The sequence below is a fragment of the Amblyomma mixtum genome, chromosome 7 (assembly GCF_055824585.1).
Source record: "Amblyomma mixtum isolate Tamu chromosome 7, ASM5582458v1, whole genome shotgun sequence".
In the NCBI taxonomy this organism is placed as follows: Eukaryota; Metazoa; Arthropoda; class Arachnida; order Ixodida; family Ixodidae; genus Amblyomma; species Amblyomma mixtum.
In genome coordinates this window covers 3,508,683-3,620,988 of record NC_143018.1, presented here as the reverse complement: position 1 = coordinate 3,620,988, position 112,306 = coordinate 3,508,683, and the positions used below count along the sequence as shown (strand labels likewise).

The 112,306-nt window shown below is 48.7% G+C and overlaps 1 protein-coding gene and 1 pseudogene across 1 annotated transcript; both read right to left on the bottom strand.

The window, feature by feature from the left end:
* Nucleotides 1–1,767: 1,767 nt before the first annotated feature.
* On the bottom strand, nucleotides 1,768–83,569 carry LOC149334819 (uncharacterized; annotated as a pseudogene).
* A 930-nt stretch (nucleotides 83,570–84,499) lies between these two features.
* Nucleotides 84,500–96,583, bottom strand: LOC149334818 (uncharacterized). Its single transcript, XM_089553674.1, has 3 exons — nucleotides 96,382–96,583; nucleotides 94,476–95,185; nucleotides 84,500–84,664 (listed from the first exon to the last, which is right to left on the bottom strand). Exons 1-3 carry the CDS (start codon nucleotides 96,581–96,583, stop codon nucleotides 84,623–84,625), a joined length of 954 nt encoding a protein of 317 aa, XP_089409800.1. The 3' UTR covers nucleotides 84,500–84,622.
* Nucleotides 96,584–112,306: the final 15,723 nt, after the last annotated feature.

Sequence of the window (112,306 nt, the reverse complement as noted above, 5' to 3'; positions counted from 1 at the left end):
CGTAGCCAAGGTAATCAACTTTCTCGAAGAAGAAACGGCACTTGCTTAATCGCAGCGTTAATCCCGCTCCACGGAGGACATCCAAAAGCATCCTCAGGTGGTCAAGCCCCTCGTCCACGGTCGCTGTGGGCAGCAGGATGTCATCCATGTAGGCGAGAGCCACGGTGTATCGTAGAGGACCCAGTACAGCGTTGATCATTCTCTGGAACACTGCCGGTGCGTTGGCCAAGCCAAATGGCATTCGAGCGAATTCGTAATGGCCGTCTGGAGTAACGAACGCCGTCCTGTGTCTCGATTACTGGGTCATATGAATTTGATAGTAGCCTGACGCAAGATCTAGGCTCGTGAAGAAGCATTTCCCTCTCAGACGGTCCAGTTGATCCTCAATTAAAGGTAGTGGATACCGATCCTTTTTCGTGACACGGTTGAGGGCACGGTTGTCCACGCAAATTCGCTGCTCTCCTGTCTTTTTACGCACCAGTAGGATAGGACTTGCATAATCCGATTTGGAGTCGACAACAATGCCAGCTTGCTTTAGTTCTTCAATCATTTCTTTTGTCTGTGCCCGTTCGGCGTAAGAGAGTCGGTAGGGACGAAATTTCACTGGCTCCAGCGTTGTTAGCTCAATGCTCATTTCAGCGGCATTTGTGCAGCCAATCTCTGAAACGGTGGTTGCGAAGCAGTCCCGATACTCAAAAATAAGCTGTTCGAGCTTTGCACGTTCCTCACAACCAACACCAGGACCTACTCGAATCTCTTCCCTCGGTATCATTAAGGGCTGGACAATGCTGGTGTCCGACTCACCCTCTCGTGGCGATGCATCGTCTGGGTAGCAAATTTCTGCTCGTGCGACTCGTTCGTTCTCTTTGATGGTCAGTTCATGATTGGAAATGTTCATTATAGGGACTACTGTTTCGTTGGTCCCGTCAACGCTGAGGACACAGCGTGGTATGCAATGCTCTCGACCGTCTTGGCACCTGAGCTGCATGTCCACGAAGACATCTGAGCGTGGTGCGCTACCAGTGGCGTAGAGCGTAACGAAACCCATGTATTTTGGGGGCACAACCGTTGTTTCCTTCGCCCATAGGCACACAGGTCGTTCTTGGAGCTCTGGAATTTCAATGGACTGAAGCGTGTCGTCTCTATTGTCCTCGTTCCTGTGCTCCTCAAAAATCCGCACTGTGTTCTTCCTCCTCACAATCGTGATATGTGCTTGCTCGGTGAAAGCTTGGCCCACAAGTAGGGGTATGGACTGTGACGCGTCCGGCACGACCAGCACGGGAACGTCCGCTGTAGCTTGGTCGACCGTGAGGGTGATGTTCGTTTCCCCACACGGTGTCACATGTCCGGACCCGTAGCCCCCGATAGTGAACGGCTTTGTCAACTTCGTGTAAGCGACCCCGATTCGGTTGGCATCCTCCTTCCGCAGAGTTACGCGTTGGCTACCGAGATCGACGTATGCTCGTATGTCGCAGCCGTTCGCTTTCGCCATCATAAAGTACTTTTCGTTCCCCTCTTCAGCGGCTCGGAGGTCAAAGCCCAACGCGTTCTGAGCGACGCGCGCTCCTCTCTCCGTTTTTGCCCAGCAGTTTTTTACTCCGTGGCCCACTCGTCCGCAAGCGTTGCATCTCGCCTTTCGCTGTGGGGCTGGGCAATTGAGGGACATGTGACCGTACTCGCTGCAGTTGAAGCAAAGAAGCTCTCCTCTTTCATTCCATGGCGGCTTCCTCCTCGCCTTCGGAGAAAGGTTCTTGTGGTCGGTAGTGTTCACGGTCGACGCATTGCTTCGCTTTTGTTGCCATGGGCGTTGGCATATGCGGGGAAACGAGAATAGTTCGGGGGACCACTTGATTTTGAACTTTTGGAGGCAGTGTTTCCCAATCTTTCTTCGAGGCGTTTCAGGCAGTGAAGAATGTCTTCCGGCGACTCGTACGTGCGTACGCTCACTGCTCTAATTACGTCGTCATAGTATAGCCTCGTGATGAGGTATTCAATGCAAGCTTCATCTGTGAGGTTGCAACGGCGAGCTTTGGAGAGCTTGTCGTAGTAATAACACTCGATGGGCTCACCGCGCTTTTGTCGTCGCTCCTGCATTTCTCGATGGAGTCGTTGGAGTCCCGCTGTCGTGGGGAAGGCGCACTTAATTTCTTCCTTCCATTCCGGCCATGTTTTGTTGACGGAAGAGAGGGAGTCATACCATGTCTTCGCAGGCCCTTCCAACCTCGAGAGTGCGTTGCCAGATGTCAGCCGGTCGGAGCAATGGTAGATTGTGCCAAGTCGTCCACGCGTCTTATCAACGCGTCTACTGTCGGAGAGCTGGATGACACTGGATCAAACGATGGCACTAACCGAGCTGTCTCTCCCGCGCCGATGATGGGTGTGGCCGCTGCTTGCTGCGTCTGAAGCAAGGCAATTCCATTGATGGCTTCTCTCACTGCTGCCTGGACGCTGGCCTGCAGGATTTCCGCCACGTTAATCGTTGACTGAGGTATCGGAGGTAAGCTTCCACTTGTCAGCACGTTGTCGGATCCGCCTTGACTTGAGTCGTCGGCGTCGTCGTTCCCGCCATCGCTGCTCGGTCGTCCGCCATCTTCGTTTGCCATATCCGTTGAAGATGCCCCGGTGCGGGTAACAGGCATTGTGGGGCTTGCCGGTTAACTTCGCAAGTTCGGGCGAACGTTGACTCTATCCCACTTCTGAATTGTTAGGATGAAAGGACAATTGAAAAGAAGTTTATTCGTCTTTCGTTACAAAGGAGCTCTGGGTTAACAAGAGGCCGTGTTGCTTCTTGCGGGGCGGACGCGTTTCGCATGGGCTCCGCAACAAAGTGCCGAAATCCTGTAAAAGTCCTCCCCTGGATTCCCGAATTTTGTTTCGAGGACCTTTATAAAGCCTTCCGGATTCCATCAAGACGACAATCAAGTCTGTGAGTGTTTTTCGAACTCTTTTACGGACTTGTGAAGTTTCGAGGCGGCGGGCTTAGCGCAACTAGGAGCTCCCGAGGATTTCCCTAGGAGCTACCTAGCTCCCTAGCCAGCGCGTGGTGTGTCCAAACGCAGCCGACCGAACCCCATGGCTTCGTCTACCCAAGCGACAGCTGGTCCCAGCGGACTCCAATCGCCTTCCGTTGACCACCTGAACGTCCAGAATTATCAGGGAATGGATGTAGACCCCACCAACAGCAGTCTTCAAGTGACGGAAGGGGTGCGTTCGTGGACGCCCGACGACCCCAACTCCAACTGGCATCTCCATATGTGTAAATGTAACCAGAAGAAGCTTGCACGAGGGGAAACAGTCGTCATCGCAGGAACGGCTTATGTCCCCCCAGCTCATTTGTTGAAAACCTTTGTGAAACCAATTACCACTCCCAAACCGGAATGCCATGTGGCACCGAGCAAACCGCCACCGAGGCGCCGACGCCTGCCACCGCTACCCAAGACCGACTTGAAGGTAATAATCCGACCAAAGAAAGGCCTAGAAGTCAAACAATATACGACCCTCCAGTTTTCCCGAGCCATCGTAGCTGCCTGCAACGACCGGGAAAAATGCGATCACACCAAATTCCTGGTGAGACTTCGCATGGGCTCCAATATAATCATCGCAAGTACTCCCTACGACGACACGGCGGAGGCTCTCCGCTGCATAACCAAGCTGGTCCTAGGGGGCAAGGAATATCACGTCAATGCTTATGTGGCAGCGCCGGAAGACGTCGTGCGGGGCGTGATTCACGAAGTTGACCCAGGAACACCATCCGAAGAACTTTTGGCCAACCTCCGTGTCCGAACCCAGGGAGCCGAAGTACTACAAGCCCGCATGCTGGGCCAGACCAAAACAGCGGTCATTACGTTTCGCGGCCCGATCATTCCCCGCTATGTCATATATTACGGGGGTGAGATGGCCTGCTATCCGTTTAGACCTACCCAAAAAGTATGCCATGTGTGCCTGAGGCTGGGGCACAGATCGGACGTCTGCCCGACCCCCAGCATCAAAGTATGCCAGAATTGTGGCCAACACAACCCCGAGCAAGACCATCCCTGCACAGTAAAGTGTGCTATCTGCGAGGGAAAACACCCAACGGGATCCAAGGAGTGCAAACAGCGTCTGAAGACCAACTCTACTCCTCCCACATCCCCCCTAAAAACCAAACAGCAAGGCAGGCTCAGCCGAATCGACAAGTCCAAGCGAGATTTCAGGTGGTTCTCATCAGAATACGAGGAGGCCGAGTATACCGACCGCTCCAGCTCCCGATCCAGATCCAAAGGGCGATCTAGTTAACGGTCCCAGTCAAGGCCAGGCGACCTTTCCCTCCCGAAACACAAGCAAGACAAGGCGAAGCAGGAGACCAAGACCAGCCAGGGCCAAGGACCTCCACCAGGGAAGAAAATGGACTCCCCCGACAAAAGGGTAAGCTGGTCTCAGGTTACCGTCTCCCCTGCTCAAAACAATACTAATACATGCCAGGATTGCAAACAGCTAGAAAATACTAACAAACAGCTCAGAGCAAAAATAGCGGAGCAAAACCAACGCATACAAAGGTTAGAGGAAAAGGTCAACCAACTCCTTAGCTCTCGCTCAGTAACACCTAGCCCAGTACAAGCATTACCAGCCCCAGCAAGTATGGAAACTGAAGACCTTAGCAATCTGCGGCCTCAGACACAGAACACAACACCCCAAGCCTCTGTTCAATGCCCTCCCCCTGACACAATTGTTGAACAACCAACTCTCCAACAAATTATGGTCCAAATCCAGGCTCAGATGCAAGCTCTGCAACAACAAATGCAACAACAATCCCTCCAGATGCAACAGCAAATTTCCGCTGTGCAAGAAGAATTCAATTCTAAAATCCAAGTAGTCACGCAGGGAGTCAGGAAACGCGCAGGACTGACTGACAACCCCCGGGCCAAAGTGAACAGAAGACACACAAGCGTGGCTGACGTCAGCGATTGTAAATCCGTTGCTAGCAGTCAAGATGGCCCCCTCCCCTAAACAAGCACAAAACCACTTAGAAATCTGGCAATGGAATTGTAGAACTTCCAAAAATAAGGACAGTTCCTTGCTTATGTTCATTCAAAAGTCTCCTATACCCCCGGATATAATCTGTCTCCAGGAAACCCGCGTGGCTCCTTCCCTTCGTGGATATTATACAATGGCACCTACGGACTCGCCGAGAGTAGCTACTCTTGTGGCCAAATCAGTTACAACAGTCCCACATCAACTCCCCTTCATAGATATTAACCATGTTCTAGTTGAAGTTCTGCCGCAAAAGAGGGGAAAGCAGAGCATCTTTATCCTAAATATCTACAGCCGTCCAAGCCGCAAGAAGGAAGATTTTCTGCCTATACTTACAGAATGCACCAGAATAGCCCAGGACAACCCCTTGGTGGTTCTGGGTGACATGAATGCAAGACACAGCTCCTGGGGCTACATAAGCGACTCTCAAAAAGGTGCTAATCTACTTGAAGCCGTGGAAATGCTAGGTTTAGGGCTCGTCACTGATATTACCTCTCCTACCAGAACAGGGAACAGTATTAGCCGAGATACCTGCCCAGACCTCACCTTCATTAAGAACATTAATCACGCAACCTGGACTAATCTAGGGGAATCCTTGGGCAGCGAACACAACATCATAAGTCTCTCTATACCAACTGCCAGAATCAGAAGAGCTCTGGGAAATGTACACATCACGGACTGGACAAAATTCAGAGACTGCCCGCCGCCAGAAGGAGGCATTAAAAATATTCAAGAGTGGACTCAACTAATCAAAGATGCCCACTCAAGCAACACTCGAACCATCCAACGGACCGTAGAAGCACCGGACGTAGATCGCCACCTATTGCATCTATGGGAGGCTCGGAAAGGCCTCACTAAACGCTGGAAAAAGCAGCGTCTCAATAGAAAACTAAAAATACGAATAGCTAAGATTACACAGCAAGCGCAAGAATATGCTGTACAACTATGTAGACAAAACTGGTCTGAGTTTTGTGCTTCCCTGAAAGGCACTCTAAGCACAGCCCAGACATGGACCATCTCAAGATGCATGCTCGACCCGAATAAGGCCAAATCAGTTACCAGCCGAACTCTCCAAACAGTTGCCCATAAGTTTCAAGGCACAGACCAAGACCTCATAACAGCCATGCATCCCAAGTACATAGGAGACCACACCCCTCCATGCACGCTGACCTATGAAGGACAACAAAATCCAAGCTTAGACGCCTCCATAACGGTATCTGAAGTTTATGCTGCAGCAAGAACAGCTCAGCGGAACACAGCACCGGGCGGAGACAAGGTTACCAACGCTATAATTCGAAACCTCAGCAACGACCATCTGAAAGACCTAACAGAATACATTAACAAGGAATTATGGGAGAAAGGCCAGGTTCCAGCTGAGTGGCGCCATGCGGACATCATTATGATTCCAAAGGCCGGGAAACCCCCGGCAGTAGAGTCCCTCCGCCCAATCTCCTTAACCTCCTGTCTGGGCAAACTGTATGAAAGAATCATACACACCAGACTCCAGAACTATATAGAAGATAACAACTTTTACCCCTACACTATGGTGGGATTCCGAAAAGGTCTCTGTACACAAGATGCCTTCCTAAGGATTAGCGAAGAAGTGATTAATACAATACCCACCCACGGAGAAAACCTTCTTTTAGCCCTGGATTTAAAAGGAGCCTTTGACAACGTCTCCCATCAGGCTATCCTAGAGGAGCTGAGTGGTCTAAACTGTGGAGAGAGGATATTTAACTACATCAAGGCTTTCCTCTCCAACAGAACCGCCACCATAGGCATTGGTGAAGTCCGTTCTCATCCCTTCCCCATGCCTAACAAGGGTACTCCTCAAGGGGCTATAATATCCCCCCTCCTCTTCAATATTGCCATGCTAAAGCTAGCAAGAAAGCTTGAAACGCAGCCCGACATAGGCTACACAGTCTATGCCGATGATATAACTCTATGGGCCACACACGGCTCCTTAGCCCAAAAAGAAGAAGCCCTACAAGAAGCCATACACAGGGTTGAAGAATTTGCTGCGGAAAGTGGTTTGGAGTGTGCCCCGGAGAAGTCTGAGGTCATTAGACTCCACAAACTCCCTTACACATCCCGAGGAGAAGTTGAGCTTTTCCTGGGAGGACGCAAGATTAATGAAGTGGACAAGATCCGGATACTGGGGCTCTGGCTTCAAAGTAACCTCAGATCCGACCATATGATCAGAACCATCAAAACAACAGTTAATCAAATCTCAAGAATGATCCGCCGCATTACCTGGCACCGCAAGGGTATGAGAGAAGAGGACACCCTTAGACTCGTCCAGGCCCTAGTTCTGAGCAGGATAACATACGGCCTCCCTTACCAAAAACTGGGCACTGTGGAAACCAGAGCTATCGATACAATCATAAGAGGGGCTTACAAAACTGCCCTCAATCTTCCAATAGCCACTTCTACAGAACGACTCCTAGAGCTTGGTCTGCACAACACTTTTACCGAGCTCCAAGAAGCCCTATTGGAAAGCCAAAAAGAACGCCTTCTAATAACCAATGCGGGAAGGACGATCCTGACTAAATTAGGGACATGGCCGGGGCTGGAGACAAGAGGCAGTAAAACCTCTCTTCCACTCCAAACCCGAGAAAAGATCGCCGTTAGTCCAATCCCACGTCATATGCATCATGCTCATCAGCAAGGCAGACGACAAGCGCGAGCAAAGGCACTTCAGAAACACCTAGAAAACGACCGTAAAGCCGTTTACGTAGACATTGGGGCCTACCCCACGCCGGGAAAGTTCTCAGTCGCTGCGATTGACCACCAACTAAAACCGGCTCTCCAAGCTTCTATCTATGCTGAAAACCCCTCCTCTGCAGAGGCTCTGGCAATAGCTATCGCCATCAAACATAAACACCAAAGAGGAGAGTCCTCCCACGTTATAACAGACTCCCAAAAAGCCTGCCGAGACTTTCTTAATGGCAGGCTTCCCTCAAGAGCAACACAGCTACTTGGCAATCTCAGCCAAACACACAGACTAACATGGATACCTGGTCACGAAGGACTAGCTGGAAATGAGGTAGCCAACGATCTAGCCCGAGATTTGACCCACCGGGCGGATCCTCATCCCTACCCCACGCCCATGCCTAGCACCTATGGTGACAGATTAGAATACATTCGGCTGGAGCGCAGAAAATACCCACCCCCTCACATAAAACTAGACTCCTCCGCAGCCATAGACTGGAGGAAAATTCAGACCAACACTTTCCCTAACTTGTTCATCCTACACAAGATTAGCCCCACTCAATATCAGAATACATGCCCTTGGTGTGGAGCTTGCCCTACGCTCTACCACATATCGTGGGAATGCACAACGAAACCAAAACACTTAACTGTATCCAACCCGACATATGAGCAGTGGGAGGTGGCCCTGACCAGCGAGACCCTGGATCAGCAACTTAAGTTGGTTCAGCAAGTCCGTCAGTCAGCGAAAGCCAGTGGCGCCTTGGACTAGGGGTGCCACCCAAGTTGCTCGAGCAACCTTCCTCATTTTAAATAAAAGTTTCCTCTCTCTCTCTCTCTCTCTTCTTTCGCGTCCAACACCTGAGTCTCCTCTTTACGCGCCGCGCGAGCGCTCGTCCTCCTCATCCTCTCCTCACATCACTCTCTCCTCCCACGGGCGGCTCGGGTTGCTCTTACTCAAAGTTCGGGTTGCTCGCCCTCCGGCGAAGGATCTCCGTCGGCGGGGATGAGCTGGTGCTCACATATAGATTTATATATTCACAATCTTACAGAACACAAGAATTACATTATTTTCTATTTAAAAGAATATTTTCCGACACCGCCATTACCATTTTTATGCATGTAGACCATAGGGGTCCCCTGCTGGGCCTATGTAGCAAGCCCACTGGCCTGTCCTTGTGGGTACCTCACGATGCCGAGTTCTAAATCCCGCACGTTCATTTGAGGCCTTTTTGCTAAATTATTGCCACAGAGAATAGTTTTTAAGTGCTCTTTAGTAATTCATTCATTAAATTTGACCGGACTGGAACTTCCTTCCCGGATTTGTCGCCAATTCGTGTTCATGATGTTTCAGTGTGGCCTTAGTTGCGCTGCAAGCTAATAACGTAACGAAGGCAAATAATTCTAGCTAATATTATGCAGCAGGGAAGAATTCATGCTGAAACGCATTTTCTAGCCACTCCCTTCTGTAATGTCTTTGGCCCTAATGGCATTCACAATAAATGTACCGGCACAGAACTTTTCTCTCTCAGTGCCGCGAAGTAGAGTCGTGTAGCAGCCGCGCACTGATTTTCGCACAAAAGAACCTTTAATAACTCATTGCCATACTCTTAAGGACATATATACGACTACAAATCAAGTGTGCGGAACTTTCTCGGAATGTTTGCACCACAAAGAAAAATTTCTTAATAAGCAAATTCACACAGCGCTATGGAACGAGCACAGAAGGAACACAAAAAAAAAAACAGGACGGGGGTTAGAGTATATGGCTTCCATTTTCTATCAGTATTTATATTTGGAGAATAAGTGCTCAGGACTGCCTTTCGCTGCTTTTTCAAGATTTGTCGCACACGTTCTCAGGCAGGCTATGTGCCGGTAGTAACCTGCGAAAGGCAAAGACTCCCTGTAAGAGGGCAATCGAACCTCTGAACGCTGGTATGTATTAAGGCGAGTCTTTAATGCCTCGTCGTTGTCCGCAGAAGGTTGTCAGTAGAGGTGTCACGCTTTTGAGGGCTGTCCACGAGATATGCAAGACGGTTACTGCGTAACTTCCTTTCCTCAAATACAATTTTCATTTTCTTCATTATGGCCCCTCTTTCTCTTTCACTCCCACTTCCTCCCTTCCTGCACAGTGCGCTTCAGGTGTCCACCGAGATAACAGAATTACTGCGCCATTTCCTTTCCCCAAAAAGCGATGCCTTCAAAGGGCAAGCATTGAACGGGTGGTGGGGTTGGGTGGTGATGTTCGTTGGACTCCCTGGCAGCGCTACCACACGCTTTCTCGTTCCAGTCCTAGAGGCGAAGCTTACGGATAATTAATTTGCAGTCAATTATTATCTGGTAATTAATTGTTAATTATTTAGTGCCCTTAGTAAAAGGCCACAAAGTTGCACTGACAGTCATGTCCCAAATTCACGTCGAAACAGCTCAGGTACGTCAACTGATTCTCCTGACATTTTGCAACGAATTTTTATATGAACCTTTGCATGACCTAACGGAAACAGGTCGTGCCTACAGAGCTTTTTCCTCATAAGATCACTGTTTCGATGCTGATACACGAATCACTCTCGAATCATGTTTTCTCAAAAAGAAAGGACCCGCCGCACCGCGGTGGCATGAAACTAAACTAATCAAAAAATTGGCTGTGGCTTAGCTTGGTTAAGCCTGGTAATTGCGAAGCAATACGATAGGTTCCGTCGGGCTGCATATTGAGCACGCCGCTGGGAAAGTCGTTCTTCTCGTTCTTCTGCCGTCTCCGTAGCTTGCTGATGCTTCCTCTTTGCATTCTGCCGAAGTGTCTTGCTTGCTTGAGGCGGCATCTGACAGGCTTGACGAGAGGAGCGAACCAGCGTTGGTGCCTACCAGCCTCGCGCTGCGACGGCGCGTTGTTGTTGTTGTGACTGAGAGAAGGATGAAAAGGAAATTGCACGGGCCTGCTACTGGCTCGAGCCAAGCCACCACCGCTGCCACGTGCAGATAGAGGATAGTTAAAAGAGCAGAGGAAAGATAAAAATAAAAAGGAAAGAAAAGACGCGCGTCGCAGCAACAACTGCGTCCGCCGGAGCGGACGCTGCTCAAAAAACAGATAAGCGGCCGAAGCCGCGCTCGCCGAAGCGAGGACGGATACTCTTCGCCGAAGCCTCTGCGACGGCGCGAGATGGGGCCCCGTTTTTACACAGATGGTATGACGTCACTCCGCGCGCGGCGCCCCTCGTGAGAGGACCGAGAGTTAAGCCGCCGTTGGTGCCTACCAGCCTCGCGCTGCGACGGCGCGAGATGGGGCCCTGTTTTTACACAGCTGGTATGACGTCACTCCGCGCGCGGTGCCCCTGGTGAGAGGAGCGAGAGTTAGGCCGCCGTTGGTGCCTACCAGCCTCGCGCTGCGACGGCGCGAGATGGGGCCCTGTTTTTACACAGATGGTATGACGTCATGCCAAAGGTCACGCCAAAGGTCAAGTGGTGCCTACCACCGCCTCGTGCTGGAACGGGCTGAGGTGGTAGCTAAAGTAGTATCGCTTCGCAATAAAAAAGCTTCACTCTGTACTGTAGCAATAATAACCCTATCGCAAACAGCTCTTCGGCGCCCGTTTCTGTGTATCCAGGGTACCGCGTCGCCGTTGTCCGTTGTAAACAGCAGTGGACACCTTAGTCGCGCTTTAAGCTACGAAACCAATGGAGGGGCGGAAGCTTGGAAAGCAAAGGAAACGCGCCTCTGTTGAAACAGTGGACACCTCAATCGTGCTTTAAGCTGTGTTGTGGTAGTGACAGATATGTGCTGCATGCTGGCATTGACAACGTTGTGCCATTTTAATAAAAGGAAGTGCGCATAACTGGCTCCCTGCGTCAGCGGACGCCTGAATCGCGCTTGTAGGTAAGCGGGGTGATGAGAGAGAGATGCAGGCTGCATGATTTAACACAAAAAGGCTGGAATTTTTTACCACTCAAGCGGGAGGACATCTCCTTCCTCTTGTTCCTAACAGTTGTGACAATTTCGCGAAATACTTGCACAGACCTTGTCTAAGAACCATGCACTGGTGCAGCAGGTCGATGCATATATCCATCTTTCTCCGACCACAAAGCTTCCTTCATGACAATAAAAAACTGTTAAGTGCGCTAAAATTTCGCGTTAGCAAGTGATGTAATCATCGGAATTTTTTCTTTCAAATTATACACGCAAGTCCGGGCCTTCGCTTAGGCCTTCGTTCACAGAAATGGGGTGGAAATACCTTGTTCTGTACTGAACTCTTCTGATTTTCACTTTCCGGCAAGAAGGGAGCAATACCACACAATTTTGCATGCTTTGGGCATAAATGTCGTAGCCCAATCCGCCCTCAACGCGAATTTAATGCAGCATTGTTTGGGCGCTATCCCCAATCGTAGAAAATATTCTTCGGTGCCCTCAGCCACATGCCACATTTTGCCCAAAATATTGGTGCTTAAAATATTAAGGGGGCACTTTGGCTCTCTTAAGTGATGCAAAGTGAAAGCCTTTCCTTGCGCACTGGTTTGCATTGATGTCTATTGTAATATTGTATTGTGTTTTTATTTTTATTTTTTTTTTCAAATTTTTGTCAGGCAAGGGAGGAAGATGGGAGTGAACGAAGACACTATTCACTATACGCGCCTTTGTTCATTAAAATTCTCTGCGGACGGTTTTCCATACATTCTCAGCTGAGTAATATGCGCCAGTACGTCCTAATAGAACTTTTTGGGCTTTCCTGAGATTAGATATTTCCAGAAAAATACCTCATTTTTCAGCAGCAACACCCTAAGCAAGCTTCGTTTATAATGCTGCGGTTCCTATGCTGTAGCACATTAGCGGAGTAGTGGTCAGACGCGTGGCCAGATTCACACAAGATGCTGTGTAGCAGCCCGACAGAAAAATCTGTACGGACAAGAAAGTAGAAGAATATTTAGACGTTAAGCTAAAGTTAGTTTTTTATGATACCTGCTACTCCTGCAGCAGTACTGCAGGCTGAGTGCGCATGATCTCAGCCGTACAGCGCCGTATGAAAAACCTTCTATTTCTTTGAAGCTTAGCCGCGGAGTTCGTGCTATTTGTGGTCGTCCTGGCTTAGTACTAAATTCCGGTTAAACCACCGCGTTACAGAGGCTCTCATGAAAAGAGCCATTTGTCTCGGTCGCCTCATGTAAAGCTTTATTTCAGCGGCAGCTAGTTAGGGTTACCATCACTTCTGGATTACTGCGCCGATATCACGGTTGATGCACACGCGCATTGTAATGATATTGTTGCCCTCTACTCCGAAGAGTTGACAGAGCTTCTCGCTGCAGATTCGCTGTCAGGCACCATGCAATTTTTCTAGATTCAATTGAGCTCCAAAAATTATCACAAGCGCCTTACTAGCCAGATCACCAACCGTGCTTTTTCCGGCGAAATGCGAATCAATGATGTATCACTGCCATAAGCAAGAATGCGTAGCTACTGGCCGCCGAGACTAAAACCAGCGATAGCTTTTGATGCAAGTATTATGCCTCCTCAGGGGGCCAAAAAATTACCGATCAATCTGCTCACTATCCACTGCCTACACGGTATTTACTAAGATTATGGTTAATAGAATCACAACCTTAGGCTTCCACAAACAAAATGATCCGGCAGGCTTACGTCAAGTATACTCGACAATATGCCACATTCACACCATCAGTGAGGTAATAGAGAAATGCGCAGACTATAACAAACCGCTATATACAGCCTTCATAGATTACGAGAAACCTTTTGTCTGAGTTGAAACCTCAGCAGCCATGCAGGCATTGCGGAATCAGAGTGTAGAATTGTGGTATGTGAAAACTTTTGAAGATATCTATAACGACTGCACAGTTACCATAGTCGCCCATAAGGTCAGCGATAAAATTTCAATGTGGTGGGTGTCAGGCAGGGAGAAATAATTTTGCCAACGCTATTCGCTGCCTATTTACAGGAGGTATTGAGAGGCCTGAATTGGGAATAGTTGGGGATAAGAGCTAGCAAAAAATACCGTTGCAATCTGCGATTCGCTGGTGGCATTACCTTGTTATGTAACGCAGGGGATGAATTGCAAAGCACGACCAATGACATAGGTAGAGGAGAACGTTGGGTGCAAACACAATACTATGGGAAAACCAAGGATGCAGAAAATACCACTATAATACTATGCAGAAAACTGTCTAGGAAGAGAACAGCAGTTCATAAGTTGTGGCGAGGCGCTGGAAACGGTAATGAAATCATTGTGCATAGGGCAGGTAGTGGCCGCAGATCCAGATCACGAGAGTGTAATAAGTAGAAGAATAACACTACAGTATTTGGGATTTCGCAGGCTCTCTGACATCAATAATGGCAGTTTACCAACACAGCTCAAGAGAAAACTATATAGCTACTGTATCTTAGCAATACTCACCTACGGGACAGAAACATGGAGTCAAACTGAAAGGTTTTAACTTCAATTGAGGACAACGCAGTGAGCTGTGGAAAGTGAAATGAGAGATGTAACTTCAATAGACAGAGCGCGAAGTCGGTCAGAGTACAAACGTGGCTTAATGACATCCTAGTCGAAGTTAAAATCAGAAATGTTCTTGGGCAAAGCATGTATTGTGAAAGCACGGTAACCGATGGCCGCCAAAGGTAACAGATTATTCCAAGAGAAGGCAAGCGTAGCAGGGGGCGGCAAAAAATTAGGTAGCCAGATGAGATTAAGTTTTAGGGGATAGCCTGGCCGCAGCTGGCACACGAGAGCGTTAATTAAACCGATAAGGCAGAGGCATTTGTCCTGCTGTGGGAGCGGTCAGGCTTGTGATGATGATGATGACGGTGACGATCATGCAGCATAGGGATTTAGGCACGAAGTAAATACTACACCCGACAACGGGCTATCCTGTCGTCCCGATCTGTTTTCTTGAATACGGGTATTTGGCATGATATTCAGAATGACTGAAGCAGCGATATCCGTGTAGCAGGTATTTAGCCAATCTCTGATATCATTCCAAACCTCGCAGGGTGGAGGAGATAAAGTTCAAAATATCGGTGTAGTGAACCGAATATTTTCTTCAAGTCGATCTGGAGGATCTCTTAAGTAAGGAGGATCTCCATCGCATGATGACTGTCCTCGCAGGCGGTTGTCATGCGATGCAATTGGATGCTTTCAGAGTGATATTTGAAGTCTCATGTTTGGTGACCTCCCACTACCGGGCTGAGGAAGATCACAGGCAGAGAATCGTGAGCTCCAGCCAGAATTTTATAGTCTGCGGAAAGAAGGATGATAGGAATCTAACAAGTTGTTTAACTATGCAAATATAGCACGACATGATAGTCTCGTGTCTTGTCTCCTTCCTGTGTTGTGTCTCTCATTAAGTATTATTACATTCGTGTGGAAAGAAGACTTGTCGGCCTCAAGTAGCTGCATTGGGAGTTGATTCAGTGCCCAGTTTGATAGGAATCAGAACTAAATGGCTGCAACGCATTGAAGAGGGCAGCAGCTTTTCTTTACTCATTTCCTCCACAATTGCAGCCTGTATTTTGCTAAGCTGAGCAGAGTATCGGTAAAATTCGGAAAATAATAGGTCTGCGCACGGTTATTTATATTAGGGAGCTTTCCAAATACACGTTCCATTTCCGCTGCAGTTAGGGAGGAGTTTGTTGCCTCCCAAATCTACAAAGAAACTTTGGATAGTTCCCTTAGACTTCGGGTGGTAGGGGATCGGGGAAGGTGCCAGCCAGGAACAGCCTGAAGTATATTAACCGAGCTCGCCGCCACCTCCTCGCGCTCATGGAAACGCTGCCACAGTCAATGACCTCACACATATTCTGAGCAGCATCCTCCCTCTCAAAGCCGCAAGAGAGTTTCGGTATCTGTGTCATGGTGGCTGTGCTCCTGACTGCGTATACTTTTCTGATGCCCGGTTTAGGCAGCGCACGATTGGACGCAATCCAGTTCCCGACGTCCGAAGGAACCACGATGCCCGGCATCGCCACCGTATAGGCGTCTGGTTCACCGCCGTCGTAGACAAAGTGATGCTCTGCTGGGCATAGTGATAAGGACGGACTCGCCATGGGCGGCCACCTGGTGCCATACGTTATGGAATGACGTCGGTTCACAAGGAGTGATCGTACTATCCGCGTGCTTTACGATGTGCTCGACACCCGGGCGACGCCCATTTTCACAAAGCACTTTTTTTTACCTCGGCAGAGGGCTTGAACTGGTACAATAATAGCACTTCGCCAGACAGCTGGGACGGAATGCAGTGTACCTCTATATCTCTGTCCTGCTGATTACAATTGCGAACCAGGCATCTTCAGCTCTTGACACATTGTTCTCAAAACACTAACCAGGATCGTAATTGTGATCACATCGACGCATATGGAGAGTGCAGCGGCGACACAATCAATCCCGTAGGGACTTGCCGAAGAGACACAGCGTAAAAATAAAGAATTTTCAATATCCTTGCCTGTAGGCAACGTCGGCAGCAAAATCCTATATATTGAGCCACCGACAGCATCTTCAGACGAATAGGAACACAGTTAATGTTCTTGTGCGCCTGCCGCTCCAGAAAATCTCGTTCCCTCCGTTACAGTTCCTTCTAAGCGAGGCACACAGACTGTATCCACTAAGCCTCCGCGAGGACAGAAACTGGGTGCATTATTTTTGCTTGTCAAGCGTAAATGCGCCTTTACGTAGTTTGCGTATTTTCGTCAAATGTATAAATTCGCCAATGCCCTGCAGTTCTCACATTGTCATAACCTCTCAAAGCTGGCTATTTCATCGCCATTTCTTGGTACATACAGACTTATTTGGGTCATAAATTCGAGGCATAATATTTTATTTATTTTGGCATCCACCGAGTGGAGCGGCGACACCGATAGTACACTTCGAACTAGGCATTTCTAGCCGTAAACCCACACGGAAACATTAACGAAAGACAGTCAGGCTCGGTCATTTTCTTAAATACAACAGTGACGAACGCAGAAAAAATTGCGCAAAACTGGCCCATTGTTCTCATTTTTTTCTTCTCCTTCCACGCTGGACGGTTAACCCCTTGCTAGTCATTTACTTCCGATGTTTCACTGTATTCGCACTGCTACTTCCATTACGCCCGTCCATAAAAGGTAGTGCATTCGCCAAAGCTATTTCATGCACTACTTCACCGTCAGTGAAGCTTCCTGTGCATATTTCAATGGCCACCACCGTGTTTCAGTTACCATCCAGCATATTTTGCAAGTTAATTGCTGGCGAAAACCTGCTTTCTTGCTTTCATTTATGAGTTTGAATTTCTTCAAGTCACTCACGTCAAGATATGCCGCTACATCCATCAAGTTGCATCAAGCGGTTATCAGCTCACCTCGAAGCTAGGAGCAATAACAAGAAATTTCATATCACTAAGTCTCACTCACGCATATCAGGTATGCGCGCTGTGTCATACACAGATAAACCTCTTCAAAAGGCAACTGCATAGGTTTCAGAAATCCAGACGAAAAGCATGCGGTAAAGCATGCGGAGTACTTTTTGGGCTAGCATTTGATATAGTGACGTAATCGCCGATTAAAATCGCGATGCCTTTCAATCTTCTCCGCAGGGCTCAACGGAAAGTGGGGGATAAATTTTGTCGTCATGGAAGCAGCGATGCAAAACTATCGACAGTAACATTGATACTATTGATAGTTGAGTTACGATCTAACTATTGTTGGTAAAAAAGACTATCGATAGCGCACTACCGATAGTATTATCGATAGTTAGTACTTTCGATAGTAGTATCGATAGTGCTCTCAATGGTACTTTCGATAGAATTATCGAAAGTACTCTATCGATAGCAATACCGATAGCCGTATTGATACTACTTGTTATACATAGTACTATCGATTTTATAAAATCAACCAATCGCACCCACCGCATCCTAAACATCGTTTCCCGAGTGTGTGGTATGGAGGTGATGGTATCAGTAACTGACAGGACTCGCCCGTTTTCGCGGCCTGCGCGTCACCGAGCTCTGTAGATGTTCTCTGCGTAAAGTTGCTGGACAAAATGTTAGCGTGCGAATATCCCAGTTGCGAAGCATGTGTGTGAAAAGCATTCCTGCAGCGGTTACGTCAGCAAGACGACGTCTGCAGTACACGATAGTGTCGTGTAAGCCAGCACAAATTGTGCTGTTTGTTCCTTCATCCCGTGCAGTTCCAGGTATTTTTCCGAAGAGTCCCAGTGCCCGTTAAAGAATCATAGCTGGTCGAAATTCACCCGGAGACCTCCACTACGGCATCTCTTATAGCTTGTGCCTCTTTAAGACGTTAAGCCTCATTATACCGTGAAACCAATCAGGTATCGCAGATGTTTATGTTGCATCGCTGGCCAACATATGCATAATATCAATATTGTTACTATCAATAGTTTTACCATCGGCAGTTTCACTATCGATAGTCACAGCCACAGCGATAGTCATAGATAGTCATAGCGCATAGGCTGAGTCGCTTTTGGGCGTTAAACCCCCATAAACTAAACTAAAATATCGCTAGTCTTGCTGTCGAAGTGATACTATCGCTTGTAATACTGTCGATGGCAACACTATCGATAGTATTACTAGCGATAGTAGGCTCTCGATAATACTGTCGATATTCTATCAATAGTAGCACTATCGATAGTTTTTTTACAGTATCGATAGTTCAAAACAAACTATCGATACTATTGATAGTCAATTGTCAGATAGTTTTGCATCACTACATGGAAGGCATGGGTACATTTCCACGGCATAAACCGCTCCCTTAGCAAAAACTAATGCATTTGGAATATACGGTGGGCTATTTAAAATGTATTTTGAACATATTTTGTATTCGTGAATGCACTAAAAATATGTAGGAAATACGTTCCTGAAATTTCATGCTTGGTATTCAAAATATATTTTTAAAATGTGCCAAAAATACCTGACTAAAGCACACTTCGAGCACTTTTCAAATACGTGAAAAAATATGTATGCAGTTTTAGCATCTTGTCAGTGTATTAAAAGTGTGTTTTCAGAAATATGAAATTAATTCATCCAAAGTATACTTCAATTCTAAAAAACGGGCAGTCCTTGTAAGCGTATATGTATGTAGTTTTAGCATCTTGTCAATGTATTAAAAGCGTACTTTCTTAAATATGAAATTAATTCATCCGAAGTATACTTCAATTCTAACAAATGGGCAGTTTTTTTAACGTATTTGCACCTCACTTCTAGCTGCCGTTGAACAGTCAAGTGCTCGAAATCGCGTTTCGGGAAATGGCATTTGCGTGTTGTGAATGTTTTTGAAGTGTACTTCCGTAAATATGCAATTAATTCGTCCAAAGATTACTGAAATTTTAGCAAATTGGCAGTCCGCATTAGCATGTTTGCAGCGCACTACAAGCTGCCGTTGAACAATATAATGCTCGAAATCGAGTTTCGGGAAATTGCATTTTGATGTTGGTCGTGTATTTAAAGTGTACTTTCGTAAATACGCAATTAATCCGCCTGAAGTATACTTAAATTCTAACAAATGGGTAGCCCGCGTAAACATATTTGCACTACCTTTAAAGCTACCGTGGAACTATCTAGGGCTCGAAATGACGTTTCAGCGAAGAGTGAAAACTTTCCCTTTCTTGTCATCCTTTCGTTTATGGTAACCTCTAGCACGAGGGTGATCACCACTTATACCTCTGCTACACTGGCGCTTCGAATGCCTTCGAACCTAATGTCATCTAACGCTGCTACACGTGTTCTGTCTAAGGGAGTGGTTGAAGATAATATTACGCCAATGAATATTAACCGCGTCAGCATGAAATTTCCCTAGGAGTGCGCCGATGAGGACGACTGCACTCATACATTTTACATCGCTGCGTACGAACAGCTGGTGCTCTTTTCATAACATAAAACGCAATCTGCGCTTTAGTTCTATTAAACAATCTTGTTTCTTTTTTACTGGTTGTACTCGTACTTGTTCACGCAGTGCGACAATATCGCGTAGGATCGGCGCTTCTCGCTTCTTGTCCCGGGTTTCTCCGACGTGACCAGTACTTTTTTAAAACTACTTTATCCAGAAGTATGTTTGGCGACTGTTCGCTTTAACTGAAACGGCCTAACTTGTTATTCACAAGCTATCGACGGCGACGACTGCTGCCGGCCGTAAAGCACAGCGTGGCAGTCTGGGTCAAACCGGCGTTTCCCGTTCATCGTACGCGTGCCCTGCGATGTAAGCAATAGTTGATTTCAGGTCACTGTTGCCAAAACTACACCCGGTGACCATTTGCATTCGTTAAAGCTTGTGATTCGCTCTTCACAGCCGCCGCAATCACTGATCCAACCCTGCGGACTCGCTGGGCCTAGTCGTCGCGGAAGAGAAGAGAGCCGTCGTCGACTGAAATTGATTTGGCAAGCGCTTATCGCTGGTGAGTGTTCAGGTGTGCACATGTGAAATATAGCCGTTCGTTTCGCTCATTTAGAAGCGCGAGCATATTCACACCGCTGCCTCATCACCGTGTTCTCGCTCAGCCGCCGACAAGGCTGACCGTCCGCCGACCGGATTCGTCGGTGTCGTTGGCCTGTAAAACTTGTCCCTCTCAAATCATATTACAGTAAACTAGATATTTCACTATAATCACATGGCGTTGTTGAGCGTTATACATACTGCCGCTTTCGGACTAGTGTGACCGCCGCCGTCGTCGTCGCTGTGCACTGAAAACGAGCTGAGGCTTTCGAGTGCGTTTGGAAAGTGTCGTGTAGCACCACGGAAGTCCGTCGATTCCGAATGTCATTCCAATTCTCGAATGACATTCGACTCAGATGTCATTTGAACATTTCCGTGTGAGTACGTGATAGCATTATACCAGCAAAAGCGCCTTGGGTACTTCTGGGCCCGAATACGCCAGCGGAAGGGACCCCGACTGGCAAGGCCGACCGGCTGCTTAGACGCGCATATATCTTTTGGTTGACAGTTCGACTCCTGACCTATGCCTGACGCACGTTTCAACGAGCAGTTCCGTTCTCCATTAGCCGCAGATTCGAACGCGATCAGTAGGGTACTTCTGCAATAATTTGGGAGCCCACAGCCGTTGCGCAAAAAAAGGCTTCACCGGGCAAGATAGTGTGTCGTTCTCGGTGGGTATATATAAGGCAAGGCAAATACAAGACTTGTCGTAGGATTTCTAGTTTGCCGCGTCACCGTCGCCTTGGTATGCTGTGTGTAGGTATCTGCCGTTCCCATTCAGTGACGTGGCCTTATAATTTAAGACTCATGTTAATTGATGATAAATACTCGTGTACAATTTGTTCTCCAGTTGAAGCATTAACCCGTCTCAATCCGTGGAGCCGCCCAGTAGACATTTTTTAAGCCTGGGTAAATATATTTTTAATGTATTAAATGTATATTTTTAGTGTATTTCTAATGTATATTTTTAATGCATTATAAATACGCTAAGCGGGCAAAAAGGTATTTTTCACGTATTTTTAAGAACGTTCAAAAAATTCTTCCTAGTATACTTAGAAAGCATTCGTATTGCAGTTTAAGCATAGGGACAAAAAAAATGCGAAATAAATACGAAATTAATACAATACGTTTGAAATGCATTTTTAGCACATCCTCTTTTTCGCTAAGGGCTGCTTTAAAAGAAAAAACCCAACGCCACCGAACGCTAATCTCGCCGAGCGTTTTTTGGCAGCGTCTAACGAGGCACGGCAGGGTGCGGCTGAGGACAGCGCTAATTTGAAAGCATACCTTCCGTGAAGTCGCACTGAAAATCCCAACACTCCTCGTGTGCACAGAAAAAGCGCACAATTCAATCAACCATTACATAACTATTTTAAACGCTACTGTTACACTTGGCATGCTTTACCTATAGCCTACACAGATTTGAATCCTTGAATACCGTGAAATTCTCAAAACGTGGTGCCATAGCGCTTTACGCGCCGAGCGGTTCAGGTCTTCCCGGTAGAAGTGCAATCTGACCCTTCTTGAACCTCTATAAGCACCGAACCGTACCGGTATCTCCGTTACTCTCGCTTCATTGTACTCGCTTAAACCTTTCCGAGCTACAACGAATTTATTTATTTATTTTATATACCCTCAGGGCCATTACGGCATTACAGAGGGGAGTGGTTAGGAAACAAAAAAATGTAATCAACAAACAGGAGTTAATGAAACAGACAAGGTACAAACATGACTTCTACACATACATTATTAGCTAAGGCGTTCTGGAAAAAGAAAAAGAAAAAAAAAGATAACACAGTATAAAATGAATCCTAGTTAGACAATGTTGGCTATGACATCCTTGAATAATTTATGAGTGGTGATGAGGGCCGTAGAAGAAGGAAGGTGATTCCACTCATTCGATGTGCGTGGTACGAATGACTGGAAAAAAGTTTTTGATCTGCAGAAAGGGATGCCAACTTTATGAATGTGATCTAGTCTTGGTGATACGTACTGAGATGGTGAGATAAGTTCGGCATGAAACTGCGGGTGATTAAATAATTTGTGAAAAAGGCACAGACGAAAAATTTTGCGACGTGATGACAAGGATGGCGAAGGATGGTGAAGATTTCATGGCACAGATGCTTGCTGTTGTGGTATATTTAGAAAGGATGAAGCGAGTAGAATTATTCTGAATCATTTCCAATGCTTACGTTAGGTTTGCTTGACCCGGATCCCAAATTGACGCGGCGTACTCGAGCTTGGGCCGTATTAGAGTTTTGTAAGGAAGTAATTTTAAGGCGAAAGCCTTTAATGTCTCACCGTTGTAAGCAGCAGTTGTCGACAGAGAATGTCACGCTTTTCAGTTGGTCGAAACGGTCGTGACGTCACAGTGCGCCAATTTCAAACGGGGCCAATTGTACTTTGGCTAGTAACCATGCAACCAATTGAAGGGACCATATAGTGATGCTCCAAGTAAGTGGGACTGAGCTTAGTTAATTGCTTAATTACCCAATTAGCCTAATTAACTTCTCTAGTCAGGCCATATAAATAAATAAAACCTAGTAAGAAATTGGTCGAGCTGGGGAATCGAACCCCGTTCTTCTGAGTGCGAGACGAGCATGCTATCCACTTCGCCATGCCAGCTCGATGGTTCGGAATGAACAAAGGCACGTCTAGTGAATACGGTGTCTTCGCTCACTGCCATCCTCCTCCCTTCCCTTCCGGCGAGGTTTAGGCATGTTGGTTTAGGTGTCCACCGAGATATGAGAGAGAAATACATTTCCTTTCCTCAGAAACCAATTTACCGACGAGTGAGGCGTAGAACCGAATGGGCGATGGCGTTCTATGGACTCCCTGGCAGCGTTGCAAGACGCTCTCGCGTTCCACTCTTAGAGGCGAAGCTTAACATCTTAACCACAAATCAGTGACCACACTTTAGGTCAAAAAAGTGCACCCCCCCCTGAATTTTGACGGGTGTCCACCGAGATATGTGAGACAGTTACTGCGTAATTTTCTTTCCTCAAATACAATTTTCATTTTCTTCATTACGGGCCATCTTCGTCTTTCTTCTTTCACTCCCACTTCCTCCGTTCCTCTACGGTGCGGTTCAGGTGTCCACCGATGATGAGAGAGATTTACTGCGCCATTTCCTTTCCTTAAAAACCGTTGCGTTGAAACGGCAAGGCATCGCGCCGAACGGGTGGTGGCGTTCCGTGGACTCCCTGGCAGCGCTACAACACGCTGTCGCGTTCCACTCCTAAAGGCGAAGCTTAAGCTTAAGCTTAATTAGCATTCAGGCATTAATCAGTAATTAACCATTAATTAGTGATTTGTCATCACTTAGTAATTAGTGCTCAATTACATGTGACGCCACCAGTGCCACAGAAGCACTGAAAGTGGTGCGGAAAACGCTTTCGCCTCTACGCACTTTAGACAGTCAAAGTGCCCCCTGAATTTTTTAGAGAGGACGGTGCTTTGGAAAAGTTGCGTCGTAAGCACCCAAGCAATCGGTTAGCACTGGATATTATATGCACGATGTAAACTTTCCAAGTTAGATCAGAGTGATGTGAAGGCCAAGATATTTGTAAGTGGTTACCGGATCCAGCGGTGCGTTATTCAGAGATTAAACAGGAAGTTCGTTAGCATTTGTTGACACACGCATATATTTACACTTGTTAACATTTAGTTCCATTAACCATGACTTACACCATGCAGAAACAGCGTGAAGGTCTGATTGGAGCCTGATTATGTCTTCATCACAAGTTATTTCGGTGAAAATTACACAGTCATCAGCAAATAAGTGAATGTGGGAGGAGACGCAGGAAGGTAAGTCGTTAATATAAATTAGAAATAAAAGGGGCCCAAGCACAGAGCCTTGTGGTACACCCGAGTCAACTGGACATTGCTTCGAGGTTACATCATTAACTGAGACAAACTGTGAGCAGTTAGTCAGGAAAACCTCAAGCCAGTACAGAATTTCGGTATCAAGGTTTAGTTGATGGAGTTTGTAGATTAATAAACTATGACACACCTTATCGAAGGCTTTTGAAAAATCTAAAAATACTAGGTCAGCTACTGTAGAGTGATCATGTATTAGGTGAAGATTATGCGTGAACGTTACTAGTTGGGTTTCACATTAGTATGTTTGGCGAAAGCCGTTCTGAAATTTCGAGAAAAATGAGTTCGCTTCTAAAAAGTTGGCAATCTGAGAAAAGAGGATATGTTCAAAAATATTGCATGGTATACTGGTTAAGGAAATGGGCCGATAGTTAACTGGGCAACGTTTCGTACCTGATTTGTGGAGTGGGATCACCTTCCCAAGTTTGCATTCAGCAGGCAGTGAACCTTTGTCGAGTGATTGCTGAAAAATCTTTGAAAGTATGACGGAAAAATATAAGTTAGTGTTTTTCGGAAACTTTGGATTAATTAGGTCATAGCCAGGAGCAGATGAAAGTTTCAGTGATGTGATTCCTTTGTCTGCGCCGACTGGTTCAATGGATAAAGGGTCCATTACAGCAGAGTCGTAAGAATGTTTAGTTGGACAAGTGGCATGAGTGTGTGTCGAAAAGTTGAGCGTGAAAACCTAATTAAAAATGGATGCAGAATCGGCAGTGTGGGCACCGGAGTAGCAACAGCAACATGTCCTACATTCCGCCTTTCTGGACTTCGCAGGTGTTCCTGGTGTCTTTTCTGCTGTGGCCAGCGCTTGCTACAGAATCTTCACCGAGCCATTCAAATTGTGTGGCATCACCGAACCACCACGCCAGTCCCGAAATCTACGTCCCGCTGCACCCACCCAGAAAGATGCGCCCATCCTACGGCACATATTCGTCACCCACGATGACGTCGATTCCCAGCGCCTATTTAAATTCCTGGCTGCGCAACACCGTCTTCAGTGGGCCCCGATACCTCCATTACGAGCGCTAAATTAGACCGGGTTAAACACCTTTGAGCTCGGAATAGTACGAATCTCGCCGAAGTCAGCGCTAAACTGGCATCAGAGAAACCAGCTTAAGGCCAGGTATCCACCTATTTGCAGGGAACAGGACCGGTGTAAAACTTGTTTCTTCCAGAAAAATTAGTTTTCATAACATTAAAATTTTGCCTAATCTATTGAATGCTATACTCAACTGATACTCGGGATTACGCCAAAGGCTTTTCTTTTTCTGTCCTGCTATGCTTGGTGCATCGAAAGGGAACTTCCTGAGGTGGCATGGAGCCTGCGCTCTCGTTATAAGGAGCATAATGTGAAGGCCCCAGCCACCCGCACCGACGGACGTTTCGCAGACTGTGTCTTGCATGATATTCCGCTATAGGATGCAAACTACCTAATCTGTGAAAGATTTTCAGGAGGCTATTTGTAATAATTACATACAAGGTGAAAAACGAATACGTATTGACTACTTGGCCAATGCATTGTTGTGGTCCTCAAAAAAATTTATTTGTGCACAGGTAATTACTTTACATTGCCTTTCGAGGTCACATTTCGAAAAAAAATGCTGAATAAATTCTAACCACTATATAATGTCCAATAAACCTTTTTTCTACAGCTCGCCCAGTGCTACCACTTTTTTACACGCTTGCTTAGGCCCGAAAAGTTGTTTTCGTAGCGCTAAAACCTTGACCCCTTCCATTCTTCAAATATTTCCTAACCGGTTTGTTTTCTGCGGAATAAAAAGAGCTCTTCGATCGTTTCATTGACATCAGAAAGCTTCAGTTTACAGCAACTGTACTGATGGTTCGCAATTGTGTTCCGCAATGGACACAATATACCAGGTTTTTCCTTATCCAGGAGGCGCTTATGTCCCTACCATTGCAACCAGTATTTATGCGCCAATTTCTCACTGACAAGTAATTTACCGACTATAGAGCGAAAGTAGCGACCGATAGCTTCCACAATGGCGGTACCCTCTCGTCAATCTCCAACGCTGCTCTGAATGTGTCGATCTGTCAACCTGGTCAGTTGTTCAAATGAAACCTTAACCAAAGACGCTTTCTTGTGCGCTCAAGGCAAGACGTGGGTGTCCTGTCGCAGTGTTGTAGCGGCCGCAGTCCAATGACTGGAACACAGAACCCAAACCCAAATAGTCTTTGCACGACCGGTCTTGGTATCTCTGATAAAAAAAAAGTTACATTCGGCCAGCCGAAGAATGAGGCGCGATGAACAATGAAAAAGAGATAATTTAACGGCCGCTGGCCTAGCTGGAACGCTCCGTCCCGCGCCACTGCCAGCTTTGTCTTCCTTGCCACACTACCCGGGGGCACCGAGCGACCGCCCCCCCCCCCCCCATTCGTCACAATATTACCATTTGGAAGTTGTAACATTTTTGTTCCCATGTGCTTGCCGTATGGACAATAAATAGCTGCCTAAATACTATGCTCTCGGGCTCACAGCTTCTCCTCCATTAAAGCTGATCCTCATAGCTGAAGAAAAATTATCCTTCCAGCCTAAAAACATTGCAAGCGCAAATAAGTCCTCATCGAACACTTTACTTACCCACGGTTGGCTGGAAACACAAGTATTGCAACTTATTTTCCTAAACTTATACCGATTGTAAGTTTTGATCCATTGAGAATCGTCAGATACACACACAAGGCTTATCCACTATTGCAATAAAGAAAAGCGAATGCTTTTATAGCGAAGCTCTCAGGCGCCCGTTTCTCGCTTGTGAGTTGTCGTCGCTGTCATCGGCGTAATTGGCAGACCAATGGTAAAGCACAGAGGAATAGCTTTTCAGGAAAGGAAAGGGACCAGCAAAAGTCACATTTTTTGATGGACACCCGTACCGCGCCGTGAGGAAGAGAGAGAGAAGCAGAACGCGTTCGTCGGCCTTCGACGCAGGTTGCTAAAAAAATGCAGATCCTATCAGGTCTCAGCCATTAGCAAAAGACCGACAGTTGTATTGCGCCAGCCTCTGTTCAATTTATTTATTTATTTATTTATTTATAAGCTCACAGGCCCCAACGGGCATTGTGTGAGGGGGTTATAATATCAAACAGGATTTCAGTAACAAGAGGCAAACACTGTGTATATCAGTATCAAAACAGAACATAATTCACAAGAAGTAACCGAAAACTGAATCGTACCTACACAGCAGCCGCCGCGGTGGCTAGGTGGCTGTGGTGCTCGGCTGCTGGCCCGAAAGACGCGGGTTCGATCCCGGTCGCGGCGGCTGAATTTCTTTGGAGGAGAAATTCGAGGCCCGTGTACTGTGCGATGTCAGTGCACGTTAAAGAACCCCAGGTGGTCGAAATTTCCGGAGCCCTCCACTACGGCGTCTCTCATAGCCTTAGTCGCTTTGGGACGTTAAACCCCATAAACCAAACCAAACCAAACCTACACAGCGCATAGAGAAAAATAAGGCTAACATGGTAACACATGTACGTTGTACAAAATAACATATGTAATTAGTGTTAGGAGTACAAGTTTAACACATGTTCACGGAATGACGCCGGGTTAGGCAACGATGCAATTGCATCAGGAAGATCATTCCAGAGTGAAATGGCACGAGGAAGTGCAGATGAATTTAACGCTTTTGTACGGCCGAAGATGCGAGAAAAACTAAGATGATTATGCAAGCGTCGAGACGTGCGCAGTGGATTGCTGAGTGGCAGAGGTGATGGTCTATCTGTGTACACGTGCTTGTGTATCAAGCATAGAAGCGCGACTTGGCGGCGTTTTTCAAAGGGCGGGAGATCGTGTTCCTTTTCATTTCAGACGCACTTGATTAGCGGGTATAATTGTTAGAAATAAATCTGGCAGCTCTCTTTTGTATCGATTCTAATTTTAAGTACAGATAGTTTTGATGTGGTGACCATATCGGAGATGCATATTCAAGCTGGGAGCGCACGTAAGTCACGTAAGCTAACTTGCGAACATGCGCAGGCGCATTTTTTAGGTTACGGCGGAGATAACCAAGGGAGCGAGAGGCTTTAGCACAGATGGAAGTGATATGCTAGGTCCATGAGAGATGCGGTGATAAAAGAATGCCCTGGTATTTGTACGAGGTAGTCTGAGCCACAGGCACGTTGTTAAGGGAGTAGCAGAACTTGGAATTGGAACGTTTACGGCTGAAAGTCATTGTTTTACATTTGGAGGGATTGAGCGTCATGAGCCAATTTTCACACCACCTAGAAATAATATTAAGGTCCTGCTGAAGAAGGTGATGGTCATCAGCCGATTTTATTTCACGGTAAATTATGCAGTCATCAGCAAACAAGCGCACAAGAGATGATATGTTAGTTGGTAGATCATTAATCTAGATAAGGAACAACAAAGGACCAAGAACACTGCCCCGAGGAACAACAGAAGTAACAGAAGAAGATGGCGAAGAATAATTATTAACAAAGGTAAACTGTTCGCGAAAGGAAAGGAAGTTTCGGAGCCATGATAAAGTTAGGGAATCAAGACGAAGTGCTGACAACTTGGAGATTAGACGGCAGTGGGCTACACGGTCAAACGCTTTCGAAAAATCAAGAAAGATGCAGTCTGTTTGTTCATTTTTATCCATATTAAAATTTACAGGGTTACACAGCAGAACGCCAGCACTTAGCAATTGTTTCGGTCTTGAAGCCGGACTGAGTTGCTCTGTGCGGAAGCTTGTTTCTCTCGACAACTCTAATTGACCGCTTGTATTCTCTATTCCTCTAAACAGTGCACTAATTTTCGCTGTACATAAGGAAAGCATGCTATCCTCTCAAATAACTTCCACTACAGCAAGTATATACAGGAGACATCAGAATTACCAGGCCCGAAATTTGTGTCTCTGCAGGCGTTAGAATAAGTGTCATTCTCCTCTTATTAGTCCCATGGGCGTCTGAGCTGGAACAATATAGTGCGGGAAAAGCAGTCTCTACGGCCTAAAAATTTTTATGCAGCCTCTACATGTACTAGGAGCTGTAGCTGCAGAATAGCATTAGTGTTCGTGTCTCCAGGGTTTCAAGGGGCTATAAATACAGAGGAAAAACTGCTCACCCGGATACTGCGAATAAAAAACAAAGCAGAAATTGATACATGAACTAGGCGATTCTTAACTTAGCAGTAATTTTTCTGGAGTAAAATTAGCCCTTTGGGGCATTTCAGAGAACCGGGCTTCTCGCCCTCAGTTTGCTGTGTCTGCGCTCAAAAACTGCGGCTCATTTTTCTAATTTGTGCTCAGGATAACAACAAACAGGCACGTGGGGGAAACTACAGTCAGCCTGTCTGTTAGTCTGTTACCTGTCCTAGAATTGCAACAGCATTCTTGCTGACCATTTATTCTGAAAAAAGCGCAAAGCCTTACGGGTTGGTCTATGCATTAGATAAACTTGGCAGAAAAATGAGCTGTCCGTTATGTTTACACTGCCAGCTGAAACAGGCCGCGATAGACGTCATTACATGCGACTGGCCTAGTGCGTCGAGAAAACCCCTGACTACCTCTCCGCAAAGATCGAAATAAAACAAAGTTACGCAGAATATGTGCAGCCAAAAAGAATTGCCAGTCATTCCCCGGCTACTGAATGCGAGCTGAGAGGGAAATGCAGTGGACCGAACTAACGGATGCAAAGACGAAAATGACATGACCAACACATCCGGGTGCTTTTTAATCATTACTTTTCTTCTCAGAAACCTCATTTGTCCGCGATAAAAAAATAGCAGGAACACAGCGCAAACATAAAAAAATCTTGCGACCATAATGATAACAACTAGACGTTTTCCTTTTTCCTGCAAGACGCAGTGCCCGGAAAGCCAGAAGCCACTACGCACATCAAGGGTCCGCAATGCACAAGCCGGGTACAGGAATAAGATGGTAGTTCACATGTGGCTCTACGTCTTAATTGCTGAGTTATTTCCGTTTTTCGAGTGATGTGAGTCTTGCGCTGTAGAGGGTTGATGCCCAAAAAGTTTCCACATTGATCACTCGTGATTCCGGTAACCACGGAAGTATTTCTGGTCATGCAATACTCAAAATACTAGTTTTTACGTTAACGTGCCAAATGGTCCATATCGACCGCATTGGAAAAACCAGCTTTCTGGGGGGGGGGGGGGGGGGGGGGGGGGGAGCACTTTTCTATCAGGTTTTTGAGTCCACGTATATGGGAACGTATACTGCTGTCTCACCGACATCTGCACCGCTTTGAATATGTGTGCGCCGTCTGTTCTATAAGGTATAAAAGCTTAACAACTAAAGATCATAACACCCTCAGGTGCACCAGGTGGTGTCCCCGAGAATTAATGCAGCGCATTTTTGCAAAACCTCGGCAAAACCAATAATGTTTTACAGTGTGTCTGGATGAAATTGTCAGAATAAAGGGAGGAACCAAAGAGAAGCCCAAAGAAAAGTGATATCGGCCATTATCAACACTGATGTTCATTAAGTGGTTATCAGATACCTGTGGTGCTGTAACAATAAATTCTTCAATAACATTAAGTATTCAAAAAAAAATAGCCTGCTCATTACGGTTTTACAGAAATATCATCCTCTGAAAACAAGAAAAGCAGATTTACGTACCACTTTTGGTCAGCGTAGACTTCATGCCTAATGTGGAGAAATAATAGAAAAAAGTGCGATCAGTCTATCGCGTACACAATAACTAAGCAATAAATGACGCTTTGGTATTTGATATGGCAACACTGAAGAAAAGAAAGCGCATTGTGTAAGGGATGCCATAGAGTGCATGCTGTTAATGCTTCCATTCAGACGGCGTTTGCCCTCTTTTTTTCCACAAGTCCACAAGTCCTAAATAGGCACTATCTAAGACGTAGAACGCTTCACAGGCGAGGAATTTCATATTACGGCTACAGCCGCACTTGGCGAGCAAACCATGCTGATGCTTGTTTGTCGCCGTGACAGCCTGCAGTACTTCCACGCAAAGAGCGAAGACACTGCTCCCCTCTCCCCATCCTGCTCGTACATATGCAGCATTCGCCAAAGCCACGAACTGTCAAGGTGTTCGCGCCAATCAGTTTTGGCGTTTTATGGCAGGCTAAATAAGAAAGTTATATTATCTAACGTAAGACGACTATCAAACCGGAAGATAATATTTGGGCCCAAACTCACAAGAAATATATCACTGTTGGAGTAGCTGACAAATCATAAAATAAAGTGGCAATGAAAAAATAAAACCTAATGCGCTGAAACTGACTGTGCTCCGTTATCGAGCGCTGCGCGCGAAAGGGTGACAAATTTAGCCCGTAGCACTGTGAAACTTCAACCCTAGCTGCGTGTTTAAGACAATGTCAGTTTTAAATAAGGAATGCCTTTAGGGTCTTCGTTCTCACGTCTCGTTTTTATCAAACTTTATCCACCCGTCTGTCCACAGCTCGACAAACCTCGATAAAATAAGACGCCATAAAGAAATCGGTTTGAGGTAGATCCGAACAAACGCTTTTCAGGGGCCAGTAAGGGCAGGGGAACGCGGCTCGCCGAGGCCGCATGCGCCGACCTGATCTCATGGCGTTCTTGCTCATTTAAGATAACAAGCCGGTCGAAATGTTTCTCGAAAAGGCGCTTGCTAATCAAGAAGTTGGCTTTTAATTAGCGCGTCATGAACAACAGCGCTGCTGAAATGGGCGCTGATTTTCTTCATACCAAAGCTCGAGGAAAGCTCAGATTTACATGAAAGGCACCACGCGAAACCAGAGATTCATGCACAACACCCCCCCCCCCTCCCCCCCCCCCCCCCAGAATGACGGAGTAGTGACACTTTGGAAACGTTTCTTCTAACGCACATTCGTAAAGAAAAAGATGCTATATCGTATGGAATCTGGCCCTCACCCACAACATTCAAATGACACCCAAATTTTGGACGTAGATCCACTCCAGATAATGAATTATTGTAGGTAATGGGGATTAGTGGGTGGATTAAAGTGAATAATTTGGTCTGAAAACTATAGACCAATATGATAGTCTATTGGAAAGTGCCCAAACGTTCGAGCCGTAAGATTCTCAAATTTTAGGGGGCTGATGATGACACGCTCATGGTGACGCATTAAAACGTTTACCCCTAATCCCTCACCTCCGCTATCTTTATGAAACTAAAATCATACCACCACCTCGTCTCTCTTTTCCACAGCGAGAGACCGCAGCCGTGGCCCCGTGGTAGAGCACCCGCCTGAGCTTCCGGAGGTGGCGGTTCGACTCTCACTGCCGGCCATGTACCGACCCGTTTTCTCAAGATGAGTAGAAGCTATGGCCCTGCCTGGTGATGGGCTTCCTAGGGTTGCGTTGCTTCCGAAAGGAGCCTGCATGCGCCTTCAAATTCCATCACTCTGGGCTTGATGAATGGCCGTGGTATCGTATTTGAGCGCTTGCCTGTGCTTCTCGAGTTCTGCGGTTCAATCCCCGCGCCGGCCAGTCTACCCAACCGGGCAAACTATTGGGAAAAGGTGGTTTCCCAGCCATAGCGCTCGGTTCTACAGGGGTGCAACACATGGGAACTTATCCTGCGCCACGAAATTCAAGTTGAATGTGGGCTAGAACTCGGAAGCGGTGGAACCCGCCGTCAAACTCGCCTGTCTCGTGAAGACTGGAACGCACGGAATGCGAAGTTCCCAGGGAAACTAAGAAGAGGTGTACAGATGTGTCGTACCACGTTCACTCTTGTGAAACCCTCCGGAGGCCAATGCGGTGGCCTTGTGGTAGAGCATGCGGCTCGCATTCCGGAGCTGCTGGGTTCGATCTCCAGTGCCCAGTGCCGCCGGGAGCCTACCAGTTTGCTAATGGGTACAGGATTTCCGCTGGCCTGGTGCTCGTCTTTTCTGGGGTGAAATGCTTGGGAAAAGGGTCGTAGACCGAAAGTTGCGTTGCCGGGCCAGCGATTCGTTCCGCCGTCAAACAACACTTAATCCGCCTGGTTCGGTAAAAGCTCATTTGTGAAAGTTCTCGGCCCATTTCATATCTTGAACGTCCCTTGAAAACCCGCGGCCGCCAACCCGTGCAAACAGGCTCTCGCTTGCGCAATGCACCACCTTCGTTGTTATGGACGCGCGGTCGGTGCGCTCAAACGCTCTGGAATGCTTCTCGACGCTCTGTTCATCTGTGGACGCATCTGCGCAGGAGTGAAGTGCCATCGAATAGGCCGCGCTGTCTTTAGAAAGCACCGCTTTTGCCAAACACCGGCGTTTGGAGAAGCGCGAGTGAAAGACGCAGCACGGCCAACTGTATAGGACGTGTAACGCGGTATGCATGCGGTCATTCCTGCAGTCGGGTGGTCAAGGGTTCGCACGAACTGCGAAAAAAATATTGAAAATCGGTAGTACCTCGAAAATTGTATAAACCTAACAGAACTTTCGATGTAAGATATGCTCAATTAATGTTCACAAGCGCCTGCTTGGGAACTTCTAACCTACGACATCCTTATAACACGTGCAATGCTCGACCGAATGAGCTCCTGTGACTAACTAACCTTTTACATCATCAATATTAGAATATGCGTACGGTTAAGCCATAGAAAAAATCAATAGAAAGAGCCTGGAAGTCGTAAATTCAAAGTTTCGTTTTCACCTTCCACTGTAGATCTATGATATTTCGGTGGGCAAGACCGCAAATGTGTTTAAGGTGGCGTTGCCGGTGATATAGAATAAAGTTTCAAGCTGGTATCAGATGTGGGGTATCAACCTACTCATAGCGCAGGACACTGCTTTTTGGAGATCAGTTTTAGAGGCCCTCGTCCTAGAGCAGACGTATTCTGGTGTGAACAGTTATGATGGTCATGATCAGGGACGTTTAGAAGTGTGAGATGGCGTGGGCAAATCTGCCAAATCTATCAATCTCACGCGTTCGCCCTGGAAAGCACAAAGCCTCTCGGATATAATTTTCTAGCTTATGCGCGGACAGTTATACGCGCTATTGATCAGTCGGGAACGATGCCGGCGCTGTTGCCATGTCGCCGAGAGTTTAGAGTACACGTAGTTGCCTAGTGACTACAACAAACACACAGCATATGAGTATTGATTTTAGGTTCAACGGCAAGGGTGAAGGGCCTAAAGCAGATACGTATTCCGACCTCTAGCGCTGTCGCCGGAAAACTCCGTAGTCAGGTTCATTTTATGGCAGAAGACTGAACTTATGAAACCATTGGCAATCAAAGCGAAGTCTATTCGTCTCGCTGCCGTTCCAAGTGTTCTTTTCACATTTTGGTGTATGGGACTACACCCCACTACATAATGAAACGACGTAGTAGAATACAACAAAACGTAACATAACGCCTTTAAACCCATCTTGCCTGTCAGGAACTATCGTCCATTCGTATGGCTCCATTGCTAAGGGCAATTTAATGTTTCATTACTAACTGCTAAAGTGCGCAGGCTAGTGCATCTGCTGACTACGATTTCGCTGCTACCCCTAAAGCCAAATGCTGTACTCTGTCTTTCAGAGGCTACAGTGAAGATGTATGCAGAAAAGGAGCACTTTCAGTAACCTTCACTCTTGAATGCTACGTTCTGTGTCGTATTATTCACCTCACTGGCATGTTCACGCCCTTGAAGTCTGCGCGTTTAATACGGTACAGTGGCAAGCCCCGTGTCTCCTGAGGGTTCCCGAGCCGTTTATCTGTCGCTCATGTGTTTTGCGTACTTGTTTCAGTTCTTGTTTCGGTTTTGTGGATTGTCTTGAATTCTTCTCCTTGTGATGTCATCTCATGTATATATAGGCTGTGTCCGTCCAATAAAGCGTCTTGGTCTTGTTCTTGGTCATGGGACAGCAGCACGGACTCGACTCTCCTTACTAAGACGGCCAACACCACAAGTTATTGGAATCTCAGCCCGTGCTTAGGACATTTATTTCACCATGACTGCTATGCCTAAAAACCGTTGCAATTTCGGGCATTGGTATCGCACTTCTGAACAATCGCTAGGCAGTCTTCAAAACAAAACATTGTATATTTGCAATACTTTCTCATGCGTGTCATTTAGGGCTGCAATGTTTCGCGATGACATCATCGATACAATAACCGACTGCGTGATCTGTACGTACTGGCTTCCATGGTCGTGGGCTTGCTTGACCGCGGCGGGCACAACTCCAAGCAGAAGAAGCAAGCGGCGAGACGCGCACTGGTTTCTTCTCAGCTGCAGGCTGTACTACACCGTCCAGTCACTTGCCCCCACAAGCACAAGATCGGGCTACACAGGCTGTACTACACCGTTCAGTCAGTTGCCCTCGCAAGCACAAGATCGGGTGCCACGATCAATCACTGCAACGAGCGAAACCCTGACTAATCAGTGCCTCTTCGTCTTTCAAAGGGCAGAAAAGGTCGCGCGAGAAAGAAGAATTATAAGCAAAGGCGTAACTGCATTCTTTCATTTCGGTTTCGCCTCCCGCTTTTCGAACTGCTTTTTAAGCGGTGACTTGGTTCAAAGGCGTCACAAAATGCAACCTATCAGGTGAAACAATCCCAGGGGTAGCAGTTGATATTTTGCGGCCTGCTTTTAATTCTTGGAGTAAAAAAGGGAAGAAATATTTATCTTTTGCAATCAGGCTAGAATGGCTTCTTTACTTATTGAAAACAGCTCCCTTGAGCTTCCCTGCCTCTGAACTGATGTGGATGAGCGCGTATAACTGGTCAGTTGTACATTTTCATAAAATTTTTCTTCGAGTTTGCCGTCGCCTGACGCGCACTATGTACAGTTCCAAAGGATTTCAAAAACCTGAGGGCACTATTCTCGACAAGCAAGGCCGCCGTTCAGCTCCACGTTGCCTCTGAGAGCGACCACTAGTCACAAGTAAGCTCCCCAGGTCTGGAACTGTGACCTAAAATTTACATGACAGTGAGGTTGTTTTTAGCAGAGCCATTGTTGGCGCGCGGCTGGTAAACATGAGAAATGGTGGGGAGGCGAAGTTACAGCTGGCAAAGATGAAAGCACTCGCGTTCGATTTCACAATTTTTAGAGAATAACTGCCTAATCAGAAGGACCGCTTCCTGAAACGTGACTGGCTAATCACGTCACATGTAAGCAACATAAAGTGATCTAAAAATGATGTTTCTTGATGCAAATAGTGTGCCGCCATTGCCTAAAATTGCCGCATTTGGCCGCACTAATTTGGGAAGGCCAACGGGCCGGTTGGAGGCACCATAACGAGCCGCACACTGGGATGGCAGCCTTAGAAACAGCGCGTCAATCAAATGCATGCAGACCCCGAACATATGACCACCGAGCATATCTTACGTTCCACATATAGGCAGATGCTGATTTATTTTTTTCAGCAATAAGTTGTCGCGTATTGTGTTTTGAGGTTGTTTCAGCACAGAAAGTTGTGTTAATCTTCAGCCTGTACTGTGTTTATTGTTTATGGGTTTAACGTCCCAATGCAACTCAGGCTTTGTTTGGAGGAGAAATTCAAAAGCCTGTGTACAGTGCGATTTCAGCGCACGTTAAAGAACCCCAGGTGGTTGAAATTTCCGGAGCCCTCCACTACGGCGGCTCTAATAGCCTTAGTCGCTTTGGGACGTTAAACCCCATAAACCAACCAACCATCAGGGAATGAGAGACGCCGTAGTGAAGGGCTCCGGAAATTTCGACCACCTGGGGTTCTTTAACGTGCGCTGAGTGAGTGAGTGAAAAACATTTATTGCTCCAAAAATCAGGTTTTAGCGGTGGGCCGATGTCGTCATGTCTTCGGCCTCTTCACAAGGTCGGCGCCCCTATTCCAGGGCACCGCTGAGTCTTGCTGCTTCGCAGGCGTGCTGCACCAGTGCCCTTTGGGCCGTGAGCTCGCTGCTGGTCAGCAGGCCCTCCCATTGTTCCGCATTCGGGTCATTTAGCTTGTGAAATGCTCTGTTACGTTCGCATTCCCATGTGATGTGATATAGCGTGGGGGTTGCTCCGCACCACGGACATGTGTCCCTGTATTGTGTGGGGAACATTTTATGTAGTATGTATAAATTGTGGAAAGTCCCTGCTTGCAGTCTCCGCCAGCAGACCGCCTCGTGCTGTGTTAATGATGTGTGGGGTGGTGGGTATTTGAATCTCCGCCCTCTGTAGTAGTTTAATATTTCTGCATACGTTGGTTCCACCGTCATGGGGTCCTCCAGGGTTTCTGACTGCCCTGCTCGGCTCGTGATCTCGCTAACTAGGCTGTCTACCCTCGAGTTACCCTCTATCCCGGTGTGTGCCGGTATCCAGAAAATCCTGTGTCTGAGGTCTTATTTGGAAGCTTTGCTTCGAGGAGGATGCTCAGCGCTTCCTTGCTTATTTTGCCCTGTATGTAGTTCCTGCATGCTGCTTTGGAGTCTGTTAGGATTATCAAAGACTTGTTCCTACGGTAACCTTCGGCCGCCGCTAGAGCTACGGCAGCTTCCTTTCCCTCCGTTGCCGTACAGTTTCTTAATGTCGCGCTGCTAATTGGTTCCCCCATGTAATCTACCACTGCTGCCGCGACTCGGAACTTTCTGGTCCTGCGGTCCCATGGATAGAGGGCCGCGTCTGTGTATACTGTGTTTTCCATTGTGGCTAGGTTCCGCTTCACATAGTCTGCCCTGGCCTGCCTTCTAGCGGCATGGAGGTTGGGATCCATGTTTCTCGGCAGAGGGCGGATGTCCAGTGTCTGGCGGACCTCGTCTGGAATGCTAGCTGTTCTATCTGCGATCCCTTCTACATTGTGCCCTAATCTCTTTAGGAGCTTGCGGCCGGTGGCTGTCTGCTGGAGCCTGGCTATTTGCGCACTTAGCGGGGCTTCCGTTAGTTCTTCGAATGTGTTGTTTAGGCCCATTTGTAGCAGCTTTTCATTTGATGTGTTTCTTGGTAGGTGGAGTGGCGTCTTGTACGCCATTCTTAGCAGCGCCTCCGTCTGTTCTTTGTCGTTCTTGGTCATGCGGTGGTATGGCAACGAGTACGTGACTCTGCTGACTATCAGGCTTCTGACGAGCTTGATCGTGTCGCTTTCTTTCATCCCGCTTCTGTTCTGTGATACCCTCTTTATCATGCGGCTTATTTGTTCTGTTGACTTCTTGAGTAGGCTAATTGTGTAGGTACATCTCCTGCTTCCTTGGATCCACATGCCCAGGATGCGAATCATATCCCTTTCTGGTATATTTTGGCCTTCTAACTTTACTGTCAGTTCCTCCTTGGTAGGGTTGGACCCTACCCTAAGAAGTTCCGACTTTTCCGTGGAGCAGGCTAGGCCCCTTTCCCTCACGTACTCTTCTACACACGTTGCTGCTTCTTGCAGTCTCTCTTCCTTTTGTCCTAGCGAGCCTCGATTCACCCAGACCGTAATGTCGTCTGCGTACATCGCGTGCTGGATGCCATCGATCTTGCTGAGTCTTCTGGCCAGTCCGATCATTGCAATGTTGAAAAGCACTGGTGAGATTACGGATCCTTGCGGCGTGCCCTTACGTGGGGTGGTAAAGGTGTCGCTTCGCAGGTCTCCCAATCCCACTGTCGCAGTGCGTTCTGACAGGAAGGATCTTACGTAGTCGTGGGTTCTTCTTCCGCAGTCGGCGTTGTTTAGGCCTTCCATAATGGCCTCGTGGCTAACATTGTCAAAGGCCCCTTTGATGTCCAGGGCCATGATAATGTTTTCGCCAGTTCTAGGTGCCGTGTCTATGATCTCTTCCTTGATCTGCAGCAGGACGTCTTGCGTCGACAGGTTCGCCCGGAAGCCGAACATGCTGTGCGGGTACTGTTCTTCGTCTGAAATCGCACAGTACAGGGGCCTCTAGAATTTCGCCTCCATAGAAATTCGAGCGTTGCGGCCGGGATCGAACCCTTGTCTTTCGGTTCAGCAGACGAGCGCCATAACCACTGAGCCACCGCGGTGGGTCCTCAGAGGACTCTGAGCCATAACAATTACCGGAAACACTTTAGAATTTCTAAACTATGCTTGACGAAAGCCTTGTGCTCAACTCACCGCAGCTTTCCCGAACCGCTTGGCGCGTGGCGAGCTTCCCGCATGTGTGGTTTTATGCGAAGCATATTACTAGAGGTACACTACAGCCCTTCGCCGTGGTTACGCGCCGTGCACACCACGTGGTACAGTGACGTCACACCACGTGACATACCACGTGAGACATGACGTCACGACAGAGGAAGACGGAGGTACTCTAGAGCCCTTCGCCGTGGTTACGCGCCGTGCACACCACGTGGTACAGTGACGTCACACCACGTGACATACCACGTGACACATGACGTCACGACAGATCGCCGTCACGCGCTGGGAGGGAGAACGATGCCATCGCACAGGCACCGGAATGTCTTCGAGCGGCATTCCCGCGCATTTCGAACGCGCGTTCACACTCGGTGTAGGTGAAACGCTCGATCCACCGGGCAGGCGGACGCGGCTTCCGTGGCAATCCAGGCGCCCACCCAACGCGCGTCTCGGGGTTAGTCGGCGTTCCCCTGTTGCCATGCCGTTGTCTTCCCCCACGACGAAGGCTTCTAGTGGTTGTATTAAAATGACCAAGTACTCAACCAAGGAAAGCCATGTATTACCAAGCCTAGCCATCAATATGCTTCGCATCTGACCAGGGTTAACCAAGTTAAGCCTCTGCCATTTTTTTATTCTCTATTTTGATTGCAGTGTTTTAGAGCGAGCTAATTAGAGCCCGTTTCGCGGCGTCGCCGTCAGCGCTGTTCGTTCGGCGTTCATTGTGTTCATTAGCGTTGGTGTTGACGTTTTACACTTCGGACACTTTAAGCAAAGGAAGCGCTCATAACTGGCTCCCTTTGGTCAGTGGACGCCTGAATCGTGATTTTGTGTTGTAGCGGCTGCAAGAGCCGTTGCCTACCAACCGTCGCGGTGGACACCCGAACCGCACCGTACAGGAAGGGAGGAAGTGGGAGTGAAAGAAGAAGGACAAACAGGGGCCGGGGTAGAGTGTACACTCTAGCCGGGGTTAGGAAAATGAAAATTCCATTTGAGGAAAGGACATTACTCAGTAACTGTCTCGCATCTCTCGGTGGACACCAATCATCTGTTTGCAGAGGAAGGGAGGAAGTGGGAGTGAAAGAAGGAACAGAAAGAGAGCCCCTAGTGAAGAAAATGATTTTGAGGAAAGGAAATTACGGAGGAGGTTGCGCCGCTGCCCGGAGGAGAGGCCACAGTTGGCACGATTCCAGCGCACGGACGGACACCGCGAGCACGAGCCATTAAAGGCATTCGCCTTAATGCTCACGCTGTGCATAATGGGGAGCATATGACACTTGGTATGGGCCTGCCAAGACAACACAAAAATAGAAATGATGAATGAACCGACGTCTGAGCGGTGGGAGAAAATGCTGTCCAGCTCGGACCCAAAAGTTCCGCATGAGCTTACAGAGAGGGCTAGGAAGGCTGCAGTTTCCAGTGGACTCCCACAATGAAGACTAAGCATGAATTTTAATCGAAATTAAAAAAATTCCATCCGCATTGGGACGGCCGCGAGGTTAGCGATGTTGCAGATTCATTCGAACGAGAAAACTGCGAATGCAGCGCTGACGAGATGGATGAACTGGTAGCAAAAATAGAGTCACTGGAAAATTTTAGAGTACCGCAAAGGTGCTAGTTCTGCTGGCAACAACAGCCGGCAGGCGCCATTTTCCTTCCAGGCCACCGAACCCACGCCGTCGGACTAGCAAGTGACCGCCGCCGTCGGCTTCGAACTAATTTTAAGTTAAGCTAAACTGGAAGATTCATCTGGAAGTTTAGCTAAACTAGAACAGTGCCATTCTAAACTACCATCAGGTGTGTTTTCAACTTTTATTCTGTGGTTTATAGTCAGATATAGCGTGGTGCATGTCTGTGAAAACTACCCAGCGACACCTTTTCAGTTTTGAACTACTTATTATAATGTTACATCCCTTTATCTACGAACATGGCCAACCGAACGGGCTCGTAAAACAAAAGCAGACGACAAGCAGGCGACTCCTGCCGTCTACGCAGCCGCTGGGTTTGCAGACGGGGAAAAGAACGCGTGACGCGGGGTCACAATAGGGCAGCGCAGTTTCTCAAGTTGGGTTGCCGGCGGCCGCATCAGCTCCTGCCCGTTTCCGCCGCTGTCAAAATCCCCAACTCCCCGCTTCCCCTACCCCTTCCAGAGAGGCATGGGAGACTGCCCTCATCAACTGCTCCTCGCTTGAGTCCCAAAGGGCTCTGGTGAAACGGGCGAGAGACGGGGCCTCTTTATGCGGTGTCCCGGACTAGGGACGCCGACCATGCATAGGGGCCACTCTGTGGCTCCCAAATTCTATTTCATCAAACAAAATTTTTTCACCACCACCACCCGCTGTCACTGCTGTAAGAATGACCCTGAATGGGGATAAATAAACTAGATGCCACATATGGGGTACCTTTCTGTGGGTAGTAAAAAATTTGCTCACTTGTACTCCTAAATACCTCCCTTATATACCGGAATAAATAATATACACCATTTATGTGGAGTAAATAAAACCATCTTTTGTGTGTGCGTTAGAAGACAAGCCATTTACTACCATTTGGGTGTTTTTTGTTAACAGTGTACGTAGTGCGCGTTACGCGACGGCAAATTAGCAGAAAAAAACTTTATGAGAATGTACAACAGACAAGTTATACGCGCTCATCCACATCGGTTCAGTAGCACCGAAGCTCAAGGCAGCTGTTTTCAATAAGTAAAGAAGCCGTTCTTGTCCGATTGCAGAAAATAAATATTTCATCCCTTCCTTACTCCAAGAATCAACAGCATAGGTTGCATTTTGTGACGCCTTTGAACCAAGTAGCTGCTTAAAAAGCAGTTCGAAAAGCGGGAGGCGAAACCGGAATGAGAGAATGCAGCTACGCCTTTGCTTATTATTCTTCTTCTTCGCGCGACCCTTTCTACCCTTTGAAAGACGAAGAGGCACTGATTAGTCAGGATTTTGCTCGTTGCAGTGATTTATCTAGAGGTCAATAACAACAACAACGATTGTGTCACCCGATCTTGTGCTTGCGAGGGCAACTGACTGAACGGTGTACTACAGCCTGTGTCGCCCTATCTTGTGCTTGTGTGGGCAAGTGACTGGACGGTGTAGTACAGCCTGCAGCTGAGAAGAAACCAGTGCGCGCCTCGCCGCTTGCATCTTCTGCTTGGAGTTGTGCCCGCCTCGGATAGGCAAGACTACGACCATGGAAGCCAGTACGTACAGATCACGCAGTCGATTATTGTATCGATCATGTCATCGCGAAACATTGCAGTCCTAAATGACAAGCATGATAACAGTACTGCAAAGATACAATGTTTTGTTTTGAAGACTGGCTAGAGATTGTTCAGAAGTGCGATACCAATGCCCGAAATTGCAACAGTTTTCAGGCATAGCAGAGATGGTGAAATAATTTTCCTAAGCACGGGCTGCGATATCCATAACTGATTACAGTATAAACGCCTCGGGAACAGTCAGGACCCATGGAGCTTGCCGGTGTACCGTATTAAACGCGCAGACTGCAAGGGCCTGAACATGCTTGTGAGATGAATAATACGCATTATTCATCTCACAAGCAAGTTCACGCCCTTGCAGTCTGCGCGTTTAATACGGTACACCATCAGGAACTATCGTCCATTCGTATGGCTCCATTGCTAAGGTCTATTTAGTGCTTCATTACTGACTCCATAAGTGCACAGGTTAGTACTTCTGCTTGCTGACTACGATTTCGCCGCTACCCGCAAAGCCAAATGCAGTACTCCGTCTTGCAGAGGCTACAGTGAAGATGTATGCAAAGAAGGAGCACTTTCAGCAACGATAGTTCCTGATGTGCAAGATGGGTGTAAAAGCGTTACGTTACGTTTTGTTGTATTCTGCTACGTCGCTTCATTAATAGTGTGGTGTAACGTCCCATACACAAAAATGCGAAAAGAACAGTTATAACGGCAACAAGACGAATAGACTTCGCTTTGATTGCGAATCGTTTGATAAGTTCAGTATTCAGCCATAAAATGAACCTGACTAGGGAGTTTTTCGGTGACAGCGCCAGAGGACGGCATACGTATCTGCTCTAGGCCCTTCACCCTTCCCGTTGAACGGAAAATCAATAGTCATATGCTGTGCGTTTTTTGTAGTCACTAGGGAACTACGTGTATTCGGAACTCTGCGACAGGTCGACAGTGCCGGCATCGTTCCGGACTGAACAACAGCGCGCATAACTGTCCGCGCATGAACTAGAAAATTATCGCCGAGAGTTTTTGTGGTTTCCAGGGCGAAGGCGTGAGATCGATAACTTTGGCAGAGTTGCCCACGCCGTCGCACACTTCTAGACTTCCGTGATCATGATCGTCATAATGGTTGACACCAGCCTACGTCTGCTGCAGGACGAAGGCCTGTAACACTAATCTCCAAATAGCAGTGTCCTGCGCTATGAGTAGGTTGATACCTCAGATTTGATAGCAGCTTGAAACTTTATTATATCTCACCGACAACGCCACCTTAAAGAGATTTGTGGTCTTGCGCACCGAAATATCATGGATCGACCAGAGGGAGGTGATGACGAAACTTTGGATTTACGACTTCTAGGCTCTTTCTGTAGATTGTTGTCTACGGCTTAACCTTCGTAACATTGTGATATTAATGAGGTGAAAGGCGAGTTAGCCACAATAGCTTATTCGGTCGAGCATAGCACGCGTTATAAGAAGGTCATAAGTTAGGAGTTCAAATGTTAGTTGACCATATCTTACATCGAAAGTTCTCTTCGGTTTATACAATTTTCGAGCTACTACCGATTTTCAATATTTACTTCCCAGTCCGTGCGAACCCTTGACCACCCGACTGCAGGAATGACCGCATGCATACCGCGTTAGACGTCCTATACAGGTGGCCGTGCTGCGTCTTTCACTCGCGCTTCTTCAAACGCCGGTGTTTGGCGAAAGCGTTGCTTTCTAAAGACAGCGCGGCCTATTCGATGGCATTTCGCTCCTGCGCAGATGCGTCCACAGATGAACAGAGCGTCGAGAAGCATTCCAGAGCGTCTGAGTGCATCGACCGCGCGTCCATGACAACAAACGTGGTGCATTGCGCAAGGGAAGCCTTGTTTGCTTGGGGTGACGGTCGCGGCTTCGAAGGGCGTCAAAGATACGAAATGGCCCGAGTCCTTTCACAAGTGAGCTTTTACCGAACCAGGCGGTTTTAGGGTTTTTTGATGGCGGAACGAATCGCTGGCCCGTCAACGCAACTTTCGGTCCGTGACCCTTTTCTCAATCATTTCACTCCAGAAAGGACGAGCACCAGACGAGGGGAAATCTTGTACGCATTAGGAAACTGGTAGGCTCCCGGCGGCACTGGAGATCGAACCCAGCACCTTCTGAATGCGAGCCGCATGCTCTACCACAAGGCCACCGCATTGGCCTCCGGAGGGTTTCACAAGAGTGTACACCTCTGTACACCTCTTCATAGTTTCCCTGCCAACTTCGCATTATGTGGGTTCCAGTCTTGACGAGGCAAGCGAGTTTGACTGCGGGTTCCAGCGCTTCCGAGTTCTTGCCCACATTCAACTGGAATTTCGAGGCGCAGGATACGTTCCTATGTGGTGCATTCCTGTAGAATCGAGCGCTAAGGCTTGGGAACCACCTGTTCCCAACGGTTTGGGCGGTTGGGTAGACTGGCGGCCGTGGAGGTCGAACCGCAGAACTCGAGAAGCAGAGGCAAGCGCTCAAAAATGATGCCACGGCCAGTCATCAAGCCCAGAGTGACGGAATTTGATGGCGCATGCAGGCTCCTTTCGGAAGCAATGCAACCCTAGGAAGCCCATCACCAGGCAGGGCGATAGCTTCTACTCATTTTGAGTAAACCGGTGGGTACCCGGCCAGCAGCGAGAGTCGGACCACTACCTCCGGAATTTAGGCAGGTGCTCTACCACGGGGCCACGGCTCCGGTCTCTCGCTGTGGAAAAGAGAGATGAGGGGGTGGTATGATATTAGTTTCATAAAGACAGCGGAGGCGAGCAATTTGGGGTAAACGTTTTAGTTCGTCACCGTGAGCGTGGCACCATCAGCCCCCGCAATTTGCGAATCTTAGGGCTAGAATCTGTGGGCACGTTCCATTAGCCTATCGTATGATAGTATAGTTTTCAGACCCAATTATCCGCTTAAATCCACTCCCTAATCCACATTACCTACAATAATTCATTTTCTGGAGTGGATCTACTTCCAAAATTTGGGGTGCCATTTGGATGTTTTGGGTGAAGGACAACTTCCAAATGATACAGCATCTTTTTCTTTACGAATGTGGTTCAGAAGAAACGTTTCCAAAGTGTAATTCTTCCGTCATTCCGGGGGATGCTGTGCATGCAACTCTGGTTCCGCGTGGTGCATTTCATATAAATCTCAGTTTTCCTCGCGCTTTGCTATGAAGAAAACAAGCGCCTATTTTCAGCAGCGCTGCTGTCGTTCATGACGCACTAATTGAAAGCTAACTACTAGATTACTAAGCGCCTTTTTCGTGATATTTTATGACCGTCTTGTTGTGTTGAATGAGTAGGAACGCCGTGAGATCACGTCGGCGCATGCGGCCTCGGCGAGCCGCGTTGCCCCTACCCTTACTGGCCCCTAAGAAGAGTTTTTTCGGATCTACCTCGAACCAACTTCTTTTTGGCGTTTTATTTCCTCGAATACTGTCGAGCTGTGGAGAGATGGGTGGATAAAGTATGATAACAAGGCGACGTGAAAACGAAGACCCTTAAGGAGTTCCTGAATTAAAACTAAGGTGTTCTTAAAGAGGCGATTAGGGTTGAATTCTCAGAGTGCTTCGGGCTAACTTTGTCACCGTATCGCGGGTAGAGCTCGAAAACGGAGCACAGTCAGTGGTCTATCTTGTGAGCGCATTAGCTTTTATTCCTTCATTGTCACTTTATTTTGTCATTTGTTAGCTTCTCCCACAGTGATATATTTTCTGGCGAGTTTGGGCCCAAAGATTATCTTTCAGTGTGACAGCCTTCTGACCTAGATAATATAACTTTCTTATTTAGTCTGTTATAAAACGCCAAAACTGATGGGCGCGAACACCTTGACAGATCGTGGCTTTCGCGAATGCTGCATATGTACGAGCAGGATGGGGAGAGGGGAGCAGTGTCTTCGCTCTTTGCATGCAAGTACTGCAGGCTGTCACGGGAACAAACAAGCATCAGCATGGTTTCCTCGCCAAGTGCGGCTGTAGCCGTAATATGAAATTCCTCGCCTGTGAAGCGTTCTACGTCTTAGAGTAGTGCCTATTTAGGACTTGTGAACTTGTGGAAAAAAGAGCGCAAACGTCGTCTCAATGAAAGCATTAACAGCATCCACTCTCTGGCATCCCTTACACCATGCGCTTTCTTTTCTTCAGTGTTGCCATATCAAACACTAAAGTGCCATTTATTGCTTAGTGATTGTGTATAAGATAGACTGATCGCTGCTTTTGTTATTATTTCTCCACATTAGGCTCGATGTCTACGATGACCGAAAGCGGTACGTAAATGACTTTTTTGCTTTCAGAGCATGACATGCTCAGACGGTAATAAGCAGGCTATTTTCTTTTTGAAGACAAGTATCATTAGAAATTATCGTTATAGCACCGCAAGTAACTGATAACCACTTAATGAACATCACTGTTGATAATGGGCGATATCACTTTTATTTGGGCTTCGCTTTGGTTCCTCCCTTTATTCTGGCCATTTTATCCAGACACACTGTAAAACTTTGTTGGTTTTGCCGAGGTTTTGCAAAAATGCGCTTCATTAATTCTCGGGGACACCACCTGGTGCACCTGAGGGTGGGATGAGTTGTTAAGCTTTTATACCTTATAGAACAGAATGCGCACACATATTCAAAGCGGTGCAGATCTCGGTTAGAGAACAGTGTACGTTCCCATATACGTGGACACAAAAACCTGAGAGAAAAGTGCTTTCGTCCCCCCCCCCCCCCCCCCCCCGCGAAAGCTGGTTTTTCCAATGCCGGCGATATGGACCACTTGGCACGTTTAGGTAAAAACTATTATGTTGGGTATTGCTTGACTACAAATACTTCCGTGGTTACCGGGGTCACGAATTATCAATGTGGAAACTTTTTGGCATCATGCTTCCACAACGCAAGACTCATATCACTCTAAAAACGGAAATAACTCAGCAATTAAGACACAGAGCCGCATGTGAACCACTATCTTATTCCTGTACAGCAATAGAAATTTAGCGAAATGTTCCCGTGGTGGCTGGAAAGAGGGCTTGTACATCGCGGACCTTGATGTGCGTAGTGGCTTCTGGCTTTCCACGCACTGCATCTTGTAGGAAGAAAGAAAAGCGGCAAGTTCTTATTATTATCGTCGAAAGATTTTTTTATGTTGGCACATTGTTCCTTCGCGGCTACTCTTTTATCGCGCACAAATGAGGTTTGTGAGAAGAACAGCGACGAATTAAAAAGCACCCAGATGTGTTGGTCACGTATATTTTCGTATCTGTGTCCGTTTGTTCGGTCCACTGGATTTCCCTCTAAGCTCGCATTCAATAGCCGGGGAATGAGTGGCAATTCTTTTTGGCTGCACATGTTCAGCGTAATTATGTTGAACTCCAATCTTTACGGAGAGGTAGTCTGGGGCTGTCTCGACGCACTAGGCCAGTCGCAGGTAATGACGTCTGTACCGTCCTGTTTCAGCTGGCAGTGTAAACATTGTGCACGGCTCATTTTGCTGCGAAGTTTATCTAAGGCACAGACCAACCCGTAAGGCACTGCGCTTTTTCAGAATAAATGGTCAGCCGGAATGCATTTGCAATTCCAGGACAAGTAACAAACCAGGCTAACCGCAATTTCACCCACGTGCCTGTTTGTTGCTATCCTGAGCCCAAATTGTAAAAATGAGCAGAAGTTTTTGAGCGGAGACACAGCGGACTGAGGGCGAGAAGCCCGGTTTTGTCAAATGCTCCAAGGGGCTAATTTTACTTTAGAAAAATTACTGCCTGATTAAGAATCCCCTAGTTCATGTATAGATCTCTGTGTTTTCTTTTTTATTCGCAGGAACCAACGATCCGGGTGAGCAGTTTTTCCTCTGTATTTATTTTCTTTTGAAACCCTGGAGACCTGAACATTAATGTTATTCAGCAACTACTGCTCCTAGTACATGTAGAGGCTGCATAAAAAGTTTTTAGGCCGCAGAGTCTACCTTTCGCGCAGTATATTCTACCACCCCAGACGCCAATGGGACTAGTAAGAGGAGAATGACACTTATTCCAGCGCCTGCAGTGATACGAAATTCGGGCGTGGGAATTTTGATGTCTCCTGTATATACTTGCTGTAGTGGAAGTTATTTGAGAGGATAGTATGCTTTCCTTATGTACAGCGGAAATTAGTGCACTGTTTAGAGGAATAGAGAATACCAGCGCTCAATTAGAGTGGTCGAGAGAAACAAGCTTCCGCGCAGAGCAACTCAGTCCGGCTCTAAGACCGAAACAATTGCTAAGTGCTGGCGTTCTGCTGTGTAACCCGCTAAATTCAACAGAGGCTGGCGTCATGCAACTGTCGGCCTTTTGCTGAGATCTGCTAGGGTCTGCTAGGATCTGCATTTCTTAGCAACCTGCGTCGACGGCCGACGAACGCATTCTGCGGCAGCTCCAGACCAACACCTTCCGGTGTCCGGCCGAGTTTGCTCGCTACGACCCGAACGTAAAACCCGAGTTTCCGCACTGGGAAGAGAGCCGTTTCTCTCTCTGTCCCATCTGGTGTGGGAATACTCATCCCAGTCCTTACTTCCCTTTCCCCTCCCCAAAGAAGCTTGGGATCATGCCTTCCGCCTCGGGTCTTCGACGGTCGCGCGTGGTGTTGGGAGCCACAGAGTGGCCCCGCTACATGGTCGGCGTCCCTAGTCCGGGACACCGCATGACGAGGCCCCGTCTCTCGCCCGTTTCACCAGAGCTCTTTGGGACTCAAGCGAGGAGCAGTTGAGGAGAACAGTCTCCCATGCCTCTCTGGAAGAGGTAGAGGAAGGGGGAAGGTGGGGATCTTGAGTACATGCCCACACCATGTGGAAGATATCACAGGTCTCCCCACAGTGTGGGCATCGCCCATCCGTGTTAGGATCGTAATGTTTTATTATTGCAGGACAGAGTAGAGTACCTGTCTGCAGGCGCCTTAAAGTTCGCTCCTCCGTCTTACTCAGCCCTTTTGCAGGGGCCGGGAAAAGGCGGTGGTTGTCGGTATAATGTGTTAATATTTCCCTGAATCGCAGCAGCGGCTGGTTAGTCTCCGAGCCAGAAGAGCTGGAACGAGGAGCCCGGTGAGTAAGCGCTCGGGCAGCCGCGTCAGCGGCCTCATTACCTCGTAAGCCCTGGTGGCCAGGAGCCCAAATGATTCGTTTGGGTGTTTGATCAGTGGCAGTCCGTCGTAGAATATAAGCAGCTAAGGGGGAGATCTCCCCTGCCAAGTAATGTTCACATGCTTTCCGGGAGTCCGTGATGATTATTCTCGAATTTGCGTGGGCGGCAGCAAGCACTATCGCTACTTCCTCGGCCCGCATTGGATTCGGGGCTCGAAAGGAGAGTCCATCAACGTGCATTTCCTGGTGAACGACAGCGGCCGAGTAAAATCCCGTGGGCGATGCCCCTGCTACGTCTACATAATATACACCGGGTCGGGAGCCGTGTTGTCTCTCAAGTGCCCGAGCCCGCGCTTGTCGTCTGTTTTCATGCATGTCGGTGTCCATGTTACGGGGGAGCGGGGAGACCCAGAGCATATGGCGCCATAGTACTGGGATACGCTCCGCCTCCTCTGGAGTGCAGTCGTGTTGGATGTGTAAGCGGTTCAGCAGGCGGCGCCCAGGAGCCGTCTGCGTGAGCCGCGTGTATTGGTTCACGAGGTGGGCCTCCCGCAGCTCCTGGTAGGAGTTTAGCACCCCCAATGCCTTGAGTTTGGCATTAGAGGTAGCCACCGGGAGATCCAGGGCTGGCTTAGTTGCCTTGCGGATGATGGCGTCTATTCGCGCCTCGTCTTGCTTAGTAGTGCGGAGATATGGCACGGCGTAGAGGATCCGGCTAGTCACGAAGGCATAGACGAGCCGAAGGGCGTCCCTGCCCCGCAGACCACCCCGCTTGTTGGAAACGCGCGCGCGTCGGCTGCCACTCGCGGCGGCCCGGACCATCTTCGCCGGCCAGCCTCCTCTTTGACTGTGCAAATAAAGGCGTTTCTCAAGCGAGCACATTATTCCGTGCTTAGCAATGCTAAAGCAACACCAATTTTTTCGATATCGTCTTTCACCGCCTTCCGTCTTCCCTTCTTTCACGGGGGTCACACTAAGACTCAGGCGCCTTGCGGTCGACAAGTTCTTGGCAATAGAAGTTGCTTCTGTCTCTCTTCCTCACGGCGCGGTTCGGGTGTCCATCAAGAAGTGAGGCTTTTCCTGTTCCCTTTTCTTTCGTCAAAAGCTATTCCTCTGTGCTTCGCTATTGCTCTGCCAATTACGCCGACGACAGCGACGACCACGCACAAGCGAGAAACGGGCGCCTGAGAGCTTCGCTATAAAAGCATTCGCTTTTCTTTATTTAAATACTGGATAAGCCTTGTGTGTGTATCTGACGATCCTCAATGGATCGAAACTTACAATCGGTGTAAGTTTAGGGAAATAAGTCTATAAAATTTATGTTTATAATGTTTATAAGTTTATAAAAAGTTAATAAAAGTTTTTAAATAAAATACTTTTTCTTGTGTTTCTAGCCAACCGTGGGTAAGTAAAGTCTTCGATGAGGACTTATTTGCGGTTGCAGTGTTTCTAGGCGGGAAGGATAATTTTTCTTTAACTATGAGGATGAGCTTTAATGGAGAAGAAGCTGTGAGCTCGAGAGCATAGTGTTTAGGCATCTATTTATGGTCCATACGGCAAGAACATGGGAACAACAATGTTACAACCTCTAAATGGTATTATCGTGATGAAGAGGGGGGTCGCACGGTGCCCCCGGGTAGTGTGGCGAAGAAGACAAAGCTGGCAGTGGCGCTGGAAGGAGCGTTCGAGCTAGGCCAGCGGTCATTTTTCATTGCTCATCGCGCCTCATTCTCCGGCTGACCAAAGATAACTTTTTTTTTTTATCAGAGATCCCAAGACCGGTTGTGTAAAGACGATTTGGGTTTGTGTTCCGTGTTCCAGTCATTGGACTGCGGCCGCTACAACGCTGCGAAAGGATACCCACGTCTTGCCTTGAGCGCACAAGAAAGCGTCTTTGGTTGAGGTTTCTTTTCAACAACTCACCAGGTTGACAGATCTGGACACATTCAGAGCAGCAGTACCGCCATTGTGGAAGCTATCGGTGGCTACTTTCGCTCTATAGTCGGTAAATTACTTACCAGTGAGAAATTAGCGCTTATAATATTGGTTCCAATGGTAGGGATATAAGCGCCTCCTGGATAAGGAAAAACGCGATATATTGTGTCCATTGCAGAACACCACTGCGAACCATCAGTACAGTTGCTGTAAATTAAAGCTTACTCATGCTCATAAAACTATCAGAGCTCTTTTTATTCCTCAGAAAAGAAACCGGTTACGAAATATTTAAAAGTGAAGGGGACAACTTCATAGCGGTACGAAAACAACTTTTCGGGCGGAAGCAAGCTTGTAAAAAAGTGGTAGCTGAATTTATTCAATTTTTTTCTTGAAATCTGGCCTCGAAAGGCAATGTAAAGTAATTACCTGTACACAAATAAAATTTTTTTGAGGACCACAACAATGCATTGGCCAAGTAGACAACATGTATTCGTTTTTCACCGCGTATGTGATTATTATAAATAGCCTCTTGGAACTCTTTCACAGGTTAGGTAGTTTGCATCCTATAGCAGAATATCATGCAAGGCAGAATCTGCGAAACGTCCGTCGTTGCGGGTGGCTGGGGCCTTGACATTAAGCTCCTTATAACGAGAGCGCAGGCTGCATGCCGCCTCAGAAAGTTGCCTTCCGATGCACCAGGCATAACGTGACAGAAAAAAAAGCCATTGACGCAATCCCGAGCATCAGTTGAGTATAGCATTGCATGCTTTAGGCGAAATTTTACTAAAAACACCACCGCATGTTATATAAACGAATTTTACTGGAAGAAACAGGTTTTACATCGGTCCTGTCCTAGCAAGCAGGTGGATACCGGGTTTCTCTGATGCCAGTTTAGCGCTAATATCGGCGAGAATAGTAATATTCTGAGCTCAAAGGGGTTTAACCGGGTCTAATATAGCGCTCGTAACGTAGGTATCGGTATTCGTAGTAGCTCGGACAGATTTAAGCGGGTATAATGAAGCGAGGCTAACCGAGATACAGGTACTGTTCGGTGCTTATAGAGGTTCAAGAGGGGTCAGGGGTCACTTCTACCGGGAAGACCTGAGCCGTTTGGAGCGTAAAGGCCAATTGCACCACTTTTGGAGAATTTCATGATATTCAAGGATTCAAATCTGTATAGGCTATAGGTGAAGCATGCCAAGTGAGACAGAAGCCTTTAAAATAGTTACGTAATGGATGATTGAATTTTGCGCTTTTTCGCAATGCACTGGGAAGTTCTGCGAGGTGCTGGGAAGTTCAGTGCGAGGTCACGGAAGGCATGCTTTGAAATTACGGCTCTCGTCAGCCACGCCCTGCCGTGCCTCGTTAGACGCTGCCAAAAAACGCTCCGTGTGATTTGCCTTCGATGGCGTTGGATTTTTTCTTTTAAAGCAGGCGTTTATGCCTTGGAAATGTACCGATGCCTTCTATGCAGTGATGCGAAACTATCCGAAAATCGACTATCGATAGTATCGATAGTTTCTTTTCAACTATCGATAGTGGTACTATCGATAGACTATCGATAGTATTATCGTGAGCCTATTGTCGATAGTAATACTATCGATAGTGTTGCCATGCATCGATAGTATTACTAGCGATAGTATCGCTATCGATAGCAATACTATCGATAGTTTAGTTTATGGGGGTTTAACGCCCCAGAGCGACTCAGGCTATGCGCTATGACTATCTATGACTATCGCTGTGGCTGTAACTATCGATAGTGAAACTGTCGATGGTAAAACTATTGACAGTAACAATATTGATATGCATTTGTTGGCCAGCGATACAGGCAAAACATCTGCGATAACTGGTTGGTTTCACGCTATCATGAGGCTTAACGTCCCAAAGAGACACAACCAATGAAGGACGCCGTAGTGGAGATCTCCGGGTAAATTTCGACCAGCAGTAGTTCTTTAACGAACTCTGGAACATTTCAGAAAAATACCTGGAACTGCATGGGATGAAAGAACAAACAGCACAAGTTGTGCTGGCATACACGACACTATCGTGCACTCCAGAAGTCGTGATGCTGACGTAACCGCTGCAGGAATGCTTTTCGCACACATGCTTCGCAACTAGGATGTTCGCACGCTAACATTTTATCCAGCAACTTTACATAGGGAACATCTGCAGAGCTCGGTGACGCACTGGCCGCGAAAACGGGCGAGTGCTGTCAGTTACTCGAACCATCACCTCCATACCAGACACTCGGGAAAAGAAGTTTAGGATGCGCTGGGTACGCGCGGTTGATTTTATAGAATCGATAGTACTATGTATAACAAGTAGTATCAATATGGCTAATAGATATTACTATCGATAGAGTACTTTCGATAGACCTATCGAAAGTAATATTGATAGTACTATCGATACTACCATCGAAAGTACTAACTATCGATAGTACTATCGACAGTGCACTATCGGTAGTACTATCGAAAGTGCACTATCGATAGTCTTTTTTTCCATCGATAGCTCGATAATGACTCACCTATATCGATAGTATCGATATTACAGTCGATAGTTTTGCATCGCTACTTCCATGAAGACAAAATCTATCCCCCACTTTGCGGTGTGCCCTGCGGAGAAGATTGAAAGGCATCGCGATTTTAATTAGAGATGACGTCACTATATCAAATTCAGGCCAAAAAGACTCCGCATGCTTTACCTGCAAGTTTCATCCATTCGTCTGGATTTCTTAAACCTATGCAGTTGCCTTTTGAACAGGTTTATGTGTGTGTGGCATAGCGCACATACCGGATATGCATGAGTGGGACTTAGTGCAATGACATTTCTTGTTATTGCTCCAAGCTTAGAGGTGAGCTGATAACAGCTTGATGGAACTTGATGAATCTAGCGGCATATCTTCACGTGAGTGACTTGAAGAAATTCAAACTCATAAATGAAAGCAAGAAAGCAGGTTTTGGCCAGCAACTTGAAAAATATGGTGGATGGTAACTGAAACATGATGGTGGCCATTGAAATATGCACAGGAAGCTTCACAAAAGGCGAAATGGAGCATGGAGTAGCTATGGCGAATGCACTACCTTTTATGGCCGGGCGTAATGGAAGTAGCAGTGCGAATACAGTGAAACATCGGAAGTAAATGACTAGCAATGGGTTAACCGTGCAGCGTGGAACAAGAAGAAAAAAATGAGAACGCACGGCCTGTTTTGCGCAATTTTCTCTGCGTCCGTCACTGTTGCAGTTATGAAAATGACCCAACCTAACTGTCTTTCGTTAACGTTTCCGTGTGGGTTTGCGCCAATAAATGCCTATTTAGAAGTGAATTATCGGCGTCGCCGCTCCAACCGGTGCATGCGGAAATAAATGAAATATTATGCCGCTAATTGGTGACCCTAATAAATCTGTGTGTAGCAACAATTACATGCCTTCTTAGAAGTCGATAAGACAGCCAGCTTTGAGAGGCTATGACAATGTGAGAAGTGCAGGGCATTGGTGTATTTATACAACTGACGAAAATACGAAAAATGCGTAAAGGCGCATTTACCCTTGTCTAGCAAAAATAATGCGGCCAGTTTCTGTCCTCGCGGAGGCTTAGTGGATGCAGTCTGTGTGCCTCGCTTAGAAGGAACTGTAACGGAGGGAACGAGTTTTTGTGTAGCGGCAGGCACACAAGCACTTTAACTGTGTTCCTATTCGTCTGAAGGTGCTGTCGCTCGCTCAAAATATAGGATTTTGCTGCCGACGTTGCCTACAGCCAAGGAAATTGAAAATTCTTTATTTTTACGCTGTCTCTCTTCGGCAAGTCCCTACGGGATTGATTGTGTCGCCGCTGCACTCTCCAAATGCATCCATGGGATCACAGTTACGGTCCTGGTTAGTGTTTTGAGGACGATGTGTCAAGAGCTGAAGATGGCTGGTTCGCAATCATAATCAGTATGACAGAGACATGAAGGTCCATTGAATTCCGTCCCAGCTCTCTGGCGAAGTGCTTTTATTGTACCAAGCCCTCTGCCGAGGTAAAAAAAAGTGCTTTGTGAAAATGGGCGTCGCCCGAGTGTCGAGCACATCGTAAAGCACGCGGATAGTACGAATCACTCCTTGTGAACCGGCATCACTCGACAACGTACCGCACCAGGTGGCCACCCCTGGCGAGTCTGTCCTTATCACAGTGCCCAGCAGAGCATCACCTTGTCTACGACGGCGGTGAACCAGACGCTGGCGATGCCGGGCAGCGTGGTTCCTTCGGACGTCGGGAAGTGGATTGCGTCCAATCGTGCGCTGCCAAAACCTGGCATCAGAAAAGTATACGCAATCAGGAGCACAGCCACCATGGCACAGATACCGAAACTCTATTGCGGCTTTGAGAGGGAGGATGCTGCTCAGAATATGTATGAGGTCACTTATAGCGGCAGCGTTTCCCAGGAGCGCGAGGTTGTGTCGGCAGAGCTCGGTTAATATACTTCAGGCTGTTCCTGGCTGGCACCTTCCCCGATTCCCCACCGCCCGAAGTTCTGAGGGAGCAATCCAAACTTCCTGTGTGGATTTGGGAGGCAACCAACTCCTCACTAACTGCAGCTGAAATGGATCGCGTATATAGAAAGCTCCCTAAATTTAAATAACCGTGCGCAGACCTAATATTTTCCGAATTTTACCGATACTTAGCTTGGCTTAGCACAATACAGGCTGCAGTTGTGGAGGAAATGAGAAAAGAAAAGCTGCTGCCCTCTTCAATCCGTTGCAGCTATTGAGTTCTGTTTCCTATGAAACCGGGCACTGAATCAACTCTCGATATAGCTACTTGAGGCATCAATTTTCACAGCCGAATGTTACGTTGTATGCTTAGCCGTAAAAAAAAATAGTAAATGAAAACCTCGGAAACAGTATTATTAACACAGACTCCCTTAGTTTACTTAAAGCTCTCCACTCTAGAAATGCAATTAATCCGATGCTCGGTGACATCATACACAACATAACAAAAGCCATCGCTCAAGGAAAAAACATAAAACTTTGTTGGGTGCCGGGTCCCGCAGGAATTAAAGGCAACGAGAGAGCAGACCTCTGCGCTGCGCAGGCTCGTGGCAAGCAAATAAAGAATGTAGATATTCCCTTTAAAGATTCCATGAACTCGGTACATTGTGAAATAAGGAAAAAATGGCAGTCCGCTAGAGACAATGAAGCAAACAACAAACTACTCTTTGTAAAACCAGTTTTAGGAGAATGAAAATCCTGCACCCACCAAGAACGCTTCAAGGAACTCATTATTTGTCGTCTTCGTATAGGACACACGCACCTGACACGCAGTTTCCTACTGACAAAAAAAGATCAACCTATTTGCGAAGAATGCGGAGTTGAAGTTACGATTAACCACATTTTATTCTCTTGTATGAAATTCGAAAAACCAAGGAAAAGGTACTTTACTAAATTTTGTATCGAACACATTCCTTTACATGCTACACTTCTTTTAGGAGATAATGCAATGGTTGGTATATCACGTTGTAGTGACGGCAATCCAGCAGTCAGGAAGACAGCAGCAAAACTTGCAAATGAAGCTGTTTCTTTGGGCTGACTTGCGCCCGCAAAAGAACTGCATCACTCGGTGGCGGCGTAAGCAACAAACGAGCTCGTCAGTCGTCAACTACGAAAGCCCGCCGCTTGTGGTATCGCTCAAGTTATAGCCGGCGAGGAAACCTCCGGATAACTGGTCAAGATCATCTATAGTAGTCGGGAAAAACATAGATGCAGCTCTTCTTGCCTGTGATGAATCGAGATAAGTCCAGTCGCTTCTAGCGTCACAAACAAAAATAACACCCCTTTTCTATGGCCTTGAGCGCGAACGAAAGGCCACTATAGTGATACGTGGCAATATATCACGTGTTTTTAGCTTTCTTCAAGAATCGGGATTTCATAAGTGTCTCTAAATTTTTTTACCCACTAGTATGTTTTAATTCTAATACACCTCAGCCACTTTCTCATGCCTGAGAAGAAGGCTGAAGTTTTAATTTTGGTTGGTTGGGAGTCTCAATATCCTTGTCCAGCCTAGGATAGCTACTGAGGTTTCCCAGCCCCCTTTAAAGCTTATACTAATAGCCATTTCTAAAATTTGTACATGTGTTCAAGAGGTAATATTAACTTCTGAAGGCCTCTACACCAGGGATGACTTTTTACATGTCTATAATATTCAACAAAACACTTTTACAATACCTTTTGTTTGGCGCATGATGGCCTCAGTTGCCTATGCGCCATAAAACCCAACACACCAACCAACCAACCAAACAGTCTTTGTATGCGTATATAAATCCAAATATTCTTGAATGAGCAAAAAGTTTATTATTTAATAACCTGCTCAGCTTAGGCTTCAAAGGTTCATGGTTGGAATCCTGACAGTGCCTTGCGCTTTACTGGGACAGCTGTTGAGCGCCTATTTTTAGATTTCGTGTCATAGCAGTAGTAGCGTGTCGTAGTAATCGTCGGCGTAATCGTTGGGTGCGTTGCCATGGGAACCACTGGGAAGATGGTCACAGTGGAAGGAGGGTATATGACTTGAGCGGAGGAATGCATACCCGGTGGGTGGTTGCCCCAGAACCATCCAGGGGGTGGTTACCTGGGAAGGAGGAGGGTGTCGCCATAGCGGAAGAATCCCCAACTGGAGAGTGGTTGCCATGAAAGGAGGAGGGTGTGGAGAGGGCTTAAAAAGGCACAATAGGTGGATGGTGGCCACGGGAACCACGCGGAGGACAATTAAAATGGAACCAGGAGGAGGCGGGTTAAGATGTTTACCGTGGAGGGAGGAGGGTGTGATGGGAATAGTTTAATGCCCAACCGGAACGGTTACCATCGAAGAAGCAGGCATATGATGAAAGCATGTTCAAAGCTTAACCTTGTTATGTTCTTTGTGGAAGGAGGAAGGTATGGCGAGAGCGTAAGGCGAAACGGGAGGGTGGTGGCCACTCATAAGTACATGCTACCTCGAGAGTAGGATGTAATGTCTATGTATAGTGCATTTGCAATGTAAAGCTTGTTTTGTTATTGCGCCTTTGACTCCGGCCCATTCTCTGTGTTGCGACCGGCGAAAGCTGGGCACCAGGCGACCGTCCTCTTGGTCACTAGGTAGCTTGACTCCGGCTAACATGTCACGACAAGTCGAGAGCAACTCTCAAGGACAGGAACAGCTAACCCCATGCATTCTAAGGGCGTATGAATGTACACACTATTAGGATGCATGTGCCATATTGGGCTGGCCTATGTCCGCACATTCTCTTTGCCAATCCGCGCCAATACTCGGTGTGGAAACTTCGAGCGATTACATCTCGCATATTGTGCAGCATGTGCAGCTTTTGATCTGATGACCTGGTGCTCAGAATAAAAAAAAATGTTAAGGTGCGTGTTACCACCTCTGTTTTGTCATTTGGCTCGAAGCCCATATGATGGATGCATGGTCTTTGCCAAAAGTAACCGTCGACAGGCGGTTTGTTTCTTAGCCGAGTAGCGGAGCACCCATGGCAGCCCTTAAGCTCTGATTTGGTGTAAAGTAAGGTGATTCCTTCTCTTCACGTTTTGACACCTTTCGGTCTTATAAGGGTGCCGCAACGTCTCTGTTATACGGCTGAGAAGCAAAAACCTGTTGCTCGGTCAGTTTTTGTAATGGGGGTAGATACCGAACAATTCTGGAAAAAAGAATTCTTGAGCGGGAATCCGTCTCTGAACGCAATTATTTCTTATAACGTACGATTTTACTATAACAATTAATATATCCACTGATCACTTAATGCCAGTGGTATATTTTTTTATTAACGTTTTTGCTATCGTCAAAAGCGTTTCCAATTGGTTTTGTATGGAAATCTTAACTGTTCGATGCGATCCGGCGCGTTGGCTAAGAGGTAATGGCGCTCGGCTTCTAACTCGGAATACGCAGGCTGGATCCCGGCCATGGCTGTCGAATTTCGATGGAGGCGAAACTCTAGAGGCCCGTGTACTATATGATGTCAGTGCACGGTAAAGAACCCCAGGAGGTCCGGATCCGTTCACTACGGCGTCCCTCGTCTCCTGAGTCGCTTTGGGACGTTAAACCCCCCCTAAACCACAACTGTTTGATGGAATCAATGGAAGCTGTATAAAAGATAGATTTTGCTACATATAAAAAATAATGGACTTCATTATTTACTTCAATATTTCCAGAAGTGTGTCTTACATTTTTCCAATTTGTAAAATTTTTGTTCGTGAATCTTGGACATGTAGAGGGAAGCCCCAGTGTTGTACCATACCATGGGCTGAAAAGGCAATATTCATACCTTGCGTGTTTTCCCGCGATCTTGGGTGGCAAGCCACGAAAGGAGGGCTGGGTCTTGCGACACTGAGGTTGCGGTTGTTGTGTATTTGTCCACGCAGCGATGATGACGATGAGCGCCGTAAGGCTGGCCTTATCTTCGGGATCTGTTGCCTCCTTGTGGTGGCTGCTTTGGTCGCTGCGTCTGGCCTCCTTTCTAAAGAAGGTAAGGTAAAACCTACGCAGCTGATCCTTTTGTGCCAGGCGCTATCTTTCTTGGCGGTGGCTTCAATACACCCAGCCTGATCTCGAATGCGTACTGCCAAGTTATCTCATTCATCCTTCTAAAGGCGCCCACCACTGCCCCAAATAAAAGGACACGAGGGGGAACGAAATCTGTTCTGTAACGATGGATTAAGACAATCTAACCAGAAAATTATTTTCTCCGGAACCCGGCTATTTTAAACTAGAAGGGCCATATATTAAGATATATCTGTAGCCTTCACCGCGAGATAGCACGAATTAATTACGATTTGTACAGTAATTTTTCGGGCTCACAGCCCGAAACCACCGTTCTCATCACAATGGTGATCATGAAATATTTTTTGTCGTGGATCATAGAAGCATTAGCTGTTTAGATGTCAACAGTTTAAATGAAGTTAAGGGGCGCTTTAGAATAAAATTTATTATGCAAGAGTTGCTTTTATTTCTGCCATTTGTGGATGAACAACGTACGCACGTAGAGCCGTGAAGTTTCTACTCCGTTTAAATGCATTTTCTTATTACAAAGCACTTCTTCAGCTCCTATCGGTTGCCTTTTCAAGCACTGGAAGAGTAAACTGTACCTAATGTCAACAGGCTTCGAACACTGCTTCTTTTTCTTCTATTCGTGTTCTACTTGCGGAGGCTTATCAGGGCTAACTTTCTTACACATTCCAAAGAGCGCACGGGTAACTGCGATCTATATGCGCATTCTGCTACGTATCTCCTCGAACGCTTCTGCTGTAGAAAATGTTGCCAATTTGTGAAGACAAAAAAGTGTAAGACGTAACGCGGAGAAAATGAAGAAAAGCTAACCAGGACCATCAAAGGTACTGCTAATTACAGTGCCAGCTGATCGCTAATCCTAAGCGCAACTTTGATGCTACTAATGAATGATGTGTTCAAATGCAAACCGGGCGTTAGTATTCGCCGCATCAGTGAGAGGCTATTGCAATTGATATATGCAAAACCGATTGGCTTGGCATTTAATTAATGGGCCAACACGCGTGTGGAACCATCTTATTCACCCCTTTCTTGAGACGTCTCCTGCTCAGAATTGCAGAGCCCGGCACCATTATCTCGTCTTATCGGCCTCGTCGACTCGGGCTGCAGAATCCTCTCTCTGTATTGGTGATATCGCTCCGCTTCCCGAGCGCAAAACTTTCGGTGCAGGGGGGTTTGCGTTCGCACTGACTTAACGAAATTTTCACGGCTATCCCTTGAAGCGAGTCATGTCCTCCGAATGGCCTCTATCGTTAGGTTACTGCAATACAACAAAAAAATACTCTGTTTTCACTTTAAATGGAGCTTGAAATGTAGAAGGAGTCGGAAAAATAAAGAAGTGCCGGCTCCACCATCTGGTTTTTTGATGTAAAGTGTAATTCGTCGACAGAGTTTTTTTACGCATATTCTGGAGGCTCGTCTAGACAGTTATCACGTCAAGAGGTTATTCATGCACTGATTTCTGGCGTAGATGTCCCGAATTTGAACCACGTGGCGGAAAGATATCTAAATCTATTTTTAAATAAATGCGTCGCTTACTGCTAGACAACAACAAGATACGTAGAAAGAGCGATAGAATAAATTCGCACTAGGAAAAAGTTACAGCTCATAGTCCAATTTAAAGGTACAAGGCTTGGGCACAATTCGCGTTTGCAAAAGGCTTCACAAACATGGCTGCATCGTTAGGAGGGCAAAACCAATTTCGAACACCGCCAGCCTGGAAAGGCGATTTGTGATTTTCCTGAGCAGTTCAGCGGAGTTCCGAGACTTCGATGAATTTTAAACTGCTCGCAGTGCGTGAGTTTAGCAGATGATAATGAGTCGCAGTCCTTGAAGCGACTTTCGAGAGTTCGGAACTGCGTCCAAATGCGACAGAATTCGCGTTTTTCGTGTGACAAAAATGTTTTGCTGTCTTCCGATGACCGCAAGGGTCTGCAATACACACCAACGTACAGTCATAACTATGCCATACTGATCACTACGTTATGCTTTTTGCTTTCAAGAGTGAAAAAAAATTTACCCTTTGGTGTTGGGAGAAAATATGTCGTCTCTATGTCATAGGGGTTGAAAAAAACTGTATTGTAATACTAATTAATCGTATTCTATTCGCAGAGGAAGCTAGAGAAACAGATGAAACTAGTCCACCTAACTACGCCAAAGGTAAGCCGCCAAGTGATGTCTCTTTATGATTTCAATTCAAAGGTTATGTGTACGTCCTCATAGTGTTATTGTGGGTGTGGCTGCAATGCTAGACAAGGCCTTCAAAGAAAGCTTAGTAGCACACAGTGTTCTTTAAAGACAGTCACGAGTTGCGTCGAAGAGTACATTCCACTGCAGTGAGAAATCGCGCACTACGTCCTGAGCCGTTGAAAGGAAATGATAATAAAGAATCAGACCTGAATTTTTATAATAATTCGGAAACAATAAAGCTGAACCACCTCTTCGCTCTAACTGGGCCTGCCAAACCCTCTTGCTCTTTATTCTTAACGCCATCTTGCTACGTTTCCCGCACTTGGTGAGAACTTTTGCGGAATTTCATATTTTAAGTTATATAAGTTACTGTGTATATCCTTCCTGCACCATCTCAGATGGTTGTATTCGGTTAACTACAGCTGATATTAGCTATTCTGACGAGCTTGTTACTTTATATTTTCGTCTTTTTCATTCGGTGCTGCTCTCAATGCACGCAGGGTTTATTACTTTGCCCTCTCAGCTTGCAATAGTCGAGTGTTTCCGACATTGCGATTATCGGCGCCGCTGCAAGAACCGTGGATCATGAACTTACCGGTCGAGCATGCGAGTCCAATCTGATGCTGCTAAAACCGGCGCCGTCGTAGACGTGATGTTTATGATGCCGGTGCTTTAAAATAAGACTTAGCTATTGGACGCTGTATGTTTATACAAGTTTTAGGAAGGCCAGAATCAGTGTAGTTAGGTCTGGTTTATGGGTGTTTAACGTCCCAAAGCAACTCAGACTATGATAAAGGCCGAAGTGAAGGGCTCGGGAAATTTCGCTGACCTGGAGTTGTTTAACGTGCTCTGATTTTGCACAGTGCATGGGTCGCTAGAATTTCGTCTTCATCGAAATTCGACCGTCGCGGCCGGGCTCTGTTTTTTGCTTAGATTGTTTTTCTTCTTTGGAACATTTATTTTTTTTTCATTTATTTTTAATTCGCGTTGAGCCTGGTAAAGCATTGCTGGTCCAAGCATCCTCCCTCTTTCTTTTATGTTTCTTTTTACCTTTTTTTTTAGAGGACCAATAAAAGGGTAAAAGTTATCGATTTCGCGCCTTTCGGGTCAGGCGCCGAGCGCCATAACTGCTTAGGCACCGTGGCTGTGCCGCTATTTATAAAACAGTATTATTTTTGGCACTATTTGGTTTGTGAGCCTGCAGAAAAAATGGTCAAATTCTATGCGTGTGTGTAGTCGAAGCATGGTTGAGGAGTTTGCTAGACCAGATTGTTCAGGGTTATTCAAATAACTATCTCGATATGACACACACAACGGAAGCGAACATACCGAAACCAAGGAGAATGTGGGATGTTTTTTTTAAAATTTTGGTGTTTATTTACAAGTGATTATAAAGCAGTAGAAAATAATCACATGCCGCCGGTGAACCCACGACCTCCGAATTTAGTGTCCAACTGAGCTACTGCAACCGTTGTCCGATGTTCCGCCTCTCGGGGGCATTTACTTGTACTCTAACCGAACATTGAGAGTGTTCTGCAGGGCCACCCTAGTTCGGTTCGGTTATACTACACGTACCGACGCAAAATTCGTTGATCGTGGGTTCGGATCACACCGCCGGCCTGTGGTTATTTTTTCCTCTGCTTCATAATCAGTTACCGTTAAAAAAAACCCCATGTCACTCCCATAAATGAACACTACATATTAGAAAAAAAAGAGCCCGGTTGCTCCTTGGTTTTGGTGACTGTTGACTTCTTTCATGTATGTCACAAAGAGCCCCTATTTTTCCTTCATTTGTCTGCTGAACAGATGCTTGCGCCTGCGTTCTGGCGTCTTGATGTGTGGGAATCATAAGAGGGTTCTCGCTCAGCTTCCACTCTCACCGTTCGATGACGCCCCTACGTGTCACTCGCAGAAGCATAAGAGGGTTCTCACGCAGCTTCCACCCTCTCCGTTCGATGACGTTCTGCGTCACACCTGCGGTAACTCAGGGCGTTCTACGTCCACCGCTTATGAACGTGGGTGGCGCTGATGGACACTCTCAAGGTTAGGTTACTTGTAAACATAAATACCTCCGAAAGCAGAAGATTTGACAGCCATCGTCGTAGCTCAGAGGTAGAGCACCGGACGCGTAATTCGGAGGTCGTGGGTGCTGATCCCACCGACGGCAGGTGCTTGTTTTTTCTTCTGCTTTTCTAATCAATTAGCTTCAAGCGATAACATATTCAGCAATATTCTAAATTGATCAACACCAGAAAATAAATAAGTAAATAAAAAAATCCCCTGTGCCCCTTGGTTTCTGTGGCTGTTGGCTTCTTTCATGTTTATAACGAGCCCCTCATTCCCCTTCCCTTCTTTGCAGTAATAAAGGGCGTTCTACGTCGGCCGAGGGTGGCTCTGGTGAACACTCTCAAGGTTCGGTTAAACTATACATAGATGAAAAACCTCCAAAAGCGCCAGATTGGACAGCCGTCTACGTAGCTCGGTTGGTAGAGAGCCAGACGCGAAATTGGGAGGTCGTTGGTTGTGAAACAATGAATCACTAGTTGTAAAAAGATGTAAGGAAAACATTCCAACCTATCTTTATCATCTCACAAAGTACCCTTGAAGGCGCCTATTCATCACAGTTGAATAGTGTTTTCAAGAAGAGTGTGACAAGGTACGCGACCTCATTTCTAAGATATCGCTTTAAAACTCCACGATTAATGTGAATCTTGTCCGACAGGTGTTTCCCCGAATCTTGTATGCGTCTCTTGTAGTTAACCACGCTGTCGCGTGTGCTATGTTTCCTCACATATGCTTCGTTCCAATTAGACAGCCTAGGCAACATTACATGGAAAATCAGTTACTAAACGCCACACTCTTAAAAAAAAAACACAAATGGGAGCAAATGCATCGCCCTCTAGCGCACACCCAAAAAAGAGGTCTTATTTCCTACGTATAAAAGGAATATTTTATTTTTAACAAGGTGGGTATTTAGGTGTACAAGGAAGTAATTTTTACTACCCACAGGAATGGAGCCGGAAATAGCGTCATGTTTATTTGTCATCATTCAGGCTCATTCTCACAGCCGTGCCAGCGGCTAAAATGGGCAGTAGCTGCTGGGGCCGGCGGCAACCCAACTTGGGAAACTACTCTGCCCTATTGTGGCCCCGCGTCACACTTTGTTTTCTCCGTGTGCAAACACAGCGGCGGCGTAGGCGACGGCAACAGGAGTCGTCTGCTTTTGCTGTACGAGCTCGTTTGGTTGTCTATGTTCGTTGATAAAGGGATCTGACATTAGAATGAACAGCTAAAACTTGAAAAAGATTCGCTTGTGGAGTAATTTTCACGGTCATGCACCGCACTACACTTGACTAGAAACCAGAGCAGACGACATAAGTTGAAAATGACAACACCCCTGAAGGTATTTTGGAGTGGCAGTGTTTGCTTTCATATTCACTTCTTTAAGACTTGGATTTTCATTATGACTCAGGAAATACGTAGCCTCATCAGCTCAACCAAAAACTCAGCGTTGAAACTACGTTTTATAAGTTTCATGTTTATGCAGCACATTATGATCCGCTGCAACATACAGCGAAAGCCACACTGAAAAAAGCTTTGAGAATTAGGCCTAAGCGTGGGCTCTGAAGGGTAGGCGACAGTCACCAAGGAAGTTCAGGTATGGTTAGAAAACTGGAGGGTTCACAAGAGCGGCTGGGCTGTGTAGCTTACTGTAGCGGAGAACCGCGAGAGCCGATATCTTGTACCGCGGCAGGCGCCCGTGAAGGAGCAGAAGTGAGCAGATATCCAACGATGATGGTAAGCAACGGATCGTCACTCACCGCCATTATCAGACGGCTGATCAGAAGGAGAAGGGACACTAGGTAGCAGGGCGTATGGCGCAAAATGGTGTTTTTATTCTACTGGGGACTTCAGCTGAATTGAAACCAAGAAACTCCATTTAAAAATGGCATTTATAAGGAGGAGAATCCTTCTTTATACCCGCATTTTGAGTGAAGGGTGTAAAATATGTCATTTATCGCATTTTATGCGAAGCATATTACTAGAGCTACACTACATCCCGTCGAGCGCGGCGGTGGAGCTACCACCGTGACCACGTGACACCACGTGACCACGTGACACCACGCGACGACATGACGTCACAGCAGAGGAGAGATGGGCTGCCGGCTCGCGCGGTCGGCCGCGGCGGTGGAGGCTCCACATCAGAGGCGCTGCCTGCTGCTGCTGGGGGTACATCAATACAGTCTATAGGGAATGGTGGCGGTGGTGACTAAGGGTGTTTCCAATGTACTTTCCATGGGTGCCAAGAATGCTGTTGTAGCCGGTGCTGGGGCAGCGGTTGTACACTCGGCATTGAATTCATCGATGATCCCGTATATAGGTGCCACGGCAATCCTTGCTACACTTCTAGTGGTTGTATTAAAATAACCAAGTATTCAACCAAGGAAAGCCATGTATTACCAAGTCTAGCCATCAATATGCTTCGCATCTGACTAGGCTTAACCTTAGCTAAGCCTCAGCCATTTTTTACTTTATATAGATGGAGTAAATATTTCCCCATATGGAGTTTAAAGGGTGACGCCAACCATTTAAACTCCCGTTCGGGTTGATACTTGTTTACAGTGTACTTTACACCCGAAATCGACTCGGCCGTGACAGCATCGCTTTCGCATCCAACGTCACGGGTCGGTGTTGGTCTATACTTAAAGGAACCAGCAGAAATGATTAAAACGGTGCTTTATGGTCGAAGAGGGCAATTGGATGGGCCAGCTGGTGCATGACACACAAATCAGCATCGCACTACACCGGACATAGCAAAAGGACACAAAGAATTCAGCGCCGCTGTCTGTGTCTTCTGCTATGCCCCGTCTACTGCGCTGCTAATTTGGCGACTGATTGTGTTGTTGTGTAGATTCGCTTTATTATGTTGTAGCATTAGAGCTTTGCAAGAGCAACTAGCAGAGCACTACTTTTCCGAACTTCGAGGCTTCTTTCGCAGGTGGGCCAAGCCTTTCAGGCAATAGTGATCCGAAGGTGACGACAGGTGAGTGGTCTCTCATATCAAATGTGTGCACTACCATGGTGTGCCAAGAAAAAGAGCTACCTGTTGATTAACTTACTTTTACTCTGCATGAAATACTACTCTGACTACAAAATAAAAATACGAGGAACTTTAGCGGCTAAAGTGGTGAAAGGCGAAAGCCTGAGTGTTGCATTCTGCTACGCGATTGTTCACTTCACATTTTGTTGGTGCATTAATTAACTGCCAATTAATGACGCTTAATCTTCGCCTTTAGGAGTGGAACGCGACAGCGTGTTGTAGCGCTGCCAGAGAGTCCACGGAATGCCACCACCCGTTCGGCGCGATGCGTTGCCCTTTGAACGCAACGCTTTTTGAGGAAAGGAAATGGGGCTGTAATTCTCTGTCGTCTCGGTGGACACCTGAGCAGCACGGTACAGGTAGCGAGGAAGTGTGAGTGAAAGAAGAAAGAGGGGCCGTAGTGAAGAAAATGAAAATTGTATTTGAGGAAAGGAAATTACGCATTAACTGTCTCACATATCTCAGTAGACACTAGTCGAAAATTGTATTTGAGGAAAGGAAGTTGCGCAGTAACTGTCGCACATATTTCGGCGGACACCCGTCAAAATTCGCGCGTGGTGACGTCACGATAATTTGGACCAATCTGAAACGCGGACAAATACGCCTTGCTCGTCGGTAAATTGGTTTTTGAGGAAAGGAAATGTATCTGTCTCTCATATCTCGGTGGACACCTAAACCTCGCCGTAACGGGAAGGGAGGAAGATGGGAGTGAACGAAGACACCGTATTCACTAGACGCACCTTTGTTCATTCCAAACCATCGAGCTGGCATGGCGGAGTGGTAGCGTGCTCGACTCGTACTCCGGAGACAGGGGTTCGATTCCCAAGCTCGGCCAATTTCTTACTCGGTTTTATTTATTTATCTGGTCTGACTAGAAAGGTTAATTGGACTAATTGGTTAAGTAAGCAATTAACTAATCTCTGTCAAACTTACTTGGAGCATCACTATACGATCCCTTTAATTGGTTGCATGGTTAGTAGCCAAAGTACAATTGGCCCCGTTTGAAATTCGCGCACTGTGACGTCACGACAGTTTCGACCAACTGAAAAGCGTGACATTTCTGTCGACAGCTCCTGCTTACAACGATGAGGCATTAAAGGCTTCCGCCTTAAAAGATGCTAGCCTTGCGCAAGGGGCATTCAGTAAATCCTCACATTGCATCATCTTTGCACCTAATGGTTACATGTCGAGGAGCTTTCTTCCGTGTTTCGATCTCGCTTCGCGCTGTGTAAAGAAAGTGGGTAGGTAGCATCGCTTGGTACAGACACTACGTCGAGCATTTTACCGTAATTATTCTTTTATAAGATCGGAATCAGCGTTTACAAGTGTTTATAAGGGCGTGAAGAATATGCGCAGGGGACGTGCGCCATATAGCCTCATCTCGGCACATCCTGTTCTTTGCAAGACAGACCGTGGGCTGGTCGCCGAGCAGGAGTGATTACTGTGGACGTGTGCAGAAAATTGGAAGACACGGGTGTCGTAAACAAGAGTGTGCAAGTTCTTCAGGTTGCTACAGGTTGCTACGTGCAAGTTTTTCAGGTTGCATCAGGTTGCTACGGGTGACACGAAAACATCCACTCTTGTTCTTGTTAGGTTTCATGTTCCACCGTTGACACCATTTGGAGATGCTACTAATATCTGATTGTAAGAGAGATATCGCAGTAGTTGTTTATTTTACGACACACATAACAATCATCCTCAAAGACACAAACGAATGAACTAAGGTTTGCTGCCGAGCCATTTATGCATGCGAGGAAAGGCAGGAGTCCAGAGAATTAACCCCGGACGCAAACCGGAATCAACTGGGGAAAACTGAGAGCCAATATTAGCGCAAAGCTTTGTAATTGGTATTTGTTTTTTCTTCGAAGCTGCTCGCACGCATCTTCACCGCTTTACTTGTGATGCAAAACGCGACCAGATTTGTCTCGAATGATCACTCCCGGGCGGAACTGATTCCACGTTGCTCCATTGTTCCAAACTGTTGTAGTTACTTTGCACGCCGCATCCGTTGTCAGCTTTTTTCTTAGCATGGCCACCAGCGGCAGCCGTTCTGTTCGGCAACCGCCGAGCACGCTTGTAGCTACGCCGCCGCCAAATCATCCAGATCTTTGTGGGCGCTAGTCAGCCCAATAAAGAGTTTCTAATACCCGAGATTAGAAGCATCTTTTCTGTAGGCTACATCACGAAATAGTTTTAGGTTGATTATCAGCATCGAAGGTAGAGTGGGGTTAAAGATGAGTCCTCAGGATTTTTAAACGCTATGGCGTTCGCTGGTGATACACAAAATACGCCTCCCATCGAAATACGCCCCCGAGAGAATTTCGTCGATTAGGCGAACGAAGGATAGACTTTTTCTTGCTGGAAGTCTTTATGAACTGGCTAACCACTGGTCATTGCCTTATTCGTCACCGTTATTAGCGGAATGAATGTGTTAGTGAGCAAAGAAACCAGTTCTTTAAAGAGATTCTATACCTCGCGTCAAGCCAGTGTTGAGACAACCCTAGCAAGTAGTTATTAAAGAAGGCAAAGCTCTTGATTAATAGCGATAAAATCTGTTATAACCCCTGAGGGGTTTTAATTGTCTATCGCGAGTATAGGGGCAGAAATATTCAGTTCCAAATGAAACAATGATCGATCGCTTAACGCCGGAAGGTATGAAAGACAAATGACGATGCCTTGGGACATAGTTAACAATAGACCTAACACACTTGATGACGATGACGCAGTTTTGCTTTGTTCATTGAAAAGTTGTGACAGGCTAAAATTGGCACACATTTGAAGAAAGTTGCTGCATTCCGTCGAGAAAAGGTTAGGATAGCAAATGAATGTGACCACATGATAGACGGGTAGTTGAACTAATAAGCTGAAGCTGTTCCTTATACAACTTCTATGTTCGTAAGTTGACCTGTTGTAACAGAGATGAGCACCATACAGTTTTTGAGACCGCGTGACCGCGGTTAACTTCGATATCCCCGCGGAGCAAAAGCAATTGACAGCACGAAAATACTGAGCGAACAAAGAGAATAACACTCCTCGGGGACAGCAATCGGCAAACGTTAATGAAACTTTTTGCATGGAAGGTTTGAAGGCTACTAACCGGGATGAACAAACGCATGCTATAAGCAAGCCGCACAACGATGCTGTTCCCACGACGACTGAAACCTTCGGCTTCTCGTAAGCCGCTTTTATCTCGGAACATTCCTGACATCATTGTCGATGCCGTGACCTTGAACGAAGGAGCGATTGTCGGGGTCGGATGCCAGTTCAGCGCTAAGGTCAGGGTCGTGAACATTTTTCGCAGAAAATCCCCTTCCTTCTGAACTATGGTAAAGGCTGGCACCAGTTCTAGCGCAGATCGAGTGAGGTACAACAATATTTAGTAAAGATACGAAGTGAAGCAGTGATAAGACAGGACTAGCTCAAATGAAATACATTTCGGGAAAAGCCATTACAACAGTTAACTGCTGTCCATCATCTTCAGGCAGCGATAGTGAGGCGATGATGTGAAACAAGGACCTTATTGTTCAACCACATTGATTTTTCGTCGATAAAGCTGCCACAGATTACAGATCGCCTTTTATCAGGCTGACAGGGCGGTCTCAGGCGGAAATGAAGGAAATTCTTAGGCACGAGGAACGGAAACAGAAACTTAATAGGTAGCGTCGGTTGAATCGGGCGCCTACTCACAACTGAGATACTGACACCAGGACGATACCACAATGCAGGTATCACCATCTATATGTCAATTTGTAAGGCGTTATGCCCTTCCAGAGATGCATTTCATGTTTATTCACGACTGACCGCAAAATTTATTTTTTGTGCGATTACATTCACCATTCCCTGACGCCACTGCCCCGACGGGACCAGCCTTTCCATTAGAAGGATACTGCGTCCCCGTACAGACATCGGCAACTGCTGTATGATTGTGCGCCGATGGGCTCCACAAGCGCGGGGGTATTGTCTACTGATTATGGCAGAGGTACTAGAATGAATACGGCTATCTTCGAAGAGAGATAGTATTTCCGCGAATGTTTGTAGTGCTTGTTTGTTCATTCTTCAAAGCTGTATTTCTGCTTGTGGTGCAAGACGCGACGAGATTTATCTCCACTTATCGCATCCAGGCGGAGTCGATTCTACGTTGCTCCAGAACGTTCTAGTAACTTCAGCTATCAGCTTTAAACTGAGCACGGCCGAGAGCGGCGGGAATTCTTTTCGACGACCGCTTCACTAGCGTCGTACGAAAAGAAAAAAAGAGCGGAGGCCCTGCTGCAGTCACGAATTCAACACCCAAACGAGACTGTGGCTGCGAATGTGGTAGAAGTGAAACGCCTTTTCAGGCGCGTCAAGCCTGACATGAATGAGGAAAAGAACCTCACCTTACTGATGCGTGCTTAAAGGAGCAACTGTTGGCTGGCCTGATTCGGTATCCTCCAAAAACCGTCGAAGAGACCGTAGTCGAAGCTTCGACCATCGAAAGGAACCTTGACGCCCGGACCCGTCAGTACAATCGAACACTTGAAGTGCTGATGACAAGATCCCCAGATGATGCCCCTGGGTCAGGGATAACCTGAGAGATTCAACATTCGAAACTGCTCGCGATGATCATCGCCAACTGCTTCCAGCCCCTACACAGCAGACGCTGCAGACCCAGGTGTCATCGCTCACCGACACAATCCGTGAGAAGTACAGCATGCATTTGGCTCTCCGTCGCCGCCGGAACCAAAGGAAGCCAAAGCCATGACCTACGCCGTCGCACACGCAGTCTCGTACTCCGACGAGACCCCACAAGCCCTCTTCGACGGGAAGCACACCTACAGGAACGACGGCACATCCCTCCGGCAAGCCCATCTTACGGGGTACAAGCTTGGGCGAGTTGGTGATGGTTGACTTGCCACATAGCGCTAAAAAGACACGGACACAAGGGAGGCACACAGGACGGGAGAGACACAGGACGGACAGCGCCTGTCCTGTGTGTCTCTCTTGTGTCCGTGTCTTTTTAGCGCTATGTGGCAAGTAACCCACCTTACGAGCGACGCAAGCGCTCTGGGAAATGCGATTAATGGAGGACTCCCGACAGCCGCCCCCTGCGTTTCCATTGTTGCCATGCAGGGCGCATACTTCGCCACTGCCCGCACACACACATTGGCCTGCGGGGTTTCGAGATCGACTCCTCGCGACCACTTCCCGGCCGGCGATCACGGGAAATCGACGACAACCTGTGCACAAGGGAGTATGTGTCTTCATGCCGTCTGTCCGGCTTGCCGTCGCCGTCCAGCACACGTTTTGCATCACGAAGCCGCAGCCACACTGTGGCTGTCCGAGGAAGGTCTCCTAGCCCCGGTAGAGGAAGCTGAAACAACCTGGGTCGCTGGAGGAAAGGACGAATATCCTCCAACGACCTTGTCCTATGAAGACGCCGCACCCACTGCGCCTATGCCACATACAAACAGGAGCTCAGCCATGACGCTATCTGACTTGACAGTGACGCCGCCGCCGAGTAAAGCATCCATGACACGCCCTACCCATGGTTCTCATGCCCGACGAAGCCGTGACCAGACGCCAAGGACGACGTGCAACGCAAGAGCTAGGACATCGGACTTGAAAGTGTGGCTATCGATGGCTGTACAGTTACGGCTCTAGTTGACACAGGAGCCGATTATTCAGCGATGAGCGAAACATTCGCTGCTCAGATGAAAAAGGCCACAACCGCTTGGGGCGGCCCAAAGTCCGCACCGCAGGAGGCCACCTCATTACTCCATTGGGACGATGCACAGCGCGAGCGAACGTCAAAAGACATACTAATCCCGTGAAATTCGTTGTGCCACAGCAATGTTCCCGCGAATTGATCTTGGGTGTGAATTTTCGTAAGGAGCATCAGGCGATCATCATCCTGCAATCCAAGTTAATCATGCTTTCGACGAATGAGGTCGTCCCTTCAAAGACAACCATGGAGAAGCATGTTGCCCTGAGTATCAGGGATGAACAAGTGGACGTCGCACCCCGATCAAGCGTTATAGTCACCTTAGGTGCCACTGATGCACGAAACAGAAGATCTCACCGAGGGGAACATGGAGTTGACCCTAGAGCGAGGAATCGGCATCGCTAGAGGCATTGCTCATTTTCGGAATGGACAAGCTGGCGTGCTGCTGACGAACTTCAGCCATCAATACCGGCACGTTAACAAGGGAACGACGACTGCTTTCTTGGACGAACTATCCGATCTTCACGACGCCTTTGCCCTCTCCGAACGAGTTCCAGAAGATTCACCTAATCAGGTTCACAAGCATATCTGCGACATCAAATCAGCCCAGTCCCGGAACACACAAGACCAGATCCGCAATCTGCTTCGAAGCTACAGCGAGTGTTTCTCCTCATCGCCCAAAGTCCGACAAACTCCGATTGTCAAGCATCGCCTTGTAACTGACCTGTACTCCGGACCTTCTGACCAGAGCCCCTTCCATTTGTCGCCGCGAGAACGACAAGCCATCCGGGACCAAGTGCATGAAATGCTTCGCGACGACGTCATCCAGCCATCAAACAGCCCCTGGGCAGCGCCGGTTGTTCTAGTGAACAAGAAAGACGGCGCGCTCCGATTCTTCGTCGATTACCGCCGGATGAAAGCATAACGAAGAAGGGCGTCTACCCTCTCCCCCGCATCGTCTACTCTGCGCATATTATCAATCATTTGTAAAGAACTTTCCGGGCATTTCTGAGCCTTTGACCCAACTGACAAGGGCATACGTGCCATATAATTGACAAGCGCCGCAAGCGGAATCCTTCAAGGAACTTCTGCGCCATTTACAGTTCCAACCCACCCTCGGGCACTTTGATGGAAACGCCGAGACTCAAATTCATACCGAAGCAAGCAGTGTGGTCCTCGGCGCCGTCCTCGTTCAAAAAACCGACGGACTGGAGAAATTAATCGCATACGCTAGCCGTTCACTGTCCAAGGCTGAGGCTAACTATTCAACAACTCAGAAAAAGTGCCTTGCCATCATCTGGGCTACGTCGAAATTCCGCCCCTACCTGTACGGACGACCGTTCTAGGTGGTCACCGATCAGCACGCACTGTGATTGCTCGGCAGTTTGAAGAACCCCTCCGGCCGCCTCGCTGGATGGAGCCTGCGGCTCCAGGAGTTTGACGTCACCGTCCTTTACAAGTCCGGACGCAAGCACTCTGAGGCAGACTGCCTGTTACGAGCCCCTGTAGATGCACCACCGCCGGACGACGATGAGGACGCCTTCCTGGGACCCATCAGCTACAGCTCTTTTGCATAGCAGCAACGCTCAGACCCTTACCTAAAACGCCTCATCAAGTACTTGGAAGGCAAGGTTTCTTCACCTCCCGCTTCGTTCAAGCGAGGATTGCTTTCGTTCTGTGTGCAGAATGTTGTCCTCACGAAGAAGAACGTCGCCGTCACGGATTCAGTGAAAAGCTTTTGCGCTACTATTTCGGTCCATACAAAAGTTTTCGCCGGCTATGTGAACTGGACGATGAAGTTTTTCCTGAAGAAGTGACTGCATCCTAGCGACGCCGCTTTGGACCAGAAGTGTTCCCTGTCATCCATCTAAAGCCCTGTTATACGCGCTAAAGTACGCTGTGTTTCCTCACTCAGTGTTTATTTTTTCACAATCCGTTTTATTTATTTGTAGTTGCCTTATGTTTTAAAGCATCGGTTCAATGTTTTTTTGAGAGGGGAGTACTGCCGGGAATTCTTGTAGTGCTTGTTCATTCTTCAAAGCTGCCGGCACGCCGCTTTATTGATTTGTTTGTGATGCAAGATGTGATCAGACTTATATCTATTGGTCGCATCTATGTGGAGCCGATTCAACTGTTGTCCCAGAGTGTTCTAGTAACTTTGCATGCTTTATCTATAAAGTTCGCTATCAGCTTTGAACTGAGCACAGCCGAGAGCGGCGGGAATTCGTTTCGACGACCGCCAAGCACGCCTGTTCCTAAACTGCCGCCGAGTCATTCAGTTGTTTGCGGGCGGAAGTCCACACAAATTCAATAGTTTCGTTTGGAACCCATTCTCGCTATTTTCCTTCTCGCCGGACTGCAGTCACCACTACGTGACGGTATGGTATAGGGGCTTTAACGTCTGAAACTGACATGTGGTATGATGTAACACCGCAGTGGACGGCTGCGGATTAATGTCTACCATCCATAGCGTTCCTTACCATGCACTGTACACGGGCGCCTAGCCTTTCGCCTCCAGGAAGACGAGGCTGCCGCAGCCGGGATACTGCGTTCTCGGGCTAAACAGCCGAGTACGCTGATCCCTGGGCCTTGGCTGCGGAATCGAAGACAGATAGTCCCGCTCATTAACTGAGGCGCCGCCATTTTTTACTCGGAAAGTTTTCTACAGTGAACTGTTGGCTATCTAGGATCGCGTAGAGTTATGATTTTCGCTGTCAGGAGTCCACTTTAATCCCCGCTAGCCACTTGTTAGAGGCATTTGCGCCGATTTTGTGAAGCAACAGTTCTGTTGTATTTTTCACTCAGCTGCCTTGGAAGAAGAGCAGTATAGTCAACCGTGCGTCTCCAACTATTTCAGGCACGTGTTCGCCGCAATCCAGACACGGGAAATACGAAACGGACATGATTTCGAGAAGGTTAGAGGACACTCTGCCACAAACACTGTCGAAACAACGCTCCTCCGTGGCTCTTGATATCGATCGAGAAAAATGACAGCTTTGGAAATATATTTTGCAGCGGACTGAAACCATGCAGGAATCGCCGGACTGCGTAACAGGGATCCTAAATGATCATTCTTAGAGAACGACCGCATTGGTCATTTCAGTAATTACATTCAAAATGATCGTCCTGCCTTCTCATCAGCTGTTGGTATTTTTGGATGAGCTTTGTTTATAACGAACACCGTGTTTCTTTTTTTTTTTACTCGAGAAGACACAGCCAGAAATTTTTCTCGTTCTGTCGATGACTAAGTCAATCTGGAAATCGTGGATTGCCTTAGTTCTGCGAACATAATGTTGTCATAGTGAAGAAGAACTTCGCACCGAACAAAACAGCATACCGCCTTGTTGTACCTTGTTGTGGCAAGGTCTTGCACACGGAAAGCGAGATCAAGCGGAAGCGGACTTGAATGCTCACAGTGTGCTCAAAATAAGGTTATTTTCCAAAAATGATGTCAAAGGAACACTGCTGTAGTGTTATGAAACTTCCAGCACGAGCGTGCCCCCTGATAGTGACTCCAGCGGCTGCCCGCCTAGCGCACGTAACAAGGTTTTTCTAGGTGCACTGGTGTATATGAAGACCCCTTTCCAGATGTGGGCACTTATTTCCACTGGTTAGACTCAGTCACGTCGAAGTGCAAGGATTCTGTGCCGAAAGACCGGTCCTGTCATTTTTCAAGGAGGTCCCGGCTTTGAAGAGAGCAGGGTTGGTTTTACATTTTGTAGGAGCACGTGAGAGAGCAGGGAAAGTCTGTAATAAATACGATGCCTGGCACACACGCAGTTCCTATGCTCAAAAACAGTGCTAGATCGCCGGTTTCCTAGCTGGAAGTCTTCGAACTTTATCAATGCCCAGTCGAAGGGTGCCTCAAATTGTCTTGGGGAGGTGAGCACCGAAGCAAGCTATATCGCGGCCGCTTTGCAGCATTTATAGTGCCGACAGTCCGCTATACAGACCGCGAAGTCGATTCGGTCGCAGATTTCCAGCTATTTAGGAGGAGAAGACAATTCAGCATCATGAATAGCAGGTCCTGATTACATCGGTCATTGACCAGCGTTAACTAGAAGTACCGTGTCCACACAGTCACCAGCTTCGAACTGCAGCGCTTCGTAGAGATGCGAGGGGATATAAGCCGTCGTTTTCGTTCCAGGAAATAGGGACGGATGGCTTTCAGACAGGTTGGTTAGCCGGGAGCCTTAGGAAAGTTATGGCTCCTTTCTTTTGCTGCCACCATTTCACATGGTTGGGAACACTTCTACCCTTGTGCTGTGCAATGTTAATGCATGTTAAAGGTCCCCAGGAGGCCGAAATTAGCCCTGAGCCTTCAACTACGGCACGTCTATCTCTCTTTCTCCTTTCGCTCTCTCATTCACCCCTTTCCTCACGGCGCGGCTCAGGCGTCCACCGTGATATGTGATACAGATAACGCGTCATTTCCTTTAATCAAAAAATAAATTTCAACTTTTCCCAGCGATCTGGTTAGCCCCGAGTGGTCAGCCAACACAGCATTCGCCTCGCCAAAGCTTCGGTCGCCGAACTCTTTCTGCCGCAAAAAAGAATAATTGGCGACGATTACGTTACTTCATAATGCAAAAATTTCGGCGCAGCTCATCAGCTGTTTTAGCTTTTCAATAGGCTGAGGCAAAGAATTTGAGCAAGACGTGTATGTTCAACTACAGACAATATGTTATTTTTCGCACATTTTCTTTCTTTAAGAAACACTACACTAACAGTTCTTGCTTGTGATGAACGAAGGTTTGTGGTCGGAGAAATATATGGATATATGCTCGATTTGCTGCACCAATGCCTGGTTCTCGAAGGCGAGGTCTATGCAAGTATTTCGCGAGGTTGTCACAGCCGCGGGAGGCGTTACGAGCGAGAGTAACGAGGTGTTCCTGATAAGTGGTAAAAAAATTCCTTTGTCTTTATATGTACATTAAAATCCTCACCCATCCAGCCACTGTGGCAGGTGGTTATTAATGGTTGATCGTGACAGTTCGGTCACCATTATCAGTGCTAACGCATGCAACCCAAACCTCTCTCTCTCATCCCCCCAATTACCTATAAGCGCGAGTCAGGCGTCCGCTGACCCAGGAAGCCAATTATATGCACTTCCTTTCCTTGAAATGATCGGATTATCAACCTTTGCCAACGCCAACGCCAATGAACACAATGAACGCCGGCGGCCTATGGCTTCAGTGCGAGGTTTCTGGCACAAAGTTGTCAATGCCTGCAGCCCGCATCTCTCTGATCCCCCTCGTACCTATAAGCGTGATTCAGGCGTCCACTGACCAAGGGAGCCACTTCCTTTCCTTAAAATTGCACAACGTTGTCAATGCCAAAGCATGCAGCGCACATCTCTCACTCCCGCCGCGTAGCTTAAAGTACGACTGAAGGGTCTTCCGTTCAAAGAGGGCAGTTATGCGCCTTTCCTTTGCTTTCCAAGTTCCCGCTTCATTGGTTTTGCAGCTGAAAACATGATTTAGGTGTCCACTGCTGGTTACAACGGCGACAGCGTTGGCAATGGCGACGCCGCTAAACGAAGAAACGGGCGCCAAAGAGCTGCCCTCTAAAAAAAAGACCCTACCACTGTGGCACCGCCACCTTGGCGGCATGCTGGATGTTGGTGCCACTCGAACGCCTCTTAGGGGACGCGTCTGTTGACGCCTAACGATATGTCCCACATGTAAAGTTTGCCCTTGTTGGAGGTCTCCATTGACGACACCTGCTCCAGGGCCAGGATAATGTCGGCCAGCCAATGGTCGCAGTCACTTGCCGCAGAGATATTAGGACTGGATCTGCATGGGGGCCTTGCTCTTCTCTGCGACAATTAATCAGTTCTAAGCCTCTAGCAATGTAGGCTGTAGTCGAAACCGATCACACAACACTGCACCACTCCCTGGTCAGTGTAATGAATCAACCTGAGAGCCGCCAGGGTATTGGGCACTACAAATGCCTTGCATCCCCGAAAAAACAAAATTTAGCAGCCTACAGCAATAGTCACACCAAATAAAGCTAACTTACAGGCAACCTTAAAAGGCCACCACAGATAAACCGCCACGTTGCACGATTAAGGGGTGGTCTCTATGATATTTCAATCCTGACTAAATTTTCGTTAAAAAGCACTAAGCTTGAATCCCCTGGTACCTTAAACGAAATGGAAGAATCTACCTTAGTTCACAATTTGCTCAGCTTGACCTTACAGCCCATTCTGAAGGAAACTTTGTTGAGAAGTTTGCCAGCTAGAAGTTGAGGCTACATTGAAACGAGCAGATTTATTTGTGTGTCCTGTTATTCAGTCTGGATGCGCGTCGAACATACCCTGTTGACTTCAGTCTGTTAGCCTTCGTGAAGGCTGATCCAAAAGCATCTGCTCTAAATAGCATTGTGCAGGATGACAGCAGAAATGCGAAATGAGAAGATACCTTGCCTACTGCTTTGATTAGTCAGAAATCTCCGTTCTGGTTTCCGGAAGCCTGTCCACTACACTTGTGAGGTAGCCATAAGGACTTGATAGCTTGAGTGCAATTTTAAATTTCACTCCTTGTTTTATCGTCAGGGCAGGATTATCAATAGCTAAGCAGAAAGCTTTTGTACTCCTGCGTGAGGCGAAGCTGTTACAACGCTGCGCCCGTTACTCACGTCCTGACTGTTCTTGCATAATTTCGATCTTTACGCTCCTACAAAACTTCACACAGACGCCAGGGGTACTGATGTTGATTTCACTCAGCGCAAACCACGTCGTTGCTTACGCCAGCCGCGCACTCACGAAAGCCGAGACTAATTATTAGTTCACAAAATAAGAACGTTTGCGGCATGTTTGTGGGATGACAATCTTTCTCCCTTATTTATGTGGGCGTCCATTTTATGTTATCACAGCTCAACATGCTTGCTGCTGGCGGCCTTCTCTCGAAGATGCTTCCCGCTGCCTCGATCTTAGGGCTTTGTTTACAAGAGTGCGAGATTCGTTTGATTCATTACTCCGGTCATACGCACCCAGATGCTGTCGCCCTATGTCGCTTCCATGTATTCCCTGATGCTGATCTACGTCTGTATCCGGCTCGACTCCTTCTTCTCTTGACACCGTTCATAAGGCTTCTCAGCAGGGCAAGGATCCCTGGGTTGTTTCAAATTTGGAGTTCTTAGCGAACCGCTGGTTATGACTCAAGCCCATAAATTTTTCTTACCTGTTAAGCTGCTTTACCATCTGAACTATCTACCGGGTTGTCGCAAATGGCTTCAAGTCATTTCACGGCATTTTCGCTCCATCATTTGCGTCGGTTATCAAGGCTACGGGATAAGCGCCCATCCCGGCCTACTGAAAATGTTTACCAGCCTGCGGCCGGGGTACTACTGGCGGGCATGTACAGTTTCGTCCGCCAGTACGTACGACCGCTGTTGTCTCGAAATTCAGCGCCCAACGAACCAACCACCGCACGCTCCTTCTGCTATGCAGCCATTACTTTGTCTAGCCCTGCCATTCAACAGCGTTGGAATCGTCCTTTATGGTTCACTTCCCAGCACTTCTGCACAGAACAGCTGTACCATTGCCACCACCTATAATCTGACGCGCTTTGCGGGATCTCTGTCGTTGACAGCCTCGACGGTCCATGACGTCGCTGGTTTCATACTCCAGAATATAATTCTACGCCACAGGAGCTCCCCAAGAGTTGCTTAGCGGTTGGGGTCGCGTCTTCTTCTCCGACGCCTTGGAAGACTTTCTTCAGGAGCATCATATCGTTCGCTACACAACGCTTTCGTACCATCTACAGACGTACGGCATGAAAGAGCGCTTTAATGAGACCCTCGGCAACATGATGGACAAGTATTTTCATCCCATCACTCAAACTGGGACCAGTTTTACAATACGCAACATCCACTTACAACTCTCACGTAAGCCAATGCCGGATTTCCGCGGTATTTTCTGCTGTAGAGCCATGGGCCTTCGTACATAATGAGCACCATGCTCTCTGATCGACCCGATGCATCCGGATTTACAATCCTTTCCCAAGCTGCAACGTATTCCGAAGAATTCCGTCAAATCGGCCGTAAATTTGCAGCTCACGACCAGCACAGTCAGAAAAGAACCCGTGCCACTTCTGCCCATCTACAGCCTTCTTATCGTCCCGACTGCCTTGTTTGGCATTGGGTGCCGTTCTCTACCTCAGGCGTGTGACCACATACCAGGTCCCCTATCGCGTCCTTGAGCAAACCTACGGAGTCACCTCGTCGAAGCCCCTCACGTCCTCGTCAGATCCCTGTTGCCGTTGTCATGAAACTGTCCACTCTGGCCGCCTGAAACCCTACTGCGAAACTGCTATAGTCTCATGTCCTTATGCCACCATGATGGCTCCTTTAAATCGCCGGCAATTTTAAGAATGATAGATGGAGCTTCAAGCACCGGAGGCCAGCGCCAATGGAACGAATATTCACGAAGGTGAAGCTGACAAAGCTCAATCTTGCTCTCAGAAGCGCTGATCTACGGAGAACATTCAAATAACGACTATGGCCGTACACATCAGTTGCCTCTCTTGTCTCTACTTACGGATAGAAGACCGTGAAATGCTCAGGACGATGGCGACGCTGTACTGCGCGCTTTGAGCTGTACGGCTGCCCCAGTCGGCTTTTCGTTGCAAACAATACTGAATCTTCGCTCTGGTTGCTGCTTCGCCATCGTCTCGAGAAATTCACACTATCCACATCACCAACGCCACATAGTCCTGTCCCCGCCGCGGTGGCCCAGTGGTTACGGCGCTCGGCTGCTGACCCGAAAGACGCGGGTTCGATCCCGGCCGTGGCGGCTGAATTTCGATGGAGGCGAAATTCTAGAGGCCCGTGTGCTGTGCGATGTCAGTGCACGTTAAAGAACCCCAGGTGGTCGAAATTTCCGGAGCCCTTCATTACGGCGTCCCTCATAGCCTGAGTTGCTTCGGGACGTTAAACCCAATAAACCAACCAAACCAACCTAGTCCTGTCCCACTGTAGCGAATAGGGCTGACGCGTCCCTGACTGCTGAAGGGGAACGCTTTCGCGTGCAGGTTCGAAGAAGAAAACAACCGAATTAAACAAAAAATTGGAGGCTTATCAAGGTTAAGCCCAGTTGATGCGAAGCATGTTAAGCAGCTGCCTCAGTGTGGATGGGGCTAAGTAACGGAGACGTGGTTTTAGGTTAATCGTCGTACTTTATTCTTTGCAGCCCGACAAACACACTCTTATGGTCCGTAAATGCATGACTGTTGGTTTGCACGTCACTTCTTGACCGCATACACGCCCGGCGCAAAGACGCTGGCGCGGTTGCGGGCACAGAGACTGACGAGACGGCGGGCGCGCGCCGCTTCATCCCTGGCGTGACGTCACATATCACGTGATGCAGCGATGGTGGCGCCGCCGCCGCGTCGCGCGCGACGGCGCGAACCGAAACGTGGAGGCCTCCGCCGGGCGACGTCCGACGGCGCGATATGAGGCCCCATCTGCAGCCGGTGTGACGTCATCACGTGACGTCACATCACGTGATCTCACTTCAAGGTCAATGGTGGCCACCGCCGGGCGTCGCGGGAAGGCCCGAAACCTACGTTAATATTCAAATTCAAATTCAAATTCTTTATTTCTGCCTTGTAAAGGCAGAAATATACTTCGCATAACAAAATGAAGCCGTGTTTATACTTTAAAGGAAAAGAGCCAATAAAAGAAACGAAAACACGAGGAAAACACACACTAGAAACGCGTACAACACTACGGATAAAAAAGAGAGTTCACCGGATACAAAGCGTCCCAGGTGGAGCCATAATGCCTTGCAGGTAGCGAGACGCGGGTTGTCGACTTGCGATGCGTCGCTGGCGTTGCGTCCAGGGAAGCGGTGGTAGAGAACTAGGCGCAGAAGAACGGAGATGGACATGGGAGACGCTGAGGAACTCCTGTCAGCCGCCCCCAAGAACTGCGCAGCTGCAGCAGGAAAACCGTAGCCAGGTCCTGTCGACGGCGTTCCAAAACAACGTAGGCTTGTGCAGCCTATCGAAGGAAGCCTTGGCAGCAAAGTGGCGATCGCAGTAGGCCTGCGTCGTTGATTCAAGCGAAGTCCACGGCAGCACAGACCCGAAGTCTGACGACTGCCACCTCCACGCTTGAATGACGCTCAATAGTCTTGCGTCGATGATCGATGGGAAGCCACTGGCAGTTCGAAACCAACGTCCGACAGCTGCCACTTCCGCGCTTGAATGACCAGACTTGTACTGCGTTGTCTTCCTCAACACCTCGGTTGTCTGACACGGCAGCCTTCCGCGCCTCGTGCCTGCCTCGCGTACACCATAGGCACGCGCACACGCGCAACGCGGGGCTGGCACGCACGGCGCTCCGCTGTCCGACACACCACTGCCGACACGCAGCGTTCCAAAAATTCCTCGACAGTGTGGTGTGCACATCACACCCACCCAGGCGAACCAGGAACATTTTGCGTGACCAAAGACGGTGATGCGTATGATAGGCTCGTACTTCGTGAAGTAACAGCACGTGTGACATTCCAAACCGTCGGGGGTCAGTCACAAAGCAACCTAATTTGTTTCTGTCTGCCGGTCCTGCTGAAGCGAGGAGAACTGAGCCAACACACAACACCTCCGGGCCAACCTTATTTATTGACGCTCCGCCTGAAGTCGGAACTGCGGGTGCCGCTCACCGCTGGCTTGTGTGAGGAGTCGGTCTAGTTCGTCCAACAGGTGCCTTGCTCCTGGCTGCTCAGGCGGGGTGGTGCTCAGCACTGTGACGGTCCAGCAGTCCGGCGACCGCTGACTTGGGGCTTCGAGCTTGACACGATCGGTTCTCCTAGTCGTCGTGGCTGGCATTGCTAAGAAGGTAGAGACCTCAGCTACTTGGCCGTCTCGGCTGGCGATCAGTTGGCTATGGTCCCCTGAGGTCTGGCTTCGCCGACTATAGACTAGCGCGATCATGCCTCGGTTCACTTCACCCTCTCTGCTTGTTTTGTTTCTGTTGTCTTTTCTGCAGCCGCTGTGTCTCTATGGGGATTTCCTTTCTTTGTGCCGAAGTCATCCTCGCCCAACCGTTTTTCGCCGTCGCTGCTCATGCAGCCGACTTAGAGCGCCCATGAAATTCTCAAAAAGCCGCGGCCATTACGACATGACGGCCGATGGCCTTGTTGGGGATGCGTCAAAGGGGATGAGGTGTCCCTCAGAGGGCAACGCTTCCCTGAAGCCAGTGTCCCGCCTCCTCTGCTGGGAGCTTGCCAGGTGCCAGCCGCCGGCTGCCCCGCCACCTCGAGCCGTTACGCAGTCTGTCGTGTCCGCTGCTAGTAAGGCCGCCTGCTGGCGCGCACGCGCGCACTCACAAACGCACAAACAGGCTTGTCTGCGCTCCAGGGGAGGGGAGGGGCACCGCACAACACGCCGCAGGGAAGTCTGTGGTTGAGTTGGGCTCCTCGCACGGCCTGTTATCTTTAACCCTCTGGCTACTTTGCACATCTGTCCTCTTTTGCGCCCGCATTCCACACAATGACCTTCGCAGACGTGTGCAGGGCGGTAATTTTGAAGACAGGCACAATGTATGCAACATTATTCGGCAGAGTGAGTTGTTTTGCTCAATGCCTAGGCCTCCCGTGTACAGCCCTTTACACAAACATAACCCATGGAATGCGACGCTGATGCTCGCCAATGTGATCTTTCGTCTGACCGACACCGCGCGGGTGGGGTTTGAAACGCACGAAGATGATTTCAAATCTTGGAACGGCAACACGCAGATGATGATGATGATGAAAACTTTTATTTTGGGAAAAAGAGTTTGTGAGCCACAGAGTGGCCCCGCTACATGGTCGGCGTCCCTAGTCCGGGACACCGCACGACGAGGCCCCGTCTCTCGCCCGTTTCACCAGAGCCCTTTGGGACTCAAGCGAGGAGCAGTTGAGGAGGGCAGTCTCCCATGCCTCTCTGGAAGGGGTAGGGGAAGGGGGGAGGTGGGGATTTTGAGTACATGCCCACACCATGTGGAAGATATCACAGGTCTCCCCACAGTGTGGGCATCGCCCATCCGTGTTAGGATCGTAATGTTTTATTATTGCAGGACAGAGTAGAGTACCTGTCTGCAGGCGCCTTAAAGTTCGCTCCTCCGTCTTACTCAGCCCTTTTGCAGGGGCTGGGAAAAGGCGGTGGTTGTCGCTATAATGTGTTAATATTTCCCTGAATCGCAGCAGCGGCTGGTTAGTCTCCGAGCCAGAAGAGCTGGGATGAGGAGCCCGGTGAGTAAGCGCTCGGGCAGCCGCGTCAGCGGCCTCATTACCTCGTAAGGCCTGGTGGCCAGGAGCCCAAATGATTCGTTTGGGTGTTGGATCAGTGGCAGTCCGTCGTAGAATACAAGCAGCTAAGGGGGAGATCTCCCCTGACAAGTAATATTCACATGCTTTTCGGGAGTCCGTGATGATTATTCTCGAATTGGCGTGGGCGGCAGCAAGCGCTATCGCTACTTCCTCGGCCCGCATTGAATTCGGGGCTCGAAAGGAGAGTCCATCAACGTGCATTTCCTGGTGAACGACAGCGGCCGAGTAAAATCCCGTGGGCGATGGCCCTGCCACGTCAACATAATATACACCGGGTCGAGAGCCGTGTTGTCTCTCAAGAGCCCGAGCCCGCGCTTGTCGTCTGTTTTCATGCATGTCGGTGTCCATGTTACGGGGGAGCGGGGAGACCCAGAGCATATGGCGCCATAGTACTGGGATACGCTCCGCCTCCTCTGGAGTGCAGTCGTGTTGGATGTGTAAGCGGTTTAGCAGGCGGCGCCCAGGAGCCGTCTGCGTGAGCCGCGTGTATTGGTTCACGAGGTGGGCCTCCCGCAGCTCCTGGTAGGAGTTTAGCACCCCCAATGCCTTGAGTTTGGCATTAGAGGTAGCCACCGGGAGATCCAGGGATCGCTTAGTTGCCTTGCGGATGACGGCGTCTATTCGCGCCTCGTCTTGCTTAGTAGTGCGGAGATGTGGCACGGCGTAGAGGATCCGGCTAGTCACGAAGGCATAGACGAGCCGAAGCGCGTCCCCGCCCCGCAGACCACCCCGCTTGTTGGAAACGCGGCGGATCATGCGCCCTACCTGTTCGCCTAATCTCTTGAGTTTCGCAATAGTGGAGTCCGGTCTGAGTCTCTGGTGAATGAAAAGGCCCAGAATACGGAGCTCCTCCACCTCTCTAATAGGACCTCCTGACAGAGAGATGTGTATTGCTGTCCTATCCTTTGGGTTCGCTCTGACATGCAGAAACTCTGATTTCGCTGGAGCACATTGGAGCCCACAGTCATTAGCATACGCATCGACTATGGAAGCATCCTGTTGAAGGCGGTCCTCCATGTCCCCAAGGCTCCCCTGAGTGGTCCAAATTGTAATATCATCTGCATATAACGCGTGTTGAATGCCTTCCACCCGGGCCAATTGGCTTGGGAGGCGCATCATAGCAATGTTGAACAGGAGCGGTGATAACACTGCTCCCTGAGGGGTACCCCGTGTTCCCATCATGTAAGGACCGTATTCCTCGCCCTCAATCCGAAGAAAGGCCTGGCGATTAGACAAGAAATCTCTTACATACGCGTAGGTCCTAGCCCCACAATCGGTATAACTCAAGTTGGCCAGGATGCTTCCGTGTTTCACATTGTCGAAAGCCCCTTTCAGATCAAGGGCGAGGATGGCTTTGTCATTGTGTTGCATAGTTGTGGGTCGTATTACATCCCTGTGCAGCTGGAGAAGGACATCCTGTGCAGACATGTGAGGGCGAAACCCGAACATGGTGACTGCAAAGAAGCCCTTACTCTCCAGGTATGGAGAGAGGCGATCCCGTACCATCGTCTCCATAAGCTTGCCCGCACATGAGGTCAGTGATATGGGCCTCAGGTTGTCCGTATTCACGGCCTTACCTGTTTTAGGGATAAACGTCACAAGTGACGTTTTCCACTCGGGAGGGAGTGGACGCCCGTCCCAGATCTGGTTGATGTATTCTAATAAATGAAGGTAGGCTGAGTCCGGTAGGTTCGCCAACAGGTTCACTGTTCTGTGGTCCCGTCCCGGAGCCGTACCCCGGCGCATTTTTGCTAAGGCCGCCTTAAGGTCGTGCAACTCAAAAGGGGCATCGAGTGTTTCATTAGGCCTGCCAGAGTACATGTACTCAGGCCCAGGCGGGTCCTCCATACGACAGAGATATCTGTCGCACAGAGTGTCCGCAAGTTGCGCCGTCGTACCTTGGAACCCTTGCAGAGCCCGCCGGAGCTGCTTTTGCGTCTCCCCTCTCGTTTGGGAGGGGTCGATTAGACTGCGAAAGAGACGCCACGTCCCCTTCGAGCTCATCTGATGAGCTGCGGCGTCGCAGCGTGCTATGCAATTTGAATCTGAGAGCTCGGCAGCATACGCTGCAGCCTGCTCTGTGAGTTTGGCTATGCGGTCGCGTAATTTGCGATTAGTTTTCTGCTTTTTCCACCGTTTAGTCAAGCTCCGGAGGAGGAGGAGGAGGAGGAGAAAAGCATTTATTTAGTAATGTACAGAGAGGTGCTCGGGGAGAGGCCCCTAGTGGTTCTCACCCCTTACAATACTAGTCGGAGTCCCTCATTCCGGGATCCCGTTGGTCGAGACCGCTACACAAGTCCGCCGAACCAGGGCCTGCTGGGCCGATAGTTCCAGGCAGCTGAGTAGGGCCGCCTCCCAGTCCTCTCGGGTAGGGGAAGGGGTGATTGGGGGGAGAGAAGGATTTTTTCTGCATGCCCAAACCATGTGGAAGGTGTCGGCCACCTCCCCACAGAATGAGCAGCGGCCGTCAAAAGAAGGATTAAAGTGCTTGAGAACCGCCGGGCACAGCAGGGTGTTTGTAAAGAGCCTGAGGAGAATTCGTTCGCCAGCTTTACCCAGTCCTTTCATAGGAACTGGGTATCGCCGGTGTTCGGCACGATAGTGCTCAGTAATTTCTTTAAAAGAAAGGAGAGGGCTGTGATCTGGGTTAAGCTCCTCCCAAGGGACGCCTGTGCCCGGTGAGTGAGTGCGCGGGCTGCCTCATGGGCGGCTTCGTTACCTGGCATGCCTTGGTGGCCGGGGACCCATATGATTGAGCGATGAGTTGGATCGCCGTCGCGAGTACTGCGGTGTAAAATCTGGTGAGCGAGTGGAGTGATCCAACCGAACTCAAATTTACGACAGGCTCCGCGAGAACGAGAGGCCGTCCACCTGTTTTCCCTCGTGTATGAGTGCAGCCGTGTACCATTCCCCCCTGGAGCGGTAGGGGCCTGCAATGTCGACGTAGAAGACGTGTTTCTTTGAGCCATAGCGGCGGTGCAGGGCATTCGCCCGCGCCTGGCGCCGGCCATTATGGTCCTCCTTGTTCATCTTAGTCGGAAGGGGTCGAACGTAGAGGGCGCTTCTCCACAGTTCTGGCACTCGAACCCGTTCCATGGTGTGGTGATCATGTGTGATATGTAACCGGTCCAAGAGGCGGCGACCGGACACGGTCTGGGCGAGACGCGTGTATTGGTTAACGAGATGCGCCTCGCGGAGTTCTCGATAGGTGTTCACCACCCCCAACGCGAGAAGTCGCGCGTTGGAAGTGGATATCGGGAGGTCGAGGGCTCTCTTGAAAATTTTGCGGAGTACAATCTCCAAGTGATCTTCGTCATGTTTCCGTAAGCGGAGGTAAGGAGTCGAGTACAGTACTCGACTTGTTACGAAGGCATGCGCGAGCCGCATCGCATCCTTACTTCGCAACCCTCCTCGCTTGTTGGAAACGCGGCGAACCATTCGGCCCACCTGGTCGCCGACTTTGCGGAGTTTGGCAAGAGTTGTGTCTGCCTTACGATGTTGATTAATGAAGAGACCGAGTATTCGTAGCTCCTTCGCTTCACGGATGGGGCCGCTTGCGAGAGAAAGCTGAACGGAGAATTTGCATTTCGGAGAAGATCGAATATGCACAAATTCAGACTTGGACGGGGAGCACTGGAGGCCGCAGTACGTGGCATAGTGGTCAACTATGCTCGCCGCTGCTTGCAGGCATTCCTCCATCTCTCCTATGTTTCCCGTAGTGGCCCAGATGGTGATGTCATCGGCGTACAGCGCATGCTGAACACCGCCGACAGCCGCCAGCTGTGCCGGGAGATACATCATAGCAATGTTAAAGAGAAGCGGGGACAACACAGCGCCTTGTGGTGTGCCCCGCGTTCCCATCTCAAACGGGCCGTACTCGGTCTCTTGTATACGTATATAGGCCAAGCGGTCTGTTAAGAAATCTTTGATGTAATTGAATGTACGAGGACCACAGTTAATCTCGCTAAGGTGTTTTAGTATGACGCCGTGTTTAACATTGTCAAACGCACCCTTGAGATCGAGTGCTAGGACTATTTTGTCGTTGTGTGGGTGTTCTATGGGTTCGAGAACCTCGTGATGAAGCTGTAAAAGGATATCTTGTGCGGACTTACTGGGTCGGAAACCGAACATGGTGTCGGCAAAGGAGTTCTTGCTCTCGAGATATTCTGAGAGGCGGTCACGGACCATCGTTTCCATCAGTTTTCCTACGCATGAAGTGAGGGAGATGGGCCGGAGGTTGTCTGTGTTTACCGGTTTCCCCGCCTTTGGGATAAAGGTTACCAATGATGTCTTCCAATCCGGTGGCAACGAAGTGTCCCCGGTCCAAATGGCGTTAATATATTCGAGTAGGGTTTCGTATGCCCGATCAGGAAGGTTCGCCAATAATTTGACTGTGACCTTATCCCTCCCGGGCGCCGTCCCCCCTGCGCATTTTGGCAAGAGCCGCGCGAAGGTCGTGAAGCTAGAAAAGTTGATCCAGTTCCGGATTATCGCAGCCTGCATACGAATAATCCTGCCCACGCGGGTCTTGATCCTGATTGAGGTACTGTGAGCGCAAGGTGTTCGCCAGCTGCTTCGTGTTTCCTTGAAAGTTGTGTATCGCGCGATTGATGTGTTTCTGTGTTTCCGAGCGTGTTTGTGTGGGGTCTATGAGAGTCCTGAAGAGCCGCCAAGTGTTGCGGCTGGACATATGTCTTGGTGCGCTGTTGCATCGATCTACCCAGTTAGTGTCTGCGAGCTGGGCAGCATACTCGGCAGCTTGCTGGGTGAGGTCAGAGATGCGAGCGCGGAGTTTACGGTTGTGTTTCTGCCGCCGCCATCGCTTAGTGAGGCTGCGGCGAGCTTCCCAGAGGTGCATCAGGTGGTTATCCACGTCAGGTGCACGCTCCGTAAGGTGGATATGGTTTTCGTGCGAACGGAGTGTTTGCATGAGTCCTTGTGCCCAAGTGGAGTAGTCCTGTTCCATGAGAGAAGTTACTGGGAGGGCCTGGCGGAAAGCGTTCCAGTCGGGAAGTTTGGCTTGCGCAAGGGGGCGACGTAAGGGCCGAGTGTAAATGACAGTGTTCAGTATGCAGTGGTCGCTACCGAGGGTGTCCTCGGTGTTGATCCACTCTGCGTGTTGGATGTGTTTCACGAGGGTAAGGTCGGGGCAAGTGTCCCGAGTGACGGAGTTCCCTACACGTGTTGGGTGGACCGGGTCGGTTAGAAGAGTGATGCCCAGCGTAGATATAAGTTCCGCCAACTTACGACCACGCGTCTCTTCCTTGCAATAGCCCCACATGAGACAGGGCGCGTTAAAATCGCCCACTATCATGAGGGGGTCGCGACCCGCGATCCTTAGCGCTGCGCTAAAGATGTTAGAAAAAGTGATGTTTTTGAGTTTCGGGGGGCAGTAGATATTAAGTATGTGTACGGGGCTATCTGTTCGCCGCAGGGGGAGGACAGAGACCATCACGTACGAATATTCCAAATTTAGATCGAGATCAACCTCCTGCGCTGTGTAACCCTTATGGACTAGGATACAGGTGAACGGGTCTCGTTGAAAAGCGTTATAGCCCGTGAGCTTAACCGCATCTCCGGTTTCTTGCAACGCAAGGACTGCGGCGGGGTGTTCAAGGTTGTCAATGTACGCCCTTAAGTGGGCGCGTTTGGTCCTGTTTTTGAAACCCCGACAATTCCATTGCACAAGGGAAAAAACTTGCTGTCTTTGCGGGGGGCGGCGCCCTTTAGGGTGTTGGTTGGGAGGGGACGCAGCCATGTTGATTTGAAGGGAGACTGCCTTGGAGAGCCGGCACAGGTTCCGTCACCTGCGGCTGGATCGGTTCCGGCTCTTCCTTGAGTTCGGTTAGATCGATGGGGCGGTTGAATATTGATGGGCGGTTTGCGTCTTTGAGGGGCCCCATTCGGCGTAGAAGCCTGGGGTTTGACTCCAGCCACGTCTTAATATTGGCCGTCACGGTGGCCGTAACCGTGGCCGTGACTGACTTGAACAGGTTTTCTTGAATTTGGCCGAAATTTGACATCTGAGTCGCTAATGCGGCAAGGGCGTTTTCGAGGGCGGTGAAACGCGCGTCAGAGCTAGATGATGTCGGGTCCACCGGCACTTGTTGCATCGGTTCCGGAGCTACCTGGGCAATAGGCGGGGGGGAACGAGCCGTTTCTAGAGCATGAATTTTGGCCTGGAGTTGAGCATTTTGAGCCCGGAGAGTCTCGAGCTCACGGCGGAGGTCCGCAACCTCAGAGTTAAGGGGGGGAGGAGGAGGAAGGGTTGGTGGGGAAGAAGGTAGGGGAGTGCGGGGGGACTGAGGAGGCCCGTCTCGGCTGCCTACCTTTGGCTGTGATGTCTTCTTTGGTGTGCCAAGCGGACGGCCCTCGAGAGGCGGGAAATCTCCGTTCTGGAATACGGGTGCGCCTAGACCACGTGACGACTTTTGGCTTGTTGATGGAGGGGACTTGGAGACACGCCCGGGCAACGCGCCCGCCGGTGGCGGTGGTCCGGATGTGCCTTGCACCAGCTTGTTGCCAGGCGGGGGAACGTTTGGAGTGGTGTCAGCTCCTGGGGGCACTGCACACTGACGCTGCTTTCGTTGACCGGTTGGGTTTCCCGGTCGTTGCAGCCTCCGGAATTTCGCTTTGCAGTCTTGCGAGCCCGTAAGGTGGCCGCCACCGCAGACGATGCAGGAAGGGGTGCACTCGTGGGTCTCCAAGTTGCCGTCTTCGAGGACTGGGACCGTTTGGCCTCAGTGTCCGCAATGATTGCGTTGAGGATCCGGGCATAAATCCACACGGTGGCCAATGGTGCCGCATCGGAAACACGCGGGAATAGTCCGCTTGTATTCGCGTACCAAGGTCACCACACTGTTATAGTGCACGTAACGTGGCACTTTATGCCCCACGAAGGTGAGCAGGGCAATCGTCGACTTCCCCAGCTTGCGGATGAAGGCTATCTCTCCTCCGCGCCACTGGACTTTCGATTTCAAGGTGGTAGAAGTTTCCTGCTCATGGACGGTAATGATCCCCCTGCAGACTTCACCGTTAACTTTGGCGTGACCGACCATCGGGATGGAGCCTTTGGAAGCTTTCAGAGTAAATTCACGAGCGAGCGCGTTCGCCGCATTCACGTCTTGAGTGGTGGCGATAACGATATTCTGGTCCCAGCTGGGCCAGATACTAAGAGTGTCCACCGAGGAGGCATTAACATAGGCGGAGAGCAAAGCACCAAGCTCACCGTTCTGCAGAACCGTCTTCAGGGAGACCGTCATTCTGGGCTTGATGACGATCGTGAAATCTTCTTTGCGGAGTCGAGGCATAGCGGTAGGCCGCCATTTCGTCGATCCAGCTGTTTGCGAGAGCTGATGGTTTGAACTTGAAGTATTTTGATGCACAGAAGCAGGGGCACTCACGGAGGGTCCGTCCACTGCCGAGGTGTTCAGGCGCTGCTGGCGTTTGCGAAGTGCCACCAACGAGAAGAGGCCTTCATCCACGATCTCCTGCGTCGGAGTGGAGGTTTCAGGAGAAGACGGGGCTTCTGCGACGACTTCAGTCCATGCCATCGTCTCGGGATCGTACCCGCGGCGAGCGGAGGCCGCCATGGCGTCCGCGGAGAACGCTGGAGACAGGCTGCTTGGCTTTAGGCCTGGCTAGGGCTCCCACGGGATGAAGACATAAATGGGCCTAAAAGGCCCAAAAATTGGCCCACCCGGTCGAGAGCGATGTCTTCGGGTGCCGGGTGATGTTAATCGTCGAGCACAAGCAAAATTTTCGCGGTCGCAGGGAATTTTTCGGTAATCCGGACAAAAATTGTCGGAGCCGAAATGAGGCGCGTCCGCTCGAGACGCGGCCGGCGATCGCTCTTTTCAAGCTCCGGCGCGCCTCCCACAAATGCAGGAGGTGGGTGTCCACTGCGGGGATCTCTTCGGTGGTTTGTAGTGTTGTGACGTGTTGTTTCTGATTGTTGTATATGTGGTTAGCCCATTCCGCGTAGCCGCCGGAAGATAGTACGGAAGGGATAGTGTGATTCCGGAATTTGTGCCAATCGGTCAGCTTGGCCTGACCCCATTTTTTGCGCGCTGCCTTTGCCTCGAGTGTAATCCGGAGAAGGAGGTGATCGCTGCCTAGAGAATCTCCCAAGTTCTCCCATGCAGACGCTCTAGCATTTTTAACGAGAGAAAGGTCTGTACACGTGTCGCGGGTTACCGAATTCCCCACTCGAGTGGGATACGCCGGGTCCGTGAGCAACGTGAGGCTGAGGGTGGAGATGAGCTCCGCCAGCTTATGTCCTCTTGCCTGTTCGAAGTGGTAGCCCCAATGAAGGCTGGGAGCATTGAAGTCTCCAACGATCACTAGAGGCTCTTTGGCTGCCAATTTTATCGCGCGAAGGAAGATTTCATTGAAAGTTACGCGCGGCTTACGCGGAGGGCAGTATATGTTGAGGATATGTATTGACGGGTCGCGGCGTCTGAGAGGCAGTACTCGGACCATTGTATATTCTTGCTCCATACTCAAGTCTAAGTCGACCTGAACCACGGTGTAAGCCTTACTCACCAGGATGCACGTAGAGGGGCCCCCCTGAAAGGTGCTGTAGCCTGATAATTTAGCGTCTATGCCGGGCTCCTGTAGGGCAATGAGCGCCGGCATGTCACCTAGGGACTGCAGGTAAAGCTGGAGGTGTGACCGCTTTTTCCAAGATCTGAAACCCCTGCAGTTCCATTGGATGATCTGGAATTTTTCAAAGTTTTTAGCATGCCTATTACATCTGCTAGCCATCTTGTCGTATTTATTTAAGAGTGATCGGAATAGCTCTGGCCGGGAGCCGGCGCAACCCCAGTGAGGGGCCGCACCGACCCACCAGCTGCCGAGCCTGAACCATGTTCCTCCGCTGCCTGACGGGAGGCTGTCTTACGTTTGAGGTGAGGGGATGCGCAGCTTGTGGCGTTCTTAATTTGGGTGCTGACCCAGGGCTGCACGGCTTTAAAGACCGAGTCAGTGAGCTGGGCCATAAGGTCGGGAAGTGCTTGCGTTAAAGCAGCCTTGAACATGTCCTGGAAGGACTCGCGGACTGCTGACATGATTTGGTTCGGGAGGGCCGCCACTTGCTCCTCCAGTTGCTCGGTTTGGCGCTGCAGTGCCTCTAGGCCGGCGACGCGACCAGCTGATCCAACTACCGTGTCCCTGCTCTGCCGCGAGACGCTAGTGAGGCAAGATGTTACGGATGATCCGTCATCCTCGTCGTCTGGCTCAGCTTCTTGCATTGGTTCAGATGATCCGGCCTGTTTGGCCTCTAATTTCTGAATTTTGCGCGCTAGAATTTGGTTCTGGCGCCTGAGCTCCTCTACCTGCTGCTGTAGGGCGGTTTCGGTAGGGGAGGGACGGGTAGGGGAGGGACGGGTAGGGGGCCCGGAGACTGCCCTACTCCAACTGCTCACCTGTGGTTGGACGGGTGCCAAGGGCGGGAAGTCCCTGGCGTTGAGGACCGGGGGGGCCGCCTGGGTCGCGGACTTGACAGGCTTCGATGGCCCGGTTTTGACCTTGGTTTCCTGATCGGCTGACGCTTTCTTGGCCTTGGGCGGAGGAGCCTGCTTGGGCCCCGTCTTTGTCTTCGGTTTGGATCCTGATGGGGAGCTGGGTTTGATGGGTTTCCGGAACCGCCCGGCACAGCCAGGAGCTCCGGTAGGGTGGCCGCCTCCGCAGATGAGGCAGCTCGGAACGCAGTCATGTTCCGCCGGGCCGTCAGGAGTGGCATCGGGAACCTGGACTCCGCAGCGTTTGCAGCGCCCCGGCTGCGGTCGCGGGCACGCATCGGCCCGATGGCCCACTGTGCCACAGCGGTGGCATGCAGGCACTGTTTTCTTGTACAGGCGAACAGGGAGCCGTTCGTAGCTGTACCACACCGTCCGTGGCACCTTAGTCCCCGCGAAGGTGATCACCGCAACCGGGGTTCCCCCCAGCTTGCGCACAGACACCACATTTGGTTCCGCACAGAGTTTTCTTTTAACGGTTTCAGACGTTTCGTCAGGCGAAACACTCACGACGCCGCGACAGAACGCACCGGAGAGTTTGGGGTGTCCCAGGAACGGTAGCTCGCGTTCCCCAACCCGCAGCACAACATCCCGGAGTAGCTTCTCCGCGGCGTCGACTGGTTTCAACGCACATACTAGCACGTTTTGGTCCCAAACAGGCCACACCGCAAGTCCTGCATTTGCGTCGTCCCCGAGGATGCTGCGGATTGCAGCGCCGGCTTGTCCGGGACCAAAAGTTGCTCTGAGGTCGACCGTGTTTCGCGGTTTCAGCACCACGACGATGTCGTCTTTCTCGATACGCGGCGTGTTCTGCGGCCGCCACCGGAGTTGCCTGGAGCGCTTCGAGGTTGCGTTCAGCGCACTCCCGCCCTGCGTATGCGTAGAGCTAGCCGGCGCCTGTTGCTGGGTGGCACCAGCACCAGCGTCCCTCGATGCCGCCGCCGCGTTCTTCTTTCCGCGCTAGACGCGGACCATATCTTCAAGGTAATCGTCCTCGGTTGGTAGAGGATCCTCGCCTTGAGTAGTACCCTCGGATTGGTTTGTATCCATTGTTACGATCCGCAAGGACTGTGGGTCGTACCCGGTGACTTGATTTGGAGCCGCCGAGGCCGAGGGATCGCCGACCGGGGCCATCGCAGGCCCCGGCGCCGTTAGGCTTAACACCACCGCGGCGTGACGAAGACTTCAAATGCCCGAAAATTGGTCAAAAATTGGCCCCACCTTTACAAACGTGGTGTAGACGGGTGCCGCTGAGGTTCCTGGAGACGATGGTACCAGGCTTACAGGGGGAAAACTTGATGTATCGCAATTGATTGCGAGCTATCACGGAGCCGACGCGGCATGCGACCGCTCCCGTCACCGACGCGACGCTCTCCAACACGCAGAGACTCCGCGGCCTGTTCGGCAAACCTACCGGAGGTCAAGTCGCCGCCAAGATGAGTGTCTCGTCGCGGGATTAAAATCTCCCAGCCTTACATTGACTTTAATCAGGGCGTCCTTGCCATGTGCAGGAAGGTTGATAGATATGTTGATGCGAGGTAAAGTTGGCCACTTAAAGATATTGCCGACGACGCCTTTATGCATCTGCTCTATAAATACTACTGTACTTTCACATCTGTTCTCGATGTGCGCCTTCGCTTCGAGCAGGCGAAACACGGGCGCATTTGCTAACGTTTCGATCGACTACCGAAAACGGTTGCCAGCTCCCCGTGCGATGACCTATTGATTCTGCGGCAGCCTTCCCACCAGGATACCTTGACCCGCATTGCGCGTCGTGAACTGAAGGCAATGATCACCGCTCTCTCCACTTTACAACTGCCAGCAACATTTTGGCCCTTATCCACGCTGTCGTCTGCCAGGAGGTTGCGAACATCGCCGTCCCTGCTAGCCACGTCGAGGATTATGTTTCCTCCAGCCCAGACCCTCCATGGAACGTGATCGCGGCTTCCATTTGCAGTACCAGCTTCTTTTCTCGGTGCCGGTACCGCAATCACACTAAATGGCGTAGGCCGCATGGTCGTCATATCTGTATTACAAGCTCACGTTTCGGGCACATGTCCCTTCGTTACCGAAAAGTTTGGTACCCGCAACCCCATTCCCAGTCCTTCGGCGCCCGCCACAGCCACTACACCCGGTGTCGTTACTCACCTCGTACACATGCGCCTCTTGGCGAGCGCACTTTGCCATCTCGTGTGTGCAGCCGCTCTCCGTTCCCGCAAGTTCGCGGATCCCATTTCCCTTTTAAAAGCAGCAACTTATCTCCGTCCAGCTGTGGTCACCTATCAGGAAACTAGGTCAGTCACCTCCAAAGGTGACGCTGCATCATTCACCCGAACTGAAATTCTTTTTTGTACCATTACTACCTAAATTAATGTCGTGAATGTTCCTGTGGATTGTGTCTCGGTCCATACTGTCGCTGTCACTGGCGCACAAGTATCTGTAATAATGTCATCGTTGCGCGGACGCCTCAAGAAGGTTTTAGCGCCTTCCGCCACGGGCATAATTCTCATTGCTTATGGCTGTAACAGGAATGTGCAATGCAGAAATGGGCATTACCGGTCGTCATATCGCAGTTCCTTTCACCGACCTAACCAGGTGCCCTCAGGATGTGTTTGTTGGGCTTTACTTTTAACAGCAGCCCTTTTTGACTCTTGCACTGGCCTGCCATTGGAACAGCACCTCTGCTATAAAGACTCCACAAGCCAACCCAGCGTTCCACTCACCGAGTTTGCTCATCTACCACAGAAAGTTGCCGTCCGCATCCCTTTTTCGCCTTCTTCCCCAGTCCTTGACGGCACCTACGTCACTTACCCTATCACCGCTGTGATTATGTGCTTAACGTCGTCTTTCAGCACCGTTCTGTATATCCCCCAGAACCGCACCTGCACCATCTCCTCGACTTCACCCTGTCTGAAGTTCTCCCCGGGGGCATTTCACTTGCTGGGCTGCCCCTACCGACCGATAGCCCAGTTTATGCCCTAGTTTCTAACTACCTTCTCACAACCCCAACACCTACGCATAACCGCCCTCGCGTACGGTTCCTATTTCTAGCAGGTTTGTGGACGCTCTGAGCTCTGTGGACTCCACGGCCCTTCTCAACCTCCTGTCCTTATAGAGCAACATTTTCGGCTTTGATGACCGTGTCTTGGATAAAACCTCAATTGTCGCTCAACGAATTTATACCCACGATGCCCATACCATCCACAGACGGTCTTTTGTTCTCTGAGCGTCGTGGCATCCAGGCGGAGGTAAAGAAGGTGTTTGCCCGCAACATTGTCGAGCCTTCAAGTAGTCCTTGCATTGCTTGTCAAAAATAAAGATCAGATGTGGATGTTCTGCGTTGATTACCGCCTCCTGAACACCATCACAAAGAAAGACGTCTACCCATTTGCCGAACTGGCGACGCTATCAACTGCTTGCACAGTGCCAGCTACTTTCCTTCTATAGATCTCTTTTCAGGACGCTACCTCTTGACTAAGGGCATCGCAGAAAATCACCTTTTTTCCAGGGCGGAATGTATCAATTTAGACATGCCTTTCGGTCTCTGCAACGGCCTGGAGACCTTCGAACACATCATGGACTTGCTTCTGCGCGGCTAATGAATGACGTGCCTCTGCTGCTTGGATGATGTCATTGTTTTTCGTCCACATTCTGAACATATCTGCGCCGCCTTTCTACCATCTTTGCCCTCTTAAATTGGGCTCCTCTTCAGTTTAACTCGAAGAATTGTACCTTCGGCCACCGACTCACAAGCTGCATGCCGCAACTACCTAAACGGCAGAATCATCCACAGCGTGCTCCGCATTCTCCGCTCAAGTGGCAAAACCGAAAACAACCAGGCCAAACACACGATAGTTTGGGTGCCGGGACGTACAGACATTAAGGGAAATCAGAAGGCGGATAGGATAGCTCTAGGGTACGCAACAAACCGAGCATCCAACACTCCCGACCCCGCTGAGGAACCCGAGCCGGTAGCCCAAAGCTACACAGACATTCTTAACTACTACAGAGGGATCACACGAAAATACCCGCCCCCACACAAACAACTCAACAGAGAAGACGCCGTAGCATGGCTACAGTTACAAACGGGAACATTCCCGTGCCTAAACATCCTAAGTAAAATCTACCCCACACAGTACAAGAGCGAGTGCTCGTGGTTTGGAGACAAACCAACATTATACCATACCACATGGGCATGCCAGAAAATAGACAAGCAACCCATAATTGAAAACCCTAGTGCGGAACAATGGGAGAGGAAGCTATCCAGCGACATCCTGAAAATCCAACAAGGACTAGTAAGGCGTGCACGCAGGGCAGCTACCCTCAGTGGAGACGTGGACTAGGGGAACCGACCCTGGTGATAAGATGGAAGACTCCATCTGAAGCCGCAAAAAATATTCTAAAATAGAGCAAATAAACGTTTTCTACCACCACCACCACGCCGTTAGCTCAAGGTCCTCGGTCACATGGTCGGTTCTGCCGGTGTCCAGCCAGAAGCCGATAAAGCCCGCGCCATGAGTTCCTTTCCTACACCGCGTTCTCGCGGTGATTTGCGCAGCTTCCTGATTATACTCGTATTTGCATAGGTTCATCAAGAACTTTGCGGCAATTACTCGCCCTCTTACCACGCTCCTCAAGAAGGACGTCCTTCTTGGGGGCCGCACCTAGCTGACTCCTTTAGCCCACTTATAATTCCCCCCCCCACACTCCGCATGTTTTAGCTCATTTAAATACTTTAGCCCTCTCGGAATTTCGGACCGACGTGAGTGGCCATTGCATTGGTGCTATAGTTGCCCTTCGCCAACGCGACCAGAATCGCGTGATTACGTACGCCAGCCGTCTCCTTTCCATGCCTGATCGTAAGTACTTTATCACTGAGCGGAAATGCATCGCTCTCGTTTTGGCACTATGTTATTTCGCGCTTATTTGTTTCGACCCCCCCCCCCCTCCCCCTTGCCGGTTGTAACGGATCATCGCGTGTTGTGCTGGCCATCTTCGCTCAAAGACGCTGCCGGTAAAAGACTACAGGCGAAATTCTAGAGGTCTGTGTGCTGTGCAATATCGGTGCACGGTAAAGAAGCCCAGCTGGCCGAAATTATCCGGACCCCTCCGCTGTGGCGTCCCTCATAGCCTGAGTCGCATTCAAACGTGAAACCCCATAAACCTAAACCTACTGGCCAGCTCGGGCGCTTGCACCAAGATGCAGATTGCTTAGCTAGTCACATTGTCGATCCACTCCCTTCCGGCAAATGAAAGGCTAACGCTTGAGTTTTGTCCATATGGGGCTCCCGCTAGATTGGTCAAGAGCTGTGTTCATACACTTCGTTATGCTCGGTCACTGACCGCCTCACCGCCAACCGCACTGATGCTTCCGTCGCCACATTTGAGCTCCACGAAAACATCATATACCACCGCAATATGCGCCCTGAAGGCACTGAGCTCTTCCTGGTGGTCCCCCAGCGGCTGTGTTCAAGAGTCCTTGAATAGCTCTGTTAAGTTCGCTGAACTTTCTGCGGCGCCATCCAGCCTCCAGCACAGTGCGCGGAGCGAGACTTTGACCTGTGCACATGTCCCCGGTCGAAGAGTTACGGAATTCAAGGAGCCGCGGATGCGCGATGGACGCACCGCGGACGCACGACGCGACGCATCTCGGTGGCTGCTCTGTTGTTGCTGGCGGCGCCGTCACCGGAATGCTCGTTTTTTCTCCGGTTTGCCTCCCCACCACAGATATTTTCAAGCGCGCAGCGTTCTACAGTGTACTGCTTGGATGCCTGCAGTCGTCGTGTTTGTGGCCAGTGAATGTTTTTTAACCTTCTCGCGTCCATGCGGATCACTGTGAGGACGTGGGTCTACGGTGGACAATCGGTGCGCGATGCGGCGCCGATGGTCCTGTGAGCGTCCGATGCTCGGAACCTCTCCTTTCCCAAGTGTTTGATTGGCTGGCATCCTTTCCCCAGTCTTTGATTGGCTGACGGAAACTTTATTGTCCTTTTCCTTGGGCATTGATTGGTGAGAGGTGTCGCCTGTTTTATTATTGGTGGCTGTCCCCGCCAAGGGCGGAGACAGAAGGTTTAAAACGGAACGCTCTGTGTTAAGTAGGGCTGATTTCGTATAATCAACGGTTCGGTCATGTTGTAAATACTTTCCTCCTTGCTTGTTTCTTCTCATTTATTCATGTGTTAATAAATAGTCAACCTTCTTGTCCCGCCATCGAGTAACGTGATTGTTTGCGAGTCCGAACCATCTATTCATCATCATCAAGTGTTTCCTCACATCTCCACCTGAAGGGGGAACCCAATTAGCTCCGTGATGCTTCCACGGCAGGTCATCTTGAACTATCCCGGACGTACGACTTCGTGCGTCGCCGCTTGTTTTGGCCAGGTCTCTGCCGCTGTGTCTGGCGCTGTGTTGCCGCGTGCGAGCTCTGCCAGCGCTGGAAGATGCCTTGTGTTCTTCCTCCCGTCGACTCAAAGCTGATTGGCGTTCCGATAGACCCGTTTTTCTGGTGTAAGTGCCGGCCTGCTAGGCCCTTTACCGGTGTCTACCATGGGCAAAAAATGGATCGTGCACGACACGCTAAGCTGCACGACACGCTAAGCTATCTCGCAAGCGATTCCAACCAGCTGCACAACTAATGTCGCTGGCTTCGTTCTGCTCAACCTTGGATAGCGGGCGCCGCTTCTTCTCCGAAATGGTAGCCGAAATTCTTAGCACTAGTTCTGCCCGCCATAAATTAGTCGCGGTCTACCACCGAAAGGCGAAAGGCCTGACCGAACGTCTTAACGAGACTAACATGATTTATACGTAGACTGCAACCATCTCTGTCACTGGGATATTAGCCCCCAGGTTTGGTGGCATTCGCCTACAACTCCACTTGTCATGATAAAGCGCGTTGCTCTCCTTTTTACCTTCAGCTTAGCTGCGACATATTACTGCCTCTAAGCAGCGTTCTTTCCGCCGTCGCCTCCACGAGTAGTTAAGCTCGGGATGGCATCGCCGATGCCGCCGCCGCCCGTATCGTGTAGCTCGACACAGGTTCTCCGCTTCCCAAGATTCTCAAGAGTGCCTTCACAACTGTCGCCATAGCGATGATACCGACCCTCCGAGATCCCTTACCTTGTGGTGTCTCGTCCCGCCCTGTGGCCCTCTCTGAAAACCTGGCGCACTATACCGTCCCTTATCAAAGTCTACATCCTGTCACTGCCACGGCGTACGACATCGCATCGTTGTGTTCGCTGTCCGCGCACGCTACACCCTGCATTGAGATCGTCCATGTCTCTAGTCTCAAGCCTCATTATTCTAGGTGTACTTTGCCTGTTTAGTACGCACCAAAATGTGCTTTTGGTGAGGGGGTAGTGCTATGTATCATTAGAGGACGGAGAAGTGCTCAGCAGGACGACGACACTGGCGTGAGTTTTTGTAAGCTGTTCTGCTGACTCAGGCCATCGGCGTTTGATCTCTTCCGATACCTCTGCCTGCAAATAACCATTTTGTAACCACTTTTCACAAAGGAGCGCCATTGCATAACGTGCATCTAAAACGGTTTTCTAACCGCCAGCACCGATTACACCGATCACCTGAAGTGTCACACACTGAACATCGTTGGTGCTGTTGTTGCTCAGCGGCGCACACAATTCCGCTGTCAAAGGATACAAATTAAATGATCTGAAAAAATCACTAGCAGGTATGATGCGGAAATGTTGAGAAAATTTTAGAACAGCATTACCTGTCTGAAATGGCTAGGAAAGTATTAACAAATTCACATGATCAACAAGACGAATTCAGAGTTGAGTGTAATGCGACAAACGTATTTTAAGGTTTTTTTCAAGTGTTTAAACGGCGGATTTGCCTCAATTGGCTCATTAGAACTACCTTTTTATGTGTCCTATTCTAATCAATCTCAATTCATGGGCGAAATTACTTACAACCTTGGGGCATCCTCTACCACTCGTTTATTGCATTAATGTGAAAATTCATAAAAGTATTAAAATATGTCCTTCTTTTGTCTTAAGTGAAATATTTTAGTGGGCATTGCACAGCTGTGAACTACCAGCTGATAGGTCAATTATTTCCTGGGCATGAAACTAGTGATAAACACCAGTGTCTCCGCGCCGCCGAAATCGATTAACAGACATTTACTAAAATTTTGCCGCAGGTACTGCTTCCAAAGGCTGTCTGGTTCCTTGAATGTAACTCCCTTTTTCCTTCCCTCTCTACACAATTTATGAAGGGTTATTCATGCGAAACAGAGTAGGTAATATTCATACACAAACTTCATGGAATTCGACGTCGTTGCTGGACCGCCTAGTATATTTTCCTGATTTTCGCGAAGGCGTTTGATAAGTTTTTCAATGCTTTTATTTGTTAATGTGTTGATAAGCTTCCTCAATGCCTTACGTTTGCAAATGTGCAATTGACTGGATTAGGCGCAAATATTCCGTAATGGCTTTAACTCTTCTGTTTTTTACGCTTCGTGAGGATTTTCTTACAGTCAGTGACGATGATTCCACAGTCCACCGTCTTCTCTCCAATGTTCCCCAAGGCAGAGTTTGGGGACCCCTGCTGTTACAGCGACAGTGGTTAAGCGCGCCCGTTCCTGAGTTTCGCGTAGAAGTAGCTGTCGCTGTGTGTGTTTGTCGGCGGCGTAACCAGTGGGGGCGTTTCAATGGAAACCACTCGAAGAGTGCTTGTACCGTGCAAAGGAAGAAGGTATCACGTGATCGAAGAACTGCGTAACCGATGGGAGATTGCCTTAGGAACCATCTCGAGGGTGATTACCATGGAAGGACAATGGTATCGAGAGAGCGGAGGAATACTTGAAGGGATGATGGCTACCCTGAAAGCAGGAGGGTATAGCGAGAGCGTAAGAAGGCTCAATCGGTTGGTTGTGTTGACGAACCACCGGGAGGGTAGTTAACCTGGAAGAACGAGGAAGGTAACCATGAAGGAGGCTTTATGGCGAGAGCCTAAGAAGGCATAACCAGGGTACGGTTACCACGATAACCGTCCGGAAGGGGTTACTGTGGAATGAGGATTGTGTGGCAAGAGTGAAGTCTCCAACCGGAGGATTATTACCAAATAAAGAAGAGGGAATGTTGACAGAGTGCCAAGGCATACGTGATACGTGGTTGCCATCGGAACCAACCTGAGGGTAGTTACTCCAGAGGAGGTTATGACGAGACTAAGAAGGCCTACCATTGTAACCATCCGGAACGTGGTTACCATGGAAGGAGGGTGAAGGGCATGGCGAGAGGAGTCTGCCTCACTAGGCTGACAGCCTCTTCTTTTGACATGATATCTTGTTGCCGGTAGTGCTGGAGTCTCCCTATACTCATTCTATCAAGTCGGTCTGAGAGACACATGGTCTGCTCAGGTTGTTTAAGAAATCCCAGATAAGGAGCTCAGTCTTGTGCATAGCCTACCGCGTCCGAGGAAGTCTTTCTAGTGGTAAATAATGCTTCATCATTATGGGATAATGACAGAAGTTGTGCGCTCCTTCTTAGACGTGGTGGTCTGGCTGTTCTGTAGTTTCAGGATAAGAATCAGTTTATTGGAGTAAAAAAAAAACATAAGGTGGGCAAGAGAGATAAAGAAAACTCTTTAATAAAAACATATTTTAGCTGGAATGAATATTCGCTTACTCGTTACTCTGCATAGGGGAGGAAATAAGGAAGACGGACAAATTTATACTGATGGAGGTCCCGTAGTCAGTAACTGTACTGGTACCTCCTTAGCGCACCGCTACAGCTTAAATTTTGCTGAAGTTATTGTGCTTAGGAAAACTCTCGCACCCGGGGGTTGCAAAGGAATTTGGCTGTTAATAAAACTAGTGCAGTCTTTTATTCATTTCAACAGGACCAAAAAGAATCAGATGGTTACTATTGTGGGTAATGCGAGATTTGAGCGCAGGTCATGACACGCCACCTGCCACCACTGGCACATGTGGCGTGCTACGCTGCTAGCCACCTTCCAAGTGGCGTTTCCCTCTGCTACTTGGATAACCGGTTACGTCAACAGCGCCCACGCCGAGGACGATGTGGGATGCAGGAATGCACGCCTATGGCTTGTGGTATAGAAATGTCGCGCGTTTTGTTTTTCTAATGTTTTCTAGGTAGTTTAAGATGTAATTCAAGGTTGTCCTATCAGGATACATTGATAAGACAGACTTTTGATCTCATTTTATCCATCTCAGTGGCTGGAGCATCAACGACGGAAGTGACGGCACCTAATACGAAAGGGACACCTAAGACGGAAGTGGTGCCAACTGTGACCGAAGGGGGGACACCCAAGACGGAAGTGGTGCCAACTATGACCAAAGTGGGGACAACTAAGACGAAAGTGGTGTCAACTACGACAAAAGTGGTACAAACAACGACACGGAAACCCCGTAAGAGACTGTATTTTTAGGAGTGTACAACTTTCCCCCTTGTGAGAACTAGGAATACTAAACCAAACAAAAAAATTAAAGCATGGAATGCGATATTCAGGGATAATTAGAACGAAGCTGAAATATAGTGAGGGCGATAGACGGAAACGCGTTTTCTATCGGAGCGTGGTAAGCTGGTGATAATGTTACAAGGTTATTGCGGAACTGCACTAACGTACCGATAACCCGTAAACAAAACACCCGTAATCACATGAAACACGCCTTGATGACTACAGTTCCTGATTGTTTATATTGTAAGATGCAACTGAAGGTAGCAAGATTGAAATTAAGCATCAATGTACACCTTAAATACGCATCCATGGACACGTGGGCGCACTTTTCGCTATTTTTGCATGTGCTGAAAGCTGCAATGGGACTAAACGAAAGAGTGAAGGGAAATCAGAGTTCTTATGGTGGCGTGCACCACCCCTAAGACGCATAGAAAAATCCTTCGCATTAGGCCTGTGTCGCAGAACTGCAGTAGAAAAGTGTCTGGAATTGAAGGCTTGTACCCGAGTAGGAAGTTTCAGAAAATTCGCCCAAGTAAACGCTTGTGCCCGAGTAGGAAATTTCAAGAAATTCATCGCATTGAAGGCTCGAAGGCCGGAATCGAAGGCTTGTATTCGAGTAGAAAGTTTTGAGAAACTCGTCGAATGCATGTACTGGAACACTGTATTGCACGGAAGTTTTCTTGTTGTTCGAGAATAATTTTTTTTGGCTAAACTGAGACGCACACTTGCGTGAAGTAAAAACAAAATAATTACAGAAACCGTCATCCATATATCCTAGTTTAGACATGTATTTATCTCCAGCCGCATATTGGGAAAGTTGAGGAGCAGCAGGGAAGACAACAGTAGGACTGAAGACGATCAAAGCCGCGACCGACGAGCGGAGTTTAGATGTTGCGAACCGAAGCATGACGAAATGATCCTCCTCCAATTGAAGCGATATGGGGCAGCTTCCGAGAGGACACAAGGCAGGGAAATCTAGTTGCGATAGCTTCGTCCATCAATTGAATATTCAAGCACCGTGCTTTCGAGTGCAAGATTTTATGATGAGCCCAGCCCGTTTGACCAATCACGTCTCTCCCTAATGTTTTCGCATAGCTTGCGGCACAACAGGCGGTCAGTGCATCGGCAGCAGCTGGTTCGCGCGCTGCACTCGATGTGGCACTGCTATAGCATGTGACTTGGCGCGCTGTACAGGGAAAGGTGCAAGGATGAGAGTGACGTCACACTTGGGAAGTACCAAGTGTCGCCGTCAGTTTCAAGCCGCTGCCGGGCGTGAGCGTCAAAGTCTGCAGTGGATGGTTTCGTTGAAGGCGTTAGGCTTAGGGTTTGAATGACTAAACGCAAGCAAGGAAAGCTGGAGGGCACACTTAAGCTCCATCCGTAAATACATGATGCGTTGGAGTTAATAGGTAAATGCGCATGCATGCAGAATTGGTTACTGTCTGCTTAACCTTCACAAATCTTTGAGAGTCCTCAAACCACGCCTGGCGCAGTGGGGGAGGATTAAGCAATGCGCAATTGCCACGGGTGGCGCTTGTGCGACCTAGGAGCAACCTCTCGCATGCAACCTCTCGCGTGAAGCCATTATCTGAACTGCAACCTGACACGGTGCACAGTTTGCTGACATTCAGGAGGGCAGGTTGTGTGAGACTACAAGGTTACGTGCCCCAGATGGCTCACCTGCTTCCTAGCTTGCTTCCCTCACAATTTTTCGCTTACGGTCAACGACACCAACGAGGCAATCTACGACGTAGGGTTTACTGCGATACGATCTGCTTAGTTGAAGCTACCGCGTTAAAACAACTCCTGTGGAGCGCAGTGATTCCTTTAGGTTCCTTTATCGCGTGGCTCAGCACATTTTAACCGCGGCAAATGTTTGAAACGAAAGCTAATTATGAAATTCATTCTGCAGAGCAGTAAGGTGCAAAGAAGCGAATGTTTTCGGAATGCGTTTTCGGCACTGAGACAGCGATATCGCCCGAAAGAGTTTGTTTTAGGAATAGGAACATGTTAATTTTTATAGACGGGATCTTCAAGTATTCAATGAAGAAGCTGTGTCTTGTATATTATTCATGCAACACTGGTATTTCAAAATTGATTTCTTAATTTTTCTCGCCAGTGTAGTTTGTGAAACTGGCACATGGTGAATTTGCGACAATGGGCATTTATTCTATATAGCGCAAACAGAGCGATCCATAACTTACGATCAAAAGGACAGCAGCCATCATGATCCTTGAAAAAGTATCTTTTGTCGTTATACTCACAGTTGTGGAAGTGCTTTAAAGGTTGCTGGCCTCATTCCAGGAAAAAAATGTTCATAAGTACGGGGATGTGTGTATCGAAAATTAGTCGGTGACTGCTTCCAATGGAAGAAGCATTTTTTGATAAATGACAATCTGAAAGCATGGGCAGGTAATCAGACACTCTTAGACACCTGCCAGGGTTTTTTGTTTGTTTCTAGCTTATTTGATGCGTGTTTCTTCATATCCATATGCTCTATTTACTTTATTTATGCTGTCAAGCCTGTGCCAATAGATCACTCTGGCGCTTCTTACAGCGGTCGCCTGCCGTCTGCTCTGTTTTATCGCATCTTTCGCGGTGCTTCCCACCTGTGAACTTCGGATAGAAACGCAGGATAGGTGCAGCAGAAATTAAAAAAAGTTTTAGCTGCTAGATTGAGACAGAAGAGAGAGAAGCACAACTGGATAGTATGAACTTTAAAAAGTTTTCAGCATCGGCAAATGAGGCAGATGAACAAGATCAGAACTAAATAAGGAAAGTGTGGGTCATGAGGCAATTTTGGTTGGCTCAAAATGAGGGAAGCCAAAGTCCTCCTCGATACCATCCTGAATAGCGAGCATGTTGGCCCAAAGGTTTTAAAGGATGACATACTCTTAAAGCAACACTTTTTACCACAAATCTGAAACGCACCTATCCCTGTAAGAGACACACACACTCACATTTCATTTCCTTTCATTTCCTCTTTCAATAAATATGAGGTGCAATATGAGGTGAACTGCAATGGCTGTGTCACATATAGTGTAAGCATTGTGCGCGAACCTCATCTTCATTTGTCTATATTCATCATCCTCTCCCATCGTCGTCTTCGTGGCGTACGCCATCCCTGCTGGTGGCAATAAAGCCTGCTCCGGCCGTTCCGAGCTTCTCAATACCAGTAATTCTCCTGTCCCATACAAGCGCAACACTGTACCTACGTGTCTGCATGTGTAAGATTATTGTAACAGTATTGTAAGAGTCCGACCTATATAAAGAGACAATGGATACATTTCGTCTTTGTTACCGTCTTATCCTGGGCGGATTCAGTGGCATGGCCATATTACGCGCGTCAACACTGCTGTTTCTGTTATTTTTGTTGTTTTCATTTAGTTTGCACTCTAAGCACATTGTATCTATGGCTCGTTATTACGCGTCGCGTTGGCTCGGTGTCTTTGGCGTTCGGCTACTGCTAGCAACGGCGTGGGATTGAATCCTGATCACGGCGGCCACGCTTTGAGGAAGGAGAGATGCAGATACGCCCATGAATTAGGCGGTACCAGCGGACGTTAAACAACATCAGGTGTTGAAGATATTGGCACTCGTTTACGCTTTGCTGTGTCACTGGCTGAACTCAAGGGAAGCCGTCGCGGTGCTATTAGCTGTATGGTTTTTGTTTTATTTTTGTTTTGTTGTTTGTTGCTCGGCGCTGACACGGTGCTTTATCTTTTTTCTGCCGCATACTCAAGATGGTGCCTGGTTTTTCTAAAACGATCGTAATCACGCGCAACTTCGCACGACATTCGCGATTGCTGTCACTGCTTTAAGCGCCCTATAAAAAAACTTCGTTGTAACCTTTAAACTGAACACAGCTAAAAGCAGCAGTAATGTTGATATTACACGCCACATATCGAGTACGCCTCATATCGGTGCCGTGGAGTTGTTGAATTATTTGTGGGGACGAGGAAAGAAAAGAAGGGCAGGCTTTGTAATTCCAATGTTCGAATGACACCAGCCTCCCTTATATCAAAAACCTTGTCGTGACTGCATGCAGACTGACGACTACCTGGGAATAGAACCTTCTTCGGGATGTCTCTTTTCATATGGTAAGCTTTCAGTACGTATTAGTGCGAAAGCACTATTCTGTTGGGTAAACCATTAGCAAGATCTTGAGGTGTCTGCGGTTTTGTCCCAAGCGGAAGAGAGAAATAAGAATAAATCAAATAAATATCCGCAACTGGGGTTCGCACCCGCGGCGGCGTGAACAGATCAGCTTAGCTGGCCATTGCGCGAGTGCATTAGGCTACCACCGCATTCGAACACGCCTCGTGTCAGAGTGCAACACTCTCTCCGGCTGTGCATTGCACATCTTCGTCTGTATCTACTAATAGTGCTACCAAAATATTATTCGCTCTTTGAGCGGTGTGGCGGTAGTGACAGAGAGGTCTGCGCTGAATGCGTTGGCGTGGACCACGTTTTGGCAGAAACACGGCACTAGAGCAATGTGCTCTGACGTTGACAACAGTGCTGCAGAACCGCGGCACTGGAGCATCGGCCGCCGGCGTCCACTGGGTACCCTGGCGTTGACGATGAAAATATGATTACGTGCATAACTGGCACCCTGGGTAAGTGGACACCTGAATCGCGCTTTCAGGTTTGTTGTGATGGTGTCGACCTGAAAAAACTCTGCTTCCGCACAATATTTTGTGCTCAGCGATGCTATACCTCCAGCCAATTTTGTTTAATGCGAGCCATGCATGCGAACTATGCAGTAGGCGCTCTTGGCAGCAGCGGGGTCACACTGGCATCTCGCTGTAGCGATACATCTAAACTCTGCCACTTGAATTGACTCGGCGCCTGCGCGCGCAAGCGGACATCTATGGACGTCAGCAACACCGATAAGAAAACTTTCACAACTTCGGTAGCGTCGTATGAACGACCAGCTCATCCTGTACTTTGACGTTGCTGCCAGGAGCACTTTGGCGGAATCGCCGCCTAATGTATCAAAGGAAGCCTTTACCAGGCACTCTTGGCAGTAGCTGGGTCTCGATGTATTCGCCCATCTGAACAGTTGCAGGTTGGTCTTCTTCACTGACTCTATCCAATATTTATCTGTTGCAATCATTGCTGCTGCCAAATAAATTAGACCTGTGAACATGAAAGAAAATTGGTCACAGGGCTTGGTATGTCGTTCAGATATTGATGCTCGCTTTCAGAGATGTAATGAATTTAAATGAGTTTGTCATACGGAAAATGTTCAGGTGTCCTAGAAGATCAATTCCTGACATTCAAGGAAAGAACAAAAACTGATAGCGATGCAAAACATGCTTCATGGGAAAATCCCTCAGTTTGGTGAAAGACAAGTTCCAGCCAGACTCTTCTGCTTCTGGCCACCGCGGTGGCTCAGTCAATAAAGAAAAGAAACCGCAGTGGCTCAGTGGTTATGGTGCTCGGCTGCTGATCCGAAAGACGCGGGTTCGATCCCAGCTGCGAGGTCGAGTTCGGAGCGCGGAGCGATCGGACGCGTGGCACATCGGCTCCGTCGATTTTTGACTGGAACCGCGGCAATCTGATGTAACACCCATCAAACCTGTGCGTCTGCATCTGTGAAGTCAGCAGGATCCTGGAGACACCGATCTGACCCAGGTACGCCCAATTTTCGACCACTTCGAGCAACCCTCCGCATCACCACGTAGCGGTCGAGCTGAGCCTAACGGCTCTGGCTCCCCCGCCACTGGCTGCGGAGACGCCCGCCGGTCAACCTCTCAACATGGCTCTGCCTAAACAACGCGGATACGACCCCACGACTCTGTCGTGGTCGTCTGTCCCTGCAAGCCAGCCACAGGATGGGCCATCCACCATTTCGGCGCAGCAAGCTGCCCTTTTCCAAGTCGTTGAGAGCCGGCGCCGCCGCCGGCAGAACGCACGAGGAGCTGCAATGCCGAGGACTCCTCTTGACAACTCAGCAACAGGAGACGCTCGCGCTCCGTCTTCTAAATGTCCACAAAAGACACCAGTCACCAAGTGGACGGCTAAGCCAACGGTCAGGATGAACCCTGACGATTACGTGATCTTGCTGAGGCACGCAGTACGGTCGCCCTCAAGACAGCATTTCAGCACGGTGAGCTCGGCGCTGCCATTTCGCAACTCATCGGCAGACAGCATATGAATGCGATTACAATTTCTCCCAATTGGGAACAAAACATTATCGTCTGTGGCACGCAGAACCCCGAGGTGGCTCAAAAGCTTCTGACGGACATCCAAATTACCACCAGCAAAGGATCGCTCCCGCTTCACGGACACCTCAAGCTCACCGGTGATGTGTGTCATGGTGTGATTACTGTGCATAACCTTGAAACCAGCGAATCTTTGAAACATAGTATGCAGTGGCGCGGTGGTGAATTAGTCTATGTGCGCAAGCTGGGAACATCGAATGTAGCTGTGCTAACTTTCGAGGGACGCAGCGTTCCGCGCTACGTCCACTACAATGCAGAACTGACTCCCGTCAAGGAGTATAAGAAAACGGTGCCAGCGTGCTACCGTTGCGGCACGCTGGGGAACCGGGTGGACAACTGTCCCACCCCGGTCAAAGAAAGATGCGGCCTTTGTGGCCAGAACGTGGGGATTGGTACTGAGGGGATGGCCTCCCACGTTTGCAATCCCGTGTGCATAATATGCGGGGGCCCGCACCTCACCAGCTCCCGCGAATGCACAAGCAAATTCATCCGGCTTCCGCAGCCAGGGCCCAGGCCGCCAATCAAGCCACCCAAGGGAGCCAATTCCGGCGCGACACGGGGAAGTCACATCACCGGCCGGCAGCAAAACAACCAGAAGACGCCACGGCCTGCCCCTGGCAAGACAGCAACGGTACCGCCACCACCCGGAGCAGCGGAGTTCCCAGCTCTCAGCGCTTCATCTGGCGGCGCCGCCTGCAACCAACCCAAGGTAGGCAGCTGGGCGAGGGTCGCCTCCTCTCCTTCCCCTCCTCCCTCCTCCCCCACCAGCACCGCCGAGACGCAGGAACTCAAGCGCGAGCTCGCCCTTTTGCGAGCTGAAAACAAAAAACTAGCCAGCGAGCTTAACTCGCTCAAAGCCCAATTCCCTACTCCGCCCGCGTCGAGCAGCGAGGAAGAAAACATCACAGACAGGGAGATTCCTACTCCTGTCGAGAGTCGCGCCGCGGCCCTGGAGACCCGGGTGACCGCGATTGAAACACAATTGGCTGACCTCACCAAAATTATCCATGATGCATTGCGCGTCAGGTGGAGAGTGTCATCGCACAGGTGACATAAGCCGTAACTCAATTA

Excerpts from the sequence above, each read along its gene's own strand:
- LOC149334818 (XM_089553674.1), bottom strand. The coding sequence starts at position 96,583 with ATGCGGCCTACGCCATTTAGTGTGATTGCGGTACCGGCACCGAGAAAA. Across the intron at positions 95,186-96,381 it reads CCAAAATGTTGCTGGCAGTT|TCGACGCCGCGGAGAAGCTA; the intron begins GTAAAGTGGAGA and ends CGTTGAAACCAG. Across the intron at positions 84,665-94,475 it reads TGGCACCCGTCCAACCACAG|AGAGGCATGGGAGACTGCCC; the intron begins GTGAGCAGTTGG and ends TACCCCTTCCAG.